The sequence below is a fragment of the Panthera leo genome, chromosome A2, assembly GCF_018350215.1.
Source record: "Panthera leo isolate Ple1 chromosome A2, P.leo_Ple1_pat1.1, whole genome shotgun sequence".
NCBI lineage: Eukaryota > Metazoa > Chordata > Mammalia > Carnivora > Felidae > Panthera > Panthera leo.
Window position 1 is genome coordinate 146,105,501 of NC_056680.1, and position 143,277 is coordinate 146,248,777.

The following is a 143,277-nucleotide window of genomic DNA, read 5'->3' on the forward strand; positions in this document are numbered from 1 at the left end:
AATGTTTATTTATTTTTGAGAAACGGCCCGAGCAGTGGAGGGGTAGAGAGAGAGGAAGACAGAATCCAAAACAGGCTCCAGGCTCTGAGCTGTCAGCACGACACGGGGCCTGACACGGGGCTCCAACCCACAAACTGAGATCATGACCTAAGCCAAAGTCGGCCACTTAACCGATGGAGCCACCCAGGTGCCCCATGGACCAAACATTTAAGACAGTACTTCCCCCGGCCCCATACTTGCCCCTGCTGAGCTAGGAAGGGGAGGATAGGGTGTAGAAATATTTCTTTGCCATTCAAAGGGCAGTGGGAGAAAGTAGGTCCCCCGGGGCAGCCCTGGAGGAAGCCCTGGTCATCGGCGTCCCCGGGACACTAGTGCAGCTCAAGGCGAGGGGGCTTGCGTGGGAGGGAGCTGGGTTTCTTTGCACATTACAAGGAAACCCTCCATCAATACACCAACACACTGGAGCCACCAAAAAGACAACAGATAAGCTGAAAATGGCTCAGCCAGAGCGGGGGCAAGGCCTTTGGCCATGGCGGACAACTACTTGGGTTTCACGCAAGCAGAGCTGATCTGATTGGCAAGACGAGGTTTGAGGGCAGCTGCAGAGAAACCCAAGGTTTTCAGGGACTTAGCCTGTGGTAGTATTTGCCAGTGACCTACTCCGATATCCATTCTTTCTGACTTCTTTATCACTGAACCACTGGTTTTTGCTTAGGCATATATACGGGTACCTGAAATAACAAATACTCTTCCCTAATCAAAGTATTCTTCCCTGCTTCCCTTGCAGCTAGGTGTGGCCAAGGACCAAGTTCTGTTCAACAAATGTAACTAAAGTGTTGTGTGTGGTTTCTGGCAGGTGCCCTCGAAAGAGGAGCCACAGGCTTCTTGTTCTTTTCTCCTGATAGCTGAGCCCCAGGAGCCATCTTGGACCATGAGGCAGCATGCTGATGATGGCAGAACAGACCGCCATCCCAGCGCTCTGAACTTCTCTCACGTGAGTGACAGACAACTTCCGTCTTGGTCAGTCCACTGTTTTTCAGTTGCTAAGAGCAGCCAAATTAAGTTTTAACAACCAGCAGCCCTAACCTTCAACAGAAGGGTCCTCTGGGGGCGGGGAGGTGGCCAGAAGCAGCTATGAGGCGGCTGCACCTCCCACAGCACCCCTGCCTTCAGGAGTCCCGCTCCACCTTCGTGCCCAGGCAACCATCCCTCCCACGTCCCGGGCTGGTCTCACCAGCCACCTGCCTCTCTTCTTCTGGAACCAGGTTAGAGCCTTGCAAGTGGACGGCTCAGAACTAGCAGACAAGACTTTGGGTTCTAAGCCAGCTCGGCCACTCACTCACTCATTCATTCAGCAAACAGTTATTGAGTATCTACTATTTCCCAGGTACTGTTCCAGGTACTGGGGCTACAGCAATGAACAACAGAAGACCTTGCCCTCATGGAACTTATAGTCTACTCAAGAGAGAGACACACAAAGGCAGAAACGAGCATGCATCAGGTGATAAGCGCTATGGAGAAAATACACTGAGTAAGGAGAGGAGGGCGTGTTATGCGAGCAGCCCGGAAGTTCTCTCTGAGACGGTGGCTAACAGAAATGAGGGAGTGAGGCACGTGGATATTTGGGGGAAAAGCTGTTTATGTCACCTACTCCAAGTCCTCAGTGCTATGCCTCAGTTTCCCCTCTCTGGAATGGTTTGTGAGACAAAAGCCGTCCCAAGACAACCTCGTGCCATCCTGGCTGAAGACTGTGGCTCCAGAGAGGATGTTCAAAGCCAAGTCGGCATGGGAATCAGACTGGATGGGGACAGAGGGTCCCCTTGGACAGCACTCCATAAATTTCAGGTAAGAAGGGGTGTGAGGCCTGCAAAGTGCCCCTCTCACCAGGGCTGGTCTCCCCAGTGTCCCTTCTACGTTGACCTGGGTCAGAGCGCTAAAAGGTTCGAGACCAGACAGTTTGGGCTCCTGGTCAGCCCATGTGTCTCCCAGCACCCCAACCTGGGGCTGCATGGCAAGCCTCAGTCAGCCATTCGTCAGAATTCTCTTCCCCCTGGGCTGAGGCACACGGCCTTCCGGCCATGACAATTGGCGGACAGGGTGCCACCCTGCGCCCTGGCCGCAGGGAAGTGCGAGGTGGCTGACCCGAGGGGGATAAGGCTACAAAGGAAGAGAGGGTGGCGGTGGTTTGTCAGGGAAAGGGGTGGGGACAGAGGGAGGATGGATGGCCAGGAGGCCAAGCAAAGCTGAGGGTCTGCGCCAGCCATTACTATCGTGGTACAGGGTGAGACCACAGTCCAGAGCCAATACGAGGGCTTGGGGTGGGGGGCATGTGAGGAGGGCTGAATTTGTGCACCAGGTAAGCACCCCACTCATTCGTTCCAGACTCTGGCTGGATGCTACAGTCACTACTGGGGCTCACAGGCAGTGGGAGACAGACATGTAGAGTGGCCAGCATGGTGGCCCGCACTGCGACATGACATGACAGGGAGAACCTTTGGAGAGCCTAACTCCTGGGGAATAAAGTAGCTCCAACTCTCAACACACCCTGAAGGCGGAGAGATGGGGAGAGTCTGGGCACAGTATAATGTTTTCACCTTCACGAAACCCTTTCTAGAAAGGGTTCTAATGAGTTTCTCCAGTGCCCGGGAGGGAATTAGCACAGAAAGGCTCAGTCCCGTTCTTACATTCTATGGCTGCACATGCATCTCACTGGGAGTCACCAGGACTTGGCCAAGTGAACCCACTCCCTGGTCTGCGTTCCCTCATCTGAAAAACATGTGGGTGCAGAAGATGATTTCCAGAAGGCTTCCCAGCTCTAGGATTCTGTGTTCTGTGATTTTCTAGGTTATTTAGAAGCAGCGTGGAAATTACCATTTGCCAGTTGAATTCTATTTTGAACAGCCTACGTGTAGCAATCTAATGGTAAATGCTACTGCAAATATGAAGAGGCTCCTTGCAATGGATCTTCTGTGGAGATTCTCTTGAAGGCTTTCCTTAAGAGAATACCTACAGGGGCGCCTGGGTGGCTCGGCTGGTTCAGCGTCCAACTCTTGATTTTGGCTCAGGTCATGATCTCACTAGCACAGAGCCCGTGTCGGGCTCCACACTCGGCATGGAGCCTGCTTAAGATTCTCTCAGAAGGAAGGAAGGAAGGAAGAAAAGAGAGAGAGAGAGAGAGAGAGAGAGAAAGAGAGAATACGTACAGTCACGAGGCTTGTATGGCCCAGAGTCATAAACCTAGATCTGCAACCTTGTTTGACAAGACCCATGACAAGAGAAACTCTGTGCAAATTCACCTGTGTTCCTGGGAACAGAATGTGAGGGAAAACCCACCAACTGAGCTCCCAGCCCTGCATCATACCTTAAAGCACAAATAGGAAGTGAGCCCAGAGCTGAGGGACGAGCTCCCTGGCCTCTAGGTCTGAGGAAGTCTCTAGGCAGGCTGGGGCTCAGGCGGGGGCTGCTGAGCGGGGGATGGGCAGAAGAGGGTCACTCTCTCTCTGGCACGGAGCTTCCACTGAGCAAACTTGCAGAGGGCTCCCGGAGCCTCTGCACCAAGGATGTGAAGAAACAAGCTCTCACTAGGGTAGGACCATCTAAATCCCGACCCCCCTCCCAAGAAGTGCGGTGAGCTGTCCACAGGGCTCCTCCCACTTCCCTTAGGAGTGGAGGGCCTTGAGCTAAGCTTGGCCAAGCTGTCCCCACAGCAGCCGCTGGTCAGGTCCTGGATCCCCAGCCCCGAAGCCCCAACCCTCAGCAGTCACTCCTGCCAGTTCCGGCTGCTGCAGAAAGAGCTCACTGGCCAGCATCATTGCCCAGGATGTGAGCTGGGCTACGGCTTCCCTTTCCAAGAGCCTGAAACCAGGGCCTAGGCCCCGGCTCCCCTCAGTTGAAAGGTGCAGATAAAATTTTGAGCAACTGCTCAGTGCCCATTGCTGCTTGGGGCCCTGGACAGAGAGATAAATGTGCTGTGGCCCCTACCCTGGAGGGGCTCCCCACAGGCTGCAAGAGACCCAAACAGACCACGGAACATAATTTGTGTCCATCTAGAAACCAGGGAAGGCTTCTTGGCAGAGATGATACCTGAGGACAGGTGTAAACCAGGGTCAAATCTCTAGTCTTCCCTGCTCAGAGGAATTCGAATCAGGTGGGAGCCTTTTCCTCTCTCAGCTTCCCAAGGGCAGAGGTATCAAACCCCACCCAGCAGGAGGCCCTCCTCTCCCTTCAAACATGGATGCCTGAGGAAAAGGCAGATGTGGCTCAGAATCCGTGCCTCTGCCCCACCTCTGTGCCCTGCTGCCTGCCAGAGGACACCCCTCCAACACATGCCTCCCCTCTGCCCCTCCTCGGGGGTGGAGGGGGAGAGCACACCCCACAGCATGGGCAAAGCTACCACCTGGTGCCTTTGTGACCCCTACCGCTCCCCTTCGCCCCTCACCTGTTGAGCCCAGTCTGCTCCCAACCCCCATGGCTTGCTCCCTCTTGCCTCAGAGCCATGCCCAAAGCAGGACCATGCTTGGAATATCTACCATGCCCTGACCTCATCCCATAGAACTTTCCCCCCGGGCTCTGGAAACTCACCTCCTCCCCATGGCCTTCCTGCAGCTCTCCCCACCTCAAGAACCCATATCATGACCCCTAGCCCGTGTCTCCTCTCCAGCGACAATTCATTCAGCCCCAGCTAGCCCACCCCACCGTGACCCTTTTTATCTTAAAACCCCTGTATAAACTCCCACCTCCTTCAGGAAGCTTTGCCTAGGTCACCCCTACCCACACCTTACCACTTCGTTTCCACGTGCCTCCTTTTCCCACACCTTATGGCACTAAGGCTGCAGTCTTTGCAACCACCTATCAATTGATTCCCACAGACATTAGCAGAATCCTGACACTCAGCTGCCTCAGACCAATCAAGTTCTCAGTTAATATGCTTGAGTAATCATCACAGCCAGGATTTATTAAGCTCCGACCTCGAGTAGTTGGGCACACTGTCAAGTTCATTCTATGTTATCGCCCACCTTCAGGGCAACCTGCAAGATAGCTTTATCATTTTACAGCTGAGGAAACCGAGGCTCAAAGAGGTTCACTATTTTGTCTATGGTCTCCGGGGGTCTGTTTGACCCACAATCTGTTTTCTTTCTTTCTTTCTTTCTTTCTTTCTTTCTTTCTTTCTTTCTTTCTTTCTTTCTTTAACGTTTATGTAACTTTGAGAGACGGGGCAGTGGGGGCGGGGAGGGGCACAGAGACAGAGGACCCGAAGCAGGCTCTGAGCTGACAGCAGAGAGCCTAATGCGGGGCTCCAATTCATGAACTGCAAGATCATGACCTGAGCTGAAGTCGGATGCTTAACCAACCGAGCCACCCAGGTGCCCCTGAGTGTTTTCCACCACACCAAGCTGCCTCTCCCTCTCCAGGATTCACCCATGGAATGGCTCGACCAGATTGATAGTACGACTCAGCTGGCAGATAACGGGCCAGAAAACCCCAGAAATGTTATGTAACATGAAACTAGAGGTGCCCTCTGCTCTTTTATTCTATCTTATAGATAAGGGAACTGAGGCCCGTTCGTACAGCTCGCCATGTGGTTCCACTAAATGAGTATCAAACCAAAAGTACTGAAAAGGAGTCTAATGGACTGTCAGGCCCCTGGGGTTAGGCCCTGGATTTAATCCTGCTTATGCTGTAGGCTGTGTGACTCCCCTGTTAATTAAAAGGTAAGCTCTCAGGGGACCTGGGTGGGGTAATTCCTTTGTGGAGGAGACTCACTATAATCCTGTATTGTTTAGAATCGCATCACGGTATTCCAACGGCGTCGGGGGTTACATGATCCTTGGTGACTGCAGCCCAGGCGGCCACACCTTTGGAAGGGCAGAGATGGAACAGTCCTTACCGAGTCCCTATAGGAGGGTATGAAATTCAGCGCAGCCATTGAACACCACACCTGCACCCCTCAGCCTTTTCTGCCTCAAGGTATGAAAAATAATAATAAGGGCGCCTGGATGGCTCAGTCGAGTGTCCAACTCTTGATTACGGCTTGGGTCGTGATCTCATGGTTCCTGATTTCCAGGCTCTGAATGGACAGTGCGGAGCCTGCTTGGGATTCTCTCCCTCTCTCTCTCTTCTTCTCTCTTTGCCCCTCCCCCGTTCTCATGCACTCTCTCAAAATAAATAAATAAACTTTACTGCTACTACTATAATAATCCCTTGTGCTTTACATGTTTCAAAGTACTTCCTTTTATCCCTTTATTATATATGGCACTAGCATTTTAGGGATTGGGCACTGGGGGCTTGGAAAGGCCCAGAGACTTGCTGGGGAGGGGGGGATGGGAGTATGGTCCTGTTCACCACACTTGTTTAACATGTATCAAGCTCCCACCACGTGCCTTGCCCTGTGCTAGGCTTGAGGAGGGCTTCCTGAAAGAGGCAGTTTCTGGGCAGTGCCCAGATGCTGGGGAAGGCAATCCCAGCCTTGAAGCCAGCAGCAAGCTGGGCTTCGAGCTTTCCCCTGGGTGGCTCTGGAGCATTTCTTAGTGCACAACAGCCCCCAGCCTCTCCTCACAGCTCAGTCTCTAGAGCACCAGAAACTAGCCTATCCCTCCTGACACAACCCATCTCCCTTCTAGGTGGTGCTAAGAAGCTCGCTCCAAAAAGGTGCACGTCAAGACCCATGCTGAAGTCTGGCTGCTCTTAGAGCAGGGCTCAGGAGTGGCCACACTCCAGCATCTTCTCGGCCCTGTAGGTTGTACAAATCCAAGGTGACGGTCACCCTCAGAGCTGTTCAGACCAGTCTTCACACCACAAAATACCCTTTGGGGGCACAACACCTTTGCCCACTGACCATGCCCTTTCGTTTTTACAGGCCAAGCTGGTGGAGCCTCAGGGCCACGGACCACAGAGTGGTCACACCTGTTTGCCCTCTGAGAGCAGTGTGCTCACACCTGTTTGCCCTCTGAGAACCAGCCCCCGACCACGAACGGTTCCATGCAGTGCAGAGAACAGGCTGTACAGCCATTCCCTCCCACTCTGCCCTAAGAGTTCAGCCCCAAATGCCAGCGCCTGCCAGCAGCAAGGTCCCTTCCCTCCCTGGGCTGTCACCAAAGTCTTCCTGGCCCTACCTAGGGTAGGAGCGCCACCCCCAGTCTTTCTCGAGGCAGACATGTGCTCAGGCGGGTCACAAAGAAATTCATCTCTTTCCTGGGGCCGAGCCTCCAGCTGTTCTCAGGGGCCTTGGGACACTTTCTTGGAGGAGTCTGCAGCCACCCGTCTCCCCCAAAGGATAACATTTCACCTTGACAAAAAAATAGGAGGGCTGTTTCTAAGGTGCATCCAAGCTTGTTCCAGGAGACAAGTTCCTGTTTATAAAAGGGAGGGGGGTGTCTCACCTTCCTGGCCATGGCCAAGAAGGGAGCAGTTCCTTTGGTGGCAAAGGAGACAGGGGTCCTACTCAGCTAGGTGACTCTGAGACTGTGGAAGGTCCACTTACTCCCCTTGTACCTATCCCAACACAGGCTCAGGTGGGCTGAACTGCACACACTGCTCAAAAAAAAACCTCTCTGCAAACGCAGAAGACAGCCTCCTGAGCTGTTACTGGAGGCTTGTCACCTGCTTCAGGGACTTCCGCGTGAGCTTCCAGCCTGCTGTTTTGCTGGAATCATCGACTACACAATACCGTTGCTCATCCCCTCCAAAAACGGAGAGAAAGAGTGACCAGACCTGGGGGGGAGATCCCGCGAAAACGTTGAGCCTCGCCATGCCCCAACTCCCCGCTCTATTTGCCCGCAAACCCATTTAGGGTTGTCGCCCCTCGGTTTGCCCCAGCACAATCCACAATCCACAATCCACCGCCCACTCCACCCGAATGGAGACCAGGGACGATCCGCGCTCCCGCCCGGCACCTGCAGTGTTCGCGGGTTCGGAAGGGACGTGAATGGTTCAAGGTCAGGGCTCCGCGTGTGCCCCCAGCGAAAGGCGAGCACAGGGGCTGCTCCAGGTCGCGCCACGAGGTGCGGCCCGGCCGGGAGCGCACCCGCACGGTGGGGTCCCAGCGGAGTCCGGGCCACCACTCACCATCAGAGAGCGACCGCGGCGGCAGCAGCAGCAGCAGCGCGCAGAGCGCCAGCGCGGAGCGCATCGTGTCCTGGCCTCGGGCCGGGAGCAGGTGGCTGCGGGTGCGAGCGTCCGAACAGCGAGAGCGTGGGCGCCGCTCAGGGAGGCCCGGCTGTGGCTCCGGCGGCCGGGTGATGACCCGGGGCTCCCGAGTCGCGCTCCAGCGGCCCCTCCTCGCGACCGCTGCGGCAGAGCTGGACTGAGGCGCGGAGCCAGGCGGCGGAGGAGCGGCGGGTGGCTGCGTCGCGGGCGGTGTCTGCGCGGCTGGGCCAGGCCGGCGGCTGCGGCGACTCCCGTCCCGTCCGCGCCGGCCCCCGGCCCCGCCCCCTCCTCCTCCCCTCCTCTCCCCTCCTCTCCCCTCCTCTCCCTACCCTCCCCCGCCCCGCCGCCCAGGAGCGCGCGGGCGGCTGCAGTGGGGCAGGCGGGGCGGGGCGGGCGCTGGGCCGGGAACAATGAGCAGAGGAGGAAACTCCGCCCGGGAGCGCGGCGGGCGGGGGAGCGCGGGCTGGCGGCGGGCTCCGGGCTAGCGGCCCCCGGGCGGGCGGGGTGGTGAATGTGTGTGTGCGCGGGGCGGCTGGGCGGCTCCTGACGCCGGACGGCTCCTCGCCCGCTGGTGAGCTCGCCCTGGCACACAGGCGTCGCCCGCAGTGCTTCTGAGGGGGTCCGGAGGGACCCCCGACACCGCCAGGGCCCTCGCACGCCCAAATCCGGAGCGTGGCGACCCCCAGCCTCGTGCGTGCGCTAAGGATCTTTCGAGGCCTCCGGGCTGCAGAGCACGGTGCTCCAACTCCAGAGAAGCGAGTCTCCCAGCTGCCAGGTGCAACTCACCTGCGGGCGGGCCCGCGGGCCGCACCACTTCCGAGCAAGTCTACGCTGCAGTGTGCACTGAGCAAGCTGGGCTAACTAGTTGCTTAATGTCTCCAAGCCTGGTTCCTCACCTGTGAAATTGAGGTGACGGTAAAAAATAAAAAAAAAAAAAGGACTTTTTGGGGGATTAATATGTGTCCGTCTGTGTTCTCAGAGCTTTGCCCCTATTATTTCATTTACTCTTTACAGCAGCCATATTTTTAGCCTCATTTTGCAGAGGGAATTGAGTCAAGAAGAGTTTAAGAAACTTGCTCAAGATCCAATAAGTGGTTAAGTGGCATACCCGCCTCTGAGAGTAGGTTGGAGAAATCCTTTGCACAGTGCCTGGCAAATAGTAACTGCTCAATAAGTATTAGCTATTCTTATTCTCGGTGTGTAAAGAACAGCAATAAAGATTTAGGGCTCTGGGGTCAAACCCGATTTGGGCTCCTAATCCAGCTGTGCCCATCTAATTAGTAGCTAAAACCCTAAGCAAGGTACTCTTGGTACCTCAGGTTTTTTGCATCTGTAATATACTGACACCACCGCCCACCTCAGAGGCTTGCTATGAGATTTAATCCGGAACGAGCCGTTAGCCCTGGGCCGGGAACACAGAATGAAGCGGCCCGCATTTGAAGAGAAGGTGAGAGAAATCTGCCTACTTGGGATGGAGGTGGGAGTTGCGTTCCAAAAACCGAGTTAACCCAGTGAAAGAACAAAGAAGAACCCCCTGGTTGTTTGTTGTTGTTTTGTGTTTTGCGGAAGCTGTCGGGGCGGTTGGTGATGCAGGTCCTGGAACCCCCTGCGGGGGGGAGGCGCTTCCGCGGCGCCAGGCGGGGGAAGTGGGGTGAAGCGGGCCCCGAGGGGGAGGGGCGATTAACCCTGGAGGTTGGGTGGGGAGGGCGCAGGGGCAGCCTGGATTTAGCTCACGAGACTCCTGGGTTGATAATCCGGAGTATCTTTCTGATGGGTCTAGGAGGGGAGGGGGGGGGGTGGTGCCCTGTACCTAGCCCCGTTCTAGGGACCTTGGACTCCACGAGCCCCTCTTGTCGGCTGCACACAGGCGCCGGCGGATTGGCACCAAGTCCTTGGAGCAGCGAAGGGAGCGCTGGAGCCCTAGCTGGGGTTCCGCCGGAGCCAGGCTCAGCCTTGGGAACGGCTGACCATGCTGTTTTCATCGGGAAGTTTCTGCAGGATCGTTCTGACCCTGTTTTCCACGCAGCATATGGGAAAGACAGAGGGTGTTCCCTGTAAATACCGTGGGCTGTGTGACCATCTTTGGTGTATTTTAGTACTGTTCCTCTAATATCCATGTCAACAAAAGCTTGTTTCTCTGAGACCAAGCAGTACAATTAAAAAACTGGGAATTAAAAAATCTGTATTATATGTTCTCTGATTTGAACAGTGCTTTGCACTCAGTGAGTCAATTTCTCTAAAAACCGGGAAAGGAACGTGTTAGTTTTGTACCGGGAGAATGTATATTTCAAAACTTGGGGCATTTTAAATCCCCACGATTTGGGATCGGTCCCATTACCAGATTGCCAAAAATTTTAAATGAGAGCAGACATCTGGGTTTAAGAAGCCGTACCCTCTCTTTGTTACTGAAGACTCTGCAAAATTAGAATGCTCTGGACCCCAAGTATCCAAGCACCGCCCCCACACACACCTTATGTGCAATAGAAGTTTCAGGAATGAGGCCTGAGGCTGGCTGGACTTACGGGTCACCTATGGTCAGTGAGCAGATCTGTCCCCAGGTAACTGGCCTGTGTCCTTGGTCCTACTTAGCAGCTTGTTGCCACTTGTAAGCTCTCGCTGGCCCAGATCACCTGAGCTTATAGCAGAAACTCAAAGCACTTTACTTTTTGTTTATTTATTTTTTATTATATGAAATTTATTGTCAAATTAGTTTCCATACAACACCCAGTGCTCATCCCAAAAGATGCCCTCTTTAATGCCCATCACCTACCCTCCCCTCCCTCCCACCCCCCATCAACCTCAAAGCACTTTATAAATGCTATCCCACAATCCTTCTGGGATTTATTACATTTTGGTTATATTCATGCATGAGTTAGCTCCCCTAGATGTTAAACTTCTTAATATGGGGGTCTTTCTTACTCAACTTGTCCTTTTCCAGACCACCTAGATCAACATATCACATCACAGCTACAGATACTGAATGCAAACATGAACACCAGGTAGGAGATATTACACAGGCACAAGGTTTAAAATGGTTTTTCCCATGGTTCCTGTCCAAGTCAGGGAACATGATTATGGGCTCTACATGCAATTTGGTCATGTTGCTGACCCTGCTCTTAAGTGCAGGTTTGGTAAAGTCCTTTTCATCTTCATACTAAATAACTTCAGTCCCCCATCACAACATCTCAGTTGAGAGGTGGGACAGAACCTCAGCCACCACACCTCCCAATAAGAGACAAATGCATACATTTATCCATCCTGAGGCCATAGCAGCTGTTCATAAGCTGCACAGGACATCCTTACCTGGGTTTTCTAACCCTTGACCTCCAAGTTCCTTGGGGGCCCAGAGTGGTATTTCGTTCATCTTGGAATCTCGGCGCCCAGTACAGTGGTGCCTGACTCCAAGAAGGAGTCAAAACACAAAGACTGAATAGATAAATGAGTGGTTGGACTTTATCCACGAGGTTGGGCCTTATCGTTGCCAAATCGTATGATTCTGTGACTATCAGCTGGGGTTCAAGTTGGGCACCTCTCCCCAAAGTCATGCACTTAGGTATGATTATACAGCAACACCCGCTCTACCATGCAAAATGTGCCGCATTCTGTGCACAGTGCTGAACATGCACACCTGGACAGCACAGCCCCTGCCCTCTCAAACGCACCTAGCTGAAGCGCAGTAGAGGCTGCGGCAAGTGTTGTGAGCAGGCACAAAGGACAGAGCAGGACAGGCTCAGCTTGGCCTGGAGAGGGAAGTCAGGGAAGGCTCCTGAGGAGGGCACAGGGTCTCACAGGAGGAGTGAGACTCATGAGGGCAATAGCAAAAGGAAAGGCATTTCAGGCAGGTGGAGTAAGGAGCTGACAACTGCACGTATTTTGCCTTAAGCAGAATGTAGATGGGAGACCGCAGGTCACGCACTTTGAGAGGCCAATGCATCTGTCGCTGTCCCAAGGGCATGAGTTCAGTAGCAGTGGGAGGGAAGAGGAGGAACCAGCCACTAGAGGTATTGGGGGGGACAGAATTAATAGGCGTTAACAGCTCACTGGATGTAATGTGTGTGGTATGTTCAGGGCATGAAGGCGTGGCAGGTGCTCCAGAGTCCAGGTTCCCCTGCTGGGTTACTAGGTGGATTATCTGACATAAGACGCGAAGCAAGTTTGGGAGAAGAAAATGATGAGTCCAATTTTGAACATGTTGACTTTGAATACCCAGGGGACACTTAAGAAGTTGTGTCTGTGACACTGAAGCACGGACTTGAGGAAAGGACGGGAAAGAGACATTGAAGAGCCATCGACGTGCAAGCAGGGCCACAGCCATGCACCTGTGATCCTTGGAATTCCCAAACACCTCAGCTTCAGAGATAGGCTAGGGCCAAGGGCATGTTAGATGCCAGTGGCCAACACCCTTATCACATGAGAAGAAAAGGCCAGGCAAGTTGGGCTGACCTGTCCCCGCTCACACAGCGGATAAACAGTGCTGGCTCCAGAACGAGGATAGCACTCCGGCCACTGTTGTAACACAGCCTGGTGCCTTCCTATCAAGATTATCCGCATTCATGCATCTGTGTCCTGGGCTGTTGGTCTCTCAACTCAAAAAGCCACAGGTCCCATGGCAGGAACAAAAGATGTGCCGTGGGGATGGAACCAGGGGAGGGAGATAGGAGTCAAGTCCTAATTAAGTTGAAATAAAAGAAGCCTGATGCATTGGCTCCGGCTTTCTTCGTGACACGCATGCCCCAACCTGCTTTCCAATCTCATCTCCCGCTTAGCCCCTGAGCGCCCCCTCCTTCCTCTGCCCCTGTGCAAAAAAAAAAAAAAAACAAAAAAACAGAATGCAGCCAGCTTCTTCCACCCTGGAGGCTGACCAGGGCCAGAACTTGTGCTTGAATAGAACTGCATGGAGCTATGCCTGTATTCCGGGCATGTGCTAAACACTTCACTTGCCTAAAATGACTACATCCTCATACAATTTGGAGAGGTAAATATATTGCCATCACCCCATTTTGCAGACAAGGTATCAAGAACCTTGTTTCCCTGGCATCCACCTGAAGGCAGAGAGAGATTTGTCACATAGCCCTCTTCTCTGGGCGTTGATGTGCATGTGTCCAGTTTTCCCGGTGAGCTCTGAGCTCCTTGAGGAAAGAGCCAGCCGTGCCCTGTCCCTGCACCCTTGGCAGTCCCCAGCTCTGCATCTGGCACCCTCACCTCCTTCCTCCCTTGTCTTACCTCCCCCTGCACTAGAGTGTTGTCCTCAGAATCGGGTGTAATCCTGTCCCTCACCTGCTCAAACTCCTGTCTGCTTGCCTCTTGAACACATTCCCAAACATAGCATTCGAGGTCTCCAAGATCTGGCCCCAACGAACCTTTCCACCTTCTTCTCCCATTGAAAGGGAGATGGCTGTTTAGATTCAACTACAACACTCATTTTCACTCTTCTTTTTTAAAAAGATTTAAGAATTGCCCCTTTGTTTTTATTTTTAAGTTTATTTATTTATTTTGAGAGAGAAGGAGTGTGTGTAAGCACAGGTGGGGAAGGGAGAGAGAATCCCAAGAGGGCTCTGCGCTGTCTGCACAGAGCCCCACGTGGGGCTCGAACTCACAAACTGCGAGATCATGACCTGAGCCGAAGTCGGACCAGGTTGGAAGGATCAGATGTTATGCCGCCTATTCTGATCTGCCCCCCTGCCTCTGACATCATAATCTCCTCCTCTGCGCTCCCATTGCCTTGGGTTCGTGCCCTGATTCACTGACTTGGAATGTTTTTTCATAGTTATATACACATACAGCCCATAGGTTCTTTCTCTGAGGGCAAGCTTCTCTATTTATTTGTGTGTTCCATATCTAGCCTGGTTGAGCAGTGGGCATTTGATAACAAACAATGCAAAGAACACCCGGAGTTTGTTGATCCTAACCACACATGCTAGCACGAGGCTCGGCATTTTACATGCGTAAAATTTTCATTTCATTTTTTTACTGATAAGAAAACTGAGGTGTTTATGGAACTTAAATACCTGGCCTACGATCACCCAGCTATTAGGTAGCGGAGTCAGGATTCCAACCTGGCAGCCTGCCTCCTAAAACCACACTAAAACTATACTATTCAGAGAGCGAATAAATGCATGAATGAATAGTGATATTCATTATACTGTAATTTTGCCTGCTGTGTTTCATAAACATGGTTAAGAGGAGATGCCTACCCCAGGGGCAATCTAAAACACACCACACAGATGAAGCAGACTACTGGTGTTTTTCGCCATTCAAGAAGTGATTGCTCACCCACACAACCCCGCCTACGCTTGTCAAAACCCGTCCTGCTCTGGTTCCCCAAAGACGTCCACCCAACTCAAAAAATTGACATGGACTTACCCTCCAGTTTTCACTCACTGAAACTTCATTATTCCCAGAGCAGTCGTCTCTGCCCTGCATTTAAGTTAAATACAGCAAGAACTTTTCACTGAATCACATCTCAGGGCCACTTGCCCTGTCTGCAAAAATCAGAATTGCCACACCGTTCCCCAATGTTTGAAACCACTGCACTCCAACTCTTCCTTTTCCACGCTCCCAAGGATCTTCTTCCAAACTGCATTAATCGGCTGGTATGTTTAAGGGTTTTTATTCACTCTAACTGGTAGATTGATTCACAAAACCCGGGTTTATCCAACCCCAGAATGACTTCTGCTTCTTGGCCTTCGGTCTCCAAGAGAGGTATCTAGCCCATGTGTCCTTCTTCCTTGCTACAGAATGAGTAAACCTACTGCAAGGCCTGCCGGGACCCACAGGGACAGGGCTACAGACCTGCAGAGATAAACAAGCTGGCCCAGATATGGATGGACGACAGACACAGGACAGGGCTGGGATCAGCACTGGAGGTTCCCATGACTTCATTAACCTCTGAAGCATTGTTCTTCCCCTGTCACCAGGGTTTGTTGATAACATTTACACACTCAGTGTACAGCCGGGGTTGTGAGATCTGCCTCTCTGCAGCAGGGACACCGTGCAGAGCCCGCAGCTCAGGGACGGCAAGTCCACACAGGGGCGGCTGTGGGGACGGAAGACAAAACCGAACCTCCCCACTTTCCACTTCGTACAATCACAAACTCTTGTCGGGGAGGCTGCGTGGGAACCGCTGAATTCTCAGATTGGAAGGAATCCTGACAATCATGTAGCAAAGAAGCTTGAATAAAACCCCACGTTCGGAGAGTGTTAGAGGGTAAGGGGTTCTCCCCTGACCCCTTCATAGCAGGGATGGTTGGTATATTTCTAGATTTTTTTTCTCTGTGTGTGCAGTTCTGACCTTTCCACTGCACTCAGAGCTCCATGAGACCACAGTCCTTCTCTCTCGGTTCACTTTTACATCCCCAGGGTCTAGCACCGTGCCTGGCCATAGTAGGTGCTTGGTAAATACAGATGGATACATGAATCCATCTCCAGAGATCATTAAAAAAGTTGTATTTCTATTCTTCTACCATCCACTAGCCTATGATATCAGGAAACTCTCCAAGTGTCTCCTTCCTAATCTGCCAAATGGGATAAAAAAAATATCTGCCCTAACTCCTTTTCAGAGGTGGTTCAAAACCTTGGAAGCAAGGGACACCTGGCTGGCTCAGTCAATAGAACATGCAACTCTTGATCTCAGGGTTGTAAGTTCAAGCCCCGCACTGGGTGCAAAGCTTACTTAAAAAAAAAAAAAAACTCGGGGAGGGGGGCACCTCAGTGGCTCAGTTGATTGAGCAGCCAACTCTTGATTTTGACTCAAGTCATGATCCCAAGGTTGTGGGATCAAGCCCTGCATCAGGCTCCACACTGACAGTGGAGCTCGCTGACAATTCTCTTTCTCCTTTTGCCCCTCCTCCCTGCTCGAACGTGCATGCTCTCTCTCTCTCTCTCTCTCAAATATATATATGTAATCTTTATATTTTATAGTATATATAATTTTATATTATATATAATTTAATATTATATGTAATTTTGTGTTATATATAAGTTATTATATATAAATATATACATATATATTTATATATAATTTTTGCCTCCAGAGATATAAAACTCTGGAAGCAAAAACTGTTGATGAACTTTGAAAAATATAACACTCTGGGGCACCTGGCTGGCTCAGTTAGTAGAGCATGAGACTTGGTCTCAGGACTGTGGGTGTAGAGATTACTTAATAAATCTACACATTGGGTGTAGAGATTACTTAATAAAATCTTAAGGGGTGCCTGGGTGGCTCAGTTGGTTTAAACGTCCGATGCTTGTTTTCCGCTCAGGTCATGATCGGGCAGTTTGTGAGTTCAAACCCCGAATCGGGCTCTGTGCTGACAGCTTGGAGCCTGCTTGGGCTCCCTCTCTCTCTCTCTGCCCCTCCCCTGCTCTCACTCTCTCGAAATAAATAAATAAACGTCTTTTAAAAATCTTTAAAAAAAGAAAAATATAACCCTCTTTGTAATTATTTCCCCTCTCCCTTCTTCTGGGTTCTTTTCTCAGTCTCCCCTAGCGTTCCCACAGGTTGGTGTCTAACACTGGGCACGGCAAATCATTTTAACCCCAGGAACGAATGCTATGTTATCTCAGGAAGTGCCTCACGATTGTTGCTTTTTTAAACCCCCAAATCTTGGAAGCCCATTTATGGACACTTCTCTGTGCTGCTTTTTGAGAATCTCTGTAAGTGCCCCCAGAGATAGCGAGGGACGTAGGAGCACCTGAGGTCAAGACCTAAGGCGGGCGGCACCTAGTCCATTCTGGAGGAGGCAGCTTCCTCCCCTTCCCTCCTACAGAGACACTGGAGAGGGAATCTCACTCACAGTTCCTTCGCCCCTCAGGGAGGGTCCGGCAGTTCTGTGTCCACACAGTTCTTGCCTCCGACTCCATCAGGGACGCGAGCTTCCTTGGTTAAAACTTCAGACTCGGAGCCCAAGTTCAGTGAGAAAGTGTCGCCGGGGACCACCCCTCACAAAGAACATCCCCCTTCCCCTTCTGATCACTCAAAGGCCTTTTTAAGAGCAACCCCCACCTACAGGGTCAGAAGCCTGGGCTGTTGGGTTCCTGGGTGGCTCCCTTGGTTAATCTGAATCTCGATCTCGGCTTAGGTCATGACCTTGAGGTTCTTGGGATCAAGACCCTCGAGGGGCTCTGTGCGCAGCCTGTTTGGGATTCTGTATCTTCCTGTCTTTACCCCTCACGCATGCACACACAATGCTCGCTCTCTCTCTCTCAAAATAAATAAACTTAAAAAAAAAATTCTAGTCTTAAAAAAAAGAAGACGGGATTGCCTCTTTAACTGTCGCGTGCTCATCTGTTACTGTGCAAGCCCGCATAAACTCCTCGGTGCCCCACCTTTCGGCCCCATTGCCCCACCCCCCCAAACCGGAAGCTCAGCCCCCTCATTTGCCTCCAGTGGCCTGCCAGAGTTTTGTTTTTGTTTTTTCCCCTCCATTTTTGAAACCAAAATCACCAAGGCGGCAAGGTGTTACTTGAGAACTGAGGTGCACTGATCACGAAAGGACTCCTTGGGCCACAGAAAGTCAGCGAGCCTGGACCTGCCCAGATTTCTCACCCAGGACTCAGTCCTTAAAGAGGTTTTCTTCTTCATGCATCAAGTACAACTAATAATCCCCCCCCTAAGGTTTTGGTGAGCACTTACTTTGTGCCAGGCCTTGTGCGAAGTGCTTTGTAATAGTTGTCTTATTTCATTTTCTCCACAAACCTGGGAGGAAGGAATTAGGGTTTTCCTAGCTTATAGATAAGCAAACAAACTCAGTAACTTGCCGAGAGGCAGACAACTAGTTAGTGGCGGAGCTTCAGAACCCTGGCAGCCTCCTGCGCATGCTCAGAACCTTTGTGCTCTAGTTATTTAGAAGAAATGCGGGGGCGCCTGGGTGGCTCAGTCAGTTGAGCATCCAGCTTGGGCTCAGGTCATGATCTGACGGTTCGTGGATATGAGCCCGGCGTCGGGCTCTGTGCTGACAGCTCGGAGTCTGGAGCCTGTTTTGGATTCTGTGTCTCCCTCTCTCTCTGCTCCTCCCCCACTCAGGCTCTGTCTCAAAAATAAATAAGCATTAAAAAAAAATTACAAAAAAAAAAAAAAGAAAGAAAAGAAATCCGCCCTTCAACTGAAAACTTTTTGGGCTCTTCTTCTAGGGTCAGCTCGCAAACACCCTTTCCGCAAGCCTGTCCTGAGCCGTTCCCGCCCCCCCCCCCCCCCCCCCCCCCCCGTGGCACTTTATTCATACAACGTTGGAGCTCTGGCCCTACCAGAATCCATGGGGGCGCCTGAGGGGTACCTGGCTGGTTCAGTCAGAAGAGCATGCATCTTGTGATCTCAGGGTCATGAGTTCGGGCCCTGGTTTGGGTGCAGACATTACTGAAAAAATAAATAAACAAACTTAAAAAAAATGGTGGCACCCAAGCCTGTTCTCCCTACCCCTGCCCTTGCTTTAGAGGGAAGGTGTTGCCTTACATCCTTCACTGGCGCCCCCAGCGCCGTGAGAAGCCCCACCAATGTTTTCTGATAGAAAAAATGGTAAACACGAAGGTGGTGGATTCTGTCACAAGCAATTCTGAGGACCAAGGAGAGCGTCGTGCTTAGGTGGGGTCCTGAAGAAGAGAGATGGAGTGAAAGCGATGATCTCAGAGGTTTAAAAAATTTACAGTCTAACTGGGAGGTTACGCATGCACCTTTGAACTATATAGCCTAAGGCTTTATGAGGACACAGCAGCAAGGGCCCAAAGATGTTTATCTACATCTTCGTTTTGGACACAGATGAACTGAAAACATTTTTTGAACTAGGTAGCAAGTCACATGATTCAAAAGTAAATGGATTATGACCACTCTCCTTTTCCTCTTCCCCCCCAGCTCCTTATTCCCCTCCATGCAGACAACCAACTCTATTCCTCTCTTTTGTGTTCTTCCAGAGAGATTTTATACATGTGCCAGAAAAAATAGTTTTAGCTATAATACATTGTGCATATATGTGTATATAAAACATATATATTAGGTATACAAATAAATTAGCTATATATGTTATAGCTAAAATATGTAACATGTAATGTATATGCATTTTATGAATTGCTTTTGGCTGGGATATCCAGTAATAGGCCATCAATTAAAATCCAACATTTAATAAGCTCACTATGTGCACAGGCTTTATTAGAAAGTGGATCCCAAGGGGAATATAACAGAAAACTTAAACCCTGTCTGCAAACAGCTCCCACTTAGGATTGGTTAAGACCTGTCCTATTTCAGTTAATTCAGCCTACACTCAGGAATAGGCTGGGCAGGGAGTGGAGACCAGGGGGGTAAGGAGAGAAGATGGGGTGGCATTAAGTTTTAAAGGAAAATTAACCACTTTTCTCTACTTTTTGTCTCTGGAAACTCACCATAAAGTGAGTCATTGTAAAGCAGATCACATTTTCTTCATAAAAATAATGAGGCAGCTGGAGGTCACATCCTAAGTAAGGCCTTGGCATCCAAAACCACAGATACGACTAGAGATGTCATGAGAGCAAAGAACGATAAACCTTTCTAATCACTTAAAATAATAAAATTATACTCCAAAACGTTTTACAAATGTACATGAATGTACCAATCATATTGATTACACAAAGGGCCCCAATCAGCCATAAAACGTACATGCAGCACATAAAAAGTACAGCATTTCTGCCTCATAAATCTTCCCAGGACTGATACATTACTTGTGATAAGCATTAATTTAAAGATTAATTAACAATAATTCTCCCTGCCCTTCATAGAAGTTAGAAAGGCTTTTGAGAATAATTTGAAGATATTTTGAGATAATGATTAAGAGGCAGTTTTGATTTAATAATTCAATAAATTTTGAGATACCTTTTAGGCATCCTGAGCTCATTAAAAACTTATCCAAGAAAGTTTGAACCACTGCCTAATTGTTCCCCCAGTAAATTTTCTTTGATGGAAACGGAGATGTTCAAAATCATCCCTTTGATCTTAACGTTGCCCTCAAAGTAGCAGTGGCTCATTCAGAAGGCAAAAATGTTGAGCACAAACTTTGTGTTAAACACTGAGGATTAAAAAAGGAGGGGCACCTGAGTGGCTCAGTGGGTTGAGCGTCCAACTCCTAATTCTGGCTCAGGTCATGATCTCAGTGGTACATGGGTTCGAGCCCCACATCAGTTCCATGACAGCATGGAACGTGCTTGGGATTCTCTCTCTCTCTCTCTCTCTCTCTCTCTCTCTCTCTCTTTCTCTCTCTCTCTCCCCCTCTCTCTCTCTCCCCCTCCCCTGCTCACACTCTCTCTGTCTCTCTCAAAATAAATAAATACACTTAAAATAAAAAAAAGGAAAAAAAAACTGTGGTCAACTCATAGTTGGCTGGACAGTTATGAACATAGAATCCACAGCAGTTGCCTTTTTGAATATTTATTAGGTACTATGCTCCGGTACAGTTAGCTCATTCTATCTTCCCACTAAGAGGAAGGTACTCCTTTGCATGTATTTCAGAGGAGGACACATTACAATTACCCGGGTGTTATGGATTGGATTGTGTCTCGACAAAAAATACACTGAAGTCCTAACCCCCAGCATCTGAGAATGCAAACTTATTTGGAAATAGGGTCATTGCAGATGTAATCTGGTAAATTAAAAGGAGTTCAAACTGGAGTGAGATTGGCCCTTAATCCCATAAAACTGGTGTCTAAGAGGAGAGAGACAGAGAGCAGAAGGCTGTGTGAAGACAGACACAATGCAGGAAGACGGCCGTGTGAAGAGAGAGGCAAGGCAACGTGTCAAGGATCGCCAGCTGTCACTAGTGGAGAGGCATGAAACAGCTCCCCCCTGGCCCCGAGAAAAAAATCATTACCAACACCCTGATCTCAGACCTCTGGCCTCCAGAACTGTGAGACAATACAGTTCTGAGTTTTGTAAGCCCGGCTTGGGTCGCTTTGTCAGAGCAGCCCCAGGAAATGGACACCCCAGGGGACACAGCGGGTGAGGTGGACCCAGGCTGGATCTGCCTCTGAGCTCCCTCTCTCAGATACCATCTTGAGGAGTGGGAGAAGTGTGACAGAGGGGCCGGACGCTCTGTGGAGGACAGAGAGGAGTAGCCACCTCTGCCCAAGGTTGGGCATCTAGGAAGGCTTCTCAGAGGAGGGGACCTATGAGCCAGATCTCAGTGGCTAAGCAGGAGTTTGCCAGGGCTGGGAGGGTGGCGGTGGAAGGTTAGGCTGGGCAGAAGCCTCCTCATGCAGAGGCAGAAATGACTGCACAGGAGGGAGCTGGGGAGATGACAGCAGGTCAGTGTGACTGGTGCAGGCGGTGGCGGGTTTTGCCCTTAAAAAGAACTCCTTAAAAGTGAGGATCGAATCCCCATTTCTTTCCTTCCCCGTCTGTTACCTCCTTGCTGTAGTCCAAGGGCCTGTTCCAGCTCCACTGGCCTTCCTGGGCTCGTTCTTCTGCCCTCACAGCCCCTGCCCTCACCATCCCTGTGGCTGTCCCCTCTGGCCCTTGGGTCTGGCCTCAGAGGTACCCACCCTCTGCCTCCAGGAAGGCTTCCTCGTGATCAATCACCACATTCCGTGATTATTAATCATGGCGCTTTTCAATAACTGAAACCATCTGATTACCATTTGCATACTCTGTGTTGTCTGCCCTTAAACTTAAGCTCTACCTAAGCAGGGACCTGATCTAGCTTGAGATCTAGACCTGATCTAGCTCTCCAGAATTGAGAACCAGGTCTGGGAGTTAGGGATATCTTCTATAAAGATTTGTCAAATGAACCTAGGAAGAACTTTCTAGCAGTGAAAGCAATTTAAAAAATAAAGTGGGGGAGGGGCACCTGGGTGGCCCAGTCAGTTAAGCGTCTGACTCTCGGCTTCGGCTCAGGTCATGATCTCCTGGTTCATGGGATGGAGCCCTGCATCGGGCTTTGTGCTGACAGAGCAGAGCCTGCCTGGGATTCTCTCTCCCTCTCTCTTTCTGCCCCTCCCCATCCCCCAAATAAATGAATAAACTTTAAAATAAAAATAAAAGTAAAATGGCCCCAGCAGGGCCTATCACTAAAGTGGTTCAACAGAAGCACTACAGGTGGGCCTTGGGGCATGGAAGGTCATTAGACTAAAACTCCTGGACCCTGAGCATGGCTCCATGAAGACCAGGGCCTGACACGAGGGTAGACTCTGTTTCCACTGGGACTTGGGTCTATCAGAGGGAGGCCTTTGCCTGCGTCAGAGTCGAGGAGCCTCTCGACAGGGAATTCAGCCTAAGGAACAAGAGAGTCATGCACATCGCTTAGGTTCTAGAACAACAGGCCAAGGTCAGGGAGGAGATTCAATTCCGGGCCAGCAAGCGTCTGTTCCCAAGGCTGTGCTGTGGGCCAGCTGCCATACAGAGGGGGCTGAATCACAAAGAAAAGAAAAGCAAAAAGAGACTCTTAGGTAACATCTCTCCTGGGCACCAAGAGGGCATGGGGGCTCTGGTTGACAGAAGCTCCATCAAGGGCAGAGTGTCCCTGGAGAGCTGCTGAGCGGTTGGGAAGGTTATACCCTGGTGTGGATGTGGCCTGCCTAGAATATGGGGTCCCCTTGCCTTTACTAGCACAAAGGTGCCTTCTGGACCTGGAATCACAACAGGAGGGCAAGATGTTGGTGGCCAGACTGGACGGCTGTGACATTACATGGAATACCCACAGGCTGGGGATTCAGGAGGGCAGGGCGTGTGCGGCAGGGATCCAGGAAAAAACTGTCCAGGTCACAGCTTCGGTGGCCCTTTCTTGCCCCGGAACTAGTTGTGTGTGCAAAACAGAGTAGCTTCTGGCCCTCAAATCAGTGAATGGTCCCCCTCGTCTCGAGTGTCCTAGGCACTTCCTGACACTTCCCGCTATGCTGTCAGGCGCTTCGCACTTCAGTGGTGAGCCAGGAAGAAAATCGATAACACCAGAGTTGCAAGGGATTTCTCACCAACTTGTCTGTTCCTTCTGGCACCCACCACAGAAAGAGAGTGAATCTCTACCTTCCAGGGGCCTGTGGTCTATTTCGAGAGGTAAGACACACACACACACACACACACGCACGCACACACGCGCGCGCGCACACACACACACACACACGCACACACACACACAAGCCCAAGCCTGCACTGGAGGTCTGCATTAATCTGCATTGACGGGGGGAGGGTGCGAGGGAGGGGAAATATTTTAGTCAGTGACTAAGCTCAGGGCACACAAATCTTAACCTTCTTGTCCACAGAGAGGTGTGACATTAAAGGGTGCTTTTGGAGAAGAGCTAACAGTAATAGGGATAAGGACATTGGTGCCTGAATAGTGGCCCACACTGTCCACAGCCCGGTGGGACCAAAGTGGCAGGGTTGGGGGGGGTGGTGTGGAGGGATGCAGCAGACTGACCCATGAGGATACGTATCGTGGGTCTTGTTTTTTTTATCATTGAATCTCCAGGGACTGCCTCAGTGCCCAGAGCATAGTAGGTGTTCAAGGAATCTCTGTGAAATGAGTGAAAATAAGTCGCTGGGATATTGTGGTTTGTGTGGCTGGAACATCTCCAAGGGGTCTGCTCCCTTGCTGCTGTGGGTTTATTATTGTTACCATTGTTATCATTGTATTGTTCTGAGTTTAATTTTCCCCAGGACCAGGAGAGCTCCAGGTGCAGACCAAGTCTTCTGATCCTCTGACCCCTGGCCCAGGTACTTCCCATTCCACGCTGATGGCAAGCAAGTGAGCCAAGTAAGGGAGACCTGGTCTCACTTCAAACCCCGTGCTCACGCCCTCCTGCCCCCTCCCCCTTTCCCTGTCTCCTCAAAGACAACTGTCTTTACCTTCTTGGAAGAAGGGGAGCTCCCAGGACACCCCTTGCCCTCCCTGCTTCCTTGCAGCCCCCCCAGCTGAGATAGCTGGATACAGCGCGAAAGTCCTGTGCTCCCAAATTGGCCTGGAAAACAACGCAGCTGTACCCGATCTCCGTTAATCTAGCACATGCTGGCACTACCATCTCAGGATTGCACAGTAAGTGATGTACAGCGTGCAGACGTACTCTGTGAATTTTGAAGTCTATGCAAATGTTCATTATTATCCTCTTTTGAGCTCAGCCTCTCTGGAATGTCTCTGTGTGGCTTGCAAATCTCACTCTGAGAAAGGGAGGGACATCTATTTACGCTCGTGTCTTTCCTGTGTGTGTTGGGGGGAAGTGCTGTGGGGGAGAGCATTAGGATGGGGGTCCGTGCAAGGAGGGAAGAGGCGATGGGAAAGGGAGGGGACACCTGTTTTTTAAATGGTTATTGATCTTTGAGAGGGGGCAGAGTCAGGGGGGCAAGGGATCGGAAGCCGGCTCTGTGCTGACAGCCGACGGCCTGAGGTGGGGCTCGAACTCATGAAATGTGAGCTCATGACCTGAGCTGAAGCTGGATGCTTGACCAACTGAGCCACCCAGGCACCCCCGGGGGACATACGCTTTGTAGGGAGCAGGAAGAGGACCAGGAGTTTGTCAGACAAGCATGGAGGCCTGACCAGTTTGCATCCTGCACCTGAGCTCAGAAATAAACTTGCATGAGGCAGACTTTTATTCTAGGTGAATTTTGAGTAGAAGGGGAAATTATCAGTTCAACAATGATTTATTAAATTTCTAGTATGTTCTCTGAAAGCACCATAGGAATATATGAAAAAAGTACAGTAGAACTGCACTGTTCCAGATCTCACATTTCTGACAATCCATCCTTCTGGAAGAGAGTCAAGAACTAGGAAGGAAAAAAGGTCATTGATTAGTCAGAAATACACCACAAAGTACACACATAAATACACACATTTGTATATTTACTCTGGGCCTATTAACTTTTAATTTGCACATAGCTCTAGCAAACTTATTTATCTGTTTATTTATTTGTTTGTTTATTATTTTTGGTTTAAATAATAGTTGTGGCTATGCCTTTTTATTTATTTTTTATTAAAAAAGTTTTTTAATATTTATTTTTGAGAAAGAGTCAGAGTGTGAGCAGGGGACAGGCAGAGAGGGAGACACAGAATCTGAAGCAGGCTCCAGGCTCCGAGATGTCAGCACAGAGCCCGATGCGAGGCTTGAACCCATGAACTGTGAGATCATGACCTGAGCTGAAGTCATAAGCTTAACTGACTGAGCCACCCATCTGCCCCGCCTTTTTTTTTTTTTTTTCAGGTTTTCTTTTTTTAAGTCATGTCTCCACCCAATATGGGGCTGGAGCCCACAACCCCCCAGATCAAGAGTCCCATGCTCCAGGACTGAGCCAGCCAGGCGCCCCCAGTTGTAACAGATTTAGATGTTACAAACTTGAAAGAGAGTTGCTACTATGGATGGGTCTATAAACAGTGGTCTAAAATTAGCCTAAAAACAAGGTAGGAGAGAAGGAAATCTAGCAAAACTGGTTTTGAAAGTCAGAGTCAGCTGTGATTTAGCGTGTGCGGAAAATGGCCTTCTGTATACCTCAATAACTTTTGTGTTGACCTCATTGTATGACCACATGGTACACAGGGCAACCTCTGAGAGCCAGAGAGGTGAAGGAACTTGCTCAAGTCTGCATAGCCAGCCGGGCAGCTTAAGTGGTACCCAGGTCTCCTTGTCCTACCTGGCCCAGAGTTCTTTCCACTGCTCATACAGAGATCCTGAGAGCCCAAGTTCCCAAGAAAACCTCAAATTCTGTTCTAGGTCTTCTATCTGGGACATCAGGAACATGTGTGCCTACTTTTAGAAAGAATTCCTTCGTAAATGATGATAATGAACAAAAGATTGGGATCCGACAGAGGTCCTGTGTGCCCTGTGGCCCCCAAACACATACACCACCTATCTGGAGGCAAAGACTAACCCTGAGGAAGCACACAGACAGCAAAGATTTTGCTCTGGGAGAAAGAAAAGGTCCGTCCCTTCCTTCTATGGGGCCCATGCTGACTTTGAGGGTCAGACTAGGCAACGAGAACCAGAAGACGGTGCCAACAGGGGTGCTGATGGCAGGGCAGGCTTGTGATCCCCTGACATGCGCCAGGGGAGTGTGTGGAACATCTCATCAGGTATATAAATACCGGGCAGGCTTATTATTGGGTGTATACGGCCGCATTATTTTAATTCAGCGATCCTGTCCCCGGTGGTGGGCATCCCGCCAGTCTGCATTCCCACATCCTGCTGCCGACTCCGGGCCCACCCGTTTCTATATTGAGGAGCTCCTCTCCATAAATAAAGAACAGGAGTCAGGCACGAAAGAAAGGCCATTTAGAGCGCTGGGAAGGCTGTCACATGGCCCAACAAAGGGCAGGAAGTGCCGGGCGGTGGCCCTGTGTCGGTCCCCAGACCCAGCTCACCTGGCCGGGCTGTAGGGTCTTTGTGCAACAAATGTCAGGCCCAAGTCCTGAACTTCCTGCCATTTGTCAGGCTGTGCTGTGACCCAGAGTTCACCGAAATGCTTGCTGCTCCCAACAATACACACATACATCCTTTGGAAAAATTCTCTCTCTTTCTCCTGTCCAGGCAGTGATGGCTTTTTATGGAAGAGGCCGGGGGGATCCAGGGCTGAGCCATGGAAAGTTTCAGTTGTATTTCTCTTCTGAAGAAGCCTGGCTCAGACACAGCAGGGAGAGGGCAGGATCCCAGGGCCAGGGGACAGAAAGAAGCCCCGAGGTCCCACCCCGGCTCTGCTCCAGACTGGCTTGGAGCTGTGAGGCCACGGGGTGGGGGTGTCTGCTTCTGTGACCCATTTGCTTTCTGCTCCCGAACGAGACTCCAGAGTCTCTGTCCCGCCTGTCTCCCCTGGGACCCCAGGACTTCTCTGCCCCAGAGTAGGCTGCAATCAGCATCCAGAATACCTACATGCCCACAGAGGTGAGCCTCGTGGAGCAAAAAATCAGGCCATGTGTCTGAAACAGAGGCTCAAGGATTGGAAGCCATGTCCCTGGCTCCCAGCTGCATCTTGGGACTCAGCGACTCAGGTCACTTCTCTGGGCAACGACGGAAGACTTTAACCACCCGCTCTGCTCCCTTGGGCTGTGCTCAGCTGCACACAGTGGCTCCCAGATACTGGGATAAATGCTGGTCAAGTGGTCCCCTGTCCCCTGTAAACTGAAGAAAGAGAAACGTGATATATTTTCCAGCTTGCTAAATTTATTCCATTGAAAGGACCATCACTTCATTCTGAGATTATGTTGTGAAGTGAAGAAAAAGAAAAATGTGAATTTCCCCATGCTGCTAAGCGTATTCAGTTTTAAGGGCTGTCCTTTATGCTGGCATTATCTTCTTCCTTCCTCCCTAACATGACTTTCTTAGTGTTAAAATGTGCTTTTGTTTATGACATCCCAGTAATTAAAAAATGTGTTTATTTGGTGCCCCTGGCTGACTCAATCAGAAGAGCAGAGGACCTTTGATCTCCAAGTTGGAGCCCCATGTTGGGCATGGAGATTACTTAACAAACAAACAAACAAACTTTAATAAATTTTAAAAAATAAGTGTTTTTGTTTGATTGAACAAAGAGGTGACAGTTCTATGCTAGCCCTCTGAACAAAAAACAAAAACAAAAACCAAACAACCACCAGCACCTGCAGCTTGTAAAGGAACCACATGAGGTGCACGGAAGAGGAAGACTGGGCTGTCTCCCTCAAGGGGCTATGGCTTGGTGGAGGGCCACAGACCTGCAATGGTGACACATTACAAAATCTCAAGGGACTCTGTGCCAAAGTGTGGGGCCAAAGTTACTGGTGCCGTTGGAGCTCAGAGGGGAGGCTGGCCCGAGAGAGTCTTTTCCATAGCAAGCACTCAATTAACAGTGGCTGAGTAAACGAATGACGGGAAACCACTGAAGAGGACTTAAGAAAATTGGGACTTGGGGGGCACCTGGGTGGCTCAGTCAGTTGAGCGTCAGACTCTTGATTTCAGCTCAGGTCATGATTTCATCGTTCGTGGGATAGAGCTCCCACATTGGGCTCTGCCCTGACAGTGCAGAGCCTGCCTGGGATTCTTTCTCTCTCCCTCCACCCCCACCCCCCCCCCCACCCCGCTCCTCCTCAGTTCGCACATGCACACACACTCTCTCTCTCTCAAAATAAATTTTAAAAAAGGAAAATTGGGACTTGGAGGGGGAGGAAGTCTTGGTGAGGGGGCGGAGATAATGAAAGGTATTGCTGGTCAGCGTGTCAGCCCAAGCACAGGCACAGAGGCCCAAAAGAACACGCTTGTATGGGGGCTGCGGGGACTAGTGTGACTGAAGCAGAGACAGTACTAATTTAGTGGTAGGCTCTGATGTTAAATAAGTGCAGATGTGTCTTGAGATGTGTTTGGACTGGATGCAGCCATTAATGGGGGAGCCATGGCAGGTTCTTGAGCAGGGCAGTGCCAGGGTGAAATGCTAGATGAAGGCGATGACCCTGACAGCTGGTGTGTAGGGCTCGGAATCGAGAGCCTGGGGAGCAGCCAGAGGACTCCAACCTGGAAGGGCAGGGGGTGAGGGTGTGGGCAGTAGGGCTGGTGAGGGGGCACTGCCAGGATGGCAGGAGGACTGAGACTTTCATTCGAGAGTCTAGGAAAGTTTTGACATGCCTGAACAGAGGGACATGTGGGAGAGGTAAGTGGTTCGGGATAAGACCGATGAGCTTGGCTACGGGTTTGCCAGCTTTGAGATGGCCGGACTGGCGAGTGTAAGTGTGCAGCCGCCCAGGAGTGTAGTGAGAGAGCTGGGGAAGGGACCCCGGCCTCCTCGCCGAGGGACGGGAGAGGAGAAGCCACCTGGTGCTCCTGTGGCTGCGGTCGGGGGGGATGGGGGGGACCCCGTGGGAGCGGGGGTGCTGGCCCTTCCCAGGAAGATCTCCAGCTTGGCTCAATAATGTGTGGAATTCGGGCCTGGATTGAAGGAGTTGAAAGCCGCCAGTGAGGGACTCTCTGCGGGAGGGGGGCTGTCAGGCAGGCCGGCCTGCCCGCTCTAGCAGCTTAGATAACCCGGAGCTATTTCAGGAAGAGTCCTAAGAAGATAAACAGGCCAGTGGCCAGCAGATGGACAGATAACCTGTGCTTACCGGAGGAAAGGCAAGAGGGCCCTCTGGGGACAGGGTCCTTCGAGACAGGAAGGTGCCAGGGTGCGTCAGAGGGGGGAGGTGTGGGGCTGCACCTGGGGAGGGGGCGTCTCATCCCCCGGGCCCTGCCAGGCAGAAGCCCCTGTGATTCTGATGGGAAATGGAGACAGGAAGTTCCCTCAAGTCCAGAAGCTTTGGAACTTACTCGGGGTCCGAGTGCCCCTAAATTCGAGTGCCCCGAGTGCCCTGGGATCGCAGGCTCTTTATGTTTTACTGTTTCAGGTTGTCCGGGAATCAGTTGCCTGCCCGCATTTACTGGAGGCACGGCCCCGGGGTGGTGCAGTGCGTGCGTGTGTGGGCTGGTGGTTGTAGAAGTTGAGTATGTGTGATGTGTGGGTGTAACGTGTGTGGTGTGTGGGGTGTGGTATGGGGGTGAAGTATGTGTGCCGTAGATATGTGTGTGTGCAGCATGCACGCGTGGGGTACGGCTGTGCGGTGGGCGTGGGGCGTGCGTGGGTGCGGTACGTGTGTGTACTGTGTGTGTGTGTGTGTGTGTGTGTGCGCCCGCGCGCAGTGGGTGTGGGGACTGTAAGTACAGTATGTTGTGCGGTGTGTGTGTGTGAGGGTGTGTGCGTGTGTGTGCGTGTGCAGTGCGCGTGAGGTCTGTGGGTCCAGTATACCGTGGGGGGTGTGCGTAGTACGTGTATACGGTACGAGCGTGCGGCCCGTGTGCGGGGGTGCGGGTACGTGTGTGTACGCGTGAGTAGCACGTGTGTGCAGCGCCGGCCAGCGGGGGCGCGTGCCCGTGGTGTGAGGGGCGGGCAGTCCTGGCAGGCTCCGGGCCCAGCTCGCACCCTCACCCCCTTGAAAACAGCGCTGTGGCAGCGGTGGCCCTCGGCGACTTCAGAACACGCTCTGAAGCCCGAAACCACCACGAGACGCCTTCAGGATTCAGTTCCAGGCCGCAGGCAGCCACCGTGCCCACCTTGCCCTCCCGGGGACCTCCTGGTCTATGTGTTTTCCTGTCTCTGGGCCCCTGTTTGCGCCATTTCCTCTCTGTGGAAGGCCCTGCCCATCCTCTCCACCTCAAAAAGTATCTTTGTCCTTGAAGGCTCGGCTCCCAGACCCCGGACAGGGACACCTTCGTGGGCGCTTTCCTGGTTCAGGCCCGCTGCCCTCCGCCAGCTCCCGGCTCAGAGCTTCCCGTAAAACAGGCTTATGGCAGTGGGTGGGGCTGTGGCCATGTGCTGAGCCCGCTGCACTGAGACACCCCGGGGGCGAGGATGGGGAGCCGGGCCCGGGCACTGGCCCCGGCCCCTGCGGTCCTCTCCGGGCCTCCCGGCAAGGCTTTGCTCCATCCACACACGGGCCTCACTGCAGCACGTTTTCTCATGGCCGTCTCTACAGGACCTCACACCTGGTTCTGCACCTCAGTTCCTGACTCTCCTGCTGGCACTGCCATCCTACCGGCACCCAGGCTTAAACACTGGGCTTCCTGGGCGCACCTAGGTGGCTCAGTGAGTTACGCATCTGACTTTGGCTCAGGTCATGATCTCGCGGTCCATGGGTTCGAGCCCCGTGTCGGGCTCTGTGCTGACAGCTCAGAGCCTGGAGCCTGCTTCTGATTCTGTGTCTCCCTCTCTCCCTGCTCCTCCCGACTCATACTCTGTCTCTCAAAAATAAACATTACAGAAATAATTTTAAAAAAGCGAACAAACTGGGCCTCTTCCACTGTCCTGCATGTGTATGCACACTCGAGTGTGTGTGCATGACAGAAAGAGAGAGGGAGAGAGAGAGGGAGACGAGTCACTGACCACATCTGTTCTTCTGGTCAGTGGCTGGACTCATGACAAGGAAGAAGATGTCATGATGTCTCTTGTCACTGTCCTTCCCCACTTCAGGTTTTGATTTCCTCTGATTAGACTACGCAGTAACAGCAAACATTGATGAGGTATTGGTTAGGGTCAAGGTGACAACTCCTTCGCCCCCTAGAGACAACGCTGCAGGGAACATCCAGAGCACAGCCCCCCAACCCTGCCCCACAGACCTGGGTGAGCTTTTCCTTGGGTAGCCAAGGAATGGGTCCTGCCACAGTGCTTTCCAGAATGGCCACACCGTTCCACTCCCAACTTGCCTATCTTGTTACCAACCACAGAGCACTTCATGTGCCTCTGAGCTTTCTCCCCCCATGTGGTCTGTTCGTACCTTAGGCCTGTCTGTCTTCTGTTGGGCTTGATGCCCTACCCCTGTCCTTTGTATATTCTAGATTTTACCTAGAATTAGAATAAACTCAGTGTTGGTTTTAGACCTGGCAATGGCTTCTCCCATTCTATCATCTGTCTATTAATTTTGTTCATAGTATCCTTCTTTGTCAATGAGGCCTTCATTTTGATGTAGAAAAAGGAAACTTTTATTTTTTTTCAGTGTTTATTTTTGAGAGAGAGAGAGATTGTGTGCATGAGCAGGGGAGGGGCAGAGAGAGAGGGAAACAGAGGATTCAAAGCTTTTAGCACAGAACTCATAAACCAAGAGATCATGACCTGAGCCAAAGTTGGACGCTTAATCGACTGAGCCACCCAAGCATCCCCCCCAAAATCAAACTTTTAAATTTTTGTGCATGCTTTTGAAATTTTAAGATGTCCTTTCCAGTTTCTAAGTCACAAAAATATTCTCCTATGGGGATGCCTGGGTGGCTCAGTCAGTCTAAGTGTCTGATCTGGATTTTGGTTCAGATCATGGTCTTGCTGTTTGTGGGTTCAAGTTCCACATTGGGCTCTGTGCTGACGGCACAGAGCCTGCTTGGAATTCTCTCTCCCCCCCCCCCCCTTCCTCCCCATCTCAAAACAAATAAAAAAAATATTGTCCTATACTTTCTTATACTAGCCTTACAAGGTTAATACCTTTTCTTGTACCAGGCTTATACTTTATCTAGTGTTTTCCATAGTGACAGGTACTCTGCAAGTGCTTTGCAGACACTTTGCAGACACTTAACAGGGGGAGACTGCTTCAGATCCATGTATTAACTTGTTCAATGCTCACAACCCTGGGAGGTGGGCACTGTTACTATCATCCCCATGCTACATTTTAGAAAACTGAGGCACAGAGAGGTTAAGTGACTCCTCCAGGGTCACACAGGTAACAAGCTGAAGAATCTAGGAGTCTGGCTCCAGAGACTGTATCTTCAATGTCAATGCTAAACCTTCTCTCTCAGGTGAACTTCACAGCAACCCTTAGCATAATGATTAACTTTATAGGTCAACTTGACTGACTGAGGGATGGATGCCCAGAGAGTGGGTAAACTGTTTCTGGGTGCATTCTTGAGGGTGTCTGCCTTCTCCCTCAGACTGAATTATCTCACCAGCTTTCCTGGTTCTCCAGCCTGCAAATGGCAGATCTTGGGACTTCTTGGTCTCCATAATGGCACGAGCCAATTCCTACAGTAAATCTCCTTTTGTATGTATCTCTAGGTATCCTGTTGGTTCTGTTTCTCCAGAGAGCCCTGATTAGTACACTCAGAGTAAATGAACAGATGCCACTCCTCCTTGCCCTAGCTCGCAGCCCCAGACAGCCACAAAGTCAGTCTGAGCTTACAGCCTGTGCCTTGAGCCACTGCACTTCGTTCCCACTGGGAAAGAAAGCCTGAGGTGAGCACCTGGACCTAGGTGGCTCATTTAAAAAAAAAAAAAAATTTAAGGTTTATTTATTTATTTTGAGAGACAGAGAGAGAGAGAGAGAGAGAGAGAGGAAGCATGCGTGAGCTGGGGAGGGGCAGAAGGAGAGAATCCCAAGCAGTCTCTGCACTGTCATCACAGAGCCCAATGCGGGGCTTGAACTCACAAACCATGAAATCATGACCTGAGCCAAAATCAAGAGTCAGATGCTTAACTGACCGAGCCACCCAGGCACCATAGGTGGCTCATTTTATAAAATACCCCCCCAAATAAAGCAAGTGAAAAAAATAAAGAAAATGATCCCAAAGACTAGGAGTGGGGCTTGAAGAGAGCAAAGCGGGAAGGAGGGCAAGCCAGTCCAAAGAAGCCCTTCCAGGCTGGCTGCTGCCGTGGCAGCTGGGGCTCCATCCTGCTGGAAACCTCTGAGGGAAACATAGAAAGGGTCTCAGAATTGTCCTGTGAAGAATGGGACAGCATATACCCAGAAGCTCCCATTCCCCCACTGGCCAAGAATTATCCTGTCACGTGCATGAGTGTCCAGAGTACCCGGTCATGGAGGAGCCTGGGGGGCAGAATGGTGACAGGTGCATCTGACAGGCGCTGGCAAAGCTGGCTGCTACAGCCACGGCTGGGGGAAGGGTGGGTGCGGAATACGTGAGGCCAGGTGCTGCCTGGAGTTATTACTACTTGACCCGTCCCTCCTAGTCTCCAGAAATTTCTCTCCCTGCAGACCCGTCTTGTTTCTCCAAGCAGATCACTGGCTTCTGGGATGTGGGTATGGGCACATCAGCTCATTGATCTTTATTTCCTCGTGGTGTCCAGTGAGGTGCTGAGAACAGAGCACACTCTGATACAACAACCTCATCCTTTACTGAACAGCTTTTATGTTCCTGGCAGGTTTGGGGGCGGGGGGGTGGCGGGGGGGTGGTTCTCTGCCTCTGCATCACTTTAATCCTAGAGACAGCTCTGCTCTGCTTTTGGGTGAGGACGTACAGGCTGAGAAGTTTAGGGACTCACTGCAACAGAGCTAAACCAGAATCTAGGCTGGTGCCAAACAGGGACTCAGAGCTCCCTCAGTGCTGGTTTAAGGAAGCTCGTGACCCAGCTTCGGTCACCTGGACCCAGGACACCAGGGGGAATGGGGAGGAAGGAGCCTTTACTCAGAGGAAACAGCCAGAGGTTTATAGGCGAGAGAGGCAGGAGAGCAGGGGCTTGTATAAGGAAGAGCACTTCGGCCAAGTGCAGGAAATTTGTGGGAGGCTCTCCTAAAAGAGTTGCTGCTTTGGGGGCGGGGGTGGGAGAAGGTCAGGGCAGGGGAGGTTACTCCTTATCCCTCAGGCGGCAATGGGTGGGGGAGCTTGGGCTGAACTTTAAAATGCCCCAGTCACACCGCAGTCTCCATGAGGGCAGGAGAGACGCAGAGAGAAGCCGCCTTTCTCTGCCCACGAGAGCATCTGGGTGCGTGTGTACCTTTGTCACGGTCACGGAGGGTGGAAGATAAATTGGGGTGGTGTCCACTTCCCAGCATATCCCCCTGGTCACATTCTGTCACCAGTCTTAACCCACCCACCAGACCAACCCCCGACCTCACAGCTGAGCGCCCGCTCCACACTTCTGTTACTGGCTTTCCCCAATGAGCCTAACGGTTCTTGGGGGCTCCCCCATTATGTCCCAGGGGAGCAGCCGGGATGCTCTTCCTGTAGACTCCCACCAGCTGCCACCCTTCCCAGGCTTGCACAGTTCAATGGCAGCAGGAATGGAAAAAGGGACAAGAGGCTCCCCAGACCTGTGGCCTGGTCAGCCCTTGACCGAGGTAGGATTTGTCCTTGGTGTCCCTCTCGCATGTTCCTCCCCTGACTTCAGTATAATCTCTGTCTCTGCGAGTAACTGACTTGTCCCCCACTCCTTTAGCCTGGCCCCGGTCCCGGTCCTGGGCTCCGGGTTCACACCACACTCCCCTCTAATGCCACTTCCAAGAGGCAGCCCCTGCCAACAGTTAGCTGTTTATATTAGTGACATATGTTTAAAAACAGGATCAAACAATGTGTATCACTGTTCAAATCACTCCCCTCCTTCAGTAAGGTCACAGCCACCTTTCCACAGAAGGCACACGGACCCAACTTTTTTTTTTCAGGGGCTGCTTGACATTTCAGTACAGGCACATGCCATATTTTTAACAGGCTCATTTCCCATTCTTTACTGAGAAACTGTCATGGATAAAGCTCTATTGTGGGGACAAGAATTTACATTCAAGTAACGAAAACAGGAAATATAACAGTAATTATATAAATAAGCCGGAGCACTATGGATGGTGTTAAGTGTGATAAAGAAAATAAAACCAGAGGGTTTGGGAAAACGTCACTCTCGGGTGACACTTGACAACTAAATACAAACTTCTGGAGAACAAGAAGGTTGCATACTTGGGCCCCGTCCAGTGTGGACTAGGACGCACACTACTGGTGACACCAGTGAATCCATATGATGTGGACGGGAGACACGGAGATGAGAGGAACCCTGTGGCCTGAGTCTTGCCTCTTCCTTACTTGGTGTCCTCAGGGCCAGTGGCAGCAGGTACAGGACAGCTGCCAAGGGATGGGTACATACAGGTACACAGGCTGCTCAGCAGGCCCACGGCCCCTTGGGGTGAGTCCCTAACAGACTAGGCAGGCATGACAGAGCACTGGGCCAGGCCCAGCTGCAGCACTCCCTCACTTTTGTGACCTCTCAGAGTAATAAGGGGACTCTCTTATTTGTAAAACTGAATAAAACACCTAATCTGCCTCCGCTTTCACAAGATAACTTAAATGGAGTTGCTTTAGGGGGCGCCCGGGTGGCTCGGTTTGTTAAGCGGCCAACTCTTGATCTCAGTTCAGGTCTTGAGTTCAGGTCACGGGTTCAAGCCCCATGTCAGGCTCTGTGCTGAGTGTCGAGACTACTTAAGATTCTCTCTCTCAGGGCACCTGGGAGGCTCAGTCAGTTGAGCGTCCAACTTCGGCTCAGGTCATGATCTTGTGGTCCGTGGGTTCAAGCCTTGCATCGGGCTCTGTGCTGACAGTGCGGAGCCTGGAGCCTGCTTAGGATTCTGTGTCTCCCTCTCTCTCTGCCCCTCCCCTGCTTGGGCTCTGTCTCTGTCTCTGTCTCTGTCTCTCTCTCTCTCTCAAAAGTAAGTAAACATTAAAAAATAAAAAATAAAAAAAGGCTTCTACATCAGTGTCCTGGGCCTGCTGTAACAAAGCACCACGCACTGGATGGGTTTAACACAACAGAAATTATTGTCTCACAGTTCCAGAGGCTGCAAGTTTGAAATCAGGTCGGCTCCTCCTTAGGGGCTCTGAGGGGAATCTGTTCCAGGCCTCTGTCCTAGCTTCTGGTAGCCATCAGCGATCCTTGGCATTCTGTGACAGCATCTCTAATCTCTGCCTCTGTCATCACACAACATCCTCCCTGGGTGTCTGAATACAAATTTCTCTCTTTTTATGAGGACACCAGTTATTGGATTAGGGCCCACCCTAATGACCAAGTCTTAACGTGATTATATCTGCAAAGACCCTATTTCTTTCTTTCTTCCTCCCTTCCTCCCTTCCTCCCTCCCTCTTCTTTCTTTCTTTTCTTTCTTTCTTTTCTTTCTTTCTTTCTTTCTTTCTTTCTTTCTTTCTTTCTTTCATTTATTTTTGAGAGAGAGACAGACAAAGCACTAGCAGGGGAAGGGCAGAGAGAGAGGGGGACAGAGGATCCAAATAGGGCTCTGTACTGACAGCAGAAAACCCAATGCAGGGCTCGTATCCACAAACTGTGAGATCATGACCTGAGCTGCTTTCCAAATAAGGTCACACTCACAGGTACAAGAGTTAAGACTTGAACATATCTCTTTGTGGGCACACAATCCAAACCATTATAGTACTTAATGTCCCCTTCATCATCAGCACCATCATTGTCATCATCACCACAAAGAATCAATGTTAAAAAACAGGGCTCCTGGGTGGCTTAGTCAGTTAAGCATCCAATTCTTGGTTTCGGCTGTGGTCATGATCTCATGGTTTCATGGGTTTCAGCCCCACACTGCTTGGGATTCTCTGTCTCTGTTCCCTCTGCCTCCCCCCCCCCCCCCCCCCCCACTCATGCTGTCTCTCTCTCTTGCAAAATAAATAAATAAACTTTATAAACACACACACACACACACACACACACACACACACACACACACACACACACTGGCTCAGTCAGTTGAGCATTAGACTCTTGATTTCACCTTAGGTCAGGAGCTTATAGCACATGGGATGGAGCTCTGTGTTGGGCTCTGCACTGACAGCCTAGAGACTGCTTGGGATTCCCTCTTGCTCCCTCTTTTTCTGTCCCTCCCCTGCATGGGCTTGTGCATGCAAGTGCTCTCTCTCTCTTCTCTCTCAAAATAAACAAATAAACATTAAAAAACAAAGAAACACACCAGGATGCCTGGCTGCCTCAGTAGACACAGCATGCTACTCTTGATCCTATAGGTTGTAAGTTCAAGCCCTACGATGGGTATAGAGATTACTTAAAGTATTTAGAGCAAGCAAGCAAGCAAACATACCCAAGTGCATTATCAGCAAACTGGATATGCCTGTGTTTGTGTGAGAGAGCCACCTTATTTTAGCAGATGCCTCCACACAACAAAGGTAGGTCCTGCCCAGCACTTCCCAAGCTGCAGCTCACACATGAATCACCTGGGGGTCTTGTGAAAATGCAGACTTGGTCTGTAGGCCTGGGGCAGCCTGACATTCTGGATTTCTGTCAAGCTCCCCAGTGCTGCCTCTGCTGTTGGTCGGCAGATCACAGTGTGAGTAGCAAGGGTCTGATGGATTGCCACCTTGCAGGCCTCTGCCCTAAGGCGTAAGCGTTGGTCACACGCGCAGAGACTTGCCCTCTTTCTCCCATGACCTTTTGATTTCAAGAGCCAGCCTGGCAGGCTTTATACACATCTCTTCCGCTGAGGTGGTCCCTGCTATGATGTCCTTCCCGTTCCTACCCGTCCTCCATGTAGCATGCTATCTTTTCTTAGCTGCCATTAGTATGCCAGTGGGTGACCTTCACCGTGGACCCCACCCGGGAGCTGAGAGGAAACTTAGCTGAAAGGCAGGCTGCAAACACATCAGAACACAAAACACACACACTCAGCCAAAAGACCCCCATTCCTGGACCCCATCCAGACTCGTCCCTTTATTATTTTTGTTCTTTTTCCTCTTTAATGAGATCTTGCCTGAAAACAGCCTGGGCGTTGCTAAGGTAACGCCTTAGAGCCTTCCCGAACACATCATTGTTTAATGCCTGCAGCGTTGGCCTGGAGGAATTTGCTATTTGTTTAAGAGATGAAAGCCACAAACTTCCACACATTCTTCTCCAGTTTCACTCACTCCCCTTGTACTGTATGGCCCAGGCAGAGTGAACACATTGGGTGGAGGGGACTCATGGGGACCCAACCAAATAGTGGGTGCTTATGAATGGTCCTCACCACCCAAACACAGAGATCTGGAATTTCTCTTGACCGGACAATGCGGAAGAAGTGTCCTCACTGAGGGTCTTGGAAGGACACGATGGGGGAGGAAAGCCTCTCGGTGGTGGTCCCTCCCAACCTTGAAATCTGGAAATAGTGAATCAAGGCACACTTCCCCCCAGGGCCTCAGTTTCACAGATTATAACTCCAGGAAGGGCACCAGAGCCCCCAGCGAGCAGTACTCCTAACCTGTATGAAGACACACGGGGTGTGGTTCTGGGGAGCAGGTGTTTCGGGAATGCATACAGGCCCCTGTAACAAGCTGTATGGGGACCTCACTGAGGCTGGCTGGTGGCCAAGATAGGCACCAGGGATGCAAGGTGCATGGTGATAGCGCCTCCAGGACTTCGCACGGCCCTGGATCTGCAGCTTCTTGCCAGAAGGAGCGCTTGGCCCTACTCAATCCTACTCTGCCACGGACCTATCTCAATCTCTCTTTCTTCTCGATTTTCTTTCCTCCTCATTCTGCTTCTCTCACTGACAACGCCCTCACTCCGGCTCCCTCTACATGGACCCGAATTCCCAAAGTATAGGCTCAGGTTTCGCGAGCCCCTCGGCCTGGTTACCTCTAGGAGGCTGGCTGACCAATAGAGGGGCAGCGCTCGGGTCAGGTGCTCACCCTTGATCCAATCAGCTGTGGCCCACACGCCCCGGCTCACAGGGTGCCGCACAGCAAGGGGGCTGCCCTTGCGGCAGGTCTTCGGGGCCTGCTCCTCCGTCCGATGTAAACCACGTGATGAAGTGATGCTTTCAGAGGAATTCTGGAGAGAGAAAAAAAAACGTCTCAAGGAAGCTTGACTGAATGGCGGATACCATCTCTCCCCGTCATCCGTGTAAAATGTGCGTCGCGCATCAGTACTTTGGACCTTATCCTTGTGTTTTCGGAGGGAGGTTGGTTGTGCTGACTCTGGCCTCTGCCGGTACACAGGTGTCGAACAGAGGCTGGTTTTGGGGGGCCCACAACTGGTTACCTGTAGAAAACACTTGAGAAGTTGGGCACTGAGTGGAAGGAGAAAATAGGATGCCTCCACGGGATCGCCTGCACATTGACCCAGAGGAGACGTGTGCAGAGATGCCAGGGACACACACACACACACACACACACACACGGACAGAGTGAAAGACAGAACGCTAATATGATAGACAAAGATACGATAAAATAGGCAGGGAAAAGTTGGGACCTGAGGTCCATGGGTGGGAAAAACATGTATTTTGGAACAATACTGGGAGCAGGGACCACAGAGAACCCCTTGGGGGTAAGGTTCCTCTTAAGAATGTAACAGACACCACCTCCTCCCTTCAGGTTCCCCTCAGGAGCTTGACAATCAAAATACCTAACTAAAAATAAGTAAACCATAAAACTTATGTTATACAAGGGACAGCATGACCATAGTCTGATTCCTCACACAACTGAGTCGAGCCGATCAGGGATGGACAACCCAGCACCTAGAGTTATCCAACCAATAAGGGTAGAGCCTCAGAAGGAATGAGGGAGAAAAAGGGGGGTGCTGACCAGAACCCTATAAGACAAAGACCCTTGCCTACAGTCCATGGGTATTCACCTCGAATGCCCCCTTTCTTTCTTTCTTTTTCTTTTTCTTTCTTTATTTCTGTATGTATTTATTTATTTAATGTTGTTATTTATTTTTGAGAGAGGGAGAGAGACAGAGCATGAGTGGGGCAGGGGCAGAGAGAGAGGGAGACACAGAATCCCAAGCAGGCTCCAGGCTCTGAGCTGTCCGCACAGAGTCCGATGTGAGGCTCGAACCCACAGACTGGGAGATTATGACCTGAGCTGAAGTCAGACGCTCAAATGACTGAGCCACCCAGGCACCCCTGCCCCCTCTCTTTAAAGAGAACTTTCATCCTATTCTTACTTTGTCATCTTATGCTCTACTAAACTTTTGCCTGCTGCTCATTTTATGTCCACCTCTTTGTTCCTCCAAGTGGCGAGAAAACGAACACCAGGTATTGAGGTAGGAAATCCTGCAACGCTAAGAGACATAGAGAGATCCAAACCCTGAGAGATACACAGAGAGTGAGAGACACAACACTCACTCGGGCACACCCACATGCACTGACACAAGCAGAGATCTGAAGAGAGCTTGTGGCTGAAGCGGACCTAGTCTGGTGCAAGTGAAGGCTGCCTCATCCCTTCACACAGAAGGTGGAGGCATCCAGCGCAAAGGGGAAAAAAGGGCCATCTTTGTGGATGCCCAGGATGTCATGGCAGAGCAGTTGCTCGGCTCATCTTCGGGAGAGGAGAGGGTGCAGTGCTGTGGCTACCAATGCAGTGTAATCCCTTTTCACAAGAAAATGTGTTTCTTGAAGTTGGAAAGGAAAAAAAAAAAAGTAGGAGTAGACACACTCTTGGAGAAGTTGCAAGAATCCAGATGAGTTCCAAGAGTCTGCTTAGTCTGTGACCCACAATTCAGAAGTCCCCCCCCTGCCCCCCCGAAAGCCCTGGAAGACTCCGAGCGTCTGGAGAAATGACCAGTCTGGGCTGGAGCGCCCATGATGCCCAGAAGGGTGGCTGTTGTCTGCCTGTGGTTCTCACTGCACAGGCACCCAGAGGGGTGTTGAGACCACGAAGGGTGTGGGTTCCAGCCACAGCCAGTCCCTTGGGGCAGGGCCAGCACCTCAACAGCAGCAAGGGGATATGGATGAGTTGCTCCCTGGGTAGGATGTGGCGCTCACACTCAAGCTTTAGGCTGTCACGTCTGCCAGGGACATTGGAGATCTTGCCAACCCATTCATTTTTCAGAGAGGCCTGAAGCTCAGAGGTTAAGTGACTCCCTGAGGTCCTGCAGTGAGTTATGGTGGCCTGGCGCACTCTTCATCAATGGCTGCTGCCCCTACATCAGTTTTCTTTTAACTTTCTGGAGGGAGTTCTGACTTTCAAGTCAGTGCGGTTGGGCTGGTGGGGACAAAACTTGACAGTAGGGACGAGTGTCTCTGAGAAACCACTGGGAAACTGTCACAGAAGCTTCTGCTTCATTTTATCTGTAGGGTCTCCCCTCCTTTGGGCCAGTTATTCTTGATGAAGACTTAATTTCGGTCATAAAGGAGATACAGTGACTTGAGTCCTTCCAAGAGTAGGTATTTTGACAGACTCAGGAAGAGAATGAACGGAGGAGAAGCTAATTGATGGCATTCAGGAGCACAGAGTGACCTTAGTCACAGCATGGAGGCTCCCTGCTTCCTCTCTTCCTCCCACCCTGCTGCTTGCGAATCAGTTGATTTGCAAAGTGGCATCTGATGGGAGAGGGGCGCCAGTTCAGCGGGAGAACGAAAGAACAGGCTCCCAAACTGGTAATTCAGGGATCTTCCTTCACAACAACTGCAGGAGCCTTGCTGGACAGAGAGGAATGTGGAACTCTGAAATTACAGGCCTACAGGGGATTCTGGCCATTGTTTTCATGGAGCCTTGCTCTGGCATCCCCGTCCCTCATTAACGCTGGTCTTACATCCAACCCTCCCTGACCACTACTGGGATGGGAAATGGGAGGATAGGACCAAACTCCTGTCCACGTCGGGAGGGGGCAGGAACCAGGTGTTCAAGTCTGCAATGGTTTGCTTGGGGTCTTGCAGAGTCCTCGGTACCCAGGCGTCCTGGCTCCCAGTCAGATCTTCCGGTGGCGTGCAGGTGCCTTTGATGTTCCCATGGGGCCCTGAGAGCACAAGAGGGCAGCTCTTCTCTGAAAAGGTGTCACACTTACATCACTTAGGACTTGGGCCTGGTGCTGGGGCCAGAGGTGAAAGAGAAGGAAATGTAGTAAAGAAGCAGCAAAAGAAAACCGGTCTCTCTGCTGTACCCCCTACCCCCAAATGACTCAATTGGTCATTGAGATGAGAAAACAGCCACCAAATTCTTTCTGCTCTCAGCTAGGAGCTTCCTTTTGAATGCAAAGGAGAGTCCCAGAGCTCTGGGTAGAGTCAAACGTGGATCTCCATCTCAATGCCCAGAGACAAAAGCCAAAAAATGTGAGGAATTTCCAAAGTGCCTCTTGCAAACAGCGTCTCCCCCACCCTCTGGCTCGGCTCCACCAGCACCACGATGGGAATGGTGGCTTTCTTCTATGGGCCTGGCCTGGCCTGCTGCCCACTCGCTAAAAGATTGGATCTGAGGACAAATGAAATTAGGAATCTCCCTGCTAAGCCTCCTGCTCTTGTGCTCCTGTAAGAAGATACCTCTGTGAACCCAGGTAGTGGGTGGGCCTGGTGAAGGGACACGGCGGGGGGCAGCCCACAGGCTCCCCTGCTTGCCTGCCCCCCCTCCCCCCCCCCCCCCCCCCGCCAGCGGGAGGGTAACTGCTGTGATGGCGGGTTGGGGAGACCCAGGCACCTCACCCACTCCAGGGCAATGAGAATGTCCTCACTTTCTGAGGGAGGGCCTTTGAAAGGAGCCTCATTCGGCTCAGGGTTCTTTTGTTTCTCCTTGGCCTTTGGAGGCTGACCAAAAGGGAATAAGCTTCCAGGACGTCATGAGGAGTGAAGAAAGAGACTGGGAAAGAGCCCACAGAATTCTCATTTTAAGACACCTTTGAAACACAGACAGGGACGACTCACGGTCCTGAGGCCCTTGGCAGTCTGGGGAAATGTCTGCTGGCCGCACTGTGCCCATTTATTTACCACTAATTTCCTTTTCTTTCCCTGCAGAATGCTGCGTTCTTTGGGGGTCACTGTGACCCATCAGAAGGTGAGAAAAAGCAGAAGATAACAACCTATAGAAAATCTTGAGGGGGTGGCATGGGAATGATAACATTGGATTGCACAGGAGGCGTCTGGCTGGCTTAGTTGGTGGAGCATGTGACTTTTGATCTCGGGGTTGTAAGTTTGACCCCCATGTTGGGGTAGAGATGACTTAAAAATAAAATCTAAAAAAACCAAAAAACCAAAAAACAAAAACCCACATTGGGTTGCACAGTCCTACATGGACTGTTCCACTTATCAGATGGCAATATTAGGGAATAACCTTGTTCACTGACTGCCCTGAACTACAACTTGGTAGGCTGACTGCAGGCTCTCTCCTTGCTCCCTGCTGGCATGCGCCTAGCTCCCCAGCTTTCCTCATGCCCTAGCCTAGTCATGCTGATGTGGTTTGGAGTGTTGAGGTTCGGAGCCGATGGGCAAGGAAGAATTCTTGACCTCTTTGGTGCAAAAGGGTGGTTTTATTAAAGCACAGCACCAGGACCCATAGGCAGAAAGAGCTGCACTGGGGTTGTGAAGAGTGACTGATTATATACCTTCAGGTTGAGAGGAGGTTAGGGATCCCATTAAGTCTCTAAGGAATTTTGGCAACAAGGTTTCCAGGACCCTGAGGGGCTAGCTGCTGTTAGGAAAAGGTCATTTATTGCTGTTTAGTAAAAGCTCAGTCATGAGACCCTTCAGATGGATATCAGTGAGGCTTAAGCTTTGAGGATGATTACCAACATATATCTTGGGGGGTAGAGATAAAGGAAGTTTCCAAAGGAGTTTTTATATGTTAAAGCAGACTTACAGGATTCTGGGGGTCAGGATACTGTTAGATTGCCTTTTGCCCCTTAGCAAAGTGTCATCATGGGGGCAGCTGAGCTCCTAGAGGAATGTCACTCTGCCTGTCTCAAAGACTTGTCAATGGGCTGTAAGTTATAAGGGAATTTTATTTTTTAAATTCTGCTTTTGTTTCCCACATCAATGCCATTGCCAATGTTAGAACACTCAGGAGCACCTGCTGACCACTGTATCAGGCTCAGTGGTCTTGGTGTGGCACTCAAGGTCTGACAGCAGCCCAGGGTCCCCTCTTCCCAGTCTCTACAACTCACCTCTCACTGCTCCTCAACAGGGCCACCCTCTCCTGCCATTTATCCCACCCCTCTCCCCAAACAGTCTGTTCTTACCTCCTTGACTCTTATCCCATCCAATATGGAGGGCACCTCCCTTCCCCTCCTCCTGTCCCCCATTTCAACATGGCATTTCACCAACTCTCCTCCCCTCTTCACTGCCCATCACATTCACCATCCAGCTTGAGTTCCTTTTCCTCTAGGAAGCTCCTCTGACAAACCCCACCTCCCCTCATTCAGGCAGGCCTGGCCTCAGAGCGCTGAGTAGCCTGACACCCTTACTTATCCTTGGGGAAAGGATGGACCTTGAACCTTTCTCTTCCCTCATCTGTGAAGTTGGGAAATGATTACCCACCTTATAGGACTTTATGATGATCATGTGAGATGATGAGAACATTGTAATAAGTGCTCAATACATGTCTACCTCTTTTTCCCCCAAATCCCCTCAGTTTGGATGTATTTAGTCTGCACTGCATTTGTGGGTACTTTTTGCTTTGGAACTGCCTTTGGGAACTCAAATGATTTATAATCTTGAGGTCAGGGGTGTTAAAAAACAAAATTCAAGTGAATACGTGTAAAGATCTTACTGGCTTTATTCAATGATTCATGAATCGGCGGCATCCCATCCAGCAAGTGGAAAGGAGCTCCAAGAAGCTGTACAAAAGGGAAAACTTATAGGCAGAAAGAATCAGGGCAAGGTAGTGATTCCAGCAAGGAGTAGATTGTTTCAGGCAAGGTCACCTTCCTTTGGAGCATGCTGGGAGTCTGTCAGGGAGATTTCGTCACTGGTGTTGACCAGGAAATTCCAGACTGACTGGTTAAAATTACATTCCTGGGAAAGGCTGAAACAGCAGTTTGGTTAGGTGACATCGGCCTTAGCACAAGTGACTCCATTTTGGGCCTATTGTCTCTCTCTCTCTTTTTTTTTTTTTAACAGGGGAGACCCTATTGTGATGGTTCTTACTTTTTATTTTTTTTTTAAGTAGAGTCTATGCCCAGCATGGAGCTCAATGCAGGACTTGAACTCAGAACCATGAGATAAGACCTGAGCTGAGACCAAGTGTTGGACTCTCAACCGACTGAACCACCAGGTATCCCTATTATGATGGTTCTTACAGAGAGGTCCTCTGACCACAGCATCCGCATCTCCCGGGAACTTGGTAAGAATGCAAATTCCCAGGCTCCACCCCAGGCCTGATGAACCACTGTCTCTGGTGGGTAGTCCAGCCATCTGTGCTGTACCAAGCCTTCCAGATGATTCTGGTGCATGCTCATGTTTGAGAACCACTGCTCTCTTCCATTGCTTGGAGTGTGAATGCCCTACAGAATACTACAGGACTCACCATGCTCCATAAGCTTCAAAAAGCCAGTCAACCAGCTCTCCAACCAATAAAGTTGCCCCATTCCCCAGAGCGGACTGTCCATTCAGTCTCTAGAGGTAGATCCCTTTCAGACAGTTTGTATGCTTCCTTTGTATGTTTCGTTGTGTGTGTCCTCTCATTGATGTTTTGTGGCAGCCAGGAGCTTGGATGGGTGTTAATGGAGAGGTACAGGCTCTCCAGGACCCACTGTGGTGTCCATTCCTGCCCTGCTTCTCTGCACCTGTGTCAGGGTTTCCCAGAAGGCAGATGGAAGGCGGTGCTGGGTGGAGGGAGGGAATACAGGCAGTATGTGCTTGGCCTTTGTGGAAGCTGAGGGGAAGATCCACCCTGTACCCCAGGCAGCTTTCCTCAGGGAGCAGGGGCTGCCTGTGCAGCCGAGGAGGGCCAGCGTGGCATGAATGGAGACCTTGTATCGAAGACCTCACTGGAGCCAGGAGCCACAACACAGGGGCTTTTCACGAGCAACCTCGCAACAGAGGCGGCATTGAGCGTGACTGGTGGCTTTCGGGTAGATGTGGGGTCTGGTAGACGCGTGGCATCAGTAGAACAACATTGCTGCTCCTCCTGACCCTGCCTTGGCTGGGGTGGGGGGGAGGTCAGATGTCTCCTTTCAGAGGAGAAGACTCGAAGAGTCATAGTGTCCGTAGCTCAAGCTGCCTGGACATCATCCCCCTCCCTCCATGGGCCATCAGTCAGGGTTCAAGGCTGTAGCAGGGGCACAGAATGTGAGCAAGGGGGTCCATGTGTACTGGGCAGGAACGGGTTAAAGATAGCTGCTTGGAGACATTGCCAAAGCCCAACTCCACTGGGGCTTGCTATAAGACCAGGGACAATGCCAGGCATGTTGTTTCTGTCTAAGAGGGATGCAAGCCCATTGTGCGCCCCCAAGGGGTTATTGAGAGGTCAGGAAGCACTGTTGGGGGGCTGCTGTCTGGAGTCTGCCCAGGAGCATTCAGAATGGGGTGACAATGAGGGTGGGGGAGAGAGGTGGGGTTAATGCTACCAAAGGAGAAGTGTTTCCTCCATCACATATAGACACACCCTCTCCATCACCTGCAGCCAACCCTCCCTTCCCCAAGGTGGTTAACTGACCAGCTAGCCAGGTCCCTGGTTTCCTGTCCCTTTTGCACTGTCTCTTTTAGGGTGACCCATTGTCCTGGATTCCCTGGGACCAAGGATTTCCCAGGATGCAGAACATTTGGGGCTAAAATTGGGACAATTGTCACCCTACTTTCATCCTGGAGAGCTTTTGTTGCATTTGAAACTTCTCATACTTCTCTCTCATGACTCCCCCACCAAAAATTTGATAACAAAAGGGGACAGGACTGTTTTGCCACTTGCAAGCATGGCTAATGGTGTATTGTCTGCAGACGTGGTGGGTCTGCAGAAGCCCTGGTTCAAATAAAATCGGGAAGCGAGTTATGGCTGATGTTTATTTAGCGTAAGTATATTGAGGAGGCATCCATGCATTCCCCATTTTCACTCGGTGGACATGTTGATCCCCTACTTCTTTGCTCCCTTGAAGGACTCTTGCACTCAGCCCAGCAGGTTCCATTCATCCCTCCAAAAGGCCCAGGCTGGGTGAGGTGGCCTCTCATGGGCTTGCAGTGTCATATGTGACACACACACATACACACGCGCGCGCGCACACACACACACACACACACACACACTCTTACATTTACACGCGCACATATGCCCGGCACTCCTCATGCTTAGTTCCTAATCTGCTCTAGGAGATTGTGATCTCCTTAAAAGAAGGATTGTTTTCTTTCCTTTTTTGGTATCTGTTGCCACATAGAAGTGTCAGTATTTACGAGTGAGCACATGATTCCCATCCAGGAGAGAATTCTTGATCTCCTGGATGGAAACCCAGGAGGGTTGTCCTTCATGGACAAGGGGGCCTACACGGTGGACTGGGGTACTACAGGGTAGAGATGGGTCAGTGGCCTTCTGGGAGCGAGCTGTGGGGCACCTGGGAAGGCTGAGGCCTGAGTTTCTCCTGGCTGCTGCCCCTGTCTCCAGAGCAGTCCTGAGTCAGTCCTCCTGGTGTCTGCTCTTAGTTCCAGGCTGGGCTGCTGTGGCTGTCACGAAGTGGTGACTCCCCGCTCCCTGGGGCTCCTGTTTCCTGAGCTCCTAGACAGGCAGCCCCAGGAGAGTCTTGCATACACAGCCCCATCAAAATGACAGCTGCCTCCAGGGGCCACTTGATTTTCAGAGAAAAGCTGTGCTGCTTCCACCCTTCCATCAGAAACCAATGATTCCAACCAGGTCATGTTGGGGCACCAAGATGTTTGGCGGTCACACTTGGGGTGTCCAGCTGTCTCCTTCAGAGGTCTCCCCTGGGGCCACTCCCAGGCCGTTACAAACTCACAACCTTGGTATGTGAAACAAGCCCAGTCAAAGGAGGAACGCCGAGACTCGGAGCACAGCGAAGCCAGGCTTTAATCAATATTCCTGCAAGAGCAGGTGTCTGATGGAGAGGCACATCCAGGGCAGTCACAGCAGGTAATTTATCTCCTAGCACGCAGGTCCCTCCCCTGGTTCCTCATTGGCTGAGTGCTCCAGAGGTTTCGGCCTTTCCTGGAAGTCTCCTATGCCCACGTAAGGCAACAAGTAGTCTGATTGGAACAAATGTACATTCCCTGAGGTGACCCTGAGACTTCCAGTCCCTCCTCCCTTTCTTCTATGGCGCATGTTCATTGCAAAGCCCACGAAAATAGCCCTTGAATCAGGAGAAGAACCAGGAAGTTAAGTGTATAAAGGTATAGCGTTAAGTTAAGGTATAAAGTTAAGTGTATAAAGTGTATAAAAAGGTTTAGGACTCCACCGTTGGGGGTGGTTTGTACATACTTCCAGCAGGTTGTAGACTTACTGTTAACTGAACAGCACAGCTTTTATTTGGTACTTCTGAAAATGAATCATCTCCCTTCTCACACTTGGGGACAGGAGGGCCCCTGGAAAAAGCCTGGAGGCAGAGGGTATGAACTCAAGGTGAGCACCAGGAAAGCCAGGGCCCTGGGCCACCAGCAGCTTTTGGCTCCTAAAAGGGCTCAGCTAACCGGGATGGGCCCTGCCCCTCCATGAGCCAGTCTCTTTTCCTTGTACCCTTCCTTCTCTTTTGTTCTCACTTTCCCTATCTATACCTCTCTCCATCCCAGCTGGCAGCCCCTGCATCTTAGCCCGGGAGAGGGTGACGTGGATGAACAAGTCCCTCTCAACCACCCTAGTGACCCCATTACGACCTGGTTTTTCTTTGTGATACTGATTACAACCTGAAATTAACTGCCTATTTTGTGTTGCCTTCCCAACTTGAATGGAAGGAGGGCAGAGACTAGTTTCTTCACCTAACTGTGCCCTAGCACTTAGTGCCTGGTGTATCATAGTTAATGACCGAACGAATGAGGCCAAGTGTTTGGTCTCATGCTCCAGGCTGCAGTGATTTAGTGCTGGGCAATGCTCAGGTACCGTGTTTGGAAGTTTCCTGGGAAATGGGGCACCTGGCTGGCTAGTTTGTAGAGCATGTGACTCTTGATCTCGGGGTTGTGAGTTTAAGCCTCATATTGGGTGTAGAGATTACTTAAAAAAAAAAAAAAGAAGTTTCCTGGAACAGAAGGCTGGGGGGCCCAAGGTTAGGGAAAGCCCCCTGCAGTTCTAAAACTTTTTTGGGGGGTGGCTCAGTTGGTTGAGTGTCTGACTTGGGCTCAGGTCATGATCCCGCCTTTTGTGAGTTTGAGCTCCACATCAGGCTTGCTGCTGCTGTTAGTGCAGAGCCCAGCTCAGATCCTCTGTCCCCCTCTCTCTGCCCCTCCCCCGCTTGTGCTCTCTCTCAAAAATAAGTAAACATCAAAAAAAATTTTTTTTAAAGCAGTTTTTTTTTGTTTTTTTTTTTTTTTTATATATTTTTTTTTAACGTTTATTTATGAGACACAGAGAGACAGAGCATGAATGGGGGAGGGTCAGAGAGAGGGAGACACAGAATCCGAAACAGGCTCCAGGCTCTGAGCTGTCAGCACAGAGCCCGACGCGGGGCTCGAACTCACGGACCGCGAGATCATGACCCGAGCCGAAGTCGGCCGCCCAACCGACTGAGCCACTCAGGCACCCCAGCAGTTTTATTTTTTTAACCCAGGGGAGCCACAGGAGGCAGGAGGGAGTTTTGGGTAGAGAGATGGTGACAGCCCTAATTGCCTGCCTTACTTTCTGAAAGGGGAGACCTGCAGACCCCTTTCTGTGCTCTTTGCACAAGAGCCCTGCTCCTCCAATGCCCACACTCCTTAGGTCCAGAGAACTGAGGTTTTTTGGTTATTTCTAATGTTTATTTATTTGAGAGAGAGGGAGAGAGTGAGCAGGGGAGGTGCAGAGAGAGAGGGAGAGAATCCCAAGCAAGCTCTGTGCTGTTAGTGCAAAGCTTGACACAGGGCTTGAACCCACGAGCCATGAGATCATGACCTGAGCTAAGGTCAAGAGTGGGACGCTCACCTGAGACCAAGAACGGTGGTTTTATTAAAGCATGGGAACAGGACCCTTGGGCAGAAAGAGCTGCCCCAGGATTGTGAGGAGCGACTCATTATATACTTGGGAATTGGGGCGGGGGTAAAGGCAAGGGAAATTTTCCAAAGAGGACTCCCAGGATCCTGGAGGCCTAGCTATTGTCAACCTAAGGTTGTTTTTCCCTCTAGCAAAGCTTTAAGACAGTAAGGAATATACTCTGTCTGCCTCAAGTAGTTGTCAGTGGGCTGCAGGTTATAAGGAAATTTAATTTGATCTCCCTTTTCCTTCTGCCTTGGTTTCCCACATCAACTACCACTTGTTAATTTTTACAGTTTGACAAGTATTGTGCTAAGTACTTTATTTGTGCTATTTCATTTAATCCTTACAACAAACGTACAATGTGAGTCCTCATCTTTCAGACTTTCATCCTCTCAGCTCATAAAACCCTGAATTCAAGCCCTGTGTTTATGACTAATGTGATACATCTCCGCTTCCTAAACACTTCAGACTTGACTGCTAGTCCAGGACTATTTCTGCCCTATTATTCTGCCTCTCAGACTTCCCCTTATCTCTGTGCTCTATCTGAAGAGTGTCTGCTGTTTACAGGTCAAACTTTGTATCCTCACATAAAGTCTAAAGTCAGTAGACAGGCAATTGTTTCCTAGGGCCTAGGAAATACATTACAAAATTACAGAGGCGACAGAGACGAAAGATGATGCCCAAGTTTTAGTGACACTGGAGTGTGAAGTAACAGAGAATGGTCTTTTCCATGGGTCCACGATTGAATAGTCAGTTAAAATGCATTTAGTGCTTTCTAGGAGAGGAATAAAGTTATACTGAACAGGACACATATCTTTAAGGAGTAAATACCCTCATTGGGAGCATGAGTTACATTGGAGAGGCAGAGACAACACAACGTGTTCTCTAAGTCCCGCTTCATTTTGCCTAGGCGCGTAGCAAGACTACATTTCCCAGACACTCTTGCCGCTAGGTTTGGCCATAGGAGTCCTGACCAATGGGATGTGGCAGAAGTGATGTGGTATTGTCCATGCTCCTTCCACTTCAGTCCTACGTTTAAGGTCACAGCCTCACAAGTAAGAAGTAGCTCAGAAGTGCCAAGGAGGAGACCCTGACAGTCCTGAGCTGTGACTGGAAATTATGGTTTGGCATAGCCTGCTTGTCCTGACAGGAGACTAGCAAAAAGAAAAAACGTAACTGACTTCAAAACCATACTAAACTTAAAAAATAGTTGTTTAGTAAAAAAAAGTTGCCTAGGTGGCTCAGTCCGTTAAGCATCCAGTATCAGCTCAGGTCATGATCTCACAGTCTGTGAGTTCAAGACGCAAGTCAGGCTCTGTGCTGACAGCTGGAAGCCTGGAGCCTACGTCTGATTTTGTGTCCCCGTCTCTCTCTGCCCCTCTCCAGCTTGTGCTCTCGATCTCTCAAGAATAAACATTAAAAAAAAATAGTTGTTTAGGGATGCATACAAAGGCACTGAAGATACTCTGAAAAGTAAGATAAAACAAAAACAAAACAAAAAAACCTAGGGGTGTCTGGGTGGCTCAGTTGGTTAAGCATCTGACTTTTGAGTTCGGCTCGGGTCATGATCTCACAGTCTGTGGTATTGAGCCCTGCGTCGGGCTCTGTGCTGACAGTGTGGAGCCTGTTTGGGATTCTCTCTCCCTCTTGCCCCCTGCCCCCATCCAAATAAATAAGTAAACATTTGAAAAATAAAAAATGGGCACCTGGGTGGCTCATCAGATAAGTGTCAGACTTGGGCTCAGGTCATGATCTCACGGATTGTGAGTTCAAGCCCCACACTGGCCTCTCTACTGTCACCAGGGAGCCTGCTTGGGGTCCTCTGTCCCATTCTCTCTGTGCCCCTCCCTTGCTTGCATGCTCTCTCTGTCTCTCTCAAAATAAAGAAATTTTTTTTAACTTAAAAAAATAAAAATTAAAAAGTTAAAAATTAAAAAAATCTTCACCCTGTTGCCTTGAGGTAGAGGATGGAGAGGGCTGTGAGCAAGATGGTACAAAAGGAACTTCAGATGGAAGCTGGGTCACTCCTTTGTGGGTATTCATGATGTTAGTTTTAAAGGAATCGTACATAATGACCATTTAAAAAGCAGGATGGTGCTTCATGTGCTATTATTTGTGTCGGTGTCTCTGTCTATCTCTCTGTCTATCCATCGATCCCTCTTCTCATATATATGGCCCAGACGAAAGGTGAAGGAGGAATGTCTGAAGAGAGGGGTGAGTAAGCAAAGGAGGAGTGGAACATTTATAAAGCGGGTGGCCCTGCAGGTAGGTGAGAAAGGAAAGAGCCATTAGCAGAAAGGCAAGGATTGGCTAGAGAAGCAATGGTGACAGCCTGGACCATGACGTTGGGGAGTGTCAGGTGTCACACGTTGGGGAGTGTTAATGGCGTGTCAGGGTCTCTGCAGGAAAATGAGGCCACGCACAAAGATTACTGAAGAGAGTTGAATAAATGACTTTATAACAGGTGGGCAGGGGTAGGAGAAAGCAACAAGAGAGGGCACAGTACCCCTGGAATAGCAGGAGCTGGGAGCCATTACCACTCTGTGGATCGAAGGGAAAAGGGAGAGAATGTGGGGAGACAGCTGTACGGAAGGGCTCCCTCACAGGAACGCGGGCAGCCCGCAGTGACCCGAGAGAGGGGGAGCCTGAGGAAAAATATCCCAGTCTCCTCCTTCCCATCTTTCCATCTCTGGCTGGGGCTCCCCACTGGCTGCATCTGCCCAGAAGCCAGAGGGAAAGTCCATTCGCATGGTCCCTATGGGGCTCAGGGTGCGGAGTGAATCTGGAGGGGCAAATGGAAAATACTAGCCCATCGGTGAAGAAAAAAGTTTTGTAAAGAAGTTTCCAAAACGTCAGAATGCAGGGCACCTGGGCAGATCAGTTGGTTAAGCGTCCCACTCTTGATTTCAGTTCAGGTCATGATCTCGTGGTTTGTAGGATCGAGCCCTGAGTCATCAGGTTCTGTTTAGACGGCACGGAGCCTGCTTGGGATTCCCTCTCTCTCTCTCTCTCTCTCTCTCTCTGCTCCTCCCCACCCTCAAAATAAATAAATAAGCATTTAAAAAATGTCAGAATGCTGTCAGTCTGGGGACTTAGCATCCATCAGTCAAGGCAGCAGCACCAAATGGTAGGAGTTACAGTATTCTTCATCATTGGGCACATGGTTGGGGGGGGGGGGGGAGGTTTCACTTAAGAATGTTTTTGATGAAGCTGTAAAAGGTATTAATTTTATTAAACCTTAACCTATGATTTTTAAAAATGTTTATTTTTATTTATTTTGAGAGAGAGAGTGTGTGTGCAGGGGAGGAACAGAGACAGACAGACACACAGACAGAGAGAATCCCAAACAGGCTCTGCCCTGTCAGCCCAGAGCCCAATGCAGGATTCGATCTCATGAACTGTGACATCATGACCTGAGGCAAAACCGACAGATGCTTAACTGACTGAGCCACGCAGGTGCCCCACTTAACTCATGATTTTTTTTTTTTTTTATCGTTCTGAGTGTTGATATAGGAAGTGGGCATAAAACACTGCTAGTGCCTATTGAAGTATGAAGGTTGTTTTAAGGAAAAAGCATGTGCGAGTTTTTTGATTTGTCAACTTAACTAACTGCTTTCTTCATAGAATCCTATATATATATATTTTTTTACTTTAGAGAATGACAATTTTTTTATTACACTTGGATATTCTGCAGTTATTTTTGAGTGATCAAAGTGAGACTGTGACTACAATGAAAACAACTGATAGTAATTGTTTGTTGCCAATTATAAAACTTCAGCTTTAAAGTAGAAATTAGAATTTGGCGGGGGGGGAGTGGGGGGGCGCCTGGGTGGCTCAGTCGGTTAAGCGGCCAACTTCGGCTCAGGTCATGATCTCGCAGTTCATGAGTTCGGGCCCAGCGTCGGGCTCTGTGCTGACAGCTCGGAGCCTGGAGCCTGTTTCAGATTCTGTGTCTCCCTCTCTCTCTCTGACCCTCCCCCATTCATGCTCTGTCTCTCTCTGTCTCAAAACTAAATAAATGTTAAAAAAAAATTTTAGAAATTAGAATTTTGGAAACCTTGTTTCCAAACAACCTCTGGTTTGGAAAGCACCTTTGTGAGCTTGACAGCTATCCAATACTTAAAGACTTTTTTGATGGGATTGGTGTTCATATTAATGAATGTGGCCTTTGATATTAGATGAAATGGGCTCTCCCTCACCTGGAAGATTTTTATGATTTAATGAATCTATATCTATCTATCTATCTATCTATCTATCTATATATATATATACACACACACATATATGTGTATATATATATATATTTAAGCAGGCTACACATCCAATGTGGGGCTTGAACTCATGACCCTGAGATCAAGAGTCACATGTTCTATCGACTAAGTCAGCCAGACACCCCACCAATATATATTTTTAAAAGTTTATTTCTTTTTTGAGAGAGAGAGAGAGAGAATGTAAGTGGCAGAGGGGCAGAGAGGGGGACAGAGGATCCCGAGCAGGCTCTGTGCTGCCAGGAGAAAGTCCAACATAGGGCTTGAACTCATGAACTGCAAGATCATGAGCTGAGCTGAAGCTGGAGGCTTAACTGACTGAGCCATCCAGGCTCCCCTCCCCCCCACACCAGTATTTTTTTTTTTTTTTAACGTTTATTTATTTTTGAGACAGAGAGAGACAGAGCATGAACAGGGGAGGGTCAGAGAGAGAGGGAGACACAGAATCTGAAACAGGCTCCAGGCTCTGAGCTGTCAGCACAGAGCCCGACGGGGCGCTCGAACTCACGGACCGTGAGATCATGACCTGAGCTGAAGTCAGACGCTTAACCGACAAGCCACCCAGGCGCCCCAACACCAGTATTTTTTAAATGATCAATACATGAGATTGCAAAACCGCGGAGACAAAGATCCATTCAAAATTCAAGAGACTAATGTATCATTGTAACAGAGTACAAAAGTTCAACAATGTATTTTCAAGTTCCACACTGCAAGTTACTTTGAAGAAACTATACCACTTGTTGAGTTTTGGTATGGTATCAAAGAACAATACCCACAAATATCAGCAAAGACTATGAAAATACTATACCCATTCTCAATGGCAAATCTGAGTGAGGCCAGAATTTCCTCATATTTCAGTCCAAACAACATATCACGGTAGATCGAATGCAGAAGCAGATATGAGAATCCAGCTATTCCTTTATTCATCCAGGCAAGGAAGAGATTTGCAGACATGTAAAACAATGCCACTCTGTTCACAAGTATATTTTTGTTTTTATAGTTTAATGTTTATTTTTGAGAGAGACAGCACGTGCGTGCGCAGGTGTGAGCAGGAAAAGGGCAAATAGAGAGAGACACACACTGAGAGAGAGAGAGAGAGAGAGAGAGAGAGAGAGAGTCCGAAGGGGGCTCTGACAGCAGAGTGGCTGAAGCAGGGCTCGAACCCATGAACCCTGAGATCGTGACCTGAGCTGAAGTCGGGGGATTAACCAACTGAGCCAAGCAGGTGCCGGTTTTTATAATTTTTAAAAATAAAAATGTTATTTACGTTAACGTGGAATGGGTTTATTTTTAATTTAAATGAGTCTATACTAATTTTTTTGTTTTACTTTCTTTTTTTAATGTTTTTTTATGAGAAATTTTTACTTTATAGTACTTTATAATGAAATTCTTTACATAGCAAAAGTAAAACAATTGATTTCAGAGGTTACAAATGGTTTCACACTTAAAAAAGAAATCGCTTTTATTGGTCATAAAAATCCATCTTTGATATAAGCGACACAAACATTTTCTCACTTCATTGAGGTATTTTGATTACCTCCTTATTGATTTATGAAATTGTGGCCACACTGCAGAATTTTCCTTGTTCTCAAAATTTTATATCTTTTTATATATTTATATCTTATAGACTTTTACATCTTTCTCCTTTCAGAGTGTTACGGTTTCTTTTAGGAACTTAAAAGCTCAAAGATCTTTGTTTATTATACTGGCAGAAAGTAGAGAGTACCTGGACAGGCTTTTCCATTGGTAAGCCAAGACAGATGCTCTGAGAAAATTCTTGACACAAAACACCTCTAAATGCTATGAAAATGTAGCAAGCATTTGTTAATGCAACACTGTGCCCGTAGAAGAATAAGAAAAATCCCCAGAGGCCAAAAAATAAAAATAAAATCTGAACCAAAAATTGCAAGATAACTCTCAAGCTATAGTCACACTTGGGGCGTTTCTAGTTGTAGTAATTAAGAATACTAGGGTTTAATACTGGACCCTAGAAGATAGCTTCAATGAAAATGTTGAGAAAAATACCCTAGACTAGCAAAAGTAGCTGAAAAAGGAAAATTGTTTATTTTGGCATTCACAACATGCAAGGAAGATCACATTAGTAAAATGATGTTAAATGGTTCTTGAATTCTAAGTTTGTCAGCAGCCAGGAGCAACTGACAAAAAGTAAATGCAAAAGATTCCCATAGATAAAGTTAGAGAAAGTCTCACTAGATTAAAAATCCTACCACAAATAATTAAAAATCCAAAATTATAAAATAACCAAGGAAACAGAAAACTGTGAGCAGTATTTCCGGAACTGAACATCATGGAACTTCATGTGATGCAAAGATTGGGTGAAATATACAGTCTAGCTGAATAAGAAAATAATACAAAAGCAAAATATGTATACAGCTTTGCAAATTCTCTTACCCTGTGACTCTGGAGAATTCTCTACAAGCAATGGTTTATTCAATAGGAGGGAATGTAATATAAAAACAGAGATTCTAGTCACACTGCTGATTCACATCTTGCATTTGTCCATGTGGCATCCAATTATTAATTTGGCCTTCCACTGCCTAGTTTCCTCCTCATTAAAATAGGAATAACTGTACCTGCTCATAAGGCTATTGTGAGTATGATAGGGATTACATTGAAATCTGCAGATCACTTTGGTATATTAATAGTTGACATTTAATATTTTAACCATCCATGAATATAAACATGAGATGTGCTCCTATATATTGATATCTTCTTTAATTTCTTTTAACAATGTTTTGTAGTTTTTATTTTACAAGTCTCTCGTCTCCTTGGCTAAGTTCATTCCTAAGTATTTTATTATTTTTTGATGGTATTATAAATAGAATTGTTCTTTTGTTATTTCCTTCAGGTTGTTAATTGTTTATACATAGAAATACAACTCATTTTTGTTGACTTTGTATCCTGCTACCTTGATGAATTAATTCATTTAGTAGTTCTGACATTTTTTTGAATGGACTCTTTAGGGTTTTCTACATATACCATCATTTCATGTGCAGAGGTAATTTTATGTCTTCCTTTCTAATTTTGTTTTATTTCTTTCTCTTGCTTAATGGTTCTGTCTAGCATTTCCAGTAGTAGGCTGAATAGAAGTGAGCATTTTGCCCTGTTCCTGATCTTAAAGGAAATACTTTTAATTTTTTTTTTTTTAATTTACATCCAAATTAGTTAGCATATAGTGCAACAATGATTTCAGGAGTAGATTCCTTAGTGCCCCTTACCCATTTACCCCATCCCCCTCCCACAACCCCTCCAGTAACCCTCTGTTTGTTCTCCATATTTAAGAGTCTTATGTTTTGTCCCCCTCCCTGTTTTTATATTATTTTTGCTTCCCTTCCCTTATGTTCATCTGTTTTGTCACTTAAAGTCCTCATATGAGTGAAGTCATATGATGTTTGTCTTTCTCTGACTAATTTCACTTAGCATAATACCCTCCAGTTCCACTCACGTAGTTGCAAATGGCAAGATTTCCTTCTTTTTGATTGCCGAGTAATACTCCATTGTATATATATACACCACATCTTCTTTATCCATTCATCCATCGATGGACATTTGGGCTCTTTCCATACTTTGGCTATTGTTGATAGTGCTGCTATAAACATGGGGGTGCATGTGTCCCTTCGAAACAGCACACCTGTATCCCTTGGATAAATGCCTAGTAGTGCAATTGCTGGGTCATAGGGTAGTTCTATTTTTAGTTTTTTGAGGAACCTCCGTACTGTTTTCCAGAGTGGCTGCACCAGCTTGCATTCCCATCTTTTTTTTTTTAATTATTTTTTAATTATTTAATTATTTAATTAATTTAATTTTTAAATTATTTTTTATTTATTTTTGAGAGAGCACAAGCGGGGGAGGGACAGAGACAGGGGGACAGAGGGGGACAGGATCTGAAGCAGGCTCTGTGCTGACAGCACCGAGCCCGATGTGGGGCTTAAACTCAAGAACTGCGAAATCATGACTGGAGCAGAAGTCAACACTCAAGCGACTGAGTCACCCAGGTGCCCCTGTTTTAACTTCTAATATGACCAATAGCAGTACATAGAATCCAGCTGTTTAGTGTCTTTAACATAAGACCCTGCAGCCAATTCCAGTGTGTGTGTGTGTTTTCCCCAACCACCAAACGATTCTCTGATACCAGCTGGGTCTCCTACAATTCAACTCAATTCTGACACTGTCTACCTGGAGACGGAAATCAGATCCCACAGGTTAAAGGCTCAGCCTTACAAGACTGCCCCTACCTCCCTTCACCCCTTCAGATCCCAATCACAAGCCTAGGTTGTCACCTGTTCCAATCCCCTCCTTGGATTCAATTTATTTGCTGGAGTGGCTCACAGAAGTCGGAGAAACATTTCACTCACTAGATTATTGGTATATTATAAAAGGGTGTAACTGGCAGTTAGACATTAGAGCTGCATAGGGCTGTCTCAGCATGGCACTGTCCTCAGGCTCCACCTGTTCACCAATGTGGAAGCCCTACCGTCCCTGTTTTTGGGGTTTTTATAAAGGGTTCTACACATAAGCATGCAAGTCATTGGCTGTTGGTGACTGATTTCAATATACAGCCCCTATCCCCTCTCTGGAGGTTAGAGGGGTGGGACTGAAAGTTCCAGCCCTCTAAATACAACCTTGGTTGTCCTGGCAACCAGTCCCCCTTCCTAGGAGCTTTCGCGGAGCCATCTCATTAACATAACAAAAGACACCTTGATAACTCTCATCACTTAGGAAATTCCGAGGGTTTTAGGAGCTCTGTGGCAAGGATGGGGATGTAGACTAAATATATCTTATTATAAATATCACCAACGATATTTAAGAATATAAAGGAATCCTAAAACCAAAAAGTTTGAGAAGCAATACAGGGAACACAATGCAGGTAGCTAGTTACAGATTGTTGGAATTGCAGAAAAGCCAGAGGGTGGCCAGGAAGCCAGAGGGGCTTAACTGGGAGCTGCTACTGCCCTTGAGACTGAAGGACAAAGGTGGGGTCGGGTGTACCACTGGCCAGGAGCAATAGCTTCCTTTTGGGACTTGGCATTATAAAGGACTACCTAGTGGGAACCAGAATCATGTTAGGGGCTGCTTGAGAGGATCTGAAAATACCAAGGAAGTGAAGCTCCTGCTGGAAGCCCCAATCAGAGCAGAGAGAAGGGGGACAAATACCTTGGTTTCTTTCTTTCTCCTGCTCCCCAATTTCACTGGACAGCCCTGTCTGGAAACTGGTTCTCAGCCGACGGGTGGGGAACACAGCTTGCAGGAGTCCGTCTTCCTGCAATACAGACCAGAGAACAGGGATGTGAGAGTGTAGTAGGAACATGCTTGGCCCAGAAAAGGAAGGAGAGAACCAGGATGTTGGCTAGAGGGAGCCACAGGGATGAGAAAGGCTGTTCTTGATGGGAGGATCTCCTACTGGCCTGAGGGAGCGGGACAGAGTAGAGTAAGACAGAGGCAAACCTAGTCCAGGTGGGGATAAGGGCAGAAGGGAGAGATGGCCAACTCCAGGCAGAATGTTAGCCAATTTCCATATGAAAAGCGCTTACTGGGACCAACTGATTAGAACTGCAAATAAGGCACTTATTTAGAAATTGTTTGCATGCTACTCTTAGAGTCTGCCTCTTTGGGAGACTGGTGGATACTGGGCATGGGAAGGCTAATGTCATCTTTTCCTAGGCTAATAATTTTCAAATGTCTTCTATGCAGTCTATACCTCTTATATCCAACAGCGTGCTAAAGATTTCCCCCTGGATGATGAGGTGCCTTCTGCTGTGACTTGGGTAACTCTTATTCACGCTCAGGTCTCCCCTGAAATGTACTTCTTCCGAGAATGCCACCCTGGCCCCCATGGCTCAGGCTTTCTTGTCATTAGCTGATTACCATCTGTCTTTTCCATCAATCTAAATGAAAAGGTAAATTGAGGCACTCTCGAATTACCAGAGTTTGAGTAACACGGGAAACGCGGACCGCAGCAAGCCACAAGCCAGTCCCTCGAGCGTTTTGGAGTATTTACTCGCAAGGAACGCAAAGTGGGGACTTCCGCCAGAGTCCAGGCTGTAAGTTCATTGGCTTGAGGACGGGGAGGGATTCTTGGCGGAAGTTCATTGGTCAGGAGAGAAGCGTCGGTCTTGCATAATCAGGCTCAGAGCCGGCATATCCTTCTGAGGGCGCATGCGTGAGGTTCTGCAGTTCCTATTCTCCGATTCCATTTTAGGCTGAAACTTTTTCACACTTCCCGCCCAGAGGTTATTACATCTTTGTGGCCGGCTCCTAGCACAGTGCAGTGGTACCCGTCCCCCATCTTCGGTTTTGCTTTCCCGGGTTTCTGCTACCTGTTGTCAGCTTCGCTCGGGCAGCAGAAGATCGTCCTGACGAATCTGCCGAAGGTCAATGGTAGCCTCATTCTACGTCACAGTGTGACGTCATCACCTCACTTCCTCTCATCCCTCCAGCACCTTACTATCTCGCGTGATCACGGGAACGGGAAGGGTGAGTAGAATACAGTAAGATATTTTGAGACGTAATATCCGCCTAATTTTTATTACGGTATATTGTTACACATGTTCTTTGTATTATTATTGCTGATTTCTTACTGCACCTAATTCGTAAGTTTAACTTTGTTATGGGTAGGTATGTATAGGAAAAACCATAGTTTATATAGGGTTCGGTATTACCCGCAGTTTCAGGCATCCGCTGGGGGTCTTGGAACATATCCCCTGCGGATGGGGGGGGGCGCTATTGTGCTTGGTTTGAGGTAGTACTTAATATTTGATGAGTGAACAAATGGCGGATTGTAGGGAGGTGTAGAATATGGGGGAACATCCCCGTCCTTGAGGTTCACATTGAGCAACTGTCCCCTTGCTCCTGCCTTCAGAGTCCCGGGGGGCCAGAGAAGAGACCCGTGTTGGGGGACTTTTCTTCCCTAGTGTATGCAGCTCACAGAACAGAGCCAGAAGCTTGAAGTTTAATTCTGGCTCTCACATGGTAGCTATGAAATCTTGGGCAAGCCAAATAAGTTTTCTCAGTCTCCATCTTCTCGTGGATAAAATCTCGACAGTAATATCTGCTCCCCCACCCCTAGAGGCTGTTGTGAAGGTGAGAGATAGTGTTGCTGATAGAGGAGCACCAAGCACAAGCCCGAATTTATAGGAGCCCCTGAACAGTCCTCCCGCTTTAAGCCCTAGGTGGCTACACTGATGTCACCAGGCCTGCTGTTTATCTCCTCCGGAGAGGAAATGTTAACTGGAAGCACTTCAAGGGACACAGCTCTTTGACTGTGGAGTTGGCCACGTCTGCACAGGCTTCTGAAAGCAGTGGTGGAGGGAGCCTCCAGCGGGTGTGGGGTGTGCTGGCCAGCCGAGGGGCCCAGCCCATCTTCCTCCACCACAGCCACTGTGGGGTTCACACATGGGGCAGCTGATGCAGAGAGCAGAACAGGTTAGACCTAGGAGTTCTGATTCCCAGATCAGCTCTGGGTTCTTGTGCCACCAAGGACAAATGAAAGAGATATGTCATGGGAGCACCTGGGTGGTTCAGTCGGTTAAGCATCCGACTTCAGCTCAGGTCATGATGTCATGGTTTGGGAGTTTGAGCCCTGCTTTGGGTGAGCTCAAGCCCCACTTTGGGCTCTGTCTCTGCCTCTTGCTCACTCACCACCCCCCCTCAATTAAAAAAAAAAAAAAAAAAAAAGGAAGAAGTCATGAGCAGAAAAAAGCTTCCTGGAAATGCCCATGTCCTTTCTCTGCACAGGCCTATGTCAAACTCTGGGAGATAGGGACTGAGGGTCCAGCTCTGCCCTCAAAGAGCTTGTGGTTGAATAGGTAGTAGATGGATGGATGCCCTTATCCGGGGCAGAGACCCTGCCTTGTTTGGGAGCAGTGAAGGCAGAGGCTTCTCAGGGGCAGAAGTGGTGGGTGGGCGACCCCATCCCACTGCTGCTGGCTGGTTCTTTCTCAACTGGAGCTGCTGAGGCAAGTCTGTCACGCACTAAGGAGGGTGCTTCCTGGCTCCAGGCACTGGGGGTTGACTCACACGGATGCCATTGGAAAGAGCTTGTCTCAGAGGAAGGCCTGAGGTTCCTGAGGAGAAACAGTCTCACTTCCTCATTTCTCCAGTTGAAATGCTGTTAGAGCCCCTGGGCCCGGCCCACAGAAGTCTGAGAGGTCCTAACGCAGGGGATTGGAGGTGAGGTGGTCTGCAGGAATGCAGTTGCCCCCCATGCCCTAATCCCCAGGGCCTGGGGGAGAGGCAGAGTGTGGCTGGTACCAGCCGGGACTGCAGTTTCACCACCACAGCCCCTCTGAAGCCAGGCCAGAGTGTATGAGTTATAGGCCAAGCCCAGCTGGGTGAGGGGGCTGAGCTGGGGAGTTCTGGGCCTCACAGTGCTCTAGGGTAGATAAGGATGGATCAAAGGGGCCAAGGCCTCCTACACCACTAAGTCGGGATCCACCACCGGGTGGGTGGAGTGACAAGACAGATCATATGTATATACATGGAGGGGATTTTGTGTTTCCTTTTGAAGCCCTTTGCACAAACATCTTGTGTGTGAAGCAGCCTGTGCACCTTCTGCTGCACAGCCCCCCACCCCTCTGGTGTTGGGTCTTACCCCCCTGCCCTCCCCCAGGTCTTCCTGTGAGGCTGGTCCTGTGTCCTTTCAGGTTTATCCCCGGGGGCCCAAGTTGGCTTGAAGTTAACATCATGAGCAGCTTTTGTGAGCCTCAGTAAGACCCCCGGGGGGCCCTGTGCCCACCCATGCCAGTCTTGGGGTCAGTGGACACTTTGTTACAGCCTGTAATCTAGCCTCTAAATCCTGGAGGAAGAGTGGATTTTCCTGGACGTTTTGTGGAGGTCAGGAAGAGGGCATTTCACACACCAGTCCCCCAGCAACACTTCCCTGCCCAGTAGACATCCTGGCCCTCTCTGCATCCTTGTTCCTCAGCACTGGCTGCCAGCCCCTTCTTCCCTTTCTGTTCCTTACTCAGACTCTAAAACCCCCTCTCTCCTCCAGTGCAACGGGGCCTTTCCCAGGTCCTTCCCTCAGGCCTCCTCGGGATTTCCCTGCAGTCTGTAGACTACAGCTTTCACCCAGCGAACAGATTCAGAGTCGCCTCAGTCAGCAGCTGCCCTATAAATAGCTGTGCTTTGAGTGCCTTCTTAAACCTGCCCAGGGTGCATCTGGCCTGCCTCATCCCACCACTCCTTTGTTGTTGTTGTTGTTTTTTTTAATTAAAAATTTTTTTTCTCTTAAAAAAATATTTTTATTTTGTTTTAGTAATCTCTATACCCAGTGTGGGGTTTGAACTCAACGACCCCGAGATCAAGAGTTACATGTTTTACCGACTAAGCCAGTCAGGCACTCCCTTCGTCCCACCACTCCTAAAGCAGAGAAGAGTTTAATTGTGGGGTGTGCAGTCTCCTTTGCAGGGTGCAGGGCCCAGCTGGGTGGATGGCCGTCCCAAGTTCCTGCATGCTCTGGGGATATTTCCAAAGCTCAGGGCTAGGGTCTTTGTCTGCTCTCAGGTTCCAGGAACCCATCCTTGCCTCCCCTAAACCCTAACAATCTTTCCTTCCTCCAAACAAAGAGCGCTTTTGATCTTTATCACTCTCTTGGAACATACATGCCAAGTGTCTTGGGTAATAAAAATAAGATTATCAGCAAACACACAGAGAGCACTTACTATGTTCCAGGTACTATTCTAAGCACTTTATAGTTACTAGTTCATTTAATCTCAGTAGTTGGGGTTGAGGGAGTCTGTCTAATTTCTTTAATTATATAGTGAAGTCCTCAAGGGCAGAGACTAGGGTAACACATCTTTATATCCCCCAAATTCCTTGCACTCCAGGAATGTTTGCTGATTGACTCGGTCTGTCCTTGGGAGGTGACATCCCATCCTGGTTACTCACTTTCCCTTTCTCTTCAAGTGGGACTAGGATTTCCTTTCCTACTCCCTTGGGTAATAGAAGGTGACCTGGGGAGGCTTTGGGGTCATTGGGATTTTCTTCCTTTGACTGCAGATGGCACACCTTCCCTATCAAGGAAGGCACATGCCAGAGAGGAGCAGAAGAAGACAGGTGAGCTTTCTGAGCAGGAGGGGAGAGAGGTGCTGTGTGTGTGTGTTTGTGTGCGTGTGTGTGTGCGTGTGTGTGTGTGTGTGTGTGTGTTCATGGTGGTTGTCTCTGGATGGTGGATTGTGGATGATTTTGGTTTTCTTTTATGCTTTCTTGCATTTTCTACCATGAGCAAACATTACTTTTACACTCTCAAAAGAGGAACTAGAGATGTAAAAAGAGAAATGTTTATTGAGTATTTTGTTGAGTAGTGACTGTTGAGGTGAGCTTTAAAGGATGAGCACAGAAGCCCCAGAAGCTGGGCTGGCATTCAGCAGGCATCCAGTGACCTGTTTTGACTGACCAGTGCCTGTCCCACACCCATTAATAAATATTTTAATGTCTGCCCTGCCCACGGGCGCCTGGGCAGCTCATATGGTTAAGCATCTGACTCTTGATTTCGGCTCAGGGCATGATCTCATGGTTTGTGGGTTTGAGCCCTGCGTCGGGCTCTGTGCTGGCAGTGTGGACCCTGCTTGGGATTCTCTCTCCCCCTCTCTCTGCCCTTTCCCTGATCACTCTCTCTCAAAATAAATAAATAAACTTAAAAAAATATATTAAAAAAACCCTTCCCAGTCCAGAAATGATATCTCTTCTTTGAAAAGGAGGAAGATTGTAATCTGGGGTCAGTTCCCTTCCCCAAGCCAGCATCTCCCATCCAGTGATGTTCTCTTTACTTCCTCTAACAGTGGCTGCAGGAAGGGTTTCTGCCTCCTCTTCCCTGGATTACCTGTTTCAACCTCCCAGCCTTTAGAGTGAGCAGTCTTTGACTCCAAGCTGGCTGCATGTTTTTAAAATGTCAAGGTCTTAAAAAATAAATAAATTAAAAGGCCAGGGTCTGAGTCCCATGCCACACCACTTAAATCAGAACCTCTGGGGTGAGCCCTCAAACAGGGGTGATTTTTAGGTTCCCAGGATGCCTCCAATGTGTGGGCAGGGTTGAGGACCACTGAGGCAGATGCAGAAAAGTCCCCGGAGTGGACAAAGGGGCCAGTACAGAGATGCCTGCCCGGCCTCTGGGGGCTTGTAGTTGACCACAATGTTGGTTAGCAAGCTAGAACCTGTGCACAAAGAGACAGGAACACTCGGTGTGATGCCCACCGTATCCAACTTGTGCCAATCCAGACATGGCTGTTGAAGATGCTGAGGAAGGAGGCAGTTCGGGTGTCCTGAGGGTAATCAGGCTGGTCTTTCTGGAAGAAGTTCTGGAGGCAGTTTTGTGGGGGGGAGAGGCCTTCACAATGTTGCACTGACTCTTCTGGTCCTTTCTAAGGGTTTTCTCTCAGGTTCCTTATCTGATGAACCAGCTTCTTTGTAACTCTGGTCCCAATTGGGTGTGGCTGGCCACTCTTCAGTCACTACCCCAGCTCTCCAGGACACCCCGGCAGACTAGGCTCTGACAGATAAGAACTGTGCTTGTTAGCACAGCTGTTCTCTGCAACACCCAGTGTTGTTTTCAAGCCTACGGAAATTTGGGTGCGGAAGTGTGGCTACATCCACCCAACTTCAGAGTTGGGCTTGGTTCCAAATAAAAGGAAATTTAGTCAGTTTTCCCAGACACAGGGACAAAAATAGAGTTGACAGGAACCTCAAAGGGTCTGCTGAGGTACGAGGGTTACACCTAGAAAAATCAACTGGATCTTTGGTCTGGATGCTGTCAGATGCCCTGGTCAAAACTGGACTTTGAGCATCAACAACTAATGTCTGGTGCTGTACAGGTGCTGTCTCACAAGAAAGTGATTTTGTTCCTGCTGCTGTTAAGAGTCTTAGAGATCTGTGTGCTTTTTGGGCCTTTTTGGTCAATAACCTGGATTCTGGGGTTAATGAGGTTCAGATTAGCTACATGTGTGGCCGAGGAGATTGTACCTGAGGGGGAAAGGAACTAGGTGGTATAACTCATGTTTGGATAGATGGGACCTGGCATGATTTGTTATGCCCGCCTTCGGCCTTGGATCTTGCCTCAGGTGTGTGGGGGTGTCCTCTGTAAGCTCATGCTGTAGAATGGGGCCTCTCGGGAGAACTGGTTCTGCCTTGACATCCCCAGCAGGACTGTGCCGAACCAGTGTTGACGTCACCGGTGTCCTTCCTCACTCTGTGGAAAGTGTCCTTCTTTTTCCTGTGCTTTCACTAGCTCAACTCAGCTCCAGGTGCTTTATACACAGTGGCCGGGAGGGGGTCTCCCGCTCATCACGGGCCTTTCGAACACTCCTCTGTGAGCAGGTTTCCCGGCACCCAACACATGGAGTTACGCTGCTGGTGAGCAGCAGAACTGAGCTGCAATTCAGATCTCTGGATCGCCACCCTGCCCTCCTCCAGGTGGTGAACTGTCGGCCCAGAGACTCCAGAAACTGTGGCTGTTGCGTAAAGCGGAAGGTGTGTAATCAGGGTCGGAAGAGGACAGCACAATTCCCACATCTCTGTACATTTGTCGTTGTGTCCATGCTGTATGTGGCCTGCACGGGCCAGAGGTGGTCCCTGCAGGCAAAACAGATACCCTCATCCCCTGCGAAGATTTCACACGGCTCCAGGCTCCTGCTTGTGTCGATGGTGACGAGAACGGGTGTAAGGTGGCAAGGCTGAGCTCATTTTCCTTTAAAATTAGAAATGCTGCACTGAAGTGACTGGGGCGATTTGACCCTTCTGAGCTTTATTTCCTCATCTGTAAAGTGGGAACAAGAAAGGAACTGGCTTCATAGGGTGTGGCGGAGGTTCAACCGAGATGATATTTACAAAGTGCCCAGGGAGCACAGAGCACAGGAAACTTACTAAGGCTGAGAAACCATTTTTCCTAAAGGGTGCTCCTTCGGAGCCAGCCTGCCTTCTTCCTTGCCCTTGTCTATCTCCTCACAGCCTGTGAGGATGGGTGTGGGTGACTGTCCTTTGGAGACAAAGCTGTCCCTAGGGGAAGTGACAGGTCCCTGAGACATAGTGAGTCAACGGCTTGGGGGTCCTGGAGCCTACATCTCCCTATGGGCTGGTCTGCTTGCTAGTATACTGAGTTTCTGCTTTCCGCAGGTCAGCCTGGGGCCCTGCCTCCCGTCTTGCTGTCGTCCCTTGCCGGAAACCCCGCCCCATTGTCCCAGGCAGCCTGGGCCTGGGGAGCCCAGCTCCTGGGCTGACAGTTTCCTTTTGAGGCCGAGATAACTTTGAGAGATGTCTATCTATCAGGTTCAGGGAAAGGGTGGAGGGTCTGAGTGAGCCCTTTGCTGCCCTGAGATATCTGGTGGGCCATACTTAGAGAGATCATTTAACCTCCCAGCCTGTCTTCTGCCACTTTCTCCCTTCTTCCTTCTCCCCTCATCCTCACCCTTACCCCTCAAGGCTTTGATGAATTTCTGGGAAGCTTTGGTTGAGGCTGGACAGGCCTCATTAACTCCTTCAGTGCTGTCGGTATAGTGGGTAGGAAAAGTACCTGGGGGAGGGAAGGGGGTTGTAGGGATGGTCTAGTTGCTCTCGTTTTGTCCCTTGAAAAAGCTTCAAGAGTCCAGGCTCTCTCTAGGGGCACCTGGGTGGCTCAGTTGGTTAAGCATCCGACTTCGCCTCAGGTCACGATCTCACGGTTAGTGAATTTGAGTTCCGTGCTGGGCTCTGTGCTGACAGCTCAGAGCCTGGATTCTGCTTCAGATTCTGTGTCTGCCCTTCTCCTACTCGCACTTTCTCTTTCTTTCTCAAAATAAGTAAATAAACTTAAAAGTATATTGGGGTGCCTGGGTGGCTCAGTCGGTTAATTGTCTGAATTCAGCTCAGGTCATGATCTCATGGTTCATGAGTTTGAGCCCCATTTCGGGCTCTGTGCCGATGGCTCAGAGCCTGGAGCCTGCTTCGGGTTCTGTGTCTCCCTTGCTGTCTGCCCCTCTCCCACTCACACTCTGTTTCTGTCTCTCACACACAAAAAATAAACAAAAAAAAAAAAAAAAAGAAAAAAAAAGAATCCAGGCTCCATCATGGATTAACTCAGTGAGATGGGAAACTGAAAGTTTCTTCTCTGCGCCCTGGTTTTGTCATTTGTTAAATGAGGATGAAAATGCTGCATGTGTAAGGTTGACTACAAGGAGGAAAAGATCTATTACGTGTAGGGAACCTGGTAGAGGGCCTGGCACAAGGAGACTAGTATGATGGTCATTCCTGTGCTGCCATCTGGTAGGTGGCCTTGTGACATCAGTGAATAGGAATTCTCTCACCTCACCCTTTACTGGAAATGGCAGCTATTCTGATGTAAGTCAGATGGGTCATCTTGGCGTGGAAGGAATGACACTTCATTCATTCAGTAAGTAAATACCTATTTATTCAAAGTTACTATGTAGCAGGTACTTGGGATCTTGTATGTATCAGGCATCTTGGGAAACAACAGTGAGCAAGACAGTCCCTGTCCTTTGGGGTGCACACATGTGCAGGACTGGGGCTTGGGGCAGGGGTGGCTGGGGAGGTGGGAACAGTAACAGATTAGCAAAACATAAACATACAATATAAGTTCACATAGACGTGGGTGCTTAGAAGAAAATGAAAATAGAATCAAGGGTTCGATGCTGGAGGGCCGCACGCGTGCTATTTTAAACAGGGCATGTAAGGAAGGCCTTTCTAAGGAGGTGATTTTTGAGTGGAGCAGTGAGGAAATGAGGCAGGAATGTTTTCCAGCCATTGAAAGCAACAAATTTGGAAGCCCTGAGGTAGAGACCCAGCTTGGCAGGTTCTAGAACGTGAAGACCGGAGAAGATGGGCTGAAGGGAGAGAGGGTGCACAGGACCCTAAGTGGGCACACTTGGAGCTGGGGAGCCCCTTTCCCCCCAGGGCTGTGACCTCCGTCCGTCCACAGGTGGCTGTTGCCTGTGTGTGTGGGGGGGTGCCAGGGAGGCAGAAGGCTGACTGGCCGTGGTGGGCTGCATGTTTATTTTAATTATGGTGATGGCAGGCAGCTGTCACTGGTTTCTTTTTATTTATTTATTTTGTCCCTGGTCTGTGATGGAACTTTCTGGTGCTATTTGCTGATGCCAGAGGCAATCCTGAGTTCTGAAAACACAGCAGGGCCCAGCTGCTCCCTTTGGGCTGGCCCTGGTTGGGGACCAGCTCACGTGAAACAGCCGGCAGCCAGGGCCATGCCCTCCACGTGCTAACAGCTCCAAGCTCTGTGTGGCAGCCTAGAGCCCTGATTAGGACCATAATTCAGGGAGAAGAAAGTCCCTTCAGTCCCCAAGTTGAACCTACTACTTAACTAAACTGACTGATACTTTCTTTCGACCTCAAGTCAGTTCAAAGCAACAAATATTTCCTGGGGCTGAGCATGGCTTGGGATACAAACCCAGCTGGTAGCTGTGGGTGTGGCGTGCTGGCTGACAGCTGTTCTGATGGGTTTTTACATCTATAACTTAAAATATCTAAAAACCCATCAGTTCAGGGTGAACCAAAGATGTTCCCTGCCCTCAAAGAGCATGCACCTTGTCAGACCACTCAACTGACTGTTCATCTTGCCTGGTGAAGCAGCTGTTTTGACAACTGGATAAACCAAGCATCAGGACATAAAGTGCATCAAGAAACTGACTTTCCCCAGTATTTACCTTCCTGAGCGAAACCCTCACGTTGCCCACCCCCTCTGCCCCTACTCACCTAGGAAAACCCATTTCCAAGACCTGTACTGTTTTTCTTTTATTTCTTCTGGGTCTTTTCCCCTCTGAAAAAGTGGTGCTTGGGCTGGATTGCCAACCTTTGCCCTCCAAGGACCTCTTCTTGCATACACCTCAGGGCCTTTTGGGGTTTTCATTCCTCAGATCCCCCACTCATACCGCTCCCTCCTTCTGCCTGCAAAACTTCATGTTACAATGCTTGGCTTCTGGACCTCTCTGGGGAACTTATTCCTTCCTCCTGTGAGTATGCCTCTCCCTGCCCATCCCAACTCTTGTTCTGTTCCAGGGTCTCCTTGTAAAGCCCTCTGGTCTCAGGGGACCATCACGGCTGCTGTTTTGCAGCCCACAGGCTCTGTGGGCTCCCAGGGACCTCCGGGCATCCCCTTTCCTGCTCAGTGTCCCAGCTCCCCAATTTGAGCCATGATGAAGTAAAGTGACTTTATGCACTGCCAGCCATCTGGGGCAAGGAGAGAGCAAAAGGGGCAGTGGCATGTGTCATGGGGTTTTAGAAAGTCCCCCAGTTCCAGGGGTGGGTGGAGCGTCCCTGTGATAACCCTCAGGCTGGGCAGGCCCAGCATTTCTGTGATGAGCCTGGGGCAGGGAAGCCGGTGGGCAGTGGCCAAAAATAGAGCCTGGATTCATTCTGGGGCATCTGGAAAGTGCGGTGGTGTGGAGCAGGGTGGGCCGGCACTTTCCTCATCTCATCCCGTGTCTGTTTTCCTTTGTCTCCCAGTGTGGGGCTGCCCCTGCTGCCTTTTATCAGGGCCTGCTCACACCAGGACAGCTGTGGGCTGCCCCTTTTCCTGTCCATTTTCTCAACCTGGGCCCTGGGGGCAGGCGGGGTAGGACTGGACTGTCCCCTATGAGTGGGGGCTCGTCAGAAAGCCCGTTGTGGCTGAGGGTGTGTACTGGGAGGTGGTCCCAAACTTCCCTTTCAGACTCTCCTCGAACTGGACAGTGACTCGCCCAGAACAGTCCTGTGATCGCAGGAGCGTATGTGGGGCTGAAGCCAGGTCCTCGGGTTGTAGGATGTGGGGTGCCCTGGGGCCATCTGAAAGACTCTCGGAGGGTTGCCCCTAGTGATAAGCCCACCAGGTGATGCAGACCAGAGTCTAGAGGAGGGTGCTGGATACAGAAGTAGCAAAGACAGAGGGGAGTGGGAGAGGATGACAAGACCTGAACCACACTGACCATGAAAAGTGCTAGCAAAGCACCACGAAGGTAAATTTGCATGGTGCAGCCACTCTCCCTGAATGCTGGTGGGAGGCAGGGGAGGGGCTGTGAGTAGAGGTGGAACAGGCATCCACATCCATCCACCTCCTTGGGGCACAGAAGAGGAAACCGAGACCCACCCAGGGAGGTGAGGGGTTTGGCTCGTGGCCACCCTGCCACAGAGAGGCCGATGGTCCTGCCACTAAGCTCCTGGGGTCAGGCCTCTTTCAACCCCCGCTTCAGACACTACTTGAACTGGAAGGCTGAGAGGGTGGGGTTTCCTCATGGGGGACACTGAGGCCACAGCAGGAGACAGCAAGCAGGCCTTCATGGCCAACCTTGGAATGTCCTTATTTCTCTCTGTCATCCTCTGTGTTCACCTGTCTTGTCTTGTTTGTCACCTCTCTTGTCCTTCTCTTCCCTACTCGCCTGGTGAGCATCAGTGCCTCTTCCCTGCTCAGATCAGTTTCGGTTTGCAGTTGGCAAGCACAGATTGAGGGAGCAGAGTGAAGAACAAATGAACCAGAGGACGGGGCGTCAGGGCTTCTACCCTTGATGGGGGTGGCACCCACAGACCTTCATGGAATGGCTAGCGTGTGCTGCGTTCTGGGCTAAGCTCTGAGTTACACATACAGGGGAGACCTGATCCCTGCCCTCAGCTCGCTCTTGAGTGGGGAGCCTGACAAATAAACGAATACCTCAAGTGTTAAGGAGAACCGGGGGGTGGGTGCTGCGCAGGTGACATAAGCTGTGTGGTGGCAGGAATCCATTCAGCTCCCCTCCTTCCTTCCCTGCCTTATTCCCTCCCCTACTTTCTTTTTACAGTCCTGGGTGTGTCTGTTGAGCACTAAACCCTAATTGCCAGCTTCTTGCCAGGTACTTCGCTTGGATGTCCCACAGCTGTCCCCGTTCAACATGACCTACCCATGTCACTCTTTTTTCCCCCCTACCTGCTCCTCTGCATTTCCCATCTCACGTGAAAGCACTGCTCTGTGGCCCCAGCTAGAAAACTTCTGGTGGTGTTTCCACTTCCTCCCTTTTCCTCATACACACACATGGGGTATCAGATATTTGAGGGCTTACCTCCGAAACGTTTTCCAGCCCACCTGGCACTTGTCTGTCCACACGGCCACCGTTGACATGGGCTCTCACCGTCTCTGTCCCAGTCCTCTTCAGGGCTCTCCTGGCCCGTGACTTCACTTCCCTCCTTTAATGCACAGCCCTGCTAGGAACGTTTCTAAGACACAAATCAGGTTGTTTATTTGATAGCGTGTATATTGGAATCACCATTTGCCAGGCACCATTCGCAGTGGTTAATATAAATACCAGTTCCTTTGATCCTCCTAACAGTTGTGTGAGGCGTATGTGATGGGCTTGAAGATGCTGTCTGTTGTAAGATGCACCTTATGTTTGTAACGCTGAGAAAGAAAAATTCTTTTTTAAAAATTTCTTAAAAATATTTATTTTTGAAAGACAGAGACAGAGCATGAGCAGGGGAGGGGCAGAGAGAGAGGGAGACACAGAATCTGAAACAGGCTCCAGGCTCTGAGCTGTCAGCACAGAGCCTGACGCAGGGCTCAAACTCAGGAACCATGAGATCATGACCTGAGCTGAAGTCAGATGCTCAACAGACTGAGCCACCCGGGCGCCACAAGAAAGAAAAATTCTGACACAATTCTTTATCACTTCAAATTTTTATTATCTATTTAATGAAAGAGCTCTTTTATTTATTTAAAAAATTTTTTATGTTTATTTTTGAGAGAGAGAGAATGAGCACGTGCAAGGGGGAGTGGCAGAGAGAGAGGGGGAGACACAGAATCCAAAGCAGGCTCCAGGCTCTGAGCTGTCAGCACAGAGCCTGACATGGGACTTGAACTCACGAACTGTGAAATCATGACCTGAGCCAAAGTCGGATGCTTAACTGATTGAGCCACCCAGGCACCCGAAAGAGCTCTTTTAGACTTGTTTAGACATAAATTTTCAAAGTCATATATTTATCTAGCACATACTTAAGTTCACAATGAAGTAAATTAGTCTAGGTGTTCACCACATTTTCTCATTTTCAGGCTTCCACCCTTCTGAATTATTTTAACACTCAGAGCCCTCAGAACCTATGTTCCGCCCCGCCCCCATAACATTCTCTGTGCCATTAGCAATGATGCAGTATTTCTTAAAAGCATGAATTTTCTGGGGCGCCCGTTGGCTCAGTTGGTTGAGCATCTGACTTCATCTCAGGTCATGATCTTGCAGTTCCTGAGTTGGAGCCCCACAGTGGGCTCACTGCTGTCAGCACAGAGCCCATTTTGGATCCTTTGCCCTCCTGCCTCTCTGCCCCTACCCTGCTCATGCTCTCTCTCTCTCTCTCTCTCTCTCTCTCTCAAAAATAAACATTTAAGAAAAAAAGCATGAATTTTTTTCTAGACAGCTGACATTGATTTTGTAATATTTGCTATGCATGCACAGCCGATGTTACTGTGTCATTCTTGCCACCTAGCCAACGATACTAAGATGATTTTACACATTTGATGTATGTGTGTTTGTACGTACGTATGTGTGTATTTAGGCTCCATGCGTGGAGCTCAAAGTGGGGCTTGAACTCACGACCCTGAGACAAAGACCTGAACTGAGATCAAGAGTCAGATGCTTAACCGCCTGAGCCACCCAGGCACCCCTTTACAGATTTTAAAAGGTAGAAGAAAAAGGATGTATCTTGTAATTGATGAAATACATTATCCCACATTCATCCCAAATGATGAAATACATTTCCCAGGGCCCACATAGTAAGTGGCAGAGCTGCGACCTGAACCCAGGCTGTCAGCCTCTTGGATCTCTGCTTTACTAGAAAGCCTTTGCTAGAAACCCTCTTCCTGGAGCAAATGAAATTCAGACCCTCATCACAACACTCAAGTCCTCTGTGACCCGGTGCTTTTTCTGTAGGCTCGTCGGCTCTCAAGTAGCTCGCGCTCTAGCTGCTCTGCCTGCTTCCACACAGGCTGTGGTGCCCTGGGCTCACACCCTCGTGCCTGCCTTGGGGGATAGTTCAGATCCTCCTCCGAGGTGAAGGCTTGGCCCCAGTGCCACCTCCTCTGGGGTACCTCCCTTTGACCCCTTGTAGGTGCTCTCACGGGATTTAGTTCGTTAGAGCCCCTCTGGCAGCCTCCCGTGTGTGCTGCTGGCTCCTCTCAAAGCCTGGGGGCCCCCGGGGGTCAGGGACCGGCTTCTTCCTCAGGGCCCCCATCTCAGCACAGTGCTCCGTCTGAGGACTTGACTACACCAGCCACCTTTCCTCGCTCCGGGACTGACAGGAAGTGTGATGGTTTGAGGAGCATTTGGGAGATCTGGGATGTTTATAGTTGCCACTTGAATGTTGACCAGCTGGGGACTTACTGTTCACATAAGTAATATCCTGTCCGTGGGGGTGTGTTCCTAGCGTCATCCTGAGTTGTTGGAAAACACCTGATTTGGCATGTTCCAACCGGGGCACCTCCCTCGAAACCCCTCTCACTTATGAACTCATGGACACCATGACTCAGGCCCTGCTGGCTGGAGGACTCGGGCGTATGGGGCGCGCGCGCTTGCGGTTGTACACACAGGGCAGGGTGGAAGTGTTGGTGGACAGACCTCCTTTTCTGCTAAAATCTCATTTCCTGTGGCTGATGGACTCCGGGGAGGCTCCAGGACCCTCTGTTCCCAGTTCTTGCCCTGGGGCTGTGAGCCAGCTGCCCCAGGAGGAGACACTCAGGCCAGCTAGCTTGGCACTCTCACCGTCCTCCTCCACGGAGGGAGATGGCAAGAGCCCATGTGGGAGAAGAGGAGGAGGAATGTTGCAGGCCTGCTCAGTTATTAAAGACCTCTCAAGATAATGAGGCACGGGGAAGAACAAAGAGACAGAAAGGCGGCAAAATGAAAAAACACCACCTTCTGTGCTTTGACCTTCAGGCCCGGGCAGAGGCATTTGGCCGATATTCAGCTGTTTGGAAGAGGGAATTTCTGGCCTCATCAGGCTGGAGGGTGTCCACGAGGGTATAGGAAATGCCATGTGGGCTAAGGTCTGTGGTCTTCTGATGAAGAGCTGTGTCTGATAAGGGAGCACCCTGGGTTTGTGGGTGATCATTCCCCTGATGTCACCCTTAGGATCAGAGACAGCCTCCAGATCCCATTTTGCTCTTAATATTCCACTATGGATAGGCTATCTATAACTTTATCCTAAACTTTTGCTGCCAGTTTATATACCTACCTGGACCCGTCTCTTCAGAGTACTGATTACTCAAGTGGTGTTTTCTTTTTTCTTTTCTTTTTTTAAAAATTTTAATGTTTATTATTGAGAGTGTGCAAGTGGGGGAGAGGTGGGGGTGGGCAGAGAAAGAGGGAGACACAGAATCCGAAGCAGGCTCCAGGCTCCGAGCTGTCAGCACAGAGCCTGATGTGGGGCTTGAACTCACGAACCGCGAGATCATGACCTAAGCTGAAGTCGTATGCTTAACCTACTGAGCCACCCAGCCGCCCCTCAAGTGGTGTTTTCTTTCCTGTTTTTTCCTCTCACTAAGCTTTCTATTGGTGTCCTGGAATTTGGAGAACCAGCTAGCCATAGCATTGATCATAGCTGTCCTAGTTCGGACAGATTAAATAAAAAAAATATGGGGGTGCCTGGGTGACTCAGTCGGTTAAGTGTCTGACTTCGGCTCAGGTCATGATCTCTCAGTTCATGGGTTCAAGCCTCGCGTCGGAATCTGCTGACAGCTCAGAGCCTGGAGCCTGCTTCAGATTCTGTGTCTCCCTCTCTCTCTGCCCCTCCCCTGCTTGTGCTCTGTCCCTCTGTCTCTCAAAATAAATAAACATTAAAAAAAAAATTAAAAACATGGGTGTGTATATGTTTGATTAAATGCGCTGCATCTGTATTTTAAGTTTGGATATTTTACATTTGATGTCAAGCCACGTCCCTTCAACCTCCTGAGAGGGTTCTGTGGTGGAGTTGGGGCAGTGATTTTTTAGGCATTAAGTCTTTCAGAAGAGCTAAATTGTGCTGAGGTACGAATCACTGGCAGATACACAAAGTCACAACCGTTTTCTGTCAGTGGTACGTCTGCACGCACGGTGGTTTCAGTGGGGCGTACCTGCAGACAGGGCTCACAGACGTCAGCCTCGCTCCCGCCTCCCTTCCCTGAATGACCATCACTTCCTCCCACCACCCCAACATTTGCTAAAGAGACAGGACACCAACCCAGCACTTGGCAAGATTGAGGAAATCTTTAAGAAAAAAGCAACCCCTGACCGCCCCTTTGCCAAAGTGATTACAGATGAAAACGTGCCCGGATGTTCTTGAGAAATGGTAGAGGTCAGCTTTTAAAAACTGTTTTCTTGTGATGTCCTGGGGCTTAAGATTGATGGCAGCTGCCCTGTGGAAGGGGGTGTTTGACGACCTCGGTGTTCTCCTGCTGGAGGACTCCGGTTGAGCCTTTTCACACAGAAAGTTCAGGGTGGCTTTGGGCTGGCATCTTTCTCTCCTGTCAGTCGGGAGCTGTTATGGGTGTGGGAGAGAGATCTAGAGCTGTCATGGCTGTTGACCAAAATCAGGAAAGAAACTATATAGTTTGGTCTTGGCCTCTGTCCTCATGTGACCTTGGACTACTGGAAGGGGGATAGGGATCACCAAGGAGCCTGTGGGAAGTGGGGCTCCCTGGCCCAGAGTTGGCAAGGGTCTCGCAAGCCCAGGACTTGGGGTTTGGAAGTGCTGGAGGTGAAGGTGAAGGAGCTCAGGACTTGGGGCTGTGGGGAGGCCTGAGGAGAGGGCTCTGGGGCAGGCTGCTGGGCAGCAGCCGGGAGAGCAGCCCTGAGGGGAAGAGCAGCTGTGGCTCCCCAAGCCCAGCTCCCTCGGTGACACACAGGCGCGATGTGGCATTAGAGGTGGCTCCTGGAAAGTTCATGTCCAATGAAGGACAGACCCTGGTGGCAAAAGACCTTGCTCCTATATGAACTTGGGCTGGAAGACCATTTGATGCGGGGTGAGGGCCGAATCAGGTGTGGGTCAGAAGGAGGAATGGGACCTGTGGCTGGGGCCTGGTGGGAGGGGCCTGAGGGCCAGAGGGAAGAGGTGGGGGAGAACGGAAGCGACTACTGGATACGTTGAACTTGAGCTGCAAGGGGGAACGGCCCGCAGCCTGCCACAGGGCCTGCTGGGACTATGCCTCTCTGGTCCCCGAGGATCAGGACCTTTCATGGTGGAGCCTTGTGGCGCCGGGAGGAAGCCTGGAGACCACTCATCCACCTCCTCAGTTTAGAGCTGGGGAAATGGAGACCCAGAGAGAGGAGCGACCTTCTTAAGCTCACACAGCCTAGGATCCACAGCTGCTGATCCTTGGCTCCTGCTCTTTCCGTGACCGATTTGATCTCGATGGGGCCAGCCCACAGCAGCATCTCTTCAGTAGCGGGCCACAACCCCATCTGTGCTAGGACTCACGTACTCAGGCAAGGGCAAGATTATTGTCTCTGGAGAGCTGCCTTCGGGATGAACAATGAACATGTGGCCACTTGGAGGGAAGAGGGGGGCCGGTCACGCCTCTCTCTTAGAGAACTCCTGATGATTAAGTGTTTTAAGTGAACAGAATGAAAGTCTGAGGGTGGAATTTCAGGCGTTGGCCAGTATGTGAGAGTGCCCTTCCTGGGTGCCTTCAAGCGTCTGCCCAGTCCTGGGCTTCTGCGCTGACAGTGACACAGGCCCTGGTGCTGCCGCGGTGCAGCCTGTCCATTCAGACCTCACACTTGACAAGGCCACACTGTGCATTGATGTGTGGCCTTAGAAGACAGAGGCAGCACACAGAACAGACAGGAGGGGACATGCTACAGAGGCCGGGGCATCCTGCTGGGGGGCTTGACCCCTGCGGGGCCGCCTGGGGCTCGCGGAGAAGAGCGGAGGGTTTGGGGAGAGCCTCAGATGAACCTGCTGACTGGGGTTTCCTTGCCACGAGCCCTGCGGGCTGCTCAGTGTAAGCACTTACAGGAGACCAGACAGAGCCTCACTCCCCCAGAGCCTCCCTTATCACCCAGAGCACCACCAGAGCTGCCGGGAGCAGGTACCTGGAACCGCGGTCCCGGGTCACATTCTTCTCATAAGTGGAATAACACAATGGCCTTTTTAACTTTCTTATTAATTGACTGTGTTGCAAAAAAAAAAAAAAAAAAAAAAAAAGCAGTCCATCACCTCCTCTGCCTCCGTTCCCCACCCCCTTCTTAGGGCCCTGTTTATGGTGCTGGTGAGGCTGGGCTCTTGGCCGGCCTGACACGAAGGGCAAAGCCCCACACCCCCTGCGAGCTCTCATGTGGGGGCTGTGGCTGGAGCTGCCTTGTATCCAGGACTCTGCTGTTTAGAGAAACTTCAGGTAGACTTATGGGCTCCCGTCGTTCCTGGTACAACTTGGGGAGTGATGTCAAATAGTGTTGGTAAAGAGCCCTGGATTTCAGCGGCCCCTTTCCCGCAGCCTCCCTCTTAGACGTTTACAAGCCAGGTGATGTGCTTTCTCTCGGAAGGAGAAACATTGGCACCCCTAGAAAGGGGCAACATGGCCCCAGTGTTGCACAGCCCGGGTGCTGGGGGGCAGAGCCCAGAGTGTCTGAGTAAGTTAGGGCAAGCAGATGATAAATTCATGGCCAGCACTGGGTCTTGGCATCCGGCAGATGGGTTCCTCTCGGTCATCATCAGGGTCTGTATCAGCACTGGCTTTTGGAGGAAGCACCTCCAGCTTCAGGTCACCTCTCTAGTCCTAAAGGTGCAGGACAGTGGGTGGCATGGGGGTGGGAGAGCGGGGGAAGAGGGTGGGAATAGAGCCTGGGTGCTGGCTAGGAATGCCAGCTCTGCCTGCGTGGATCCTGTTTGACCCCCACCTTCCAGGGTCCAGTGAGAGTCCTTTCCCTCAGCTCTTCAGTTCCAGGGTTGTGACAGAGCCCTGGGCGTAGTCCCATCTCTTCTGGTTCCTCTCTAACCCGTCCCTCATTGAAAAACTCTCCTACAATCATCCTCATGCGAGTGTGCTGTTTGTTCCCTTCGGGGTTACTGACTGATGTGAACAGCAGGACCAACAGAAAATAAGCAGCGGAGCGGAACCGTACACAACCCAGAGGAGTGTGAGCGCTATAGGAGTTGGGGGCCGTGGAAGTTCAAGTGGTCTGGGGCAGACAGGGAGGACTTCAGAAAGGATAGGGGAGCTGAAGGATGGTGGGGACCGAGAGGGCTTTGTGTGGCTCCTCGCATGGTGCCCCAAGAATTGAACAGGGCTGAACTGGGATGCTTGATGATGCTTGGAATTCAGCAGTGCTTGCCAACCCCTTCCCCGCCCGGGGTCCCAGTGGGCCACTTGGATTGTTAAGGTGGAGGCAGCACCTGTGCTGGGAAGTTTCCGTCCAGGGAGCCCCTGTGCCCGTCTCGTGGTGTCAGGTGGCACAGGTATGAGGACACACGTCTTAGCTCCCTGGTAGGTTCTGGGTCAAGAATCCTTGCACACCTCCCTCCCTCCAATGCCTAAGACTATGCTTTGCATAGAGCAGGGTCTAAATAGATATTTATTGACTGAATAAGTTAGCATATGAACAGATGAATCTAATTCTGCCAGTGTTTGAACATCAAACATACTCCATACCGAAAGGGGCTGGGGACACAGAGGCGGGACCAAGGCAGTGACATCCAGAAGAAAGAGTGGCCATCTGGGAATAGGGCTGGGCGGGTCTGAGAAAGCACCTCAGAGCTTCGACTTGGCCTAGTGGGAGGAGGGTGGAAGAGCAAGCCGGGCAGAGGTGCAGCATGAGAGAGATGCCTAAAGAGTGCATGGCTTTAGACAATGACTAGCGCGGGCTTGCTGGAGAGTAGGGTGCTTTTGGGGAGTGGTTCGAGCCAACACCGGAAGGTGGTGGAGTCGCATTAGGAAGGGCTAGAAGGCTTGGGGAACCAGGAAGGGATCTGGAGTAAGGGAATAATATCACCAGATCTACGTCGTGGAAAAATACCTCTGGTAGTAGGTGTAGCAGAGGACTTGGAGGTTTAGGGACCATTTGAGATACACTGTAGTGATCCAGGCAACAGATGGCAAAACCCGAGTGAGGGTCCTGATGGTGGGGACGGTGAGGACAGGAGAGAGGTATGAAGTATGTTGGAAGTAGAACTGACCTCATCTCGTGACCTCTCTTGGGAAGTGAGCACTGGCGAAGTCAGAGATGATGCATGTCTGGCTGCCAACTGATGTGACTTTTTAAGGGAGATGGGGAACCCAAGAGAGGAGCCCATTTGGGGAAGGAAGTGACTACTTTCATGCCTGTCAGGCTAGTTTTAAGGTACATGAAGGACATTCTCTGACCAAGAACTAAATTAAGGATGGTGCTTTGGTTTTGGGCTCACCAGCAGAGGGGTGAGGGTTACAACCCAGGAGAGTGTAGAGTGAGGACCAGAGGGCCAAAGGTGGAGCCTTGACTTCCCCTCAACTTTTAAGGGGCAGCCATGATAGAAACCAGAGAACGCAGATGGCAGGAGAGTCAGGGGTTAGAGTGAGGAGAGCTCAGAGATGGGGTCACTGTATATCAGGAAAGAACAAATGATGAGCCCAGAGTCTGATCCCACGGGGAGCTTGCTCAGCACCCCCACTGACCCTGGGTCATTTCCATGTAATCCATCATGGTGGTCAAGGAAAGCATTGCTTCTCCCCCATGCAGTTCTGACATTGTGGGTAGAGGGAGAGAGGTGTAATATCAGGGCTGGGAGCTGATAAAGAGGTCAGAAGGCCCTAAATGGGCCTTGGATGACAGCACGTGTCATAATCACAAGACTGATCAATCTGGGAGTGCAGGCTCCTGCTTGCTGATGAGGTGGGCACAGGGGACCCTGGGCTGACATGCTGGAGGAGCGGAACACCTGGGTTCTATCAGTGATAAGGGGCTTCAGAACCTTTACTTCTGCACATCAGCTGTCTAGTGTGTCAACAGCTCCTGACTCTGTCGAGCTTTTTGGGAGGCTGAGGTTGATGGTGCTAAGAACACTCCACATTTCAGTGAAAGAGCAGCTTATAACTTAGGGAAATCAGTGCCCGTGTTCCTCCTTAACTCATAATTTATTAGGGATGAGCAAAATGGAGAACTCATCCATACTGACCCCGTATTATAGATGGAGGAAGCCAAGGCTTGGAGCAGACAGAAGTAGGACCTCAGTCCTGCAGTGGTGGGTTGGAGCATTTCCCCGTGACTCTGGGGTGGTGATGTTATCTCTGAGCCCCTCTGCTTTCCAGGGTGGCCCTGTGGAAATGTCAGTTTTCCCCCATTAGGCAGGTGTACAGAAAATCCTGGGCAGTGTGTGTGCCTCACAGGTCACTCTGAGAGGTCCTGATCTGAGCCCTGAGCTCCATTGATTAGAGCCGAGTTTTGATGACACCCCATGGGAAAGTTAACTTCACATAGGGACACTGCCCACCTCAACTCAATAACCATGAGTTATTTCTAAAGCAAAAATCAAACCATGTCTCCCCCTGCTTGCTATCCTCCAATTGCTTCCTATTATCCTTATAAAATCCAAGCTGTACAGCAAGTCCTGTGAGGTCCTTGGTGACCCTGCCCTGCCCTCCGCCCCAATGTCTTAGCTCTTCTGTTCTCTTTCCTTCTGTGCTAGCCACTCTGGCCATCCCCTTACCAGCTTTGGAGCTTGTTCCTGGCTTAAAGTCTTTGTGTGAACTGTATCCTCTAGTTGGAATACCCTTTCCGGGTCAGTCTGTGGGACCTAGCTAAGATGTCCCCTCCTCAGAGAGCTCGTCCCTGACATGTCCAGCTGAAGCCACCTGTTCTTTCCTCCAACCCTCACTTATTTTCCTTTACATTCACAGTTATTCCTTTAACGGTTCATATCACTGCCTATACTTTCCTTGGGTATGTATTTATGTACCTGTTGTCTGGCTCACCTCGCTAGAATGTAAATGCCATGAGGAAGGGTTCTGCTTTATTTATTCATCATTATGCCCTGCTGCCTAGCACAGAGCCTGGAAAAGTGCTTAGCAGGGACACGTTGGTTAGCAGGTGCACGTGCCCGGAACTGTGCTGAGAGCTTGTCATCTAGGATGAGACTGCTCGCGCTAGCCAAGGGCACAAGCTAGGAAGGGAGTGTGGCTGACTCTACAAAAACCTTTGGCTCCAGGGAGGTTGGGTGCTTGAAAGCACATTTTCGCCCCAGGAGATGTGAGTTCAGATCTCAGTTCTGCCCCTCAGGAGAGTTCCTTTATTGGGATACTTCACTTCCCTCATTTTCTTTTTATTTTTAATTATGGTAATTAAATGTCACATGAAATTTACCATTTTAACCATTTTAAGTGTACATCTCGGTAGCGTTAAGTATATTATATATTCACATTGGTGTGCAACCAGTCTTCTGAACTCTGCATCTTGCGAAAGGGAAACTCTGTGCCTGTTAAACAGCAACTCCCCGTTCCTTCCTCCCCCCAGGCCCTGGCAGCTGCCATCCTACTTTCTGTTTCTGTGAATCTGACAACTCTGGGTACTTCATATAAATGGAATCATACAATACGTATCTTTTTGTGACCGGCATAGTTCGCTTAGCATAATGTCCTCAAAGTTGATCTATGTTGTAGCATGTATCAGAATTTCCTTCCTTTTTATGGCCGAATAATATTCCATTGTATGTACGTACATTTTGTTCACCTGTTCATCTGTTGATGGATGCTTGGGTTTCTACCTTTTGGCTAGTGTGAGTCATGCTGCTGTGAGCACGAGTGTACACGTATCTTTTTGAGACCCCACTTTGAGTTCTTTTGGGTGTATAGCCGGAAGTGGGATTGCTGGATCATATGGTAATCCTATTTTGAGTTTTTTGAGGAGCCACCATACTGTTTTCTGTAGTGGCTGTACCTTGTCACATTCCTACCAACAGTGCCTGAGGGTTCCTTTTCTCCAAATCCTTGCTGCCACACCTGTTCTCTCCTTTCCTTCCTCCCTCCCTCCTTCCCTCCCTCCCTCCCTCATTCCCTTTCTTCCTCCCTCCCTCTCTCTCTCCCTTCATCCTTCCTTTCTCCCTCCCTCACTTCCTTTCTTCCTTCTTCCCTCCCTTTTTCCCTCCCTTCTTCCTTCCTTCTTCCTTCCTTCCTTCCTTCCTTCCTTCCTTCCTTCCTTCCTTCTTTATCTCTTTCTTCTCTTTTCCTGATAGTAGCCATCCTAATGGGTGAGGTGTTATCTCCTTGTGGTTTTGATGGGCATCCCCTGATGATTAGTGATGTTGAGCATTTTTCCTCATTTTTAAAGTGTGACACCAATCTCACAGGGTGGTTAGGAGGCTTAGAGGAGAAAAACATATGCAACATCCCTGTAAGTGCTCAGTAAAGGCCATCGATTACTATTTTTTTCTAACTTATCTTAGAGATTGAGCCTGAAGCCCAGGTTCTGAGGAGGCATGTATGAAGGGACTGTGTGTAGCACTGGGTCTCTCTGTTAGACGCTGGAGACTCGTTCTGTCAGCACTATCCCCCGTAGCCTGGGAAGTTGAAAGGCTCTCAGTGAGACAAGAAACTTGTTTGGGTCGGGGGAGCGGGTGCAGAGAGATAGGCCCAGTGTGTCCCAGAGATCTCAGTGCTCCATGAGCACTGGGTACCACCTGTCCCCTGCCTCAGTTTCTCTCTTTGTCACAAAAGAGGCTACCCTGGGAAGAGGCAAGATTCACAGTAATGACTAAATAGTAGTTCTGAAACCGGTCCTGAAAGCCTCGGTTCTGTGCATGGGGCTCAGGGTGACACGGGCAGGCTTCTGGCTCTGCTCCTTCTCATAGGTTCACTGCCTGCCCAGGGGGTAGGCTCTGACTGCCAGAACCCACAAAAAGGGCCCCTAAAAGCCCCTTTGAAGTGAAGCAACCACTTTTAAGTGCAATCAGCTCAAGATAACCCTAGACTCTCTGCCCCCAATCCAGGAATGTCTCCTGCCCCCGCCCAATGCCCATCCTTGGGAGGGGTTGCTCCCGGTGCTCTGGAATCATCTGTTTCTGTGTGTGGTGACTGTGCTGTTGTGTTTTGTGTTTCTCTTCTGTGAAAATGAGAGATGTGTTCCTGGTAGGAGAACTCTGAGCAGGATTACAGAGTGGTCCTATGAGTTGACAAGGAGAGGCCGGGGAAGAAAAGGAAAGAGGGAGGATTGGCAGACTCAGAGCTGAAGCAGAAGAAACTGGCAGGACGTGACATGTGGGGTCAGTTTTTCCCTAAGGCTGGGGGCATCTGAGGCTACACGGGGAGGAAGGTGAGGTCTGGAAACCTGAGGGCCTTTGGGAAGGTGGGGGGTAGGGAGCAGGAGTGAAGGAGCTTGGTTGTGAAGCTGTCAGTTTCGCACATCTACTGCCTGATGGGGGGGAGGGTGCTCTTCATGCTCTGAGCCTGCCCTGTCTGGGGATGCCACATTGGTGAGGTCACCACTGGTGAGGTCCAAGGCCCTGGACCGCCACAGCTGACTGTCCAAGTGCAAGGCAGGGCGTGAGGGACAGTGCTGGGGCCTGAGGGGCAGACCTGACTTTCAGTTCCTCCTCTACCCACCTTGGCTGTCTGGCTGTTCGTCAAGGTATCGGAGCCTTCGTCTCCACTTCTGTGAGATGGAGCATGCACACCCACCTCTTGGGGTGTTAAGAGGACTAAATAAGGTGAGCTGTGTAAAGGGTCTGCCGTATATCATGAGTTCTGGAAGCATTTCCTCCTGAAGTGGTAGGACCAGGGCCGGTGGTGATGGTTCTTGGCCTCCATCTCTAGCCCCTGGCTACCGCAACGGGCTTGCCTCTCCAAGCTCCCGCACAGGCTCTTCGCCCAAGGGGTCAGAGATGCCGTCACCACTTGTCTTACCGGTAGGTCCACCCTGGTCCCACCTTGCCGGCGCACTTGCTATCCCAAAGACCAGGCGGTGATGCTCACGTTCCAGGATAGTGGCTTCAGGTGGACATAGGTGGAAGCTGTGCAGTCACTAGGGGGCGCGGGCTGGCCACCGATGGTGCTCCCTCGGTAGGAGCTGCCGCTGAGGGACGCCTGGAACCACCAGTGTGTTGAGGAGCCCTGGCTGTGTGTCCCAGGCCTGTGCCGGGTGGGGAACTGGGCATCCAGGCAGTCATTCAGCACCGAGCCGGCACCTGCCGGTCCAGTCCAGTTTGGGGGCTGGACTGTGGGTGGCGGGCTGGCCGGTGTGCCAGGGAAGGAGGGACATGTTCAGCTGGTGCTTAAAATGGCCTTTGACCCATGTAACAGACCGTTACCTCATAAATTCTCCCAAGCAGCTCAGAAGCAAACTCCTGCCTCCTTCACGGTGCTCTTTGTGACTTCCTTTCCCCTTTGAAGTGGGTTGTGGGGTGGAGGGAGGGATGCTCTTGGCTGCCCCACTCAGATTTCAAACCCAGTGCTCTCTTGGGCCCCCCAAGAGAGTCTTTTATTTTTCTTTATTTTTAATTGTGGTAAAAACCTAAAGCTTACTACTTTTAAAATTTATTTCTTCATTTTAAGTAATCTCTACACCCATTGTGGGGCTCGAACTCATGACCCCGAGATCAAGAGTCGTATATGCTCTTCTGACTGAGCCAGCCAGGTGCCCCTAAACTTTACTATTTTAACCATTAAAAAAATATTTTATTAAAATTTTTTTTAATGTTTATTTCTGGAGGAGAGACAGAGCATGAGTGGGGGAGGGGCAGAGAGAGAGGGAGACACAGAATCCAAAGCAGGCTCCAGGCTCCGAGCTGTCAGCATAGACACTCACGAGCTGTGAGATCATGACTTGAGCCGAAGTTGGACACTTAACCGACTGAGCCATCCAGGCACTCCTGAAAGATTTTATTTTTAAGCAATCTCCATACCCAGCGTGGGGCTCGAACTTAACAACCACGAGATCAAGAGTTGCACGCTCCACTGACTGAGTGAGCCGGGGCCCGTTTTAACCATTTTCAGCATTCAGTGGTGTTAAGTGGATCCACATCGCTGTGCAACAAATCTCCAGAATTTTTTCGTCTTGCAGAACTTCTCCATTTCCACCTCTCCCAGGCCCTGGCAACCACCATCCTGCTTTCTGTCTCTATGAATTTGACTAGGGACCTCTTATAAGTGGAATCATACAGCATTTGTTTTTGTGACTGGCTTATTTCACTTAGCAGAATGTCTTCAAGGTTCACCCACATAGTGGTACATGACCTGACGGCCTTTTTTTAAAGGCTGAATACTATTCCGTTGTAGGGATATACCACATTTACTTACCCATTCATCTGTCGGTGGAATGTTCAGCTTGGGTTTTGATTCTGATCCAGCTGGCCATTGTTGAGCACCGACTCCGTAATGCTGCTGACTGTTGTGGTGTCTTGGGAACCCATTACTGGGATGTTCTCACACTGTCAGGAACATCCACTGCAGACGGACACAAGTGGGGTCTTTGTACTCTCCCACCTTCCTGACCCCTAAGATCCCTGTTGCCTTGCCAGAGGAACCTTCAAAGGATTTAGCTGTGAACCTGTACTGCTTTGATAAGCATTAAAAAGAATCATAAAGAACAAACAATGGAATTTGTAGCTGAAAAAAGTTTGGAAACTTCAGCTTTATCTCCTTTGGTCGTCACACCACCATGTGAGATTTGCACGGTCCCCATTTTTCAGAGGAGAAAACAGAAGGATTAAGATTCTGAGGAGTGGGAGGATGAAGACAAGAGGAGGCTGGGAAGGTGAAGGGAGGCTGTGGGGCTCAGCCAGGGTGAGCGCCCACCTGAGGTGGGGGTGCCCCTGTGTGTTGTGCCGTAGGCATCTTGTTTCCCACCCTAGTCCAGGCCCCGGCTGGAGGCTGAGCCTGAGAGAGGCCTCCCCGTGGTCGGGAGCAGCTGGCCACAGCCCTAGGGTCCGAGAGCCACCCTGAGATGGGTTGGAAGTCGGGGATTCCTCTGTGATCTGGGCTCCTGGTAAGCAGGGTTTGGCCTGAGAGCAGCAGAACCCCAGGACCTGCACGGTGCCTGAGTTCCAGGCACATTCTCTGCCTGTCCCTTGTGTGTCCCTGAGTACTGCTTCTCAGTGTCCCTGAGAGGGGCCGCCTGAAGGGGCTGCGGATGCAGATGAAGACACTTGTGCCACGTAGAGCTTGTGCTCGTGCCTCATGCCTCCAGAAGGAGGTGTGGCCCACTCTGTTGCATTTAAGACATCTTGAAGTTAGGAATTGCAGGTGGAGGTCTCAGGCCCACAGAGCCCTCTCCCCAGCTTCTCCCTGTGCTGCGGCCAGGGCCCGAGGGGACCTCTGTGCTGTGGGGCCTCTGCTGAGTCATAAACACATGGGATGCATTTCTCAGTCTTTTCTGCTTATATCCAAGACAGCCCCAGAGAATTTAGCTCTGGTCACAAGCACCTCTTTCTGAGGGCAGAGACTTCTGGAGAAGCAGGTCTGACCTCTCTTTGCCTCTCTCAGTCACGCCTCCTCTCCCACAAATGAGTGGGGCTTGGGAGCCAGACCCTCAGTCTCCTCACCCCTCCCACCCATCACATGGGGACAGAGGGCAGACATCCTGTGTCAGGAGAGGGGGATAGTGAGTGAGAATGTGGGTGTCAGCTGTGTGGAGGGACAAGTGCTGAGGTATTTGGGGGCTGCAGAGGCAAAGGGACATCCCGGGAGCCTGAGGAGTTGGCCTGTAGTCCTGACCACCGAGAGTGGGCAAGGAACCCAACCTCTCAAGACTCTGTTTCCTCATTTATAAAGTGGCAGTAATAATATTTGCCTCTTCAGATTGTTGAGGCAATCAAATGAGAGGCAGGTGAGAAAGCACTTGACAGAGCAGAAAATGTGCTGGTGGGAGGCTTTATTTTTACCCCTGAGGAATGGATGGTGGAGGGAAGACAAATGTTGATATTTGGGGGGAGGATGGTAGGAGAGAAAGGCATGGGGTAGGAGTATTAGGGAAAAGATGATGAGAAATTTGGAAATTATAGATGCCGAGGAGAAAAAGGGAGGGCAAGAGGTAGATAAGCTGGAAAAGGGTCACGCCAGCATCTACCAAAATGGTGTGAAGGATGGTGTATGTGCATGGTGTGTGAGGTGTGTGTGTTGGGGGTGGTGGAGGTGATGTGTGTGTGGCATGTGGGAGGTGTATGTGTGGGTGTGTGTGTGGTATGTGTGATACGGGGTGTGTATGTGGTATATGTGTGTGGTGTGTGTGTTGGGGGGATGGTGTGTGTGTGTGTGTGTGTGTGTGTGTGTGTGTGTGTCCATCCCTCTTAGTCCGCTTCCCCCCCTGTTAGAGCTGCCTCGGCCTCAGGCTACACTTCAGGCCTCAGTTGGGTCAGTGGTTCAGTCGGCCTGGGCCCGCCACCTGGTGGCCGAGAGTGGCAGGGTGACGGGAGTCTCATCAAGGCTGTGGTTTGGACACATCCTCTTGCAGAGTCTGTTGCTGTCCTCCTCTCCTGTTTCTTTTTGCTTTTGCTCTTCGCGGCCTCTGTTTTGTACCCTCTGATTCCTCCAATTCTGTTCCAAGGAGGGTGGGTTTCTCTCTGGGTTCCCCTGAACTGCTCAAACATAAACGGGGGTGATAACTCCAAAGCTTTCTGCCTCCCAGCATAGTTGTGAGGATGAAATAAATGGGGGGGGGGGGGAAAGGATTTTGTAGATCTTAGGCCCCCTGCGAATGACCGTACCAGTGTGGCACCAGGGTGGAATCATTCTTAATCAGGTGGCCATTGTGGAACGATTCCTTTGGGACCCCAGAGGACTATCCATCCCTGCCAGGACTTCAAGCAGTGACTGGGTGATGGGGAAGGGTGGAGGATGTCACTGGGTTCAAGTATTTCTACTCCACACAGCACCCAACGGCTTTGTTTTTCCTAAGAAGGAGTTTTAAAGCAAACAAAGCGTGATTCCAGACTAACAAAATTACATTGTGCAGGTTTCCGAAATAATTGAACACACTGGGACTAACGGCAGGTGTGCTGCACAGGTGTTATTCTGGGTTTAACTGCTGCTTCCTGCTCCCTTAAGAGCTGGCCCTGGACCTTAAGACACAGCCAGTGAATGGTATTTTTGTCCTGCTCGTGCATTGATTCATTCACTCATTTGTTTCTGATGCAACAAATATTTACTAACTGCTCAGCACCCATCTGGCACTTCGCTAGATGAGCGAGGGTCAAAAAGATGAATGAAACACACCTTCCCCCGAGGGTCTTGACTGCAGGCTAGGAAGTTTCTTTAGGACAAACGCTCCCATGAGGCTGTTAGCAGGGGCCTCCACCTGCACTAAAGCCGTGGTCCCTGAAGGGCCCTGTTATGGGGGGTGGATTCAAGATTTGGCGGCTTAGTGGTACACGAGCATGGGTCTCAGCAGACTCATTTGTGTAAAAACTCATATCGTGATGCTCAGAGTTCTTAGTATATCAGGTCTGGGATTGGATTCAGGAGTCAGGAGTCAGACTTCTATAAAGTTAATGGAAAACCAGGTTTATAACCCCTTCTCTAGGCCATGACTGGGATAGGATAGTGGAGACAAGGCAGTGGATTTCCAGGTGACTGCCTAGTGGCCTCACGGGGGAGGGTGACTCTCTAAACTGCCTGCATCTTGCTGGGGGACGGAGAACTGGGTCTGGGCTGTGTTTTCTCTGGGCCGACAGAGCTCTGCGGACTGGCTGGCCTGGCCTGATGGTATCAGGGAAAAAGCTGTTTATTCACCTTCGTGGCCAAACATCACCAGAAAGATGCGCTTCAGGGAAGAAAGCAGCTCTGTATCTATGGCAACATTTCCAAAAGTGTGTTCTGGAAGCACGAACTGAAAGTCATTTATAAATATTAACGCATAAAGAGTAATTTCAAATGTAGAGACAGAGAGAAGAGATACTGATTCATGTTCAAGTTAAGATGCACTGCTGTAAAAATAGTGTTGTGTGTTTTTTTTTTTAAAGTAGCTACTCAGAGATTTTGATCAGATGACTTTCCAGGAGGGTAGGGTGGGGTTGCATTCAGCGTTTCCCAGACGTATTTGGCCAAGGGGCTCTTTTTGTGAACTGTCTCCTCTCTTCACGCAAGGGTTCTAGGGAGCGTTGGTTTGGAAGAAACTTCTTTATGGTTTTCCCATCCTTCCTCTCCACTTCCATCCAGTGCAAAGGGAACAAGTCAGTGAGGCCTCGGACCAGGCGGGCACTCCTAACTGGAATGCTGTCACCCTTGAGGGGATCAAATTGGTTGTTGAAGAAGGAAAAAGCCTTATTCTTTTTTTTTTGTATTTTTTTAAAAAGTTTGTTTATTTTGATTTGAGAGAGAGAATATCCCAAGCAGACTCCACACTGGCAGTGCAGAGCCCAGCACAGGGCTCGAACTCATGCACTGCGAGATCATGACCTGAGCCGACACCGAGAGCCAGATGCCTAACAGACCGAACCACCCAGGCACCCCAAAGCCTTATTCTTTTCATGTTTAATGCACAGATATCCTTACAATACATAAAGAGATATATGGTATATACCTGTGGCATTAAATTTCATGGCGCAGGGAGCAGTTAGGGAGGAAACTGTCTAAAGAGGCCCTTAGAAGAGCAGTGCTGAGGAATGCGGACACAGACTTCCAGCAGGTCAGACTGGGATTGGCTGCCAGCTCTGCCTCTGGGTGACCTTGAGGTAGGTAATTTACCACGGAGCTTCAGATTCTTCGCCTGGGGACTAGAGATTCTCACCACCTCGTGAGATCTCTGTGAGCTTTACAGAAGGTGTTTGAAAAACAGAGGCTATGTACCTTTAGGCCTGAAACTTTGCTAGCCACGGTGGATTTGTGGCAGAGTTGGCTAATAGGCCATCGTGTTGGGCTTTTCTGCCTTTAGGCTGTAGACAGAAGCATAAAGATACCTGCAACTTGCTACAGCCGGGTCTAGGGGAAACGGAAATGGGAAAATACTTATTTTAAAGCTTGTAAGATAAACAGAAAATCATTTCCACCTGGGGTGGTGGTGGGGGGACCCCAGTATGTCAGAGCTGGCCATCAGAGATAGCTGTAGCACTACCTGCTGGGTGCGACACTGCTCCCCTGGGCATCAGGGTCCCAGACCCCAGGGAAGAGATACTTCGTCTTATAGGCCCACACTGCTGGATATCAGAGGCTGGGATAGACACTGAGGTGGGTGGGGCAGGCCAAGGCAGGAAATGTCCACTGCACCTAAAAATAGCGTGGGAGGGAACAGGAAACAGAAACTTTGGGCCAACGTGGAAATGCTTTCTGAATTATCAGGAAATCAGGATTAGAGCTGTGGGGGCAGCCACCACCCTGTGGCAAAACTGCAATTCCCTGTGAGTCCTCTCCATGGAAGGAAATGGAGGAAGCCAGAGTTGGGCTAGGGTGGGGAGCAGGGACTCACTGGGAAAGCATTAGGCTCAGTCCTTTGCTTCATTACTTACACAGTGTATCTGTGCCCCCTTGATCTTTAATTCCATGGAGAGGCAGGTTTTTACCAGGGTGGCCAACAGGCCCTTTGTTCTGCACTAAAGGGGTTCTCAGGAGGTGGAACTTTGAGTTTCAAAACCAGGGACATCCTGGGCAAACTGCTAAGTTGGTTACCTGACATTTAACACAGGATGCTTAAATCTCCGGAGCTTTAGTGCGGTGGGTACAATCTTGCCTACACACAGCATCACCTGGGAGGGTTCTTAAGAATCCTGGGGCCTGGGCTGCAATCAGACTAATTAATTTAGGTGGGACCGAGGCATCTGCATTAAAAAAAACTCTCCAGGTGGGTGATTCCTATGTGCAGCCAAAGCGGAGGCTTTAGCGTGGATTAAACATCACTTGGGGCCCGTTTTCTCGGCTTCACCCGTAGAGATTCTAAGTGCATGGTCTGCAGTGGAGGCTGGGAACACTTCTCTCAAAACTGTCAGCAGTGATACCCATGCAAAGGTTCCCCGGGGCACATTTTGAGAAACTCTGGCCTAGGGTCTTACACTTTTGTGGATCTGTTAGCTCTGAACAGAAAGGAATGTTCTGATCAATCAAAACATTTACTCAGCATCTACAGGCTGAAAGACTGTAGGGGTTACAAAGATGACTCAATCAAGGCCCCTTTTCTAAAGGCAATTAACTTCTAATGAGCAAGACAGACACACTTTAGGGCAGCTGGTGGCAAGTGATCCCTGCGGAAGAAATCTAGGCTTGAACCAGTGAACAGTATTGGATTGAGCACCAGAATTCCTGGGTTGTTATCACGACCCTTACACAATAATGAGCTGTGTGCAACCCTGGGAAAATGGTTTCCCTTTCCTTGTCCCTGTCTTCCTCATCTGTAAGTGGCCGAGTTTGGACGACCTGACTTCTAAGGCCCTGCCTTGTCTGAAAGGGACTGTGAACCTGGCCAGCACATCTTGTTTGGAAAGCAGAGTATGTAGGGCTCTGTGCAAGCACTCCCCCATGTTCTGCGCAAACTCCTTGTATCCCCGGAGTAGGTAATGATACTTTTTGCTAAAAAGAAAACGGGGGTGCCTGGCTATACAGCATGCGACTCTTGATCTCAGGGTTGTGAGTTCAGGCCCCATGTTGGGTGTACAGCTTACTGAAAAAAGATACACATTTGCATGGGAAGAAGAGCATTAAAGTCCTAGGGTCCCATGTGTAGGGGGGAGGCCTAGGGGTGCCTGTTGACTGTAGGATTTGTTGCAGAGGGAGAAGGAGAGAACAAAGCCGTCCAGTGGATGTGCTAGCTTGCTAAGGCTGCCATAACAAAGTACCACAAACTGGGTGGTTTAAACAACAGAAATTTTTTTGGAGATCATGGTGTGGGACTGTGCTCCCTTGGAAGGCACTCAGGAAGACTCTGTCCCAGTCTTTTCTCCTAGCTTCTGGTAATTGCTTGGTTTGTAGAACCATAATACCAATCTTTACACGAAGTTCTCCCTCTGTTCAAATTTCTCCCTTTTATAAGGTTATCAATCGTATTGGATTGGGGGCCCACCTACTGCAGGAATGACTCACATTAACTGATTATATCTGCTGTGACCGTACTCCCAAATAAGGTCGCATTTTGAGGTACTAGGAATTAGGACTTTAGCACATGACCTGTGGTGACACAATTCAACCCACAAGAGTTGAATGGGGAACACACTTGAACAGGGCAACAGGGGATGTGCTCAGAGTAGCAGCTGAACAAATTCGAGGACTAAGGAGGGCTCAGAGGTCCAAAGTGATAGCCCTTGCAAACCTACAACTTATCATAGCACAGCAACATCATCAAAGTAGAGATACCATCACAGCCAAAGGCCGTTCACGGCAAGGGGCCTGGAGAAGCCAAAGCCCAGATCCTGTTGCCTCCCTCTGTTAGGGACCATGGCAGGACATGCTCTTTCAAATTAGGAACCACCAACGGGTACGTGGAATATTTCAGGGCCCCAGAGTCCTGGCCCAGGTTTCTCATAATGTTGACACGCAGGCATCGTCTCACTATGTAACCACCTCCAAATGGTAGAGCCTCGGGTGCGTTGGGGGGCGGGGTTGGGGGGGGGGGGTGCTCATCTAAACCAGGTGTAAATCATCAATCTCAATGCTACCAAAGCACATTCTGACAAGCTTGTACAAACCACTCCAAACTCCTCAGGGGCATCGTTACAAAGCAACACTATTAATCAGTGTGCTCATGTCTCAACCCGGGTCAGTCCCAGGTGAATCCCACACCTGCTGGACGAGGTGAATCCCAGACCTGCTGGAATTAACCCTTCAGCCCAGGGGCTGGAGGAAATCACACAGGTGATCCTCCACACTGGGTACTGAGTTTCTCCTTCTGTGTTTCAGTATGTATGAAATTCACGTGGAGCTCAAGGATAAAAATCTGAGGCTATTTGAGAGACCGTGCCATGCTTTGTCACTGGCCTTCGTTTAGGGGCTGGTGGTTTAAATCTAGTTTGTATGTGCATGTTAAAACATTTTTTTTTAGTATTTATTTTTGAGAGAGAGAGAGAAAGAGAGGGAGAGGGAGAGAGGCAGAGAGAGGGAGACACAGAATCTGAAGCAGTCTGCAGGCTCTGAGCTGTCAGCACTGAGCCCAATGCAAGGCTTGAACCCACAAACTGTGAGATCAAGACCTGAGCTGAAGTTGGAGGCCTAACCGACTGAGCCACCCAGGTCCCATTATGTGTGTATTTTTTAGTTCTTCTGTAACTCCAGCTACTGGAATCCCTTCATCCTTCTTTCTGCTTTCCCGAATCACTGCCCAGGCATTTTGGGCCCCAGATGCCCTCAGCATATTATGTGTGGGACAGAGGCCTACATGCCCGACCCCTGGAGCTATGCAGGCAGTCCCATGCTGTCACAGGGAAGTGAGGATGAAGGGAAGTCTATTGAGGTGAGCCCAGTGGCCTGGGTGGGTGCTGATGGGTTATTGCCATGGGCATCTAGCTTCAGGAGGGCCATCCAGAAGTGGGGGTACAAAGAGCCTGGGCAGCCCTTGGGAGCAGGAACAAGAATGAGTTGGAGTCCTGGTGCAGTTGGCTGATGGCCTGTGCAGGAAGCAGCATGCCAAGGGCTCCTGTAGGTTCAAGTAGCAGTAAGAGCCCCAGATCCCAGGTCTAGGGGAACCAGAGGATCCGGCTGGTTTCCACAGCCATTTCTTCCACATGGAGCTAGAGCGAGAACCAGAATTAGAAGTGAAGCCTGCAGAGTGGATAGTGGAAGGAGGCAGAGCAAGACAGCTGGCAGGGCTGATGGATGCTGAGTCCCCAGAGGGTCTCCTTTGTTTCCAGCCCACCAGGAACAGGGTCAGCCCAGAGCTTTGGGGCCTGGCTGAATCTGCAGAGATGGTAAGGCGCAAAGGGAGAGGTTACAGGGAAGGAAACCAGGCAGGCCCTGTGGTCAGAAGGCCCTGAGACAGGGGCAGAGAAGACTGAGGCCTCAGTGATGTTTCCTGACAGTGCTGAAGCAGTGCCAGGCTGGAAGATGTCAGGAGCCAGAGGGAGTCTTGCTCCTTCTGGGAACGCTGGCAGCCCTGGCTGGGAGCGGCCTGCCTGACCTTCCCGGGGCCCCAGCTCCACCCGTCCCACCCACATTTTCTTTGCCTCTACTTCATGGTGCCTATAGCCCAGCCTTATTGGCCCCTGTTCACTTCCACCCCTAACCTGGACAGACACAACCGCACTGTTGATGAATTTAAATTTTGTGGTCAGGAAGACCAAAGTAACAAAAAGGCATTGGAGAGGGTTTGGAAAAATAGATAGATTTAGGTGGTCTCAGTGCAGTTTTGCATTTCCTCCAGTGGAGTGAATGATTGTCCATGAAGCCTTTATGTTGATGGTGTAGCAGTTTTGGATACGGAGCTTTGTGGTAGGTAATAATGATTATTTATGTGTTCTATGCCTGCTTTATAGTTCAGGGGTCTCTTGAGTAATGAGTATGCTCATTTGCCAGTTTTATGTGACTTAAGAGTAAAATTTTACAATTTTAAACAGTTGTGCAGGCTTAAGTTCTAGAAGCTTTGCATTTGATGAACTTTTCGTTAGGTGTATGATTCAGTTGAAGCTGAGACCTGACTTAGTTAAGGGGATGTTGGAAAGGCTGCTGAAGTAGGCAGGTCCCTATTAGCCATGTGACCTCGAGCAAAACACTTTTTTAAGCCTCAGTTTCTTCCATCTGTGCAATGAAGAGAACATATTGCCTACCTTCCAGGACTAAAGGCAACAGTGTATGTGAAAGTCCTTTTTGAACTGCAAACATTTTTGCAAGTGCCTGATATTATTCCTGCTGTTATTATTCAATATAACATTGTTTCCATGGGAAAGCGCAACTTGCTTTATGACAATTGGATTTACAATGTCGTTTCCAGGAATGCATTTATCTCGAAGCAGTCTTTGGCCAAAAGCAACATAACCTGACCCAAGGATAAAATGCACTGTGGCAAAAGACAGGAACTGCCCAAGCAGGTTTTGAAATAAAAAGAAAAAATGAAAACTTTCCCCAGTTATGATGCTCATCTCACTCCACCTTGCCCACCTGCAGAGAAGTCCTTGTGTTAGGTTTCTCCAGAGAAATAGAAAAAACAGGATGCATGCATGTGTGTGTGTGTGTGTGTGTGTGTGTGCGCGCGCGCGCGTGTGTCTGTGTTTATTTCTTTATAGGAATTGGCTCATGCAACTGTGGAGGTTTGGCAAGTTCAGCATCTGCTGGGTAGGCCAGTGGGCTAGAGACCCCTGGAAGAGCCAATGTTGCGGGTCAAGTCCCAAGGCAGTCTTCTGGAAGAATTCCCTCTTCTTTGGGGGAGCTCAGTGTTTTTCTGTTAAGATCTTTAAGTGATGGCGTGAGGCCCACCCATATGATGGAGGGTAATCTGCTTTCTCCAAAGTCTATTATTGATTTAAATGTTAATTTCATCTAAAAACACCTTCACAGAAATGGCTAGGATAATGTGTGACAAAATATCATGTGGCTTAGCCAAGTTGACACATGAAATTCACCATCACACAACCCCCTCTGTCCCTCTTGGATGCTCTTCTCTTTCTTTACCTCCTTCCCAGGGCTGTAGCAACCATCCTGAAGTTGGTGTGTTCCTTCCCCATGTTTTAATTTTTTTAAATTTTAATGTTTATTATTTATTTTTGAGAGAGAGAGAGAGAGAGAGACAGAGTGTGAGCAAGGGAGGGGCAGAGAGAGAGGGAGACACAGAATCTGAAGCAGGCTCCAGGCTCTGAGCTATCAGCACAGAGCCTGACATGGGGCTTGAACTCACAAACTTCAAGATCATGACCTGAGCTGAAGTGAGATGCTTAACCCACTGAGCCGTCCAGGCACCCCTCCCCCATGTTTTCATACTGTTACTGCATAGGTTTGTGTATCAGGGTAAGGTGGAAGGTTCAGTTGAGGCACCCAGACAGCAGATGAAGTGTGAGGCCATGTTAAAGAATTTACAAAGGAAAACCAGCTGCAGAACCCTCAACACTCATCTACCATGACAGTATAAATGAGTCAGGGGTTCAGGATTCAAGGAGGACTTAGGGCATCAGCTGTTGTTAGTGAGCTCTGAGCTGTGGGCACCATTCTCTCACCGCAAATCCAAAAGGCATCAACTAGAACTCTGAAGATCCCCAAAGACCCCGGAGAACCCAAGGAAGGGAGTGTTGGTGAGTCACCATGAAGTATCTCCTGGCTCAGAGACACTGATGCCAGTCTTAGGCAAGTAAGAGCTCTCCTGCCCCTTTCTTCTCCTCCTTCCTTTGCATCGAGGAGTTTCCTCTTGTACTTCTGCCATCCTCAGGAAAACATGCCCCAGGTAGTGTGGTTTCGAAAGGATGAGAGACATGGGCAGCCCCGGACAGAGCTCACAGCCTGGAGCCAAGCGCAACTGAGATCAGCAGAACCACCACAGACTTGCGAACGAGAAATAGTGCTTATTTCCGTGTGCCACTGGTCTTGGAATGATTTATTATGTGGCGTTAATCCTGAGAACAATGGCAGTAATTGACAAAAGGAGTAATCAAGTAAAGTTGAAAATTGTAATGATTACACTAAGGTAGACATTATTTACTGACTAGAACCGCCTAAATTTCATTCTGGGTTGGGGAAGAATATGCCTAACCAAATAAATTTAAAAAAATTTGTATTAAAAATTTTTTAAAAATGTTTATTTATTTTTGAGAGAGAGAGAGAGAGAGAGAGAGAGCGAGCATGAGTGGGGGAGGGGCAGAGAGAGAGGGAGACGCAGAATCCGAAACAGCTCCAAATAAATTTAAAGGAGCATTAATAGACAAGAATAAAGTTGTTTTCTGATTGTCCCCATGAGTCCTGCTTGGTCAACTTAACAGTTACATGTATTTCCATTAACAGTATATAATGATACTATATATGTTTAAAAATTTACACAAATAGCATCACGTTACATTCTGCAAATTGCACTTTTCACTCAATGTTATGTTTTTGAGATTCATCCAGGCTGATGCTTGTAGTTCAAGTTTTTTATTTAAATTAAAAAAAAATTTTTTTAACATTTACTTATTATTGAGACACAGAGAGAGACAGAGCATGAGCATGGGGCAGGGCAGAGAGAGGAGGAGATTCAGAATCCGAAGCAGGCTTCAGGCTCTGAGCTGTCAGCACAGAGCCCAACGCAGGGCTCCAACCCACAAACTGCGAGATTATGACCTGAGCTGGAGTTGGATGCTTAACCGAGTGAGCCACCCAGGCACCCCTCATTTAAATTTTTGAAGGAGTGTCTGGCTGGCTCAGTAGTTGGAGCATGTGACTCTTGATATTGGGGTTGTAAGTTCGATCCCCCATTGGCTGTAGTAATTACTTAAAAATAAAATCTAGGGGCGCCTGGGTAGCTCAGCCGGTTAAGTGTCTGACTCTTGAGCTTGGCTCAGGTCATGATCTCATGGTTCCTGAGTTTGAGTCCCATGTTGGGCTCTGTGCTGACAGCACAGAGCCTGCTTGAGAATCTGTCTCTTCCTCTCTCTGCCCCCCCCCCCCCCCCCCCCGCTTATGCTTGCTCTCTCTCTTTCAAAATAAATAAACTTAAAAAAAATCTAAAAAACCAAAAAAATCAACTGTTGACAAATATTTCATTATATGAAAATTATATGAATACACCACAAATGAATATAATATTCACCATCTGAATATACCACAATTTTTAAAAATCCATTTTCCTAATAATGGAGAGATTGTTCCCCCATTTACTATTTTTGTTATTACAAACTCTGTATCAAGAAATGGGCTTGTAGTTGAGTCTTCCTGTTCATAGATGTGACTCTTTCAAGGACATACGGTAGAATGGAACGGTAATCACTTGTGCTATTTATCACTCACCAGTATTTCCATTGTCCCCTGCGGGGCACAGGGCAGAACTGCATTCCCTCTCCCCCTGAAGTTAGTCCTCGCTGTGTGACTTCTTTGACCAACAGATAGAAGTGGTGGTGGTGCATGCCACTTACAGGTGACAGCTTTGGACAGCTAGTGAGTGGCTTGCCCTTTGTCTCCTGCTGTCGCAGCGACCAGCATTGTTCCGGGTGCTGAGGTCCGTCAGCCAGCTTCTTGGAGTGAGAATGATGTGGGGCCCAACCCCTAGGATCCCATGATGATTGTGTAGCATGAGGAAGGGATTAACCTTAATCTGAATCCCTGAAATTTAGGTTAGTTTTAAAAGCCAACACAACTTTTCTATCCTGTCTGAAATATGAATCAGTACTAGGAGGGTATTCTTGACACGGGCATCCCATAACAAGACACCTGACTATGGTTACTGGCTTAGTAGCTGGGTCATGTGTAGTGAAGAAACTTACTACCAGCTGGAAAAATAGCCATTTACATTATGCAGTGGAGAGAGACTTTTTTAAAATGCACTTGTAGGAATGTGGGAGGCAGATAATGAACTTGGAGATTTAGGAAAAGAGTTTGGAAAGCAGAGTATTCGTTGGGTTAGTCACTCTTGACAGTGTTTGGTGAGCTATTACAAGAAAAAGATGAGGTCAGGGAAGAGTTGGCCGGTTTGCAACACTTTATTTATTTTATTTATTTATATATTTTTAAAGTTTATTTATTTTGAGAGAGACAAGGGCATGAGTTGGAGAGAGAGGGAGAGAGAGAGAATACTAAGCAAGCTCTGCACTGTCAGGGTAGAGCCTGATGTGGAGCTTGAACTCACGAACCATGAGATCATGAACTGAGCCGAAGACGGATGCTTAAGCAACTGAACCACCCAGGCACCCCTATTTTATTTTATTTTTTGAAAATTCATGTATTTAACTAATCTTTACCCCCAGTATGGGGCTCGAACTCACAAACCCAAGATCAAGAGTCCGACTGAGCCAGCCAGGCACTCCATGTGCAACACTTTTAGGGCTAGAAAAAGCAAGTGCTTCTGATTTTGAAACAGTAAGAGAAAGGCTTAGAGAGACAAAGAATGATTGAAATTCAGTTTTGTAAGCAAGGGTTGCATCAACGCTATAGATATCACATCTATATTTATTTATTGAAGAAATTTTTAATGTTTTATTTTTATTTTTGAGAGAGAGACAAGAGTGTGAGTGGGAGTGGGGAGGGGCAGAGAGAGAGGGAGACACAGAATCTGAAGCAGGCTCCAGGCTCCGAGCTGTCAGCACAGAGCCTGATGCAGGGCTCGAACTCAGGAACCATGAGATCGTGACCTGAGCTGAAGTTGGACGCTTAACCGACTGAGCCACCCAGGTGCCCCTACCCAGGTTCTTTCAATTGAACAAAATGTATGGGGTGGGGGGGAAGACTAAGGGTCTAGACCAAAATACATTCAATTAAATCCAGAGTGGCATGGTAGTTAGGAAGCAAAGAAATACAGCAAATAGATTTATGTATGTACATATGTATATATGTATATTTATTTTAGGAGATTTATTTATAAAGGAAATTGGAGTGTGTCTGTTGGTACTTAGTGCTTCCTGGAATCATAAAATAAGAGACTGTAGGTTTTAAGAGAATTATACTGCCCCCAAACCACTGGCCTGATTTTGACTTTGAATCTTAAAACAGCATCTGGATCCCCCAGGAAGTATGCTGGAAGGATGTTCAGTCCACGGGGAGAGCAGATTCTCTGGTGTCTGCTTTAGCTTTGGCCAAGGAGCATAAGGAGAAAGGGAAGTCTCTTGGAGGTTAGGGCCAGAGCCTACAGAAAACATTTCAGGAGGTAGGATCAGGATCTAATCAAAGAATATTCTTCATTCATGGGGAAGAATGTTCTGAGATTTTGGAATTGCTATGGACCAGTGTCTGCTATGTCCCATTGTTCTTCTTTTCTGAATGGGAGTGTTTATTTCTATTTTCCTGTCCCATGTTCTGTCATTAAGTATTGGTATGTTGGCGAAGATAACTGGCCTTCTTAGTCTCCTGATGAAGAGGCATCACATCTAGATGTAGAGACAACTGCCCACTGATGTTGAAATTATTGTGAAAAATTGGATATCTTAGACTTCAAGCTTGGTGTTGTGCTGGAATGGGGCTTTTGGGTTGTCTCCCTTGGGGAATGGGTGAATATATTTTGCATCCAGAATGAGAGTAATCAAATATTGGGTGTTTGGCTAGGCAGTTGTTACTGCTGTTCACCAAGATTTCTGATTCTCCCGGTCTGAGCTCTTATACTAGGTGGGTCCCTCTAGTCTGACATTCATCAGAAATGAATCCCACAGTTCACAAGACATGCATAAGGAAATAGGCTTGGGGCAGCCCAGGTGGCTTAGTCAGTTAAGTGTCTGACTCTTGATTTCGGCTCAGGTCATGATCTCATGGTTCTTGAGCTCAAGCCCTGCATTGGGCTCTGTACTGATGGTGTGGAGTCTGCTTGGGATCCCTCTCTCCCCCTTTCTCTGCCCCTCCCATGAGCCCCCGCTCAAAATAAGTAATAAACATTAAAAAAAAAAAAAAGAAATAGGTTTTACTGAAAAAAGGAAAACCTCACAAGACCAGGCTCAGCAAGGCAGAGCTGCATGTGCCTTCTCTTTCCCCATCACCTCTGGGAGAGGCATGCCAGGCCAGGCCACCTGCCGGTCATGGTGTGGGTTTCATTCCAACACGGTTTCCCTTCACACCGAAGTCTCCCTTTTCGTAGGGAGTTTGACAATGTGCCCTTCTTGCAGAAGAAGACGCAGGATGTCTGATGTTGGGCAGTCTGGCTTTGGGATGCTGGCATTACTGGGTTTCCCTAACAACCTTGAGCCTGTGAGAAGTTCCATCTTCTCTGCTGAGGGAGGAAGGTCCAGTCCAGGAAACAGAACTCAGGTGCTATCTTTCCATTTGAGAAAAGGGGTCATCTCCCCACTACCAACCCATGGGAGAACCTAGGATTGCTCTTCCCTGTCCTCTTGCAGATTGATGAGTCCATGTGACTGATGTGCTTTGGCCAATGGCTGAGCATTTGAAGCCTCCTCAAGCCTGTGTGTGTCACTTGACCTTTCCTTCTCCGTGCTACACTGACTGTTGAAGTTCTGGGTAAGGAGGCTCTGTCAGTGTTCCGGAGTGAGGACTGTGTGGGTCAGACATCCCAGCTGAGCTGTGATGACAGGTAGCATGAGATAGAAATAAACCTTTGTTGTTTTAAGCCATTGACACTTGTGAGTTGTTTTTAGCTGCTGCAAACTGTCTTAATCTATCCTGACTGCCACAAATGGATCTTCTGGGTGATTGGGGTGCACACATCCTTGGTTTCACTAGACATTGCCAAATTGCCTTCCGGAGTAATTGTTTCAGTCGATACTGTTCCTTATGGGAGAGAGAATGCAGGGCTTTGTCTTGGGTGTTCCCTTAAACTCCGTGAAGTGGCCATTGTTGACTTCTGGCTGGTCATTGAGCTGCTACTTGTTATCTGGGACTCAGCCAGGAATTAGATTTATTGAGGAAGAAGCAGGAGAATCTAGGCGGATAGGAGGAAGACTGAAAGGCGGATATGTCTGAAGTAAAATGGGGAGGTCAGCCAAGACTGGGAGAAATGAGTGAGTGTCCCAGGTCTGGTAATAGAGGGCCAGCCCACTTCAGCTGAGGCAGCTGCCTGGAACCCATGCTTGGAGCCTGGAGAACAAAAGAAGGATCAGATGCCAAGACCATGGGCCTGGGCAGCTAGGTGTCAGAATTCTGGCAGTGTATTCCCAGCTGGGATGGAACACATGCTAAACCAGCCACCTTCTGGGTTGGTAGCTTCTTACATGGCACCCAAGTAGATCAGTTTGTGGAAAGATAGACATCTGAGTGGAACAGAGGTTTGAGGAGAAGAGTCTGTGCTGGCTTTAATACATATTTTTTAAAGTTTTTATATTTTGAGAGAGACAGAAACAGCCTGAGTGTGGGAGGGGCAGAGAGAGAGAGAGAGGGAGAGAGAGAATCCCAAGCAGGCTCCGCACTGTCAGCACAGGAGCCCAATGTGAGGCTTGAACTCATGAACCTGTGAGATCAGGACCTGAGCCAAAACCAACAGTCAGATGCTTAACCAACTGAGCCACCCAGGTGCCCTGTACTGCTTTAATGAAACCGGCTAAGAGTTGGCTCAGTCTGGATGCTTTTCTTTCTTTGACCTCTCTGGTCCAGCCCTCACTGGGGCTTGGGCATTTCTCCTCTGCATAGAACTTTTCTCTGCAGTCATCATTTTTTATTCTTTAGATCTTCGTTGGTACCTGGCCCATTAGGGAGAAGGAAGGTGAAGGGACGTCACATTTATCAAGTACCAAGTACTAGGTGTGGGTGTTGAACCAGGTGCCTGATATGTACTGTCCCAGTTAATCTTCACATTACGCCTTTGCAGCTGCTGTTGTTATTATTCCTGTTTGATAGTTGAGGAACCTGGGGCTTGGAGAGATGAGTGATTTAACCTGAGGTCCTAAGAGCAGAAAGTCTGTGTGGCAGCAGAGCCCGTGCTCCTCACCTCGGCGCTGCATCTGTTCTTATTAGTGGAATGACTGTCCTTCGGTCCCGTGTCATTACCCTTGAAGTCCCCTCTGGAGTCCCTAGATCATTTGCATAGGGCCCGACCTGCCTGTGGTCTAGTTCACAGTTGACCTGCTTTCTCAGGTGGGAAGGCTCCCCCTCACTGGCACCAGAATCCCGGGGGAACAAGCCTTGCCCACATTTCCCCCAATACTCGCATGGCATGTTTCAGTGTATGATTAGTAAGCCCACATAAGTGTCACCAGGAAGGAGGAGCTGCTCCCTCACTTGGCCCCCAGTGGGTTCTGTCGCCCTGGCAAAGTATTTTTGGGAGCCGTGGGGGAGTGAGTGATAGTCAAGACAGGAGAGGAGGGGGTGTGGTGCCTAGATGGCTTCCTCAGTTAAGTGTCTGGCTCTTGATTTCAGCTCAGGGCTCAGGTCATGATCTCACGGTTCGTGAGCTTGAACCCCGAATCGGACTGTGTGCTGGCAGTGCAGGGCCTGCTTGGGATCCTCTCTCTCCCTCTCTCTCTGCCCCTCCCCTGCTCTCACACACACACTCTCTCAAAATAAATGAGTAAAGTTAAAAAAAAAAAAAGACAGGAGAGGAGAGGTACAGAGCAGGATAACAGCTGCTCCTAAACTAGCCTGTTCTTTTCCAGATCCTCGGTGGGCTTGCTGCAGGCTGCCTGACTGGCTTATCTCCTTGTAGGCATTGTTTTATTCCTTTCCCCCTTTCCAGTCCTCCCTTTTACATTCTTTTACTAGAATTGGCTTGCTGAGAGGTTAGATAGGGTCACTTAAACGTGGGCTGAGGGATGGAGGGTGGTACTTAAAGCTCTTACCTTTCTCTTCCTGTTCTTAGGAAGTTTTACCATTAGAGATTAATTCTTTTACTAGAATGCAACTTGAAGTAGTCTTATCAGCAAAATGTATCAGCTTTTCCTCTGAAGACAGTATATTTGCAACACACACAAATAGAATTATCATATAATTCTACTGTGTAGTGTAATGATGTCAGGTAATAAGGTTGCCTCCTGCCACTGTTACTCCCCCAGCCCCTGTGCCCTATAGTCATTTTTTCTTCTTTAAATCTTCATTGGCCCATTAGGGAGAAGGAAGATGAAGGGATGTCACATTTATGAAGTACCAAGTGTTATGTGTAGGCATTGAACCAGGTGCCTGATATGTACTGTCCCATTTATTTATTAAATATTTTTAATGTTTATTTATTTTTGAGAGAGAGAGAGAGAGAGAGAGCCAGCAGGGGAGGGGCAGAGAGAGAGAGGGAAACACAGAAAGTGACGCAGGCTCCAGGCTCTGAGCTATGAGCTCAGAGCCTGATGTGGGGCTCGAACCCATGAACCGTGAGATCATGACCTGAGCTGAAGTCGGACACTCAATCGACTGAGCCACCCAGGTGCCCCTGTCCCATCCCATTTAATCTTCACATTACGCCTTTGCAGCTGATAGAGGGAAGGAGCATCAGGGCTCTGAGTTGAGAGGTCGAGGAGGGACTCCGACAGAGGGAGGCAGCAGAAAGGGCCGTCTGGGCCATCCTGACAAGTCGGCTCTCAGCCAGCTCTGCCTGGCACTGGAGCTGGAAAACTCATCTGAGCCTCACCTCTTTCACAAACTTGGTGCGGGAAGAAGCCGAGAACTGCTTCTTCCTGGGCCTCTGTTTTCTTCCCCTCCCGCCTGGCCGACCGTGGGGTGAGTCTACGATTTTTCTCCGCAAGGTCTGCACCGCAGAGCAGCTCTCGGAGTCTTGGCGTTTGCTGGCTCAGCACTGTAGCTCTCTCTGGTGAAAACTAATCTGTGCCCCACAATTGATCTTAAAAACAAGGCAGAACACCAACCAGCTGCTTTCCTTATTAACTCTGCAAACAGCAGAGGCAGTCTGGGAAGGGGCTGCTGCCAGGTCGTGTGATGGAACTGGGCGCTCCTCCAAGGTGCAGGGTGGCGGACGCCCTCCCGGGGGTGGCCTCGGCTGCACCTAGTGTCTACCTGCGGCAGTTGGCTTTCTGCATTTTTGACGTTGTCTAGGAGACCCTTTGGGGGTCCTATCTGCCTGGGGTCCTACCAGTTAGCCCATCACTCGGGCCTGAGTTCTCATTGGAGTCTTTTCCAGAGTAGCTCATTTCTGTCATGGTGTGGGCTGCTTTTATACTTCCAGTTACTCCTCTTATCTCTCACCATTTTAAATATCCCAGTTTTATTGTCTTTATCAGTTTTCCCTTTATCTGAAAATTTTGGTTTCTAGTACTCTTGTGCGTTTTTCTTGCTGGCTTCTGCTCATCATGAGCATTTCCTGATCAATTTGGAATTGTAATTTTGGATCAGGAGCTCTCACTTTCAGAGAGCTCGATTTGTGGGTTCAGTGCATGTTCCTTCAGAGTAGTTTTGTAGGTGCTTCTTCGGGGTTCCTGGGTTGGATCTGGCCATGGAACCAATTTCATGTTAATGTCTCTCCATGGGGATTCCCCGTGTAATTTCAGATCCCAGACCCTTGTGAGTCACAGCCCTGGTGCCTAGGATTCTCAGGGGAACTTCCCTAGCAGGCTAGGAAGGAGCAGACACGTGTCCTTGCGGTCTCCCTCATGTCCCATCTACTAGGCATCGATTCTTCTGACCTCTCCCTTTACTGAGGCTCCAACTCTTTGGGAGTCCGGGCTTTCCGCAGGGATCTTAGTTCCCACTCCCCAGCCTGTACCATACAAAGTCTTGGGTGTGGGAAGCTCCTGAGCTGTGACAAACAGCTCAGATTTAACTGGGGCAGATTAACAGCCTCGCATTAACTGGGGCAGCAGCCGTGTCAGCTCAGACTTGTACCGCCAACACATTTCAGCTCCCTCTTGGTTTCTGTCACTGGGGGATTCCCTTTACTTTTTCTTATGTGTTCAGCTAAACCAAAAATATTTTGTTACATTTTCTCCAGAAGTTTTAAGAGTTTCTAGGTTATTTTAGTCCCCACCTTGCTGGAATCTGAATCTTCCAGGCCCTCCCTTCTGCTGGATAGGAATTGTGCTTCCTGCATACGTGAGAAGGGAAGGCAGGACCAGAATTGGTTGTGTTAACTTGCAGACAGCCTCTTTGGAACAGGGGGGTGTCATCCATTGCAGTGGTCTTTACCTCTTTTACCTACAAGAATTTTGAAAAATGATGTGTTTTGTAGCTCATTTTTAAGTTCAATAATGAGTATTTTCACAGTATGGTGAAATAAATGCAAAAGATATAACTTCCAGCATATTTGAAATGTTTTCATTTAAAAATAACACTGTTATATGGCTTTTAGAAATGCTAGTGATTTGATACCTACCATTATTCATTTAAACATGCACATAAAACCTCTTTTTTAAACGTTGGAAACTTTACATCAGTTTCCGCTTTGAACTCATTTCTTTTCTGCACCATTTCCTCCTAAATAATTTTATCCTGATGTAATGTTTTGCCTTTAAAAGTGTTTTGTTGATATCCTCTTATACTTCTCAGCAACGCAAAGATGTTTATGAAATTAAAGTTTAATTTTTTAATGTTTATTTATTTTTGAGAGAGAAGGAGAGACAGAGCATGAGCAGGGGAGGGGCAGAGAGAGAGGGAGACACAGAAACTGAAGCAGGCTCTGGGGCTCAAACTCATGAACCACGAGATCATGACCTGAGCTGAAGTCAGACGCTTAACAGATTGAGCCACCCAGGGGCCCCTGAAATTAAACTTTATTTCCTGCAATCTTAAGTCACTAAGTGTTGAACACGTTTCTTCTGGGTTGAGTTATTTTTGCAATTATTATTAATATGCTGTTGATCAAAATAACATGAATGCATTGCAAAATTTGATAAGTAATTACTTAAAAATGGAAATATTCCATGAGATGAAACTGACAAATTAAGTCAGTATCTAACGGCAGACATCACCACTGCTTGAATGAGGCAGGATTCAGTATATGTTTTGCTTTTATTTTTTAATTCTTATACATGTAAACACTAAGGAGCTTTGTTCACATAAATAAGAGGATAAGAAAAGGAAGGAGTTTGGGTCTGCACATGATTCAATCCTCTAATTTTCTTCTGATTTTTAAGCCAAAAATCACATTGGGACTATCATCAGCAATTATTTTTAGCAATCTATCAATTGACTTGGTTAGGTCTTCCACTGGTTTTGCAGACAGCAAAGAATTGACAAACCACATGACTTTCCAAAAGCAAACGGAGTCACTTACTTTCTCAGCATGTAAACCAGTGGTTCAGAATTTTTTTTTTTAATGTTTATTTATTTTTGAAGGAGAGAGTGTGAACGGGGCAGAGAGAGAGGGAGACACAGAATCTGAAACAGACTCCCGGCTCTGAGCTGTCAGCACAAAGTCTGTCACCAGGCTTCAACCCACAAACAGTGAGATCATGACCTGAGCTGGAGTTGGACACTTCACCGAGTGAGCCACCCAGCCCTCCCAGGATTGTTGTTTTGTTAGGTGCCCCCGGGGTTTGCACATCTGAGAGCAGAGCGGCACGGTGAGACTCTGGGCAGGTGAGAGGCACACCTTACTGCTGTAAAGTTTGAGAAGAGAGACCATGTTGGAAAATTATCTGCTGTAGGTGTTTTCAGGTAGATCAGTTTTAGCGGGGAGTACATTTGGAAATTGAGTATTTGGAATGGAAACGGATTCCCCTAGCGACTGACAGTCTTGATGATCACCTTCTGGAAAGTTTTCTGGACTCTCAGTCATTTGATCGAGGTGGGCTTTCTGGAGGAGGAAGGCTTTGCAGCTCTGTGGGTGGGGGCCACGTTTCCTACTTTGTCCTCATGGTGGTGAAGGCAGCGCTCAGCAAATTCAAGGCGGGCAGTGGTCAGCTGACATTTGCTGTGTGCTTGCCAGGTGCTCGCACCTCAGCGGTGTTGTATGAACCTTAGCCCGGTCAGCCCACAAATACACTGCGTGAGGAGCTTATTCACTTTAACTCTGTCTGCCGTGACACGGTATGAAGTGAGGGGCTAAGCAATTTGTTGTAGATTGCATGAGTGGTAGGTAGTAGAACTGGGGCTCAGGCTCCGCAGGGTCTTTCTGGTATCACAGCCCACAGTCTCAACAATTGCTACAAGGGACGAGCAGCAAAGAGAAGTCTTGGGATAGACCCGTGAATCCACTTCCCTCCACTTAAGTCAGGGAGAGAGGAGAAAAGAGATTGCTTCTTGGATCGTTAAAAATAATAGAATGGTGCTGTTGGAAATAGCTTTTTAAATTTTTTTTTAATGTTTATTTTTATTTTTGAGACAGAGAGAGACAGAGCATGAACGGGGGAGGGTCAGAGAGAGAGGGAGACACAGAATGGGAAGCAGGCTCTGGGCTCCGAGCTGTCAGCACAGAGCCCGATGTGGGGCTCGAACTCATGGACCGTGAGATCGTGACCTGAGCTGAAGTCGGACGCTTAACCGACTGAGCCACCCAGGCGCCCTGGAAATAGCTTTTTAAAATGAGCAAATGCCATGGGGTGAGTTAGCTTGTCTCAGTGCTAGTAGCGTCATTTGTAAACGGGAACGGACGTGGTGGTGGTGGTGTTGACGACGATGGCTGTAGGGGTGATATCTGCTGTGTAAGGGAGCAGTGATCTCATAGCCACTACCTTCCATTACTGGACACTCTTAGCTCTCTCTTCTGTTTAGGCAAAATTCGCCCTCTGTCTTCTAGTCTACAGAACACTCTCTTCATAACAAGCCTTCAGCTGTTTGATGTTTGAATACCTATGCCCTTTGTTGTCCCTTCTTCAGGATAAATCTCCTGAGCTCTTAGTTTAAATGGGATTTATAATTTTAAGACTCCTTATCCTTCTGATCACTCTCCTGGATATATTCTCATTTGTCAAAATAACTTTTAAAATGTGGTGCCCAGATTTTATCATCGTGTCTTGACCAGGGCAGAATGCTGTGAAATTGCTCTTTCCCTTCATCTTTAGATGTCTTCTGAACACCTAATAGTATTTCCTAAGTATCCTCACTGTTGACTCGATAAACTTCTTTAAGTTTACTCCTAGTAAACCTTGTACGAGGTGGTATGTACCAGTGAAAGTGAATCTCAGACTGAATTCTGTTACATGTGCGAATTTTTATCAGCCAGCAGGCACAAAAGGGTCATAAAGCCCACTCCTGTAAGCTCCATGACACCCCAGCTCCTTGTCCCTTGGGTAGTCTTCTGAGCACTTCATATACTGGGGTAGATGCTTGAGCATCTTTAGTGAGCTTTCTGTTAGGGTCAGGTTACAGTCCTCCACAGGCACTGGATGAAGCCTAAGGTCTGGGGTGCTCCCCTGCAAGGCATGGGCTGCTGGGCTGGTTGGATTCATGTCCCTCACTCAACACATGGCAGAGAATACCTGTGAAATATGTTTAGCCAATCTGTGCATCTCGAATAGCATTTATTTCAGTAATGAAAATATTTTCTGACATCCATTATACCAGTTTACAAAAGTGGTAGTGTTTTGTTTTGTTTTTTGAGAGGGGGAGAGTGAGAGGGCACAAGTGAGCAAGGGGCAGAGGGACAGAGAGAGAATCCTACAAGGGGCCGAGAGAGAGAAGTGGGTCTCACCTGAAGCTCATGTTTTATCCGAAGTGGGACCTGAGCTCACCAATGGGGCTCGGGCTCACCCGAAGTAGGACTTGAAGTCACGAACTGTGAGATCATGACCTGAGCCAAAGTCAGGTACTTAATGACTGAGCCACCCAGGTGCCCAAAGTGGTGGTGTTGATCAGAAATTAAGTTGGCTGTGGGGCGGGGGGGTGCCTGGGTGGCTCAGTTGGTTAAGTGTACAACTCTTGATTTTGGTTCAGGTCATGATCTCATGGTTGTAGGATCAAGCCCTGAGTTGGACTCCGTGCTGAGTGTGGAGCCTGCTTGGGATTCTCTCTCTCCCTGTCTCTCTCTTCCCCTTCCTCTCTCTCTCTCTCTCAAAATAAATAAACATTAAAAAAAAAGAAGACATTAAGTTGGTTGGGATGCTCATAAGAGACTACCTTTTGAGTGTGGGTTTTCATGAGACTATTCCAGATGTTAACTCCTGGCCCCTGGAGTGTGTTTTCCCCATTAAAGAACTTCAAATGTTAAATAACCTCCCCCAGGCTATCCATGAATAACCATGGCGTATGTTATGGTGTGGTTAATTTTATGTGTCAGCTTGACTGGGTCATGGGGTGTCCAGGTATCTGGTTAAACATTTTTTCTGGGTGTATCTGTGAGGGTGTTTATGGATAAGATTAACATTAAAAATTTTTTTTTTTTTAGTTTAAGTAGGCTGTACGCCCAACATGGGGCTTGAACTTAAGACCCTGAGATCAAGAGTCACATGCTTTACTGACTGAGCCAGCCACGGGCCCCAATATTAACATTTGAATTGGTAGAGTGAGTAAAGCAGATTGCCCTCCCTAAGGTAGACCTCATCCAATCTGTTGAAGATCTGAATAGAATGAAAAAGGCTGAGGAAGAGGGACCCTCTGCCTGACTGCTGGGCTGGGCTGTTGGTCTTTTCCTGCCTTCAGAATGGAACTGAAAAATTGGCTCTTTTTGGAACCTGAACCTACTAGCTTTTGGATTAGAACTTGTACTATTGGCTCTCCTGGGTCTCCAGTTTTCCAACTGCAGATCTTGGGACTTGTCAGATTCCATAATCATGTGGGCCAGTTCCTTGCAGTAAATCTCTTGATCTCCATCTATATCAGTGTGTGTATTTATTTCCTATTGGTTCTGTTTCCCTGGAGAACCCTAATACAGTTATGTGTGTATTACCATCTATACAGAAATGTTATGGAGTAAGCTATGATGATGTAGCAGATTGGAAGTTAGGCACCTTGGTTTTCTTCCCAACTCTTTCAACTGGTTCTGCATGGCACAAGGTGGTCCTGTTAGGGTCACCAGAGTCACATGGGGAGTTTCCATCTGGGTGTTCCCCTGTTAATGCAGCAGGACTCAGTACCCATTCCACAATGTCATGTGGTATGGGTTAAGAAATAGACTTCTCTTGGGGGTGGGGGTGGATATAAAGAACCTACAAGGCTGAGTCAGCAGAAAGAAAAGGTACAGACCTCCTTCCTCCCTCTATCCCTCCAAAGGGGCCTAGCAGCACCAGGTGCTATGCTGGACGTGCAGCATGGCTTTGCATTCCAACAGAGGGACCTTACCACTTGGGGTCAGCCTCTTTGTGCGGGCGAGTGTGAGAGCAACTTGACAGTGGCAGGGGAAGCCTCATTGCCTGGCACAGGGCAGTCTGGGTTTTAGCATCAGCCCTTACTGAGAGTTTTTTTGGAAACACCAGCTGCCCAGGACCTGGAGATCTGGGGCCCCTGGGAAGTTGCATCTCCTTTACAGAGGTATGGGTACAGGGTGGGGGTGGGGTGGGGTGGGGGAGGCAGCCTACTGATCCCATGGAAAGCTGGGTTTGGCTGCAGCACTTTGCACTGGGAGAAGGGGGTGGGGAGGGCTCTTCCCAGCTGGCTCAGTGCCCAGGAAACCCAAAGTGAGGTCTCAGGCTCACTTTTAGACAGTCCTGCCCCTTGCTTCACATTTTGTGACTGTGAAGGCTGTGCCCCTCCTAGGCCTCCATCTTCTCATCTTTCAGACCGAAGAAATTGGTTTTTGGTGTCTCTCAGGCTTTGCATTCTAAATAGGGATAGAAGCCTTTTTTCTCCACACTAAACAAAAACAGCTACGTAGATACTTGATGCAGAAATGGTACGTGTCAAATATGTAAAACTCCAAGATTCAAAATATTGAGAAATTTCCCTTCAAGTTTTCTTGCACAAATGAGTAAAATCATGTAGATTTCGATATTTTGCTAATAATGATGCTCAGTGACTTGAATGTGTAAAGAGATTTTAAGAAATGCTCACAAACAACTGATAAAGGCTTTGCATCGCTGAGTGACTCAGTGAGCCTTTGTAGGACAGTGACGTTTCTATTGTTTTCCCGAACTCATTAGCAAAGGTGTATGGAAATTTTGTGTTCACAGAGTTCTGTCTTTTTTCTTCCCAAAACCATTGTATTTGTTTTAACTCTCTGTGTGACTAAATTTTGGAGATACAAAGCCCCTTTCAGAAGCGCGGGCCTTCTTGATTTGAGAACACTTGTAGATCCAGTCTTCACTTCATGACCAAGTAGAGGGGCAGAACCGTGGAAATGTTTTTTGCCCACTGGTATGGGCAATGCCAGGGGGAGAATCAGGAGAGGGGGCCGTGGGAGGGGTGTCGATGCAGACTGCTGAAGGTTTGGCCTTCCCATATCGACTCGGCCACCGTGTGGTTGAATAATTATGATGGCATCATTTTCCTGCATTCGGCAAAAATTGCACGCAGAGCAATCTGACAATGCACATTGGTCTAGACCATTTTTCTTTCTAAAAGCTACTGCCTTTGTCTCCTCTTACAAATGACTCTGTGACTCATTTCAGAGGCAGACAACTTACTTCTAAGGGACGGATGCTCCCCTTTTCAAAATCCTTGGGAAATTTCTCCTCCAGTTTTCCTTTCCTGCACCTAGCAAAGTGTCCTGCATGTAACGGACAGTCAATAAATATCTGTTGTGGCTGATGATGATGGGGAGTGAAATCGAGGAAGCCTTTCATGTGTTTATAATGGCGATGCTGTGCAATAGATTGGTGTGAGGGGTTGCAGAAACATCCGGTGATTACTGCTACAGCCCCATCTCCCTGCACGGACTTGGTGAGCCTTTGATTGAATGGTGATAAAGGTATCATTTTGCTGCATTAGGAGGGAAAGGTATATGGAAATTTGACATGCGTGGTGTTTCATAACTTTCGATAAAATAGTGACATTTGTCTTCTTTCATCTAAGGCAGAATCATTTCTGAAATGGAGACCTAAATTTTAAGGTATGGAACATTTCAAGTTAAGCATCCTTGAGAAAGCTTGCTTCATGTTTTTCTGCCCAAATGGGGAGTAAGACTATGGAAACCCGTTACCTTTTGATAATGGCAGTTCTGAGTCGGAGCATGGGGAGCGCCTCTGCAGACAGCTGCCTGGCGTTGCTGGCTTGTTTTGCTTCTGTTTCATGTCAAGTGCTGTATGTAGCTAAGTTGGTGGAAACTGCTGAGGGTGAATGGTAAATGGGGAGCCAGGGGGTGGTTTTGAGGAGTGAGGATAAAGGAAAATCCTCTTGGATATCCATCAAGTACCAGGCACTATACCAGGCAGTGGGGATCCAAAGGCGAATGTGGTCTCTGTCCCCAAGGAGCTCCTGGCTAAGTGAGGGAAATGACGAGAAAGCAGGAGTTTGTAGCACAGAGAGGTCCAGGCTGAGACAGAGGGAGCGCGCTGGACACAGCGGAAGGGCAGGGTATGGGGACCTCATCCAGCTCTGGGGAGTCAGGGCAGCTTCCCGGGGGAGGCGCTGTTTGCATTGGGTCCATAAGAGATGCTAGGAGTTAGCCGGGCAAAGGTGGTGTGGGGCTGGAAGGGGGTCTCAGCAGAGAGAGAAGCATGTGTGGGGGATAGAGGCAGGAGAGGTCTTGGCAAAGGGATTTGGCATCTGGGAAAGGAGAGGTCCTGAAGAGGAGAAGTTGGACGAGGAAGAAGTCAGATCTAGAAGTGAAATAGTAAATAGAATAGGTTGGGGCGCCTGGGGGACTCAGTGGGTAAGCGTCCGACTTCGGCTCAGGTCATGATCTTACAGTTCGTGGGTTCGAGCCCCGCACTGGGCTCTCTGCTGTCAGTGCAGAGCCTGCTTCAGATCCTCTGTAACCCCCTCTCTCTGCCCCTCCCCCCCCCCAAATAAATAAACATTTAAAAAAGTAAAAAACAACCAGATAAATAGAAAAGGACAGCCTGTCTCAAATACTCCATTCTGCTGGCAACTTAATGCCGTGCTGGTCTTCCACCCTCGTGCCCACATCCATTCAGACACCTAGTCCTGTTGGTGTTTCCTGCACAATGTCTCTGCAGCCCACCCCTCCCCCTCCTCCCCCTCCTCCCTGCCATGGCCTCGGACTCTTCCTTCTGGCCCACACCCTTCCAGTGGAGACATCACAAATAACAACAGCGTAAACGTGAGAATTTATTTCTCTTTCACAAGTAGCAGTCTGAGCACGAGCGGTCCCGGGACAGCACTGCAACTCCGTGGTGTCAGGGATGCAGGTGTCTTCTGTTGCTGCTCTGTTGTTCTTATGGTGGCACCACCCATACATCTCACCAGCTCGTCTGCAGTCCAGCCAGTGGGAAGAGGCAGAGGAGGAAGGGAAGGCCTGCTCCTTCCTTTAAAGCCATCACCCGGAAGTTGTTTACATAGGCTCTGCTCACATCCCTTGGCCGTGGGTCACATCTGTCAGCAAGGAAGGCTGGGAAATGTAGCTTTTATTTAGAGCGGCCAAGAACTAAGACGAAAACCAGGGTCCTATTATCATAGAGGGAACGATCAGCCATCCCTAGTCTTACGCTCTTCACCCTCCGTCTGCAAATCTCTGCAAGTGTAGGTCATGCCACCTCCCGCTGCTACAAAATCATGCTCCCAAAGCTTTGTCTTGGCCTGTCGGGAAACACTCTCATTCCTGAGAGTGCCAACACTTCCACGCCCTTACGTGTTGGCTCACCGCTCTGCCTACTGCTAGAGAAGCAACAGAATACAGTGCAAGGGAGATGAGACCAGGTTCAAATAGCCCTCCAGCTGTGGGAGCTGTGGCAAACTACTCTAATGCTCTGAGGCTCTATCATCTGATAATAGTTTAACTTCAGGATAATAATTAAATTTCAGGGCTAGGATGAAGGCAGAAGGTAACGTAGGTCAAGACCGTGCTCAGTAGATGACAGCCATTGCCGCCAGCCTCCACACTGTTTTCCCTTGGGTGAAACTTCTCACCCATCAGCATAGACTGACTACTGTCCCCACAGAGCCTCCCTCTAGTGGCTTCCAGACTGCTGTCCCCATAAGGTCTTGGTTCAGAACCCAGAGTACTCTACTGTGGTGAGTAGACTTCTCTGTGGTTCCCATTGCTCCTGGCACGGTACCTGCTAAAGCTAAAGTCAGTATTGGTTAAAGTGGGTTGAACTGGGGCCAAGAAACAAGTCAAGCTGACCCAGAGGAGCAGAAGCTCAGAAACAGGCATCCCAGGGCCTTGAAGCTGGTGGTCACAGCTGGGCCTCTGGGGCCAGGTCAGCCCTTACCCAAGGTCAGAGCCTTCTTTGGGCGAGGAGATCATACTGACAGGCCGATGGCAGGGATGATGTCTGGATAAGGAGACCGGGGAGAAGGGGTCACAGTGCAGTGGAGGCCCAGTAGCATCAGGGGCAGGGTGCCAGCCACATGGAAGGATCTGGACACGAAGCCAGGCAGTACTGAGTGCTGGGGTCAGAAAGGAGCCGGTCCTCATCTGTAGGAAGAGGTAAAAGGAGCGGGAGTTGGGAGCAGAGAGCAGATTCACCGGCCCTCATACAGACACAGCATCCTGTGGGAAAAAGCAAAAGTCAGAGGGGGGTGGGAAGACAAGTGATTTCTGTATTTGGACCGAGCAGGGATGTGGTTGCGCTGCTGCGGTCTGTCCACCAGAGGGAAGGAGAGGCCCGCGCATGAGGCTCATAGTGGCACCGGTGGCAGAGCTTCCGGGAAGGTCGTTGGCCTTGGCTGGGGGCTGGGTGGTCAGGAAGATGCTGAGAGGATGGGGGAGGAAAGTCTAGGCTCTAGTCTTCTTGTTCTCCCTAAGATGGAGTCTTTAGGTGGATGCTTCCCAGTCCCTGGGCTATACAGAACGATGCAGAAGTCGTGGTATGGGGTGACATTTAAAGGGTGACCCCAGGCAGCACCAGTGAGGACCTGGTTCTGGATGTCTGGTTCAGGCAGCCTCACCTGTCCAGTCTGCTTCTAGCCCGTTGCTCAGAAACAGGCATTATCTGTGCCCCCCCTTCCCAGTCTGGGGTGCTCTTTGGAGAGGACACATGGTTTGTGAGAAGCACTCATGTGGACAGAAAGCCCCACACCCTACAGCTGCATCCTCAGGCCTGAGGACCGCAACCAATGGTCCTGTCCCTGTCTGGGGACCATCAGACCCTACTCATGCCTGGGACCGGTGGAAGAACCCTGCCTTGCCATGCAGGGGTGGGTGGTAGAGTGCAAGAGCGTTGGGCAGAAGTCTTGGGGTCAGGCTCTGGCTGCTCAGTCTCATCTCTGTGAGACTGTTTCCTCCTCTGTGAAGCAGAGATTCGAAAGCCAGCTCTTACCCAGGGCCGTTAGGTATCTGAAATGAGATAATTGCATAAATACTCTTCTGCACAGGGGCACCTGGGTGGCTCAGTCGGTTAAGCGGCCGACTTCGGCTCAGGTCATGATCTCGCGGTCCGTGAGTTCGAGCCCCGCGTCGGGCTCTGTGCTGACTGCTCAGAGCCTGGACCCTGTTTCGGATTCTGTGTCTCTCTCTCTCTCTGCCCCTCCCCCGTTCATGCTCTGTCTCTCTCTGTCTCAAAAATAAATAAACGTTAAAAAAATTAAAAAAAAAATACTCTTCTGCACAGTTATATGAGAAATGCGGCTTTTTGGTCATCGGTCAGCTCTTTCAAGCAGGGAGGTTTTGTGAAGGACAAGGGTGGGGTCTTACCTCCCTGCCCCCATGGGGCTGAGCACAGTTTCAGCATGGAGGGTGGTCCCTGAGAGCAGGCAGGTGAGTCGGCACCACTGGGTCAGCACCGGCTCTCACAGGACAGGATGAAGAGGGGTGACAGAGGAGGCCATGAGGGACAGGGCTACCCAGCCTGACCTGCTCCGAGACTGCCTGCTGTGAGGCTGGGTGGTAATGACCCAGCATCCCTACAGAGGCAGCACCTCCTGGGAGGTTTTCTTGGAGGTTTGGCCCCTATGCAAGCTGCCGTAGCCCCACTCACCCTGGGGCGGCACGGAGGGTCAGGGATGGTCAGCAAGGACTGTGACTGGAAATGAGCCCCAGAGCAGCCAGGACTGAGGGCAGCAGTGGGCGGCGGGCTTCATTTTGTCCTCTGGTAGCTCCCCTTTCTAGCTGGGGAAAGCGTCTGATTGGAGCCCCTGCTTGGGTGCACATTTTATTTCCGGAGAGATTGCTCCATAGCTCACCAGGGGTCTTGGATTCCTTAACTTGTCTTTCTTCTTCCTTGAGAGCAGACATGTGTGGGGGCATTCATAGGCTCCGACAAGTCCCATTTCCTTACTAATAAATATTCCTCCTCTCTTCTCTAAGCATTAAAAAAAATCCAGAGGAAGTACAAGTTGCCCATTTGTCACCTGCTCCTCGGTCCAGAGCAGGGGACGCATTTTGCTGTTGCCTGTGGCTGACTCAGAGAAGCAAGGATGAGGGATATGCTTGGAAGTTTAATCCTGCTTGGAAGGGCCAGTGGTGCCCTTGACCCTGGCTATAGTCTGGGGGAGGGAAGGAGGGGGGCAGCACAGGGCAGTGGCTAGGGCAGTGGCTGTGGGAGACCAAAAAGAAACAGGGAGGATGGAGCAGAAGGTGGATAGTTTGGGGACACTGAGCCGGGCATGATCTGTCTCCAGCGGAGAAGACGAACAAGGTTTCCAAACCACAGAGGATGTGGGCATGTGGTGAGCTCAGAGCCTCCAACTGCTTTTATCTAGGGCCTTGGCTTCTCCTTGGTGATGGCCTTGCTGGTCACTTGTTGGAAGCAGCAGGGTCATGGTGTTAAGCAAACCAATCATATGAGCTGCAGCTGTGTGGTGGCTAGCCCAGCATGTAAGCATCCTGGGGGCCGTCTACCTGGTGTGCTGGGGGGGGGGGGGTCTCCATGTTCCCAGATGCTCTGTTTTCTCGGACCTCTGCTCATCTCTGTTTAGTGTGCTTTTCAGCCAATGACAGAGAACACAGATGGTGGCCAGACCCAGCCTCTCCCAGACCATGTCTGGCTGTTGCCAAATGACGGGTCAGGTCTAGGGTTGGGGGGCATGCGCTTTTTTCAGTACAAGGTCTTGTGATTGCAGACTTTGTGGGATGTCACAGGGGATGTCACAGGGGACCAGAAACACTTGTTTAATATTGTATGTCAGAGTCTGAACAAGGAAGGCAGACCCTGTGTTGTGGGTCTTATTCCACACCAGGCTGTGTGACTGTGGGTGAGGGACACCAACCCTTCGGGCCTCTACCTTTCTCTTCTGCAAAATGGAAGGAACCCATACCTTCTCTGCCATGCCTTTTGGGGTTGTCCTGTTTGATATGGTGTCCGGTGTGTTGGAGTGGGACAACTCTCTATCTTTGCAGAATAGAGAGAAAGATGGTGTAAACAGAAGGGGCTGTTGTTAAGGTCATCCCTCGGGAGGTTGGTGAGCTTCCTTTTTTCTGCTCTCCTCTTCCTCTCTCATCTTCTGTGCTGTTCTCTCTGCAAGCTGGCTGACTCTCCTGGGTGTGGCCGGTTCTATGGCCCCGTGGGAAGGGCCAGTCCTGTGTGTCCCCCAGTGGAAGGATGAGTGCAAGGAGGGAGGATGCCCTTTCTGGCCTGTTCGGCCTTCTCTTTGGCATCGGCCTGGAATATTTGGAAGCTGCCAGCAGAGGGCAGTAGCACCTCATACCTCAATTTGTCCCTTGTGCTTCCTGGCCTTGGCCGGAAGGCCACCCTCAGTGAGCTGGTGGTGTAGGTGCGGCAGGCAGGTCGGGGATGTCTTAATGACCTGTGCTGTGTGCGGTGGGTTAACTGAGGGCCTGATGTGGCAGGGCCACCTTGAGAGCCAAACCTGGCTCAGCCAGTGCTGATTTGCTTCCGGGAGCCCAGGTGGAGGAGGGTGATGTTCGGGATCGATGCTGACTAATGCTGAGGATCCCGTCAGGGGCTGCTTGCATCCACCAAGCTTCCTGCGCAGAGGGAGGGGCCACAGATGTGGCTCAGATGGGCACTGAGGGTGGGGTGGGGAGCAGGCAGGTGGATCTTACCTGGCCAGGCCCTCTAGGGTACCCTGTTGAGCCCAGGTGGTGCAAACAGCAAGGGGGCGCCGTCCCAGTAGGTCCCCTGGCATGGACCCTTGCCCTCAGCCTCCACTCCTGGTATGAACCCTGGCCCCCTCCTGGCCCAGCTCCTGGAAGTGCCAGCTGCTTCCTACACTCAGCCATTCTCCATTTCTCTGGATTCCTGGGGACCACTGACCTGAGCCTGAAGGCGGATACCAGCTTTCATTCACAGCAGTTATTCCCCCTTGCCCAGTGTTTGGGTGCATTGCAGGATGATGTTGCAGGATGAGCTTACTGATCACAAAGGACTTGGCCCAGGGTTTCTAGGGAGTTAGAGCCCCCTGAGGAAAGACAGAATGACAAGAATCTTGTGTTTCTGTTGTGGTTTACCCAGAGGGAGTTATGAGGGCACAGGGGACTTTAAGGCAGGTGGAGTCATTGCTCCCGCAGGGTCATCGTTCTCTCCCCCATCTGAAACAACTCAGGCTTCCCCTGGGTGATGGCATGACCTCTCTTGCAGGATCCCTCTCCCCAGAAAGTAGGAATCATCCACACTGTGTGCTCATACCTGAGAAATACTCTGTGCTGCAGAATATTCTAGGATGAGTGGCACGTGGGTGGCTCAGTTGGTTGAGTGTCCGACTCTTGATCTTGGCTCAGGTCATGATCTCACGGTTTGTGGGATCGAGGCCCGTGTTGGGCTCTGTGCTGACAGTGAGGGGCCTGCTTGGGATTCTCTCTCTCCTCTCTCTCTCTGCCCCTCCCCTGCTTGCACTTTCTCTCTCTCTCAAAATAAATACATAAAAACATTTAAAAAATTAAAAAAAGAAAAAGACTATGCTGGATTGAGGATGTCAGGTATCCTCTCCACTCCTGTGCTTTCCAGTGTTATTGTTACCACATTACTTATTCAGTACTACTCATTCAGGCACTCACTGGTTTATTGGTATTTACCGAGCACCTGTGATTGTACCAGGTACATTTTTTAATGTTAGGAAGGGGGATTGACATCCCATTTCAGTCCCCATGAATAGTCTCACCCCTCTCCCTCCTAATGAGAACCCGATGTGGCTCCAGATGTGGGATAGAGGAGTGAGCAGGATGGAGCCAGAGGACAGAGTAACAGCCCGAAAGACCGAGTAGGGGCACATAGCAAGGCAGAACTGAGTGGGAGAAGTGTTGTGACAGATCTGGGGGAGAAGAAGGACAGATCAGGTAGGAGGGAGGGCAGACTGGGGAAGGGGACAAGACAGATGGGCAGGCCTGGAGAGGGAAAGAGACAGGAGCAGGGAGGAGGACAGCAGGGGTCTTCATGAGGCAGAGGCAGGGAGAGATGCTGGACAGATGTGGGCTGGAGGGGTAGAGGGTGGTGAGAGGACAGGCTGGTCTTGGAGAGATTCTGCCGTTCAGATTTGGGACTGAAAGCCGTGGGGCAGGAAGTGATGAAGAACAACCTAGACAGAGGCCCCTGGGACCTGGAGGTCACAGCTGCAGCTGCAGAGCTGGCCTTGTGTGCCTAGCAGCACATGTGAGAGTGTGCCCACATGGGGGTGGGCGTGCGCTCTTACAGACCAAGGAATAAAGTCATACAGACCAAGTCCCCGCCTTCCCGGAGCTGCCCTGAGTGGACAGAGCTTGCTGAAAGCAGGGAGAGTAGAAGATTGCGGGGACGAGGTTTGTCTTCTGGCCCCACTCTGCTCCAAGCAGAGCTCCCTCCAGGGCTGCCAGGCCCCTTCCCTGTTGGTCTGCAGCCAGGTGGTTCCCTGCCTTTCTTTTGTTTAAGTTTCACAACATACCTGTTCTGTGTCCCTTTCCTGGGTATTTCACTGGTTGGCAGGAGCTCGTTTAATGAGTCATAGTGTTAAAGACCTAATGACTCAACAGATAATGTCTTGGGGGTAGCATTTATCCTCTGGAGCCATAAATGGCTTAACACAACATAATGCGTAAAACTGGACCCTGGGGACAGCCAGACAGGGCCAGTGAAGAAGATTATGTGGAAATTTGAACTCACGGGCATCAAAGTCTACCATACTGGTGGCCAGGCTTTTGCTCAGAAGACCAGCTCCTCCTTGTCCATGTGTTGGTATCCTGTGTTCTATGATCCCCAAGGAAATCTCTAGGGAAAGGGTTCTACTCCTCTCTCACTGGCTCCAGGATTCCCAATAGCCATGCAGACGCCCCCATGCCTAATCGGTCCTCCTGTCCCCAGCTGGGGTCAGGGTGGCGCCCCTTCCAGCCATGGACAATGGCTGAGTTTTCTCCTTACTTCCCGAAGGTTCCAAGCCTCTCCGCTTTTTCCTCCTCGAGTTCATAGAAAATCGGTTCCTTTAACCTTTCTCAAGCATCTTGCTTTTTAACTCTTAATGATTTTTACAATTTGTATCCTCTAAATCTTTTCCTATTCTTCTCAAGTGAAATCTTAAATAGGACGTGTTAGGAATTTGGGGACTTTAGTGGGATAACTGTTCTTTGCTTCCCATATGTTTTTTAATATTACAACATAATGATGAATAAATAAAATGCTTTTCATTCTTTTTCCCTATGTTAGGTTCTGTTTTTAGGACTTCTTTTATTCATCTTAATTTAATCTTCTTAACAGCAAGTCTATGAGGAAGGCATTATTATTCCATTTCATATCCCTAAATTCGGCTTAGAGAATGTAAGTAACTTGTCCAAAGCCACACAGTGGGTTAATGAAAGAGCCAGGTAGGGTTGGCGGGAGGGTGCTATAGAGCTCTAAGTTGACTTTTTAAAAAAAGAATTAAAAAAAAATTTTAGAGAGTGAGAGTGAGTGAGAGAGCGAGCAAATAGTGGAGAGGGGCAGGGGGCAAGAGAGTGAGAATGGGCATGGAACCTGATGTGTGGCTTGATCCCATGACCCTGGCATCGTGACCTGAGCTTAAATCAAGAGTTGGACACTCAGCAGAGTGAGCCATCCAGGTGCCCCTCTAAACTGACTTCTAAAATTTGGAAATTCCTATAAATGTGGAAAAACCCACATTTGTTTTAGTATAAGAATAACACCTTTTATTTCTATGAACCTCAGGACAGAATCAGTGCTCTGGGGAGCCATGCCATATGTATGCTGGCTGTGGCCTCGGGTCTCCCAGGCACATCCTACATACTCCTAGGCGTCAAATACCCCAGTGGGAAAATTTCTGTGCTGAGTCATGAGATCTGTCTTCTGGCATTACCACATAGCTGTGTGGCTTTGGGGCCATCGTTTCTTCTCCTGGAGCACCAGTTCCTCACCTTCTAAGATGGAATGACTTCTTTCTTAGAGTTGTTATGAAGATAATGTGAAATAATAGACCCAAAAGGGGCTGCAGAGTGCAAAAGCATGACGTCCTTGGTTAACAGTTACCTTTTGACATCAGGAGGCCATTTGAACCTCACTGAGCTTCTGATTTACTCTGGCCCCAGATTTATTCTACTGCATTTTGACAGATTCATTTTACTTAGAGTGTCTAGCTTCTCGGGGTTTAATTGAAGTCTGGGTCTCCCTGACTCGATTTCTCTGTCTGATTAATGGAATTTCTCTTCAAGTGAGGAAGTGGTCGTGGTGGTTGCAGGGCAAGGGATGTCCCCGCCCATGAGAAGAGACAAGGCTGTGGCAGCCCTTGAAGTTGGAGCTTTCACAGACCACTCCCCCCCCCCCCCCCCCAAGCACCAGCACCTTTCAAGTACCCGAATGAAGGTGTGATGTAGGGATGCTGCTTCTAGAAATGAGGGCTAAATGGAATACTATTCGGTGATGAAAAAGAATGAAATCTTGCCTTTTGAATAATGTGGATGGAACTGGAGAGTATTATGCTAAGCAAAATAAGTCAGAAAAAGATATCATATGATTTCACTCATATGTGGAATTTGAGAAACTTAACAGATGAACATAGGAGAAGGGAAGGTAAAATTAAGATGAAAAGAGAGAGGGAGGCAAACCATAAGAGACTCTTAAATATAGGGAACAAACTGAGGGTTGATGGGAGTGGGTTAAGCAGGTGACAGGCATTAAGGAAGGAGGGCACCTGTTGGGATGAATCACTGGGTTCTACTCCTGAAGACGGTTATACTGAAGTCTTGAAGTCAACACAATGCAGTGTGTTAACTAACTTGAGAATAAAAAAACAAATGAGGGCTCATTCCAAGTTGATGCAACCGTCAGTAGATATTTATGTGGTACCTGCCCTGAGCCAGACCCTGATCTAGGGCTTTGGAGAGATCAGTGAGCCCAGCAGGCAAAGATTCTTGCCCTTGGGAGCTCGGATTCCAGGGGAATATATATACATATACATACATATATATATGTATGTATATAAGAATGAGCAGATTATAGAGTCTGTTAGAGAAAAGTGATCTGTTACAAGGAGAGAGTGAGGGGCATCAGGAATGCTGAGCTGGTGGTGTGTGCCAGCAGTAAAGGGGGGCTCAAGATAAGCCTTGCTGAAAAAGTGAGATTTGCACAAACTCCTTTAGGTCTCCATCTGGAGTCAGTCAAATGGATGTCTGAGGGAAGGGTGGTCTGGCAGAGGGACCAGATAGAGTAAGGGCATTAAGATGAGATTATCCCTGGCAAGTCCGAAGAATCAAAGCAGCCAGTGTGGCTGACGTATACAGGAAAAGAAAAGGTCAAAAAGGAAGGGAAGGCAAGATCTGTCCAGAGCTTTCTAGGCTTCTCCTTTAAATGAAACGGGAGCCGTTTTAGGGTTTTAGGTAGAGAAATGACATGGTGTGACTTTCTTCCAGTTTAGCCATTCCCCAAATTCCACACAAGTTCCTTGGCTGAGGCATGCAGGCTCTGTGAGCCAGGGTGGGAGTTAGTTTTACTAGAACCACCTAGCCAGAGAACGGAGAGCGAATCCTCAATTAGCTGGTGGTGGAAGTAGGACTTGGGCATAAATAACATTCCAATAAAAGACTCTGGGAGTTATAAGAAGGATGAGACTAATATGAATTCTGAGGATTCGAGGTTTAATTATGGAAGATGCCATTTAATCCGAGACTTAGATAATAGGGTTTGGGCAGGTGAATATGGGAGTAGGGGTCCCCTGCATGCTGAAATACGATCTGGGGTGGAAAAGTAGAGCAACAGGCAGTGAAAAGCAGGGTAACAAGCAATGGTAACTAGTTCTACTTCGCTGGATTGTGAGCGGAAGGGTAGGAAAGTTGAGACTGGCTCATGAGGTCCTCAGATACCATTCTGGATGCTATGAGGAAAGAAATATAGCAGTGTGATTCTCTGTTAAAAGGATCAAGATATAGGCTGCCTGGCTGGCTCAGCTGGAAGAGCATACAACTCTTGATCCTCAGGTTGTGAGTTCAAGCCCCACGTTGAATGTACAGATAACTTAAATAAAAGGAACAGGATATAAACTTGTTAGAATTCTAGAAAAGTGTCACTTGGTAAGGAGGGAGAGGTTAAGAAAACTAAATTCAGCGGTGCCTGGCTGGCTCAGTTGGTGGAGCATGTGACTCTTGATCTCAGGGTTGTAAATTTGAGCCCCCATTGGGTGTAGAGATTACTTAAAAATAAAATCTTAAAAAAAGAAAAATAAATTCAGAGAAGTGGGTGGAATTAAGGGCCTAGTTGGGAAATGATCACGCTATTATTAGGGTTCAGGTATGTGAGTTATCTCAGGAAACAAGACCACATGACCAAAACATGGAGAAAAAAAACAGATAATAGAGATAAACTTGTAGAAGACACAGATGTTAGAAAGAGCATCACTGGGCTTTAAAACAAATAACGTATTCAGGAAGTTTCATGAGAACATGGAGGATTTCAACAGAGAACCGGAATCTATAAACAAAAAAGAGGGAAATTCTAGAACCCACAAATCTAGAACAGTAGATTTGGCACACCTGAAGAGAATAGTGATCTGGAAGATAGAAGAAAATATCCAGACTAAAGATGAAAATGTAAACTTCAAAAAAGAGTATAACAAAAAGCATGATGAAGAAGTCTAACATACATGCATGGAGAATCCCAGAAGGCGAGAAGAGAGACAAGGGGACAAAAACAGTATTTGAAGAGACAACCAATGATTTTTTTTAAATTAAAAAAATTTTGGGGGGACCTGAGTGGCTCAGTCAGTTAAACATCCGACTTCAGCTCAGGTCATGATCTCACAGTTAGTGAGTTTGAGGGCTGTTTGGGCCGTGTGCTGACAGCTCAGAGCCTGGAGCCTGCTTCGGATTCTATGTTTCCCTTTCTCTGCCTGTCCCCCACTTGCATGCTCTCTTGTTTTATTTATTTTTGAGAGAGAAAGAGAGCACGTGCATGCGAGTGAGGGAGGGGCAGAGAGCGGGAGACAGAGTATTTGAAGCGGGCTCTGCGCTGACAGCAGAGAGCCCGACGTGGGGTTCAAACTCACAAACCATGAGATCATGACCTGAGCCAAAAGCCCAAAAGCCAAAAGCTTAACCTACTGAGCCACCCAGGTGCCCCACAGAAATAACCAAGAATTTTATGAAAGTGATAAAGCACATCACACTATGGGTTCAAGACACACTTTGAACCTTAAGCAAGATAAATCCAAAGAAAACCATAAATCTAATCTCATCATAGTAAAAAGGCCAGAAACAAAAGAAAAAACTTGTGAAGGCAGCCAAAGAGGAGAAAATGTACATTTCAAACAAATAGCAGTAAGATCAACAGCTGGCTTCTCACCAGAAATGATGGCAGTCAGAAGACAATGTGACGATATCTTCAAAGTGCTACAAGAAAATCTTTACTAATCTAGAATTCTACACCATTGACGATATCCTTCAAAAGTTAAGGTGAAAGAAAGCATCTTTGGGCATACAAAAACAGAGAGAATTCTTCACTAGCAGACCTATCCTAAAAGAAACACTAAAACAATTCTTTGGACTGAAGGAAAAGGATTATCGATGGGAGTACAAGGAGTGAGAGTGACTATGTGGCTGAATTGTCGTAAATATTGATTGTATAAAACAATAACAAGAGTTATTTTTTATGAAGTGTGCATTATATTCCAGGCAATGTGCATGCATTTTTTAATTTATTCTTCACAACAACCCTATGAGTTTGGTACCTTTATCAGTCCCATTTGGAGCACAAGGTGAGAGGCTTAGAGAGTAAAAGGGGCTTGCTTGAGGTCATTTAAGCAGCGAACTTGAGTTGGTCTTACTGCCAAGTCTGTGTTTCTTTCACTAAGTTGTGCTTTTCCTGAAGTGTCAGTGGCTGGTTCTCTCAAGTTCTAAGGAGGGCTAGTGAAGGGGGCATACATCTGGTCCAGCTGCGGTGGCTGCCATTTCCATGTGCTTCCCACTCATGGTGGAAGAGTAACCCAATATAGTTCTGGATGTGGGTGTAACAGCTAGTTGGACTGCTCCTTCTCTCTGTGGGGCTGGCGAGTTCCTTCTACTTCAAACTCCTTCTGTACTTCTCTCTACCCGCTAAATCACCAGCCATTCTGCAAGACCCAGAAAATAATCTTGCCCTGGTCCATGAAGTCTTTCTTGACATATTCCTATGTGGTGGTCACTCCCCTTTTAACTTTCCTGCAAATGTAGACATCAGTACGTTATTGAAGAGTTCTCAGTTGTTTCTTATGTGATGACTTTCTCTCCTGCCATTAGGTTATAAGATCATGGAAAGGAGAGGCCATAACTGGTTTGACATTTTACCTACCAGTGTGCTTAGTATGGGTACTCAGGTGTTAAATACACATTGATTCATTACAGTTCATCCTATCCACCACTGGCAGTGAAGCCAGGAGCCAGTGTTTTGGCTATGAGTACCATGTGAACACAGACAACTGTGGAGTGTTTAAAAAAAAATTTTTTTTAATGTTTATTCATTTTTTGAGAGAAAGAGAGAGAGACAGAACACAAGCGGGGGAACGCTAGAGAGGGAGGGAGTCACAGAATCTGAAGCAGGCTCCGGGCTCTGAGCTGTCAGCACAGAGCCCGATGCGGGGCTCGAACCCACAAACTGAGAGATCATGACCTGAGCTGAAGTTGGCCACTCAACCGAGTCACCCAGGTGCCCCATTTGTAGAGTGTTTTAAGTTGAACTCTGAATTTAGCAGAGTTACAGAACTCAGTCGGGTCCAAGATCACCACCTCTGGATTGAAGTATGAACAATGAAGTCTGCTGGGTTATATTTGGATTATCAACCAACCAAATTCCCCAAGCACCACTAAGAGCGGTTGTTTAATGGAATTTGGCTTTCTCATAAGGTCTTGTGTCAGACTGACTTTTGAGTGCCACCACTGCCAAACCCCTCTAGCTGTCCCCCAGCCCCAACACTCTGGGTCCCACTGCAGAGCTCTGTGCCCTTCCTGTTGATTCATCACTAATTTTTAATGTATTTTTCTCACTGTTGATGTTCATGGAAGTCTAGACACATCTGTGGGTAGAGAGGACACCCACCGGGTACCCATGGTGAATATTAATGAGTGTTCCATAATGAGACCGGGACACCTGTGTGCCAGTGGGAGCATAGAGGCAGAAAACAATGTTGAGGAAGATGGAAGAATCAATGGAATTCTTGGGCGGGCAGGATTCCTGCATGGGAAGAGTGCTGCGTGGATCTAAAACAACTTGAGTGGGTATTGGATTTCTCTTAGCTTGGCAGAGGCCAAGAGGAAAGCGATGCAGGATAGTGACGAGATTAAGAGTCAGTTCTGGAATTTTTTGAGAACCTTGTCTGTGCTCAGCATTGTGCTGAGAGGCAGCTGTGAGGGAGAGAAGTATCTCCTGTGTTGGCCTCAGGTGAGGGTGAAGGAAGAAAAGGCAAAGTAAAAGTGTTCCTGGACACAAGATGTCACATATGGTGGTCCATATACCTCTTTGTTTCATGTGTAATTCTTTTATATTTCATATAAAGTGAGCTTAATTGAGGAGGAAGTGATTTTCAATCACTCCCCCCCCCCCCCCAGCCATCATGAATAGCCAAGTATAACATTGGATTGTACTTCACTGAATTGAATTAAGGCCTTATCTTACACACATATACATACATGCACAGACATATTCATTCTTTCAGTTGAAATCTATAAAAACTGGTAGACCTAAGAAATTTTTTAAAAGTAATCTCTACATCCAATGTCGGGCTCAAACTTGCAACCCTGAGATCAAGAGTTGCACGCTTTGCCCACTGTGCCAGCCAAGTGCTGCAGAAATTTTTAAAAATTATATAACATTGACAAAAATTCTTGTTGGGATTTTGCTAGGAATTTATTATACGTGTATATCAGTTTGGCAAGAATTGACATCTTTATTTTGCTGAGTGTTCTAATCTATGAACACAGTGTGTCTTTCCATTTAATTAGATCTTCTTTGATTTCTTTCACTGGTGTTTTGTGGTTTTCAGCATACAAGTCCTGTACATTTTTCTTAGATTCATATCTAAGTATTTCATTTATTTTTGAGTGGCATTGTATTTAAAAATTTTTTTTAACATTTATTTATTTTTGAGAGAGAGAGAGAGAGAGAGAGAGAGAGAGAGAGAGAGAGAAAGACAGCATGAGTGGGGGAGGGGCAGAGAGAGAGGGAGACACAGAATCCGAAACAGCTCCAGGCTCTAAGCTGTCAACACAGAGCCTGACGTGGGGGTTGAACCCACAAACCACGAGATCATGACCTGAGCTGAAGTCGGATGCTTAACTGATTGAACCAGGCACCCCTTGAGTGGCATTGTATTTTAAATTTTGGTTTGTGTGTGTTCATGGCTGGTGTATAGAAATATGATTGATTTTCATATGTAGATCTTGTATCCTTTGACCTTGTTGGACTTACTTATTAGTTCTAGGAGTTTTGTTTTGTTTTTGTAGATTCTGGAATTTTCTGCCCAGATGAACATGTCATGAGCAGATAGGGACAGTTTAATTTCTTTCTTTCTGATCTGTATATCTTTCCTTTCCTTCCTGTCCCTGCCCTTCTCCTCCCCTGCCCCTTCGCCTTCCCCTCCCCTTTCTCTTCCCTTCCCCTTCCCCTTTCCTTGCTGGAGTGTGCTTGCTAAAACTTCCAGTGTTATGTTGGAGAGCAGTGGTGTGAATGGACAGCCTTGTTTTGTTCTTGTTCTGAGAGGGAAAGCATTTAATCCTTTAGTAGGTCCGAAACTTTCAGACTTTAAGTAAGGCTGATGTTAGTTGTATCTTATTTGTAGATGTCCTTTATCAGGTTGAGGAGATTTCCTTCTCTTTCCAGTTTTGCGAGAGTTTTTATTTTATTTTTATTTATTTATTTATTTTATTTTATTTTATTTTATTTTTTGAAATTTATTGTCAAATTGGTTTCCATACAACACCCAGTGCTCATCCCAAAAGGTGCCCTCCTCAATACCCGTCACCCACCCTCCCCTCCCTCCCACCCCCCATCAGCCCTCAGTTTGTTCTCAGTTTTTAAGAGTCTCTTATGCTTTGGCTCTCTCCCACTCTAACCCCTTTTTTTTTTTTTTTTTTTTTTCCCTTCCCTCCCCCATGGGTTTCTGTTAAGTTTCTCAGGATCCACATAAGAGTGAAAACATATGGTATCTGTCTTTCTCTGTGTGGCTTATTTCACTTAGCATCACACTCTCTAGTTTTATCCACGTTGCTACAAAGGGCCATATTTCATTCTTTCTCATTGCCACGTAGTACTCCATTGTGTATATAAACCACAATTTCTTTATCCATTCATCAGTTGATGGACATTTAGGCTCTTTCCATAATTTGGCTATTGTTGAGAGTGCTGCTATAAACATTGGGGTACGAGTGCCCCTCTGCATCAGCACTCCTGTATCCCTTGAGTAAATTCCTAGCAGTGCTACTGCTGGGTCATAGGGTAGGTCTATTTTTAATTTTTTGAGGAACCTCCACACTGTTTTCCAGAGTGGCTGCACCGATTTGCATTCCCACCAACAGTTCAAGAGGGTTCCCCTTTCTCCACATCCTCTCCAGCATCTGTAGTCTCCCGATTTGTTCATTTTGGCCACTCTGACTGGTGTGAGGTGATATCTGAGTGTGGTTTTAATTTGTATTTCCCTGATGAGGAGTGACGTTGAGCATCTTTTCATGTGCCCGTTGGCCATCTGGATGTCTTCTTTAGAGAAGTGTCTGTTCATGTTTTCTGCCCATTTCTTCACTGGATTATTTGCTTTTCGGGTGTGGAGTTTGGTGAGCTCTTTATAGATTTTGGATACTAGCCCTTTGTCTGATATGTCATTTGAAGATATCTTTTCCCATTCCGTTGGTTGCCTTTTAGTTTTGTTGGTTGTTTCCTTTGCTGTGCAGAAGCTTTTTATCTTCATGAGATCCGAGTAGTTCATTTTTGCTTTTAATTCCCTTGCCTTTGGGGATGTGTCAAGTAAGAAATTGCTACGACTGAGGTCAGAGAGGTCTTTTCCTGCTTTCTCCTCTAGGGTTTTGATGGTTTCCTGTCTCACATTCAGGTCCTTTATCCATTTTGAGTTTATTTCTGTGAATGGTGTGAGAAAGCGGTCTAGTTTCAACCTTCTGCATGTTGCTGTCCAGTTCTCCCAGCACCATTTGTTAAAGAGACTGTCTTTTTTCCATTGGATGTTCTTTCCTGCTTTGTCAAAGATGAGTTGGCCATACATTTGTGGGTCTAGTTCTGGGGTATCTATTCTATTCCATTGGTCTGTGTGTCTGTTTTTGTGCCAATACCATGCTGTCTTGATGATTACAGCTTTGTAGTAGAGGCTAAAGTCTGGGATTGTGATGCCTCCTGCTTTGGTCTTCTTCAAAATTACTTTGGCTATTCGGGGCCTTTTGTGGTTCCATATGAATTTTAGGATTGCTTGTTCTAGCTTCGAGAAGAATGCTGGTGCAATTTTGATTGCGATTGCATTGAATGTGTAGATAGCTTTGGGTGGTATTGACATTTTGACAATATTTATTCTTCCAATCCATGAGCACAGAATGTTTTTCCATTTCTTTATATCTTCTTCAATTTCCTTCGTAAGCTTTCTATAGTTTTCAGCATACAGATCTTTTACATCTTTGGTTAGATTTATCCCTAGGTATTTTATGCTTCTTGGTGCAATTGCGAATGGGATCAGTTTCTTTATTTGTCTTTCTGTTGCTTCATTATTAGTGTATAAGAATGTGAGAGTTTTTTGTTTTGTTTTGTTTTTTTTTTTTTTTAATTTTTTATTTTTTAATATATGAAATTTACTGTCAAATTGGTTTCCATACAACACCCAGTGCTCATCCCAAAAGGTGCCCTCCTCAATACCCATCACCCACCCTGCCCTCCCTCCCACCCCCCATCAACCCTCAGTTTGTTCTCAGTTTTTAACAGTCTCTTATGCTTTGGCTCTCTCCCACTCTAACCTCTTTTTTTTTTTTTTTTTTTTCCTTCCCCTCCCCCATGGGTTTCTGTTATGTTTCTCAGGATCCACATAAGAGTGAAACCATATGGTATCTGTCTTTCTCTGTATGGCTTATTTCACTTAGCATCACACTCTCCAGTTCCATCCATGTTGCTACAAAAGGCCATATTTCATTTTTTCTCATTGCCACGTAGTATTCCATTGTGTATATAAACCACAATTTCTTTATCCATTCATCAGTTGATGGACATTTAGGCTCTTTCCATAATTTGGCTATTGTTGAGAGTGCCGCTATAAACATTGGGGTACAGGTGCCCCTATGCATCAGTGCTCCTGTATCCCTTGGATAAATTCCTAGCAGTGCTATTGCTGGGTCATAGGGTAGGTCTATTTTTAATTTTCTGAGGAACCTCCACACTGCTTTCCAGAGCGGCTGCACCAATTTGCATTCCCACCAACAGTGCAAGAGAATGTGAGAGTTTTTAATCATAAACGGGTATTGAATTGGTCAAATGCCTTTTCTGAATCAATTTATATGATCATATAATTTTTCTTCTTTAGCTTTTTAAAATACATATTTTTATTTTAGAGAGAGAAAGAGAGCAAGTCGGGGAGAGGGGCAAAGGGAGAGAGAGAGAGAGAGAATGTTAAGCAGGCTCCATGCTCAGCATAGAGTCTGACTCAGGGCTTTATCCCATGACCCTGGAATCATGACCTGACCTGAGCCGAAATCAAGAGTCGGATGCTCAACTGACTGATCTGCCCAGGTGCCCCTCTTCTTTAGCTCTTTGATGTATTTATTACATTGAATGATTTTTAAACGTTGAACCATTTTGTGTATATTGCGATTTACAGTTAATAGTGGTAGTAACCAAGGCAGTGTGCTGTTGGTAGAGGGATAGGCACATAGATCAATGAAATAGAATAGAGAACCAGGAAATAGTCCCACGCAAATATGGCCAGCCGGTTTTTGACAAAGGTGCACAGATAATTCAATGGAGGAAGTATAGTGTTTTCAACAAATAGTGCTGTGCAATTGGATATCCATAGGCAAAAAAGCTCCCCCAAAACAAAATCAAAAAGAGCCTTGACTTAAACCTTACACCTATGTAAAAATCAACTAAAAATGACTACAGATTTAACATTGAATATTTTTCAAAAATTTTACATCATCTTTAATGGCGTTAAGTACTGTTTTATAATTTATCTATAAAGATCTTGCTCACCTATTATTAAATTTATTCTTAGATTCTTTATGGTTCTATTTGCCATTGTAAGTTGTAGTTTTGAAATTAAATATTCTAAATATTTGTTGTTGATGTATAGGACAGTTCGTATCTTAAAAAATTTTTTTTTAACGTTTATTTTTTATTTTTGAGACAGAGAGAGACAGAGCATGAATGGGGGAGGGCCAGAGAGAGAGGGAGACACGGAATCTGAAGCAGGCTCCGGGCTCTGAGCTGTCAGCACAGAGCCTGATGCGGGGCTCGAACCCACGAACCGTGAGATCATGACCTGAGCCGAAGTCGGATGCCCAACCGACCGAGCCACCCAGGTGCCCCTCGTATCTTTAAAGAAATATTTTATTTTTAAGTAATCTGTACACCCAGCGTGGGCCTCACAACTCGAAGATCGTGAGTCACAAGCTCTACCGACTGAGTCATCCAGGTGCCCCTTGGATAATTTAGTTTTGTACAAAAATTTTGTATCTCATGACTTTGCTGAATTCCCTCATTAATTTTAATTATTTTAAAATAGTTTTGGGCCTTCTATATGGAAATCATATTATTTGTGAGTAATTACAGTTTTATACTTTTAGTAAAATGCTCAGTAGAGGCAATAAAAGTGGTCCTCTTACTTGTCCCTGATTTTAAAAAGAAATACTTCTATTTCATCATAAAGTCCAATATTTGATAAAGTTTTTGGTGGCTATTAAGAAGATCCCTTCTATTTCCAGTTTGATAAAAGTTTTAAAGTCCCTAATGCTTTTTTAATCAAAAGATTTTCTGTCTCTATTGAGTTGATTATGTAGTTTATCTCGCTTCTTCTTTTAATGTGATTTTATGTTGGTAGATATTCCAGTATTGAACTTTCCTTGCTTTTGAGAGATAATCTTACATGGTTGTAATGTATTAGGATTTTAAACATTATTTGATTCAGTTTGTTAAAATTTTATTTAACATTTTTACATCTATTTTCATGAGTTTGGCCTGAAATGTTTCCTTCTTATAGAATCCTCATTTAATTTTGGAATCAGCATTTTAGAAGCCTCAGAAGTTGATGAGTTTTATTCTTTTTTCTCCTCTTCAAAACAATTGGAGTAAGATTGAAATTCTTTCTTTCTTTCTTTTTTAATGTTTATTTGTTTATTTTTGAGAGAGAGAGAGTGAGTGAGCAGAGGAGGGGCAGAGGGAGGGGGAGACAGAGAATCTGAAGCGGGATCCTCTCTGTCAGTGCAGAGCCTGACGTAGGGCTTGAACTCACGAACTGTGAGATCATGTCCTGAGCTGAAGTGAAATGCTTAACCGACTGAGCCGCTCAGGTGCCCCCAAATGAGTTTTAGCCACTGATTTAGTTGCTCTAATGATTGGTGTATATTCTGTTTTTCTCGAGTCAGGTTTTGTAAGTTTTGTAAGAAAACTGTCCATTTTATTTGACTTTCAATTTTGTGGTTATAAAGTTTCCACCCTGTCTTCTTAGCTCATATATGCATTTAAAACTAGAACTATTCCTCTGGCTTAGTTTCCAGAAATTTTGATTTGTGGTGTTCTCATTGTCACAATTCACTCATTTCACATTACTTTGTTTAAAAATATTTTCCTTTGGGGCGCCTGGGTGGCTCAGTCCGTTGAGCATCCAACTCTTGATTTCAGCTCGGTCATGATTCTGGGGTCATGGGATTGAGCTCTGCGTTGGGCGCTGCACTGAGCGTGGAGCCTGCTTGAGATTCTCTTTTTCTACCTATGCCCCTCTTCTCCACTCGCTCTTTCTCTCACTCTCTCTTTCTCTCTCTCAAATAAAAGGAAAAGAATTTCTTTTTTCAGATTTATTGAGGTATAATTGACAAATAAAGTTGTAATATATTTAAAGTGCACAGTGTGATGATTTGATATGTGTATACATCATGAGAGAATGTACACATTTGATTTAATTAAGACCTCTGTGACCTCACATGTGTACTTTCTTTCTTTTTTTGGTGAGAACACTTCAGTTCTGTTCTCTTAGCAAATTTCAGTTACACAAGACAGTGTTCTTAGTTATAGTCTCATGTTCTGCATGAGACCCTCAGGCTTATTCATCTTATACCTGAAAGTTTGTACCCTTTAATGGCCCCTCATTTCCCCGGCCTCCAGTACCCTGTGACCTCAACTCTCTGGGCTCAACAAAAATTGTCAATTTTCACATTGCTTGGTGATTTTTTTTCTTGTAAGTGTGGGAATGAGCCTCTTTCCAACTTTCTATATCGTAAGCGGCAGCCTGAGGTCCTTCCATTTCTTTTTCCGTAAACTGTTCGTATCTCTGTCCCGTTTTTCCATGGAATTTCTTCCTTCCAAAACATCTTCTACTTTACTAATTCTCTCTTCAGATTGTCTAAACTGCTGCTAAGTCCATCCACTGAAATTTTGATTCTAATTTATCTTTAATTGTAGAATTCTAATTTGGTTCTTTTTCAAATCTGCTTGGTCATTTGGAAAATAGTTTTCTGTTAGCCTGTAGACTTTTTCCAGGGTTGCTTTTTATTTATTTAAAGCATGTGTATTTCTTTTATAATTTAACCCTATAATTTAAATATATGATGTCTTTACAGATCTGTTTCTGGAACTTGTTGTTTCTGCTTATTTTTATTCATGGAGCTCTCCTCCCTCGTGTGCCTGGTTATTTTTGACGATGAGATGCAAGTTTTTTACGGGTTCTTATTTGTGGTATTTTTTTGGGGATTAGATAGTAGACTCCTGAGTTTTAAAATTTAATGACTATATAAACTATTTATAGAAATTCCACACCATTCGTTTTTATTATCTTGTTCCTTTCTTGTTTTTGATTCTTTATTTTATATTATAAATGATTTGAGTTTTTGATTTTATAGTCTGTGTCAAATTATTTTATGAACTAAAACTCCTGTGGGTCATGTTCTGCTGTTTGTTGTTTCCGATGACTCCTGCTCACTTTGTCTTTGTTTTCTCACATGTTTTGTGATTTGGACTGATCAGTGTTTATTTAATGGAGCTTAACAGTGATATTCCGTGCAATGTGTAGAAGAGTGTCCTTCTGAAGATGGTTTGCATTTGTTTCTATCCTGTGCTTGGAGCGTTACAAGTGGGCCACTTCCATGTGGCTTTCTCAGTCGGGAGGTTCTCAGACTGCAGACAGTAGAGGGCATATCTCTGGTTATGAGCTCTTAGGAAGACATTTTTTTGGCTACCCAGATCCTAGGCCCTGCTAGATAGGCTTCCGTGCCACCTCCCTCTGATAGTGGACAGAGTCCATAGCCCTCCACGTATCATGAATTTTCAGAAGTACTCCCCATTTCATCCAGGCTCCTAGCTTTATCTGTTGTCCTTATATGGTTATTTGATTTTAAATTTTAAATTTTAAATTTTAATTAATTAACTAACTAACTGATTAATTAATTATTTGGCTTTACGCCCAGTGTGGAGCCCAATGCAGGGCTCTGAAATCAAGACCTGAGCTGAGATCAAGAGTCAAATGCTTAACCAGCTGAGCCACCCAGGGACCCCTCAAACCCAAGCTTTTTTCTTTTTCTTTTCGTCAAGACCAGCAAATGCTCCAGGGGCAGCCACAGTCTGAGCACCACTTTACCACTCTAGTTTTCAGAGTCCTCTTTCCATTTTTTGGGGGGGTGTCTAGGGATTTTTTGCTTTCTTATGAGATCATTCAGGCATTTAAAAGATGTTTGCTCTATTTTATCCAGCATTTCTAAGTATTTGGTTAACAGGAAATTCTTCTGCTATCTCATCTGCTGCATTGCTGGAAATTGATATTAATTCATTTTTAAGGAGTACATGGTATCCAATATCTGGTTTGAATAATTTTTTAAAAAGTTCTGACTGATGTTTTTGAAGATCAAAGTAGTGAAGGCAAGGACCTTACCATATTTATTTTTATATTTGTCATCCTTAGATATAAAGTACCAATAATTGTTAAAAAAATGAAGAAATAGGAAGTTTATCTAGAGCATATCATTTGCTATTCTCTCAAGACTGCACTGACTTCTAAACAATGATAAATAAAATGTCCCAGCTAATCTAAAAATTGTCCTCAAGCAGACAGATGATTAGAGTATCTTTGTTTGCCAGGAAAAGTTTCTCCTGACTTTGTGAGTATTAAGGCTTTCCCTACATTCAAACTAAGGTTGGCATATAGGATAAAAATCAGGTAGCTAGCAAGGCTGTGACTTATGTCCTGGGCCAAGTTTATATGTGGCATTTTTTTTAATTGTAATTTTTAAATTTTTATTTTTTTAAAGTTTATTTTTGAGAGAGAGAGAGCGTGTGCAAGCTGGGGAGGGGCAGAGAGAGGGAGACAGAGGATCAGAATCAGAGGCTCTGCACTGATAGCAGAGACCCCAATGAGAGGCTCGAACTCATGAGCCATGAGATCATGACCTGAGCCAAAGTCAGACGGTTAACAGATTGAGCCACCCAGGTGTCCCTGTGGCAGTTTTTAAAGTTTATTTATTTATTTTGAGAGAGAGAGAGAGAGAGAGAGAGAGAGCGAGAGAGCAGGCCCTGTGCTGTCAGTGCAGAGCCTGACACGGGGCTCCATCCCACAAACCGCGAGATCGTGACCTGAGCTGAAATCAAGAGTCAGTTGCTGACCGACTGAGCCACCCAGGCGCCCTTACATGTGGCATTTTTATTCTGCAGTTGTTTATGGACTGGATGCCTCCCAATGCAGCATGATTACGTCACACAATATTGGTAACTGTTCAGTCCCCCTTCCCCTACTCGTTTGCCCACATGGTGGAACACATACACACCCAGAGGGTATATCAGAAGGGCATCACCCTCTGGGTGAATAATTACGGCTGCTGTTAGGAGTCTGCATGCCCAGAAGGAACGCATGGCTGGGTACTGTTAGCCTTGGGAAATGGGCACTCCAGTAACTTCCTGCCCTTCTGAAGCCCCTTCCTGTGGGGTTCGTACCCCCCCACCAAACAGGTGCGGCTTTGTCCTCAAGCAGGCTCTGCTAGGCCTCACTGATGATTTGCTAACCAACGTGGGAGTTCGTCAGAGATTTCCAGGGCACTAGAGTGGAGGTTTGAGAGAAAACAGAGCGAGCAGCCACCAGACACGATCCTCTATCCACCTGTTCTCCCCAGGATGTCGGGAGATGAAGATTTGAAGGCGGCCTCTGAATGAGATGGTGTTGACCACACACCCTGTTGCTCAGGGCAACTCAAGAAGCAGCAAGTGGAGGGCAGAGAGATGGGAGGGGAGATGGTAGGGGAGGTGGGGGTGAGCCTTAGAGCTGAGAGTAGGAGCAGAGTGACACGGGGTTTGCTCTATGGGTGGTGGTGGCAGCCAGCGTGGGGAGGCTACTTCTAGCTCAGAGACAGACAGACTCCTGGGAGCTGTGGTTTATAGTGTCTGTATCTTTGCTTTTTGTGCTTCAGAAGAGAGTTTTAACCAAGGCAAATGGATGTAGCATTGACTGTTGGACAATAAGAAACCACAGACCCGTTCCCCATTGTCTAGTTTTGTAATCAGAAGGGCAGACAGGCCAGACGTACACCAGGCCTTATACTGCAAGCATTGGCTATAACTCCATGGAGGAGCTAGACAGACATCAAACTGTGACTTCCCTGCCATGTTCTTTACGGAAATATATGTTGACTGTTTAGCCCGTAAATATGCATTATTGGTTACTATGATTGGGATTTGGTCCTAAACCCTCTGTAGGTCTCCAGGTCCCAGGAAATCATGTCAGTTCCCTTGTGTCCAAGCCCGAGCTTTCCTGCACATACCTCCTTTCTCTTGGCCCCACACTGGTTCCTGTTTAGTTTTCTTAGTAGGGCATGGGGAAAGGGGTTGGGGGAAGCCCTGGGCCCATTTCACTGCACCAGCCCTCCTGGAGGGCTGGAAGGTGAGAAGGTGCAGATGACCACCTTAAAGGAAAAGCCCGGCACCCCAGCACTTGCGTTCTCCAGCAAGGAGGGTCAGGATTGCAGGTGTAAGTCTTGCTTTTTCTGGCTTCACCTCCTTCCCCATCCCCTTAGCCTCTTTGGTCTCAGTTTTGATTGTGGCTTTTTGAGACAGAGGCAGAAGGGGAGAGTTCGTTCCCTTCTGGGTTGGAGTAAGTCAGTATTAAAGTCACCTGGAGGGTTTCCTTAGGTGCTCTGGTCTCAGGTGGGCTAGTAAGTTTGTCTAAGACCTTTTCCTCTTCATGCTGCTTTCCTGCTTGTTGGGAATTACCTGAGCAGACGTCCCATGCTGTGCCCTTTTCCCTAAAACATCCCAGATCTCCGCCTTGGATTTTCTTCCACTTACTGTTATTTGGACTTCTGCCAGAGGTTGTTGTGTCCCTGAGATCTGGAGCTTGCTCTCTGGACAGAACTCTCTCTCCTGGTCCCTAAAGCAATAGTGCTTTCTCCAAATGGGGGCCTATTCTGCACCACCCCCCCCATTAGATGGGGGTTAGTGTTAGATCCTGGACCCTCCCTGTTTGCCTGGCCATCTGCAAGTGATTCTTCCCTCCTGGGCAATTCCTGAGGCGTGACAGCCTTCATCTAGGGTCCTTCTGGCTGCTGGGTTGAGAGCTACTGTAGGGGCAGGACTGGAAGCAGAGAGAACATTTTGGAATCTCTTGCAATGACCCACGTGAGAGAAGGTGGTTCTCTCAGAATCCTTGTGGTGGAGTGTGGAGGAGTGGTGGAGGGGTGAATTCTGATTATATTCTGTGGGTAGAGCCCCTGGGATTTCTTGACAAGCTGGGTTTGGGGTGTGAGAAGAACGAGTAGTCAAGGATGACTTCAAGGTCTTAGGCCTCAGCCACTGGAAGGATTGTGTTGTCATGTATTGAGGTGGGGGATTTATGTGGGGAGCAAACTTGGGGTTGAGGGAAAGATTAGGAACTTAGCTTTAAATATGTTAAATTGAAATAAAGTTCTATATGTCCAAGTGGCAATATTGAGTAGACATTTGGATATACGTCTGGATTCAGGGGAGACCTAGGCTGGAGATGTACATAGGGGAGTCATCAGTGGGTAGAGATGGAGAAGGTGAGAGGAGAGAAGACCGATTCCCGGGGAATGAGCCCTAGGACACTCTAAGCCTAAGAGGCTGGGGAGATAAGATTTTGTTCACGTCTGTGCTTATTTTGTATTTTCTGTCTCCCGCTAGAATGTGAGCTCAGTGAGGGCAGTGACGTTTTCCATCACTGGCCCACACTCAATAATAACCTGCAGGATGGATGAATGTAGAGCTTTAAACCACTGGTGCCATCTCTGACGGTGAAGGGGTCTCCAGCAAGCTTGTTGGCAAGCTTGTCTGCTTGGGTGCCACTGATCCAAGCCAAGTCAGCCCTGAGGTCACAAGTAGGTGTGCACGGTGAGGGGCGACTCTCGCACACCCCCACCCAGCCACCCCACTGTACTTTGAAGCCGCTTCTTGGAGGCCGGAAGATGAGGGAGGGGGCTGCTCAGAGGATCCAGGAGCCCTGTAGGATGACCACAGAGACCACAGCTTTGGAAGGCGGCTGCTCACATGTGCCCTGTGGGGTGTCTCTGGGGTAGGGGACCCTGAGGCTCCTCAGAGCCAGCGCCTGTGATCTCACTTTCCTGCTATGATTCTGTGTGTGTGTATGTTGAAGGCACAGGAGGTGCTGTAATCCTGTTATCTCTGTCCCTCCCCTCCCAGGAGTCCAAAATCCAATTCCCCGAGAATATCAGCAAACATGATAGATGCAGACATGGGAGGAAATGCCAGAAGGCCTTGGATGTCTCTGCCAGCTCCCGGTGGAGCCCAGCTCAGATGAGGGCAGTCCTGATGGATGAACTTGAGAAAGGCTCAGCTCTGTCCCAGACCTTCACAACCCCATATTTTGCTTTCCTTTCTGGAATTGCTGTGTCCTCCGCCAGGCTCAGGCATACCCCACTCTTTTGTACGTGCCCCTTTAATCCTGTACCCCACTGCTCCCTTCCTAGACCCAGCATCCGCTCCTCCAGTGGGATTTCTTGAGATCAGTGCTTTACTTTCTTAGCCTTCTTGGCTCCTCCCTGTTCTCAGCAAGGCTTTCTTTTTTGGTGTGATGTCCACCTGCAGTCTTCCAGGTATAGCACTGGGCCCAGCTCCGAGGGTACTGACCAGATGACCCTGTGTTCAGCCAGCAGCCGCCTGTCTCCTGTGTGTCTGGAGCTGCTTCCTGCGGTCGCAGTCTGTGTCTGTCTGCTCTTCACTCTTTCCTAAGAAGTTATCAACAACATGCTTTCAGACTGGTCATTGAAAATGCAACAAGAGCCTTTAGGCTTGAGGATTTATAGCATACAGACTCTTAAGAATAATAAAGTAATTAAGGGGGGGGGGAGGGCTGATGGGGAAGATACATAAAAATCATCCACAATTCTATGACCTAGGGATAACCACTGCAGGCACTTAGGTACCTATGTTTCCTTCCAGTTTTTTCCATGCGTTTTTATAAAACATTGCTGTGATCAGACCGTTGATTTCACTTTTCCCCCAGTCTGCTTCTGGGTGGGCATTACAGGTACATGAGAAAGAGGCATTATTCTGCAGGTCCTGTGCAGAGAGCCGTAGCTCCTGGAGCATTGTTCCAGCCCCATCCCAGACCCACCTCTGCGGCACTGAGAAATCTGTATTTTGGGTTTCATCAGCTTCAGGATCTTACCCAAGCTGAGCTCTCCCTGCACTCACTTGCTTCTTGAGAGGGGAGTAGTTACTCTGTTCCCTGTTTTTTTCCGAATATAACAACATTGCATCCCACCCCCACTTGGCTTTAGGCAGCAAGGACCTCCTGGATCCCCTGTTGCGGGGAGGAGAGGGAGGCAGCTGACCACCCCTTCCTGGTCTAGTGGATGCCCCACCCTTTCTTTGATCTGTTTTTCCATTTGGAATTCAGAGCACTTCCTGCTTTTCTCCTTGGCAGAAAGGGCCAGAGGCTGTTTACTCTCCCATTACCAGTGAGAGCTAGCAGAAGCAGGCAGCCACTTCCCATGGATTCCCAGGAAAGCAGCCGCCAGACTCGCAATGTCACATGAGGGCACAGGTGGGCAGAGGCTTTTCTTTACAAAGTCAGAGTCTCTTCTCCAGCAGCGACTGAAGCCCTTGGAGGACAAGAAGGAAGGCTGCTCCTGCCCTTTGTGGCTCACCCCTAGGTCCCACAGTGCTTCCCAGCACAGGGCAGAACCTCACCTGAGTGAACCGATTGTGTCAGATCTGTTTATGTCTTCTCTCTTTGTACCCGCTGACCCCCTCTGAAATGTCTCTGAATTATCTCTGTCCACTTTGGCCCTCCAGGTCCTGCTCACCCATGCACATCCACTCAACTTCCCCCTCCTCCGAGTAGCCTCCTCCTGACTCTTTGCTCCAGTCCCTTCAGCACACTTGGACCCTTAGCACCACCCTTGGCACCAGAACTTGGCGCCTGATTACGGCCCTGCTCTGGGCCTGTGCTTTGGAAGGCTTCTCTCTGGCCCTCCTCCCACCATACCCCTCCTCGAGGGCGTGGAAGTCCATAGTCCTGGTCTAATGAGTCACCCTTTTTCTCACCTTTGGAGGCAGCCTGTGGACAGCTGGCTCTCAGAGGGCAGGACCTATTTTATTCCCGTGTTCCTTGTAGATTTTGAAAGATGACTGGGTACGTAGTGGGGCTTCAAAAAATACTGGATGAGTAAATAAGAGAGTGATGCCACAGGGCATGATTCTTTCCAGGCAGAAGAACAGGGGGCACAGACTGGCCCAGGAAGTAGGTGAGGGATGGGAAGGGGTGCCATGGGAACGACCCTTTAGGAATATAAAACAGGCCAGGGCGGAGCAGGCCTTAACAACAGTGAAAATGCTTTGGGCAGATTGCCTCGTGAAATGCTGTAATCCAGAACTATATAAACTCAAGGGCACTTGGGCATCCCTGTGGGAAGGAAGCGTGGAGAATGAGTGCCCTGCAGGGTGGCTCTGGGATAGGGTGGCTTGTCCTAGGGGCTGGAGACCTCACCTCTGGGGTGGGGGTTGCAAGGCCAGGAACCCCAGATCGCTCGAGATGCTGGAGGTCCCATCTCTCTGGCTGGACACCAGGTGTTGGAGTCCTGCTGTTTGCAGGGAATGGGGATAGAGTGGAAGAGGAATCCTTTCTGAGCCTACCGGCTGACTGGCTTTGGCCCCAGAGATGCTGTCGGGCTGTGTGTCCCAAGGAGCAGAGGATGGAACTACTAGAATTTAAAATGGCCGAGCTCTGCAGCTGGGTCCTTAGGCTTTTTGGTGGCTCCTG

The 143,277-nt window shown here is 48.6% G+C and overlaps 1 long non-coding RNA gene across 2 annotated transcripts; it reads right to left on the minus strand.

The window, feature by feature from the left end:
• Window positions 1–24,712: 24,712 nt before the first annotated feature.
• LOC122211685 lies at window positions 24,713–60,553 on the minus strand. Of its 2 annotated transcripts, none has more exons than XR_006198776.1 (4): window positions 60,285–60,553; window positions 59,517–59,622; window positions 38,956–39,097; window positions 24,713–24,853 (listed from the first exon to the last, which is right to left on the minus strand). It is a non-coding gene; the product is annotated as an uncharacterized LOC122211685 (long non-coding RNA). The 2 variants fall into 2 exon arrangements; XR_006198777.1 differs by lacking the exon at window positions 24,713–24,853 and adding an exon at window positions 27,024–27,195.
• Window positions 60,554–143,277: the final 82,724 nt, after the last annotated feature.